This window comes from Marmota flaviventris, chromosome 14 (assembly GCF_047511675.1).
Source record: "Marmota flaviventris isolate mMarFla1 chromosome 14, mMarFla1.hap1, whole genome shotgun sequence".
NCBI classification, from domain to species: Eukaryota; Metazoa; Chordata; class Mammalia; order Rodentia; family Sciuridae; genus Marmota; species Marmota flaviventris.
The window spans coordinates 37,582,452-37,707,624 of record NC_092511.1 but is presented as its reverse complement, the minus strand read 5'-3'; the positions used below and the strand labels follow the sequence as shown (position 1 = coordinate 37,707,624).

General features: G+C 52.1%; 1 protein-coding gene across 2 annotated transcripts; it reads right to left on the bottom strand.

The window, feature by feature from the left end:
* Positions 1–8,425: 8,425 nt before the first annotated feature.
* Positions 8,426–122,548, bottom strand: Ttc7a (tetratricopeptide repeat domain 7A). Of its 2 annotated transcripts, XM_027934378.2 has the most exons (20): positions 122,064–122,548; positions 114,560–114,723; positions 108,623–108,791; positions 94,448–94,578; positions 91,476–91,591; positions 78,389–78,467; positions 77,436–77,593; positions 76,864–76,927; positions 66,457–66,594; positions 65,818–65,901; positions 61,236–61,340; positions 53,722–53,839; positions 52,404–52,461; positions 51,081–51,153; positions 47,164–47,324; positions 31,764–31,880; positions 28,796–28,893; positions 26,960–27,094; positions 21,789–21,991; positions 8,426–10,497 (listed from the first exon to the last, which is right to left on the bottom strand). In XM_027934378.2, exons 1-20 carry the CDS (start codon positions 122,248–122,250, stop codon positions 10,276–10,278), a joined length of 2,580 nt encoding a protein of 859 aa, XP_027790179.1. In that variant the 5' UTR covers positions 122,251–122,548; the 3' UTR covers positions 8,426–10,275. The 2 variants fall into 2 exon arrangements, with proteins under 2 accessions (XP_027790179.1, XP_071457652.1); XM_071601551.1 differs by lacking the exons at positions 91,476–91,591; positions 94,448–94,578; positions 108,623–108,791; positions 114,560–114,723; positions 122,064–122,548 and having other exon boundaries at positions 78,352–78,442.
* Between the last annotated feature and the right edge of the window lie 2,625 nt (positions 122,549–125,173).

Genomic DNA, 125,173 nt, shown 5'->3' with positions numbered 1-125,173 from the left:
TGTGTGGCCTTGGTCCTTCTACCTTAACAGCATTAATGTTGAAAGACCTCCAGGTCCCCTTGATGACTTCCCTGAATCATTGGCATTCAACCAAGGCCACAGGACTCCAAAAGGTGGCACTTTCTCTTTGTCAACTCCCTGAAAAGAACAATATTGATTCCACTTGATGAATACAGTCAGGCGTCAACTAACTCTGTTCAATGATGGGCTACGCATGTAACTGTGGTCCCTGCAGCATGGAACAGAAAAATTCCTATTGCCTAATAACATTGTAGTATAAGACGTCACTCACGTGTTCGTGGTGACACTGGTGTAAGCAAACCTAAGGCACATGCAACTATACACAGTGTGTAACACTTGATAACAAAAATAAACAACTGTGAAACTGGTTAATATATTTACTGTACATTTTTTTCTCTCTCTCTTACCATTACCTGGGATATTTATTAGACTTTTTTTTTTTTGTTCTGGGAACAAAACGGAGGACCTTCGACATGCTAAACCTACACTCTACCACTGAGCTATACCCCAGCCCATTTTTATTGTTATTTTAGAGTGTGTCACTTCTACTTAGAAAAAACAAGTCTGTGGCTAAACAGGTTCTGTGTTCACGCCATCGGTTCTGGCCAGGAGCTACAGATAGTACAGATGTGGCTGCAGGCGCCCAGTTGTGTGTGTATGTGGGGCATCACTGGGGTGGAGGGAAGTTTCCCATTGTCCTAGGAGAATGAGGACCCTTTTGGAGTAAGAAGAGCAGGGCGATGTGACCAGCCTGCAGGAAGGGATTTGGGAGGCCAGCAGGGATTTCACCCGGAGGAACCTCTGGGGAATATTCTGCAGGGCCATCTGGGCTACCCTGAGTTCTGTGCCCCCCTGGGGTGTTCACTAGGCTCTGCCTTGGCCTCCCTGAGGGTGGGCCGGGTTTCCTTTCTGGGGCTGCGGTGCCTGGCCTCAGACCTGTCTTGCTTTTACCCTGCTTTGCTCTTCAGGATGAGGTGACAGAGACTCTGCCCCAGGGGTTAGCACAGGGGCTCCTGAGAGCTGGTGGCAAAAACAGGTTTTACTTTTCCTCTCTGACATATTCCAATATTTTTATTAAACCGCATTTCATTCAGTTTGGGAAAGACTTTTCCAGAAAGACCAGAGGGACCGAATGACTCTTCCCCTCCTTGAGTCCAAACCTGGGACAATAATTCCAGGACAGAAGACGAGAGGCAGGACAGACCAGGGTTGACACTGAACTTCAGCTCTGAGGTTGGAACTCGTAACACCTAGCGGCTAGGGCTGCTGTGCGAATCAGATGACATGCCCGAGAGGACTTGGCAAAGCCATAGAGTGCCACAGGTGAAAGGGGACGATGGTGTTTGTGGCCTCCCCCCCCCGCCCCCCATCTTAGGTCCCTGAGGGACTCCCTCAGGACCTCACAGCCTTCTCTGCCTCCCTCCCGTTAGCTTCTGTGATGCTGGCTTCTCTAGGTCCCTACCCTGGTTCCCCTGGGCATCCCTCTGCTCCTCTACCCCCACCCCACTTTTCCAACTGCTCTCTCAATTTGGCTCCAACCAAAGGGAATTCTTCTTCTCTGCTACAGATATTTTGTGTTGTTTCCCTGTGAAGTTTCCTCCCCATTAAGTCAGAGCATATCAGAAGTCACTGGGGACAGCTTGTCCTCCTCCTCCTCCCTTCCTCTGCTTTCCATCCTTCCCCACTCCCGCCTCCTCACTCTCTCTGGGCCTAGAGGGTCACCTTCCAGTCCTGGAGAGAGGCAGGCACAGGCTTTGAGGCTGAGGACCTCGGGTTGCTTAGGTGACCTGCCCCGTGTCTAGCATCACCTCTAATGTGCTTGATGTCCCCTAAGGCGCAGAGCTGCCTGGTGTCCTGGCCTAGGACTACTTTGAAAACCCTATTATCTTGAAAGAAAAAAGAAAAAAAAAGTTCCAAACCTACAAGTTCAGAATCAGTGGTTCCTTTTTCTTACTTTTTTATTGTGATAAAATACACATACTATGAGTGTGCAGTTGTGACCATTTTAAAGTATACAGTCCAGTGGTGTTAGATGCAACGATCACAGCTCTTTTCCTCTTGCAAAACTGAAACTCTGCACCCATTAAACAACAGCTCCTCACCCCCTCCTCCATCTCTGGCAAGTATCATCCTGCTCCCCGTCTCCATGATTTGGACTCCTCTAAGTACCTGGTGTAAGTGGAAGCAGACGGTATTTGTCTTTTGGTGAGTGGTGTATTTCATTTAGCACTGTCCTCGAGATCTGCCGTGCTGCAGCATGCGTTTGAACTTCCTTCCTTTTTGAGGGTGAATAAATACCCCATTGTATGTTTCCGCTGCATTTGGCTTCATCCAAGGATCTCACGATGGAGATGTTGGGTGGCATCTGTGTTTTAGCTACTGTGAACAATACTGCTGTGGCTGTATGTGTCCAGATGTCTCTCCAGGACCCTGCTTTCAGTTCTTTTGGACATATAGCCTATAGAATTGCAGGATCATGGGGTGGCTCTGTTTTTCATTTTAAAAAAATTATTTGTTCTTTTTAGAAATACATGACAGTAGAGTCATTTTGACATATTGTACATACATGGAGTACAACTTCCCATTCTTGTGGTTGTACACGATGTAGAGTTACATTGGTGGTGTATTCATATATGAACCCAGGAAAGTTATGTCCAGTTCATTCTACTGTCTTTCCTATTCTCAACCCCTCTCCCTTCCCTTCATTCCCCTTTGTCTAATCCAATGAAATTCTATTCTTGCCTCCCCTCTTCTTATTGTATGTTAGCATCCGCATATCAGAGAGAACATTCGGCCCTTGGGTTTTTGGGATTGGTTTATTTCACTTAACATGATAGTCTCCAATTCCATCCATTTACTGGCAAATGTCATAATTTCATTCTTCTTTAAGGCTGAGTAATATCCCACTGTGTATACATACCACATTTTCTTTATCCATTCATCTGTTGAAGGGTAACTAGGTTGGTTCCATAGGATAGCTACTGTGAATTGAGCTGCTATAAACATTGATGTGGTCGCATCACTATAGTATGCTGATTTTAAGTCCTATGGGTATAAACCAAGGTTTGTGGGATGAAATGGTGGTTCCATTCCAAGTTTTCTGAGGAATCTCCAGACTGCTTTCCAGAATGGTCTGGTTTTGATTTTTTTGAGAAACCACCACACTGTTTTCCACAGGTGCTGAGCCATTTTACATTCCCACCAACGGCACCCAGGGGCCCCAGTCTCCCCACTGCTTGCCAACACCACTTCTGTTTTCTGGGCAGGAGCTGTCATAATGGGTGTAAGGTGGTGCCTTATAGTTTGGCTTTGTTTCCCGGATAGTTAGTGATGCTGAGAACCTTTTCATGCACTTTTTGGCCCAATGAAACAGACTGTGAGGGTGAAACAAACACTGTGAAGAGCGTCTGTTCAAGTCCTTTGCCTGTTTTTTAATCCAGTGGTATTTATTATTGTTGTTGATTTCCAGTTCTCAATATATTCTGGATATTAATTTCTCATCAGACATATGGTTTTTGTATTTTCTCTGATTCTGTGGGCTGCCTTTTTAAAATTTTTCTTTTCTTTTTAGTTGTCAATGGACTTTTGTTTATTTGTGTGTGGTGCTGAGAATGGAGCCCAGTGCCTCGCACCTGCTAGGCAAGCACCCACCACTGAGCCTCAACCCCAGCCCCTGGGCTGTCTTTTTGTACTGTGGACAGCATCTTCTGCTGCATACAATTTTAAAATATTCATGAAGTCCAGTTTCTTTATTTTTCTTTTGTTGCTGGTGCCTTTGTTATCACACCCAAGAAATCACTGCCAACTCAAATGTCCTAAAGCTTCGGGCCTATGTTTCTTCTAAGGGTTTTATTATTTTAGAGCTTACATTGAAGTCTTTGACCCACATTGAGTTGATTTTGTTTATACTAGGAATTGAACCCAGGGGTGCTTTACCACTGAGATATATCCCTAGTCCTTTAAAAAAAATTTTTTTTTTTTTTAAGACAGGGTCTTGCTAAGTTGCTGAGGCTGCCCTTGAACTTGCATCCTCCTGCCTCAGCCTTCTTAGTGGTTGGGATTAAATTAGGATTAAGTAGTTGGACCCACAGCAGGCTGCTGGAGTGGGAGAGGTCATCAGGACAGAATGGAGCTCTTGAGCGCCTGTCACCTTGCTGCCTTTGAAAGTGGGCAGTCGATTCTCTGGATTTGGAAGCTCTGCCTTGCTGAAATTCACCTGTTCTTCACTCTCTCTTTCTATTGTTTTTGTGGTACTGGGGATTGAACCTAGAGACACACGTATGCTAGGCTAGCCACTACCTGGCCCATGCTGGTACCAGGTTCCCTCTGCTACTCCCACCTTTTCTGAAATAGGGTCTTGCTAAATTGCTCAGGCTGACCTTAAACTTTCAATCCTCCAGCCTCAGCCTCTGGAATAGCTGGGATTATAGGCATGTGCCAGACTGGTCATTTCTTTTTTTATTTTTGGTACTAGGGATTGAGCACAGATGTGCTTTATCACTGAGCCACATCTCCAGCCCTTTTTACTTTTTGAGACAGGGACTCATTAAGTTGCTTAGATCCCTACTAAATTGCTAAGGCTAGTCTCAGACTTGCAATCCTCCTGTCTTCGCCTTCCAAGCTGCTGGGATGACAGGTGTGCTCAACCATGCCCAGCTACCTTGGCCATTTTTGCTTTTATCTTGCAGCTCCATCTAATTGGCTGTTCTCTCTGGCCCTCAGCTTGGGCTGCTTTTTGCCCTCTGTTCTCAGCCCCAGCTCTCTGTGTGTCTCACCATCACACTGGGAGGCAAGACCTCTGCAGCCTCTGGCAATGTCCACACTATGAAAAGCAGAGAGAAGGAAGAACTCTCCAGAATAAAGGAGACTAGAGAGATACGGCAACTAAATGGAATGTGGGACCCTGGTCGCAGGAAACTGGTGCTACAAACGTTAGTGACAAAGTTGGAGGGGTGGGTGGAAGATCAGCTGAGAGCGTTGTGTCAAGGTTACAGTCCCCGTCTGCTGACAGTGCTGTGGTTGGGAAAGAGAACAACTTTAGTTCTTGGTGAAAAGCTACTGAAGGCCAGGCGCGGCGGCACGCCCCTACAATCCCAGCTCTGGGGGGGGGGGGTGGCGGGCTGAGGCAGGAGGATCATAAGTTTGAGGCCAGCCTTGGCAACTTAGCCAAAATAAAAAGGACTCGGATGGCAGCTCAGTGGTAGAATGTGTGAGATCCTGAATTAGATCCCCAGCACTCCAGAGAAAAAAAGAAAGAAATCCATAATGACTTACTTAACTTCTTGCCAAATTCCAAAGTCATAGTTAAGAGAGGAAGAGAGAGAGATGGAGACTGAGCTAGAACAATAGCAAACAAGGACAGTCCCCTCAACCCCTGTAAGGACGCCCCTGCATAGGGTACCGCACTGTCCCTAGGCTATAAGCCAGAGCATGGAGGACACAGCTGGTTCTGGGGGTCATCCTGGGCCAGTCAGCAGGTGGGTGGAGGCCCTGGAGCACTGCAACCCAACACAGCTCCATGCTTCCTGCCTGGGCTTCTGGCTGCTGAGCATCTCCTGAAAACCACTGCTATCTGGGGACTCTCGGGGTCTTGAGTGGCCTCCGCTTAAGGAACCTCCACTGCAGCTGCAGAAAGGCTGGGTGCCGGGCAGCACGGAGTGCCATCCCCTCCCCTTCACCCCAGCTGGTGGCCGAGGGCGTCCAAGCAAGAGGCCTCTGGCTCCGTGTGACCTCCCCCGGGAAGCCCTCCAGCTGTGCAAGTTCACGGAGCCCAGTGGGTCCCTAGGTTGTGATGATGAGAAGCATCTCGACTGTCCCCAGAGTTGGGGAGCTGGCACTGTGCAGCGTCCTCAGAGGGTGGCAGTAGACGGGTCCTGTAGGCAAGGCCCTGTGTTCTCAGGTCCTGCCGTGTGCCAAGTAATGGTGAGTAAGTGGCCCTATTTCATGTTCTGAGGTCCCTGCCTTCTGGTCACAGCTGACCAGATGGGGCAGGATACCACCCCAAGGAAAGGGCAGTCTACAGGCTGCCCAAGGGCCCCTGCAAAAAACAGAGACCAAGTAGATCCTTTTGTTCAACAATCAGTTGTTCAGAGGGGAGTGGCCACAGCTCTGTAGGTGGTAGGTCAAATGGGGGTGATGCTGGAGGGTCAAGGTAGTGTCAACCAGAATCCCAGGACAGCAGCACCTTTGAGCGAGCAAGGAAAACCAGAAGGGAGAGGAAAACGGGACAGGCAGAAAAAGAGAAAAGAATTGTGCACACGTGTAGAGCATTTACCACAGGCCAGGCGCTGTTCTAGGCTCTCGGCACGTTTTTTTTTTTTTTCACATAACTGTCATCGTCCATAAAGCAGACACTATTCTACTATTATTTTAAAAACGAGGAAACAGGAACAGAGAGGTTAAGCACCTTGCTTAAGGCCACACCTCCAGTCAATGATAAAGCTGTGTCTTCCAGCTTGGGTGGTAACCGCACAGTCACCCTGCTAAATCCATCAGGTCAGGTCAATGGCTGTGTGGCTGCTTTGGCCCCAGGCCTGTGTGGTACAGTTCCTACCCTAGGGCTCCAAGGGGCTCTCTTATCTCTTGTGTTACCTTTAGAGGGTTTCTGATAAAAATTCGAAGGGATCTCTGGCAGGGGACAGTGGGTACTTCCCAGGCTAGCCCTTTCCGGCCAATAGGGTCCTTGGCTCCCTGACATGGGGTTGGTTCCACTAGCTGCTCACATGGGAGGTGCCCTGATTGGAGGCTGTCATCGTGAACCGGCAGCATGGCCTGGGAAAATGGGGAGGCTTGTTTAGCTGGAGACTTCTCAAAGCTAAGGAATATTTGCACAGTGACGACATCTGAGCCTCCGGTTGGGGGGCCAGCACAACAATGAGCACTGTGCTACCAGCAAGGAGTCCGGGTGGTGGTGGCTGAAATTCCCTTCATATTTGTGCCTGCAGATAAACCCTATTAATACCAGGGTGCACAAGGCTGGGGGACTAGGTCCTGGACAGTGGTGGGTGGGCTGGAGGTCCGCGGGGATGACCGGGCAGCCGCAGGTCTTGTCCCCAGGCTCAAGCCCTTGTTCTGGCATGGTTGGTTTAAACGTGGCTTCCTTGCTCTCTGACGAGGGTCCATGTGTGAACACAAGATCTGCCACTGGAATGGGTGTCGGGAAGTTCTTGGGCCCATCGGGTATCCTCCACCCGCCTTTCCACCATCTGACCAGCTCAAGGGCAGCCTGGCAACACCCTCAACGTGAACAGGGAGGCTGGGCCTCCACAGTCATCCCATCCTCTTCCCTGGAGAATGAGCTTTCTTTCTCTGTCTCTCAGGCTGGCAGATACCATAACACTACCTGTGGCTTGAGGTGGCCTTTAACTCCCCCCAGGAGCCACGAGCTCAGGGCCAGAGCCAGCAGTTTGATACCAGTCATCAATCACTAAAGTGTGTGACCTGAAAAAAGGATCATAGCAAAAGCAAAGCAGAGTGCTACTGGCTTCAAGTGAAGCCCTGCCCCTCTGTGCCAGCAATGGCCAGTACTAGATGACCACGGCGATGGAGGCCGCTCAGCCACAGGGAAACACAGGAAGCACGAGGCTTCATCTAGATGGACCCTGAGTTCCAGGGGGAGACTCAGGGTGGCTCTTTGCACATTTGGGTGGCTATAGTTGTGGGTACAGCAGGTGATCCTTTGGGGTTCGTGAAGAAGAAAAAAATAGAAATTTTGGCTGGGTAGATCACATACATAATCCCAGTGACTCGGGAGGCTGAGGCAGGAGGATCACAAGTTCAAGGCTGACCTGAGCAACTTAGTGAGACCCTGTCTCAAAATTAAAAGGGCAGGGGATGAAGCTCAGTGACAGAGCGTGTGTCTAACGTTTGTGAGGCCCAATCCCTGCTATCCCCTCTACCCCAAGAGTAGAACTTCTGTGTAAATTTATATCATTCTTTAAAATACGAGGTGCATGTCTTCTAATAGGCACAGTACACAGGTATGAGGAGTAACCGCTCTCTTCAGATGCACTGGTATGCGCTTCTCAGCAGAGGTGGCTAATCCGAATGTGGCTTGGGTCAACCCCCATCCTGATGCTCCTCCTCCACAGCTGAAGGTGCTTCATCTGCAATGCTGGGGCCAGTGTCTCCTGCTCAGATGCAACTGTGCCCTGGAGGCAGCACAGGGTTCACTGAAAGGACAGGTCAGAGGCCAGAGCCCGCCCGATGGACTCTTCTGCCTCTCTTACCTGCCTCAGCTCCGTCTCCCCAAGCCTCTCCTCTCGCCCACTCCCACCTGGCAACATTCTCCAGATGATACCCCGACCTTCTCAGGTGGCCGCCCTCCTCTCCATCTGCCTCCCTTCTCTCCAGGGCTCGGCTCATGGGGGAATGAACACACTGAATGAACACAAGGCAATCCAGCTTCCCCTTCAAGAGTCTCTTTATTCAATTTCCAAAGTCACTGTCAGCAACTTGGCCCAGCTCTCCGTGGCTTCTAGAGAGGGCACGCTGGTCAGAATGCATTTGATGCCATTTCCTACTACCAAAAGGTGACTACCAATATCCTTGCACACCCCAAGGCACATCAGTGGCATTTGCTTATTTTTTTCTAATAGAATTCCAGAAAAAAATAGATCTCTATCATATATATATATCTATCTATATTTATATACATACATACATACACATACAGAGAGATCCTTCAACCAAGAGGCAAAGGATCACGTGTCCTTTGAGGTGCCCCTTGGTCTGGTGCAGGTGACCAGGAGGCCCCCACTCTCTGCAGTGCTGAGCTGTCCCCCTTGGGGAAAGTTGCAGCTATGACACACCAGGGTGGCCCCCACCAACCTTCCCATGAATCTCAAAATGGGAGCTGTGCCCAGGGGACGATTACTACTGGAACCTGTGGCAGATCAGGGAGGAACTCTGCCTGCCCCGGCCCTGGGAATGACTTCCTGGGGAAGGGTTCTGAGGGTGGAAGCAGCAGACCACGGAGCCAACAGGGAGGAGACATCTGCCCAGCAACTCCCGACCCTGCAGACAGGGTGTGTCCTGGACATGGAGGCCTGCTTCATCATGGAAAGGAGGGGCAGGCTTGGTCTCCTCCATCTCCAACCATAGCACCTGGAGTCCCAGGGTGGGGTTTGGGTCACCCAAGAAAGCCCGAGGGCTATAGGTGATGAGGCATACTGGAGACAGTCCTAGAGGCTGTCCCCCTCTGTATTAGTAGCCCTGGAGGGACCTGCATCCCAGGGAAAGGCTTGCAGGAATGTGTTGACTCAGGGTATTAGAAACAGCTGGGTCCAGAGCCATATTTTTGTCCCTAAGGTCCGCTCTAGGGGCCACTTAGGCTAGGGCACGTTTCCAGAGAGATGGGTAGAAATGTAAGGGTTAGTTAGGGCGGCTGTTCAGGTCCATACACCAGAGGCCCAAAGGCACTTGGTGGCAGAGAGGAAGAGCACGAAGGGCCCATTTGATCCCCTTGGACAAAGAAGGACAATGCCAGGCATCCTCTGCTAACATCTGAGAGAGGAACCCAGAAGTGCTGTCATGCTCACCCAGCCCGCAGAGTCAAGCTGGGACTACCAGGGCAAGACCTGAGCCACCCAGAAACCTGCCCTGTCCTGAGACAGGGGGAGCAAGATTCAGTGAGTGGGGACCCCAGACCCCAAGGCAGAGGCATGGGTAGGGGTAAGGCACAGCTGTGAGGCTCCCCACTCTGAGTTGTCAGGTCACCACACTCTGCAAAGTCACTTAAAGTTCAAGCCAATCTGTCTCCCAAGGCACTGAGAAAGGAATCCAGGACAGCCTGGCCCAGCCAGAGGCAGCTCTGGGGGCTCCTCTCTGGTGGTGCAGAGGCTTGAGACTAAAGTTTGTCCAAAGTCAAAAAGTACAGCTGTCAGGAATTTCTAAGGATGGGGGCTTGACACCCTTCGGGCATCTTCAGATGATGCACAGGCACAGAGGGAGGGGCCTTGTGGAGATGCCACCCAGCTCCCTGCTCATAACATGTCTGAGTCCCAGGGAGCAAGGGATTTGCTTCCAATGCAAATCCTGTCCACCTGGCTCCAGCCCCAGCTGGCCCCGGAGGGGAGCGGGGAGGCGTGGGCCAGAACTGGGGCTGCAGCCTGCGGAAATGTTCACTAGCGATGTATTCCCTAAGCCCCACACTTGAATGCCAGCATCCCTCCTTGACCCCAGCTCCCTGCCTGTCCCTGCCTGCCCCCGCCTCCCTGGGCCTGTGCTGGCAGTCCCCCGCTGCTGCAGTGCCGCTCAGAGTTCCCTGGGGATGATGGAGAAGGGCAACACGGGGCTGCTGGCCTCCAACTCCAGGGCGGTGAGGAAGCAGTCGACGGCAGCCTCGTTCTGGCCCTGGGCCTGCAGCACCTCGCCCAGGCCCTGCCACGCCTCGTGGCAGGTGCTCTGCCTCTCCACAGCGTCCCGCAGTACCTTCTGGGCCAGGCTCTTGTGGCCCAGCCGACTCAGCATCAGACCCTGGAGACCAAGCAGAGGGGATAGTGAGTGAGGGCACCTGGGGGAGGGGCATCTTGGCAATCGGGACAAAAGGCAGGAGCAGCTCACTTGTCGGTCACCAGTCAGAGACGATTCTGTGCCCGGGTTGGGCACCGTCAGGTGACCTTGCCCTTGATGCCTGAAAACCTACCTGTTCCCACCCAAGTCCTCCCAGCTTCAACCTCAGGTCCTGGACCAGCCTGTGCAGCAGCTCTGTCCCTTTTAGTCCCCAGGGTCAGGCCATCTGGGGGTCCTGGGTGAGTCCTCCAGCCCTGTTTCCTCCTCTGCAAACGATAAATCACAGCAACCTCCCCTAGGGTTGCCCCGAAGGTGAAATGAGTCAGCCAATGTGACGCAGGCGAGGAGTTCCTGGCACAAGTGAGCCCCTGCTAAAGGGGACTCATTTTCTAGTCCTTGCTGCCTGCAGCATCAAGATGGAGGGGGGATGTCCATTGTCCATTACGGGAACTGCATCCGGAAAAACTCACGCTTGTAGGAGGGAGGAAGGGTCAGAGGGTGCCACTCCTTTGCTTGTGTCAAGCAGCTTGGAGCCCTGGGGTCCGCTGCTGACCCAACCTGGCAGGTGAGGGTCATGGGAGACAGTCAGAGGGCAGGGAAAGGACCAGGCGGGGGTGGTCCAGGGGAAAGGCTGGATGGGCTCAGGGAGGCAAGGCCCTGGGGTGTCTGCCAGGAGCAGGCAGGAAATGTCCCTGCAGTTTGGCTGAAACACTCTTGCCAGACAGTTAGAGGAAGTGACGGGAATTGTCCCACAAAAAAAGGGGCTGGGAAGTGAAATTGGCATGGTATACCCTCCACATCCTCTTCCACCCACACTTGGAAGGGAGCAGGGGGACAAGGTAGAAAGGAGGAGAGACCCAGGTCCCAGAAAGGCTGCTTCGCGCCGTCCGACTGTTGTGTGTTTCAGCCCTAGAAGATACCACGAGAAGGCGGTGGGTGTCAGGGGGTCTTTTTCTTGTTCTAAGATAGGAGGGAAAGCTCTAATATCAACTCCCTAGGTATTGCTGGTGTGTGTGTGTGTGTGTGTGTGTGTGTGTGCGTGCATGTGCGCGCTGCCGTCTGTGCCTGGAGCCCCCTCTCCACCCACTGATAACCATGTACATTTTTAGCTGGATCATTTTCCTTCTCCATGAATTCCCCAGAGTTAGGCCTTCTGTTGCTATGGAGACACTGGGAAAGATGCATATGCCTGATTTCATAAAGTCCTCCAAGAGCCTGGAACACGACCAATTAGGCAAGAGAGATAGACGGGTGCTCAGGAAGCCCAGGAAAAGCTCCCCTCCCCGGAAGCACTTGCTTGAGGCCCTGTGGCAGGGGGTGGGGGAGAGGAACTGTACTCACAGTGCCCCAGATCCACCCAGGGCACAGCCACACCCAAGGAACCACACGTGGCTGAGGCTGTGGAGCTTGGGGCAGGGCAGGTTGCCGTGGGCAGGGTGGAGTCTCGGGCAGGGCCCCAGCTCTGGCCAGATGCAAGTGCTGCTGACTCAGGGCTGCCTGGGACTAGGGCAGTGTCCATCTGGCCAGTAGGGCTCCAGGCCAAGCTGTCCTGCCCACAGGGCTGGGACGCCAGTCCCCAAGCAGCTCACAGTGGAACCGGGCCCTCAGGGAGGAGGGAAGGAAGGCAAGCCGCCAGCCGCCAGACACCAAAATTAAGCACCAAAAATGGAAGGTTTGAGGTCCGTGAGCCTGCCCAAGGGAGCAACAGAGGACAGAGTGGCTGGCAGGGCCTCCCAGGGAGGGTGGCCCAGGGTGCCTTCTGCACTCTAAGTTTTCCTTATGGAGCTTCCTTCCACAGAGATTTTGTTGGAAAGAAGGGCTCCAAGGCTGCAAAGGAGTCTGAAAACCCCTGATCTCCTGGAGTGTGGGGGTGTCTGGGAAGGGGCCAGAGGTGCCTGCAGGCCGAACAGCGTGTGTGTGAGTCCTGCTCTCAGTCTGGGCTCCTCCGCACGCCTGGGTAGAGAAAAAAGGTCAGCCAGAAGCTCTGGTTGGGTTGGAATCCCAGCTCTGCCACTGACAAGGACTGTGACCACTGGCAAGTAGCAGACCTCCTCTGAGGTTTCCTTATCTGTAAACCAGGGGACGGGAGAGTCCATCCTTGTCAGGATTCTGAAAAAGTACATCCAGGGCACTAGGATGAATCTGGAAAAGTACATCCAGGGCACTAGGTGGCAAATGCAGCATCCCTAAGATGAGCTGAGGGTCTTTCAGGGTAGGGACAGGTGGCATCACTGATTTTTCTAGAAGCTGGAGACGGTTCAGTAGTTCTATGCCAGAGGAGGACTATGGGCTGTGGTGGGGTTGGCTCACATTCCTGCACCCTGGGGCGCTGACCTTAGAGCCTGAAAGGAGACACCAAGGCCCGGGTCAGGCTGGGGCCCAGAAGCCCAGGGCCTGTAACAGAATCCCCTGCCACCTGCCCCTGACACCAGCCGCATTAGTGTTTGGTAGCAACTCGGAGTTGTTTGCTGCCTGACAACTGGGTGGGACCCAGCCTGGACCCAGCCCCAGGGAGATGGGAGGTCTCATCTGCTCTGCCCCCAGCCCATCGCTAGCCCAGGGTTCACTGACACCCTCCTGGAACGCCACCTGCCCGGAGAAGAGGTCTTCAGGGAGATGGTGCGAATACAGAACTGGAATCTTGGTTCCACCTAAATGTCCCCTCTGAACCCTCCCTGTTCCTCATCCACTCAGGAGACCAAATCTGCAGACGCTCCCAGCTGTTGAGCCTCCCCTGGGAGATGCCAGAGCCAGGCTGCCCACCCTCAGGGATTAGATGGCAATGTGCAAGCTGTTTATGGCCACTGAGCACTGTACCTCCAAAGGGACACATGGCCTGGCTATAGCCACCAACATGGTTTCAGGCAAAGACAAAACCATGAGGTAGGTCCCCAGACATTCCACGTCCCTCCATGCCTTCTTCCCTCCCTTCCTGGATTTTAGGGAAGAGGGGTCTGGCCCATCTCATCTGCAGGGGCCTGGACTCCCAGGAAGCTTTCCCTGAGGACACAGTCCCTTGCCCACACAACCACCTCAAGGGTGCCCTTATTTACCCAGGGGGCTCTTGTACGCCAACCCTGTCCTGCCTCCCAGGCTGTGAGGGTGAGGGCCTCTGTCTCCTGCCTTTCCTTCTGTACCCCACAGGGCAACAGATCAACAGGGCTGGGGTGCAAGAGTCCTGGACACAAAGCTAGGGACACCAGAGGTATTTCCGTGCTTCCTGACTTGGATTTGCTGGTAGGCATGCTGTCCCTGGCGGTTCAGCAAGCCCTGTCTCCCACAGCAACAAAGGCGGGCAGCCTGAGGGGCCCAGATCCTGTTGGGATTTGATCCCCAAGACTGCGTGGAGACTCTGAGTGGGAAACCTCCCTGTCAGGAGCCAGGCTCTCTGGAGGTGCAGGGTGGGATCAGCGACTATAAGCCGGGATGAGGGAGAAGGTGAGGTTCCCCAGAGAGGGGGGACAGCAGGAAGGTCTGGGGGTACATGTGCCTTTTCCCTCTTTTGTGGGGAGCAGCCCTAGAGCTAGGCCAGCTGCAGGCCAGGCTGAGCTCTCCTCCCCACCAGCCCTCAAGTATTTATAGAAGTTATTTTGGGAATTTTCTTTCTGAGCTCAAGGCACATTCCTGGGATTCTGTAACAGTCTTTCCAGCTGGGAAGCTGGGAATCAGCTGGAGACCTCTGCAGCCTGCTGGTCCCTTGAGCCCTGCCCCTCCCAACCTTTGGGGACTCTGGGGCTGGGAAGAGAAGCCCCTCTGCAGCAAGGCTGCCTCCCCCACACCCTGGAGCACTGCAGAGACCAGGCTCTCTCCGTTCTCTGAGGTGTGTCAACCTGTCCAACCAGCCTGGGGACCTCCTTCCCGGCCCCCATCACACATCCCTCCCAGCAGGCCACAGGCTGGTCCTACTTCCTAGTTGGGGGAAGGGGCACAAATCCATCTAGTCCTGACTAACATGAGTACCCCTAAGTTCACCAGGCTCCCAAAGAGGCCTCTGCTGAGAAGGCCCCAGACTCATGGGAGCCCAGGCTGGGAGTCTCCTGGGACAGGGGGCCATGCTGTCTATGCTGCTGTGCCCATGCCTGTCCCTTCCTTATCCTGGGTCCTAGAGAGGTGAGATGGCCAAGGATACCAGCTGGCCTCTCTGCTGGGGCGTCTAAGGGCCAGGAGCTGGGCTGAGAGGCTGAAGTACCAGCTTGACCAGAGGACGGTCACATCCTCGGGATCTGCAGAGCCTGCGAACCCACCAGGAAGGGGGCTCCTTTGCCAGCCCACTTCCAGGCAGGGCTGGGCTTTTATCCCTCGGGCTTGGGTCTGGTTTGGGTGGAGCTGGCTTTGGACCCTTGAGGTTAGCTGGGCCTCAGGATTCTGGGTTCTAGAAGGGAACCTCCCGTGCTGGGGAGTGACGAGGTGGCCCTGGTCCTGAAACTCCCCTCTCTGGACAGGAGGCTGAGTCTAGAGGGCAGTGATTAAAGTTTGGGGGTTGGGTGGCGTACTGAACAAGGGGCTGAATGGCCACACTCTACAGCACCTTCTGTATACCGTGAGCTGACCTCAGAAAGAGATCAAACAGCCAAGACACTCTACATACAGAGATCCCACTACTTTGGTGACAAAATGGATTCTGGAGCTAAATTAAGCCACAGTGCTGAACTATCATTCTGATCTGAACCTATGACAGGCTTACAAACAGCAACCCCTCCACTTCCTCAGCAGAGTAGATGGACGTCACAAGCTCACACAGCAGGCTGAGGTTTCCCAGGAGACCAGAGCCAGGGCCAGGTCCAGGGCCAGGGCTCTGGGTGCACACTGGGGGTAGTGCCAGCCCAGCGGTAAGGTGAGGTAGGGAGGGGCCTCTGGACTCAGCCAGACCAATACTGGATACTGGGGGACAAGTCTCAGCCCCCACCTCCAGCCTACAGAACCCTCCACCACCTCCTGCACCTCCAGGTGGCACTGGGAATGTGGCCTGAGGCAGGATTACCTTAGGTAGTGTTGGAAGAGAGCTGACCTCAGTACAAGGTCAAATGGCCATGACACTCCTTTTGAACTAGCTGCCAAACAGAAGCAATATCCCAGGTCTGCTGGAGCAGGTGCTCAGGAACACCTCTCTCTCTCTCTCTCTCTCTCTCTCACACACACACACACACACACACATACACGGCAAGGCTTCTGGGTCCTCCTACTCCCTCAGGCTGCCTGGACCCCTCTATAGCTCAGCAAATAAACAGGGTGGGAGCAGCCTAGAGGTGGAGCAGCCACTGGACCCTGAGACATGGGGGAGGGTCATGTCACAGCCTTTGGGCCCAGGAACCAGAGACCTTTTGCTCGGTATTGAGCCCCATCCAGCATCAGGGAGCCTCAGAATGCCAGGCACTGAGTTTCACTTCTCAGATGCTCAGGATGCCTTTCCTCCTTACAGGTAGGAAGCAGACGGTGAAGCAGCTTGGCGTGACCACAGGCCAGCAGAACGCGGCCCCTGAGCCTGCCACCACAACCTCCCTGGCTGCCCCGGATTAACCAACACAAGAGATGCAAGACAAGTCTCAGATCCCTCCTCCGTCCACTCAGACCCCTGCTCCACACCACCTGCCTAGCAGGCTGACCTCCCCTCCCCCACTCTAAGGTCAGCCTGGCCCTGTGCGGTGTACACTCCAGACCTGTCCACCAGGCAGCTGGGGTCCGCATCTTGCACGTCTGGCTGACTCGGGGAGGCCTGGGCGGCTTTGCCGCAGTGAGCCTCTGGGGCTTGGCTTCCACTTCCCTCTATAAACCAAGAGCCTCTGACTTGGCCTGGGAGCCACACTTCAAAGTGAAGAAGGCAAAATAACCCCTACTACTAGCCGATTAGCTCACAAAATTATTTAGCCTAATTCTAACAGTAGCCCTAGCTGCCTGGCATAGCAATCCCCAGTTTATAGACAGAACACTGAGCTTCTGAGAGCCTAGGGAACTTGCCCAAGGTTAAACAGGGAGTAAAGGCAACACGGGACTCAAGTGCAGGTCAGCACACACCACCCCCCCCAGTGCCAGCTCTGATACCTGGGTCTTAAAAATCACCATGGACAATGCACCCTAAGGCAGCCCTCAGGTCCCTGTCCCTGCCCAGCATCTCTTCCCTGTCCCTCACCACCTACTACTGAATGCACTGTTCACCCTGCAAGCACAAGGTAGGGTGGGCTGCAGATCCTCACCTCAGAGTATGGCCCAAGGAAACCACCTGGTCAAAGGTAGAACTTGGGTTCACGCCACTTGTCACCACGTTTTCTGCGTAAAAGGCAACAAAATTGCCCAACAGTGACTTTTCTTTTTATAGCTTTCAGCTCATCTAAGCCCTAAAACTTTTCTTTGAGGTCACAAGGGCCTAAATGATCCCACATGAAAGAAGAAAAAACAAGCCCAGTAAGAGATGTAATGCCCAAGAGCCCTATAACTTGAGGGCAAGCAGGGCTGACTGAGGTTTGTCACCCTTTGTCCCTCCCTCTAGGACTGGTGAGGGCTGGGTGGGGTGCAGGACAAGGCCCTGCTGCTAGGCTCCACCTTGTTGGCCTTAGGGACCAGGGCTGTCCTGGTAGATCCCCAGAGCACCTGACAGGCCCAGTCCAGGACCCTGTGGAAGAGCAGGGTACTGTGGCACAGGAGCTTCAGGGAATGCGCTGGGAGGTTCTAGGTCTGTAGCCATGCTATGGTCCCCTAGACCCACTTAAAGAACAAGGCAGCCATTTCAGGCTGGGAAGGAGAAGGAGATGATGAAGGGGAATGGTTCATCACCACACTGTCATCAAGAGGAGAAAGTAACTAAAGCTGACTCCCTGCCCTTCCAGGCATGTGGGAGGAGCCCTAAGCTTCAGAAATGGCCTTCTCAGGAATTATATCACAAGAGGCAAAGCTCTCGCAGCAGTCCCCTGCTGCAGCCAGGGATGCCAGAGAAGAGGCTCTGAGAGAGTCTGCAGCTCTGTCTTCAAGAAGAAAACACAAAACTGTCCCTCTGGAGCCTGCCACTGGAAGGAGGGCAGGTGCCACCCACAAACCCTCTCCTGCCCACTCCTGGCCTCATGGGGAGGGTTCCAGGCCATCTCCTGCAGTGCAGACCAGCCACCCCAACGCAGCCACGTGCTCTGGCCAAGCCGAGGGCAGCAGGGGTGGGCCTGTCTGCAGCCAGGACTCAGGCTTCCTTCTGTGGAGCTAAAGGGTAGCAGACAACGTCACCCCGAAACACACCACTGTGTTGAGGCAAAGGAAACTAAATAAAGCAGGTACAAGAAAAGCTCTCTGCCTGCCCCAATCTGCCCAAAAGTAGGAAATAAATTTACAAAGGTGTCCTTCCTCTCTCCCCCACCAAGGAGGACAAAGGTGGCCCACAGAGGACAACATCAGACTCTTAGACCTTAGCAGCCCAGGGACAGCAACAGAGGAATCAATCTATACAGGTGGCCTCACCATCTGGCCTTTGTCCATGAGGCTGCCACACAGAAACACTTGATTTCCTCTTGTTTATCTATCTTTTGTTACAGGGGTCCTGGTCAAGGACACAGAAAAGAAGAGGGACAAGTATTTTTTCTTTCCTTACACTAGGAAACCGAGTCAAGCCAGCGATCCCATGGGGTTCTCATCTCAGCCTGTGACACCCCTGTGACACCTGTGACACCCCTCCACCGTGTTCAGGTGACCTCATAGGAACACCCTACCTCTCAGCAACCTGTTCAGCCGTAGTCCTTGTCGAGTTCCCTGACTTGCCACTTGGAGGTGGCTGGTATTAAAGGGGTCCTGGCCTCTGAGGCCGAAAGCCTCAGACAGAGGTGTGTGGGCTGCCTGGGGTCCCTTTTTTGAACAAGCCCCGGAGCCTTCTCTGAAGAGCAGTTATCAGGAAGACACCACTGCTCACCTTGGGAAGGACCCTGCTTCCCCTTCTTAACTAGATTCTTCTGCTGGGGAGCTGAGACCCGGGTACCCCGGCTGAAGGGGACTTTCTGGTGCCTGGAGTGAGGGCCAGGCGTGACTGGCAGACACTGTCCGGACCTCCTCCTGTGATTGGCCTTCTCTGCAGAGACCATGCCTGCTTCTACTCCAGTCTCCAGAAGGTCCCCAGCCATTGAGCATCAATGGACAACCTTCTCTGGACACTACTGTGGGCACAGTGGACAGTCTTCCCTGGCAGGGAACTGCCAAGGAGATGACTCCTCCTCGCCTGGTCTGGTGGAAAAGCCTAAGCTGCACCCAGGGAGGAGCCAGGAGCCAGAACTTGGAAAACATCTCTCCCATTGTATCTGGGGCCAGGGCGGGCAGTAGGGCAGAGAACCCGCTCCTGGGCCAAAGTTTATATTCTCAGAAATGCCTGAAGCTTGGCTCCTGAAAGCAAAGCTTCCGCTCCCAGTGGGCTTTCCTCAGCATCCGGGTGTTTGCCACTCCACCCCATGGACTATAGGGTCAAACCTGGTATCCACGCAGCATGGCAGGAATCTCTCACCCTCTTCTTTCCAGATCCCAGGGAGCGGGACTCACCCATGACCTCAAAGGGCTAGTGAGAGGGGAGCTCTTCCAGCCCAGGGTTTTGAGTGGCCAGGCTCCCAGGGGAGAAGGGGTTCTCTTTCCCCTTAAACCTATCAGAGGTCAATGTCCTCAAAAAGCCTCAGTGGTATGGGAAAGCCAAGATGTCCTACCTGGGACACTGCCTTGGCAAAGATTCCATGAGGGGATACCCATTCTCCACTATGTGCCTCTCCCTGGATAATTCTCCAAGGATGGACCAACCTTCAGTTTCATGAAGGACTGACAACTGATGTGTCTCTCTTCTTCTCTACTGACTATTTTACGATGACTGCCTTACGTAAATGTCAGGCTGACTTAGATTGACCGTTTATCATGTTGGAAAAGACTGCAAGGCCCCATGCTCAGTGGGGAAAAAGTACTGTCTTACTGGGAAAAAGTGCTGTGATTGACTAGCCGTGTCTGTCACTGGGGAGGGAAGGGAGGATAGTGGCCTGTATGCTGTGTGTCTTCTTTGAGACTTGCACTGGAGACTTTCATGTGCACACCTCATTGGATTAGAACAACACGGCATGGTCTAGGAACAATGAAGATTATTATCTACTTACATCAGGAGGATGAAAATTAAGACTTTCCCCAAGTGGCCCAAGTGAATCAGAGCCAGAGTCAGGATTGGATCCCAGATGTCCTGAGTGCCAAGGACATCAGTCCCCCAATATGGGGAAGGCACTGAGACTGGGGAACACTCTGAGATCAACATGCCAAAGTGTTCCCATGTCTTTAGGCAAATATGCTTGGTAAATCTTCTCCAGGCTTGCAATTTGCTATTCTTTATGCATATGTGTGGGAAGCTGGCAGGAACAGAGTGTGTGTGGAAAGGGGATGGGCTGCCCACACAGAAGTCGACTGCCCCTCTGGTTGCTGGGAACTTTAAAAGGGGGCAGGTCTAGCTCTCTAACTTGCTCCAATTTCATCAAATCAGCGACGCACCCCAGGAAGAGAAAAAGGACCATTTTCGTCACATCTGCAGGGAGCCACTCTGGACAGCTATTCGGTTTCCATGGAAACCGACCCTTGGAAACTGCTTCAATTTCAGGAAAATAGCTACAAACAATAATAAGCATAAATGAAAAATGGTACACCGTTACTTCAAAATTGTACTTGTTATTGGATTTTGTCGGGTCTTAGGGGCTGTGACTGCAGGCTCAGATCCACAAACGCAGTGGAAGGCAGATGTCTCTGCCTGGCTGCAGGCCTAATGCTTGCCCACATCCTCCCTCCTGACTCTCTAATCAGATTTCTGGATGTGACCTCCGGTGAGGCATTTATCAGAGACGCTAATGTCTGAATTTTGAAAGGAAGGAGGATGCGCTTTGCAAAAAAAAAAGTAAATAAATAAATAAAAATAAACAGAACAAACATTTGCTGATGACTGGAGGGTGACAGGAATCCATTTGAAAGAGCACAATGAGGAGTGATTTGGTGGCACAGGGCTGAACACTCACACAGGCTAAGCTAGAAATCTTCGAGACATCAGGCAGCAGGAATACGAGCTGAGCTGAGCTGGGAATATCTGTTCTATTCCATTTTTAAGGACTCTAGGGGTCAGAAAGGACCTTGTAAAGATGGCTCGGTCTGGCCACTGCTCCCCCAAGCCCCAGTAAGGTTTCTGTTCTCTCAGCAACATCCTCATGAGATGATTCTGGAGTATGCGCCCAGACTACTCTAAGTGATAACTTGCAATCCAATTCCTTGCAGCTTGGACTCATGGGCCAGCCAGACCCATTCTGGCAATGAGAACCCTTCAGCCATCTGGAGCCTTTCTCCTGATCCTTCTGTGATCTTCACGTGGCAGATGTCAGGGATATCCTAATGGCCATTCTCGGAGTGCTCTCACAGGGGGACATCTAAGAGCCCCACGGGGAAAGACTGTTGCTAACCGTGGTTCCTCAAATAATCCTTCACAGACACCAGGGCATCTGCAGGCTCATTCACTTTCAGAACGCTATATTTGTCCTGAAAACTGCTCTCTGGAAGGAGCTAAGGAAGGCAGGGGAAAAATGGCCACCTCCAGGACCTACTGTATCATCTGTCAGAGCAGCTACTCAATAAATGTTTCCTGGATGAGAAGCCCCACTGGATGAATGAGTAAAATCACTGTTCACAGAAGGCGGTTCACTTGCCCATCGTCACCCAAGAGGGAGACCAAGAGCACCTGGGTTCTGCTTCCCAGTCTTCAAACCTTCCCACCGGGAGGCCCAGGTACCTGGGCACCTGAGTCCCAAGTCTGTGCCCTGGGAAGGGGGATGCTGAACCCTCTTACTACCTCAGGCCATTCTAAATGTGTGTTTCCATCAGGCCCAACATAACAGCCCACCCCAGGGAGCCCACTGCATCCCACCCAGGAGACACAGAGACGTGGAGAAGGAAGCCCAATGGCTAGGGAAGGTCTGGAGTCCCGCAGAGGGAAGAACATTCTGGGAACTGCCTAGAGTCTGAACTGGCCTCCAGGACAAGGACCAAATCAACAACAACAAAAGCTCTTTGGGGTTAGATCACCTGATGGCAAAAAGGAAGTCACCAAAAAATATCAACCAGCCCTTCTAGGTTTTTTTCATGAATGCAGACCCTGACGGGAGCAGAGCCCCTCCCCCAGATGCCAGGGACCAGCAGTAGTGAGGTGCTGGCACACAGTGGGGGGGTTAGGAGGGACAGTGGGGAGAAAGCCTGAGGCCTCTGGAGGGAGGTGGCAGGAGGGGGTGCTGGCTCACCAAGCTGTGCATGATGTCCACGCCATCGGGGTTCACCGTGAGCGCCTCTTGGTACAGCTGCTTGGCCTCCTCCAGGTCGCCCTTCGCCTCGGCCAGGCGACCCCGCATGTAGAGCACCGAGTGCGAGGTGGGAAAGAGGCCAGCTGCCTCCTGGATGCAAAAACCTGCTTCCTTGAGGTGTCTCTGCTCCATGAACAGCTCGGCTGTGAAACCAGAGGGGCCGTGAGAGGTGTGAGTGGTGGGAAGACACACAAGATGCAGGTGGCACCCACATCCCCAGAGCAGGGGAGCCGGACACTGCCCACCAAGTCACAGCACGGGGAGAACTTACTGTGGGATGCAGGGGTAACGCTAGGTGCTCCACAGATCATCTCAGTCAATGCTCACAAAACCCCGGGGACCAGTGCTTCGTCACCCCACTTTAGAGATGAGGAACCTGGGCACAGAGAGGTTAAGGCATTGCCCAAGGCCATGGGACGAAGCCAGGCTTTTGGTTGGGTTGTGTGATTGCACAGCTGGCAATGGGAACACAAATGGAGTCCCCTGAGTGCTTGCCTGGGTAGCTCTGCTTTCTGTTTCAGGGTCCCTTCACTTCACGGATGCATTGTGCAGCTGGACAGACAGGACGGAAGCAGCTCCTGGAGGCCGCACCTGGGGGCTGGCTGAAGTTAACTGCCCCACTGTGCTCAGGACTTGGTGGGCCCGGGCTCAGAGCCCAAGGGGGAGCCAAAGAGTCCCACTAAGGATGGGGGTGGAAGAAAGAGGGAGAAGTGGTGGTGACAACAGTGACAAAAGCCACCACCTGCACTTCTGGGAGCTGACTGTGGGCCAAGCCGCATCTCCACAAAACATTCTTTCTCCATAATTCTCACAGCCAGTCTTGGAGGGAGGTGGGTACCATCAGGATCTCCATCATGATCCTGCCCCACTCTATGTGAAAGGGCAGAGCTAGGGCCAGCCTCCCCAGCAGCCCCTGGGCCTCCCTCTAGAGAAGACTTTGGCAGCAGGCAGGACCAGATCTGCCCCAGAAGCAGATCAGTGGGAAAAGGGGCCACTGCTCCAATCCTGGGCCTGCCACAGAAATGCGCATTTCAGTCCCACGCAGCAGAGGCCCAGGCCCACGCCCACCGCGGGTACTTTTAGAAACGTTGCCTGTCGGCGGGCCCCACAGCCCACTCTGCCTTCCTTTCAAAGCAGCCCCCAGACTCCGCTGCCCCCTCCTAGGGCTGGTGCCCATGCGGAAGTCACAGAAGGATGGCAACACAGATGGGGAGCGCGGGAGGCCAGCAGAGTCTGGCTTGTGACTCTGCCAAGAGCTTTTCCTAGCAAGGGCTGGGAGCTGAGGTTACGCCGGTTTAGAACATGTCTGGGGTGGGGGACTCCCAGAAAGAGGTTGATAAACTGGGATCAGGCTCCCCACCTGCCTGACCCCATAAGCAGCAGGAAGGAGACCTAACTAAGGCCTTAACTGCAACACACGGCACTGGGGTCCTCAGCATGAACATTGTGTAAGGCTCATTGTGCAATCCAAGCAGCTGCACATGCGAAATGTTACAGAGGGCTCTGGAGTAAGGGGACTCTTTCTGGATTAGAGAAGAGAGAACTGGGAGAATGAGAGAAGTAAACACAAAGAAGCCAGGTTCTCATGATAGAGTAAAAGGGAGAGATGCAGGCTCCTGTCCCCAGAGACGTCTGAGATTCCCAAGGCATAGCATAGGAAGGTGAGGCTGGGAGACGGGGCTTTGTGCCCAGGGCCTTGCAGAGAGGGATGCCCAGTGGTTGGGGATTTGACTCTCGGTGTCAGCTTTCCTTCTCCACTCTGCTATTGAGCCACTGCCAGGGCCTCTGAACCGGTTGCCTTTATAACTGAGTTTCTAATATACAACTATTGAGCACTGACTGTATACCCAGTCTTCCCATGAGAAGGAGAAAAAACAGGGGTGGGGTGGGGAAGCTGAGCCACTTAAGAACTCGAGAGACCCAGGGCAGTGAAGTGATAAGTGCCAATTCTGGGTATCATAGACACTCAGGATGGATCAAGTCAGCACTGTGGTCAGGAAGGTCCTTCTGGAGGAAGTAATATTTAAGTTGGGGCCTGAAGCTCAGTTTAGCTGGGGGCCCAGGGGTCTGGCCTTCCATGCCCAGCCCGTTCCCCAGCAGTCCCACTCCAGGTTGGGCCCACTTGGCCCCAGCGTGACTCATTAAGCTGTTTACAACTTGAGGTCCTGTCTCCCAAGCCCTCAGGAGGCTGTCCCCGGTCCCTCCCTTGGGAACTCTTCTTAGTGCGTTCACATCAACAGATTTCACTTAGAGGGAGTGCTGGGGCCCTGGGGCTTTCTAGGCCTCAGGCCTGGTTGTGGGCCACACATCAGGGAACATGCCCTGAAAATGGGTCGGGCTGCTTCACTCCAATGGGCTTCATCACCACTTAGGCAGGAAAGCAGATGACACAGAACAGGGCCGGGGAGGCGAGGTCTCCCGAGGGCTTCAGGCCACACTGCAGACAGCCTCATGGGCCGGGCCTCCAGGACAGGGCTTCTGACCGGCAGGCGGGCCCACAGGTCTGGGGGCTGCAGTGCCCCCCTCTTCCTAGCCTCAGTGTCCCTAGGCAGATGCCCCTGGCTCCTGCTCACTGTTTTACCAAACATGGTGCTCCCAGCCAGCCGGCCAGCCAGCCAGCCAGAAGAGGCTACAGCAGGAGACCCATGGCACTGTGCCCACCACAGCCTGGCTCCTCCCACTCCCAGCCTGGCTTCCAGGCCTGCGGTGCCCACACCCATCCTGGCCTCCCCTGGCTGGGGCTGGATGAGCACTCACTGTTACGGCTTTTCCTTGTTGATGTGTCACCCCAGTGAGCAGGGCCTTGCTGCTCTCTGAGTGTCAAAGGGCGCCCTGGACCTCCTCAACGACTTGACTTTCTTCCTTCCTGTCCCTTCCGTCTCATCATCCTCCCTGTCTACCTCTTGACCTCCTCTCTTGCCCATCTGTCTCTGGTTGGTTTTTTTCCTCTTTGCTCCCTCTCTCCCCACCCCCTCTTCTTTGCTTTCTCTCCGCAGGCTACAAATGGAAAACATCTGTTCCCTGGAGCTTTGCAAGAGTCCCTTTTATTATTTTTTTCAGAGGCATCCTGGTCTAACCCTGCACCTAGAGCTGGCTCCCATCTTCCTGCTGAAGCCCAGGCTCTCTGCCGCAGGCCCATTTCCACACCCTCAGGTTGATGTGCTGAGAAGCGGGGTGCTGAGAGCCCTCACCTGGAGAGGTGAGCTGAGTGAGCTTCCTATAGAGAACCTGCCCCAAGACCTCAGAAAAGGGAGAGAGAAAAAAGAGAAAGAAAAGGAGGACACCATGTTGGCTTGGAGGTGGGAAAGAAAACAGATTAGACCCTAAAAGGAACCCACCTTGGCTAGCCTAGCCCCCGGCCATGGGGACAGTTTGGTGACCCCAAAGGAAATAAGCATCATTCCCCATGGAGCAGAGTCCCTTGCAGTTGGGCTAGACAAATCATGGAGTTTAGGCCAATGGATCATGAGGAACAGTGATGTGTACCAGTTCCAGGTGTGTCCTTACGGGGACAGGGTGTCTTCTTTCTCTCTTCCACATTTATCTTATGCCTTGGAATGTCAATTGTAGCAGAGAACCATCCTGGACCACATAGGTGAGAGCCACACCCTAGGGACAGCAAAGCTGCCATCCCAGTTGAAGCTGTCATCTCCGAATTGTTACGTGAGAAAGAAATAAGAAATAAGCATCTAGCTTTTGTGAGAGCGATACGGTGCACCATGTCTCAGAATAGGACAGGAGGATCTTTGCTCAGGAGGAGGCCTTGGTATTATTCCTCTGCATTCTTGAACATTCCTCTTCCTACTTAAGACCCAACAGCTGTGGAACACACCTCCCACATCCCTAGCATCCGAAGGACCCTGAGATGCTAACTGGGGCAATATTTGCATTATTAAAATGCTCCCATCTCTTAGCCTTTCTGTGAATCCTGGTCCAATTCTTTTTTCATAGTCAGAACCTATGATAGGGAGATCGGAGGCGTGCTGCATGCTAATGCGTCCATATGTGGAAAACACGCCACAGGAAACCCTAGATTCTCAGCTAACAAGCACGTTCTAAGGATGACTTGCCAAAGCTGCATGTCTTGGTAACTGATCATCTACTTTTGGTTGATTTCTTTTCCATGTCTCCTTGGGGGCTGCAGCCCCATCCCTGTAGTGGGTCAGAGCAGAGAGGAGGGTAGGCAGAACAAGGGTGAGGAGGCGTCCCTGCACCCACAGTGTCCCTCAGGCAGTTCTGGACTGAGGCCATGCTGGGCCCGGGGCAGGTTCAGGATTCCACTCGTCTCTCATCTTCCTCTATTCTTCTGCGCTGCCATTGTATTCTATTCAGTCACTTGTCCTCTCTGGCCTCGATTCCCTGTCTCTTCACTCTAATCCACCTCCTGCACCACGGTCAGGTCAAGTTGTCAAATACTTTCCATGGAGTCCCTCCTCAGCATTCCCAAGCACAAGGAGACTCAGTCTGTGGCACCACGTGGCTTCTGGCTCCGTCACAACTGTAACTGGCACAACAGAAGCCAAACACCATTTGCTGAGCACCTACTATGTGCTGCAGTAACTTCTTCACACATAAGCTCATTTGAGACCAGGGCTGGCTAGTTGTGAGCTGGCATCAGAACCCAGGTCTGTGTGACTGAAGCTGGGCCTCCCTGAAGGCTGCCTCCCCAGCACTCACTGGTCTGCAGACTCTTCAGTGGCAATGGTGCTGCCTGGTGACCCAGAGGGACTGCCAACTGGACAGCATTTCCACCTTACCAGCCCTCTGCCTATCCATTTATGTGGCCTCTCCTGACCTCAGAACCTCTCTCATTTGGATCTGCCATAGAGAACCTCTCCCAGGTAGGGAGGCGGGCACCCTTCCTATTGGGCAAAGAGGAAACCCATAGCCAGACAGATTAAGTGACTTGCTTGAGGCAAGCGAGGAGGAAACAGCTGGAACTAGACCAGGTTCCTGAACCTGCGAGCACTCTGTAGTCCATTTGAGCCTCGTCAAGAGCCTCTACCTCCCCGCTCCAGGACAGGGCAGGGCTCTGAACATCTGGGTGGCTTCAGCCAGGTATGGGAGTATCCCTGAGCCCCAGTTCCCAGGCTGGGACTGGGGATACTCACCAGCCTGGAGCCAGATCTGTTCCAGCGTGGTCCACAGCCGCATGGGACCCTGCTTCAGGACCGAGGTGGACATGGTCAGCTCTGACATGGCCTCCTCAAGCCTCGAGGCTGCAATGGATGATGCCCGCCGAGAGCCTGCAGAGAAGGAGGGCACAGGGCTGAGCAGCAGAGTCAGGGTGCCCCGTGCTGCAGGTCCCCGGGGCAGTCAGAGCTCAGCTCCAACGGGCAGACAGGGCGCCTGGGTCAGGGCAGGGTGGCACAGCCTGGCAGCCAGAAATCTGACAAGCTCTCAGATCCACTAGGGAGGGCCCACCACCTACTCTCAGCCACATATGGAAAGAGGAGATTTTTAAGGGACAATTAGGCGTAAATCCCATTGGGAATCTATCCCTGAGGAGAACAATCATAAATGTCAGCAAAGATGCTCATTCGACTCCTGCCTGTAATATTGAAAATAACAGAAACTACTCAAATGTTCAATAATAGGGATAATTAAAAACAAGTGAGGGTATAATCACCAAAGCCTGTAGTCATTACAATAACAATGTATACATGTGGATACGGATGCCAAAAGAGGTACATATTAATTACACAGTTAGGTGCAAAAAAAGCAAGGAACAGAAGAAAATAACCATATTTTTGAAAAATAAATATGGGCATACATGGAAAAAATTCTGAAGGGCCATTTATTTATTGAAGTCTGGGTGGTGAAATGAGAAATGACTTTTCTCTTTCTCCTTTGGCTATTTTTACAAGTGCACATTATCATTTCGTATGTGTAAAAGTCCCATTCGTGGCTGAGACCTGAGGGATAATTGGGGAGCAGCTTGAGTCAGACCTGTGCCCTCAGAGAACCTCTCCCGTGTCAGTTCTGGGTGGTGCGGGCCCTGCTCAGGATATATAAGCTGTTGACATTTATAATTCCCATGCAGGTGAAATGCGAGCACTTTCTCCCTCTCAGAGAGGCAATAAAGGCTCCAATAAACTCAGGAGACCTCAGGCACACCACAGATGATGTCAGTTTATGGGACAAGTGTACAAGGAGTCCTAATAACTCTGAGCATGGTTCTTACCTCTTTAATTGCATGGGAGTTGCCCCACCCCCTTAACCAGTCCCTCCACAAGCAGCCAAGCACCCCTGGGATGGGCCCTAAATTCAGGTGCAACGTTAGGCTGCTGAAATCAACCCCATCACTTGCACCTTGGCTCCAGTTCACAGAAGTGAAAAAAAAATGAGCAATTCCACTAAATACAATTCCACTCACACTTTCATTCCCATGACTAACTCTTCTTGTGTTTTTGAGGAAGGTGTTTTGCTTTAATCAGGTCCTCAGCTTAAACATGGTAGGTTTGTAGCTCCCAATTCATTTGAATATCACAAGCCTGGGTTTCAGGATGAGTTTTTCCAGGAAAAGAGTCAGCTTTGAGCGTAGAATTGAAGAGCTCTGCTCATTCCTTTCTGTTTGACTCATCTACCGGGGCATGAGGCAGCCGCTGGCGGCTGGCATTGGCCTTAGGGGAAGTCGTCTCTGCTCCAGGCTGTCTTTCCAACCGAGTCTTCTCTCTCTTTACCTACCCCAGAGGTAGGGCCTGACCCCTGCCCACTCAGCTGCCCACCACCCACCCAGGGCCAGCAGTCAGTCCTACCCTGAGTCAAGATCAGCCTGAAAGGTGTCTGAGGGCCACCCCTGAGCATCCAGACCATTGGGAAGCAGCAGCAAGGAGCAGTGATGGGTTTGGCCAGGCTGCGCAGATGCCCCCCTCCCTTGGTCCTCTCAGGCTGGGACAGTGAGCTTTGGTTCCACGTGAAGAGCTGCCCACAGGGCACATTCTTACCAGAATCTGCATCGTGGGCATCGGGCAGGGTCAGGTGCATGCCACTCTGCTTCTTTATCGTGTGGCCCTCACCTAAGCTGCCATCCTTTTCCAGGCCTCTGGAAAGCAAGGGAGGGCAGGACCTGGTGAGGCAGAGGCTGGTGTCCCCCAGGGCTAGCTGGGAGCATGGGGCGGCGGTGGGGGGGGGGGCTCACTTCAGACAGGCTCTGGGACTGAGAACTCATGTCCCAGAAACAGAGCCCAAGTCCCTGGAAAGATGGGGAAGGACCAAGACAACCGGAGACGTAGAGGGTTCAGCGTGGGTCCCACATCACACAGGCCAAGGACTGGAAACCCTCCCACACTGCCTACGCCCTCCTCTGAGGCAGGGGGGGCTAGAAATCCCTAGGTCACTTGAGGCTTTTTCTACCCTACCTCCTTCAGTGCAGGGAACCCGGACTGGCTTCCTAGGAAAGCCTGCCTGGTCTTCACAGGCACCAGGAGTGCCCCGGCCTGCCCTGGGGAAGGAGGGCCCAGTTGATCCTGTGAATCCTGCCATAGGATCCCCTACCTCCAGCTGCCAGGGTGGTCCCAGGAGAGCCAGTGGGGGCCCCTGGGGGGACATAAAGAAGCATGGTGACCCTTTCTTGCCCCCCACTCAATTCCCCAGGTTCCTGCAGCTCCCGTACAGTTTTCTCAGTTGGGGAAGCCAGGAAGGAGCCGCCAGCTCAGAAAGGTATATGAGCCTGGTGGGCCCTTCCCGGGGCATGTGCAGCCCAGCCAGCCCCTTCCCACTGCTGAGGAAGCCTACGACCCTGGAACCTGTGGGCTGGGGACACTTAGAGTAGAGCTGCGGCAGAAAGGGTTGGAGAAAAGCAGCCCAGCCTGGGCCAGAAGGTCAGAAGGTATCTTCCCTTCTAAGGGACGCCCAGACGATGGTCCTGCAAAATGCCAGGATCCAAGGTGTCTCTGCCATCCGAACCGAACTCAGGCTCATGCTGGCCCCAATCTGGGCCTGTGGATGCAATCATCTTATTGGGTATCAGAGGGCCCCACCCCTCATAGCACAGTGAGTGGTTCAGGTCAGGCGGTCTTCTCCCACCCTCTTCCCGTTCCCTGGGGGCATCCAAGTGCAGGCCAGAGACACTAGGTTAAAACCATGGGGCCACCCCTTCTTGGTTGTGTGACCCTCAGCGAAGTTACTTGACCTTTCTCATGAAATTTCTCTCTTGGAAACGAGCATGACGACATCCACTTCACGGGGCTTTTGTGAGGGGAAATCAGACAGTCCCGGCAGGCGCCTTGCATATTTCTGGCTTCCTGTCCAGGTACCTGATCTGCAGGAACAGTTTCCTGTCTCCTGTTTCTTCCATCCCAAGGGGCCTCTCCTAGGGCTGCAGATCGCTCCATATTTGGGAACTACTTGCCGTGTGTATCATGCTCCCTAACTCGAAGAACTCCACACCCAGATTGGGAGAGCCAAACAGGTACTGGATTCAGGCCCCTGGTCCAGGCAGATGGCCTAGGTAAGCCATGCCCTATCCTTGGTGGGGGTCTGGGGGGAGGTTCCCTAGAGGTTTCCTGTTGTGACAAGTTCCATTGTGGGTGGTGACTTGAGGTGACCTCAGGCAAACCCTACTACCCCTGGCCCCTGTGACAGCACTTAGCAATCCTGTATCCCTTTAAGGAAGTACAGGCCTTATATTGAAGGTTGGGCCTTAAATAAGACAAGGATGCCGACCAGAAGTGCCCCAATGAGACTGGCCACCTGAATGAGCAGGGAACCAGTCATCTAGATAAGGACTCAGATAAGGAAAGGGAGCTCCTCTGCAGAAAAGGAGCCATGCTGTGCACCCGCCCCAGCTGCCACAGCGCCAGAGGGAGGAAGCCCTGAATGCCAGGTCCCCGGCACAGGAGACTGGCCCTCATCCTTACATCACCCGGCTTCCAGGTGGCGTCCCAATCCTCTCCTTAAGTCCCTCACTCCACAGTCTCCTTCTGGCAGCTTCTATGCATTGGTCTTGCTCTGCTCTGGCATCTCCTAGGCTACAAGGCCTGTGGAGGGAAGACTGACCCTGCCCGAGGTTTTACACTCCACCTGGTCACCTCTGTAAATGTCACCAGGAGAGGTTCCTCTAGGGAGTTTGGAGGCCTTGTGGGGCCCAGAATTCCTGTGAAAATGCAAATACCCTCCAGAGTAGGGTCCCTTGAGTCCTTAGGGGAATGACACAGGGAACCATTCCAGAGAAGGGGGAGGGTGGGGTCCAGTGGAACAGGAAGAGGCAGTGCACCTGCCCTACAGGAAGTCCTTTGGGCTGCGCAGGCTGGACAGAGGGTTTGAGCAAAGACTTTCACAGATTCAACCAGGTCAAGAGAGCCTTACTGTGGCCCTGGAAAACCTCAGAGCCTAGGCTGGGGCCTACTGCAGGAGTCAGGGTGCATGGAGACTGTTGGTGACTGGGGAGGTGTGGGTGGCTCTCTGGCCTGAGCTTCCTCCTCCTCCTCTTCTTCCAACTACCAAAAAGACCCAGGAAAGAAGTGACAGACTCCATGGGCTGGGACTCAGGAGGCCCAGGTTCAAGTCCCATCCCTACCACTAGCCAGGTGAGTGGCCCATATTACTCAGAGTCTCTGAGTCAGTTTCCTTGCTGGGCTGAGGATAAAATCAAATAATGTGTAGGACAGAAGCAGCTGAGGTGTCGGATGAAGTGGCAAGCCCAGCACCTGGCTCAGGTGTTCAATACTCGTTTCTCTATTTTCTTACCACTCTCAGCTTTGATTTCAAAATCTGGGTCTTTATGCAGGTCACCGAGGACTACCAGGAGGTTAAAGCTGGACCACAGATGTACAAAGTCCCGTGAGTGCTAAGTTCCATACTTTCATCCAGGCACTGCAGACACTCAGCTGAGGACCGTTGTCCTGGCAACCACTGCCTATCAACTGGGCCCTCCACCCTCTGGCAACCCAAGGGATGACGATAGCCACTCACCCCAGCTGGGAGAAGCTGTATAGTGTCTGCCATAGCTGCAGCATTTGTCTGCAGGTCACCAGGGCTTCCTCTGGGCCTTTTAGTACCTGCTCCAGCTTTACCTTGGTGAACATCAGGCTGCAGGGAGAGAGAGAGACAGAGTGGCAGTCAGAGGGCCCACGCAAGGCTTTCCCACAAGAGTGGGACCCCATGGGTTTCTGCCCCATCAGGGCAGCCCCCATCTGCCCACCTCCCAGCCACAAGAGACAGAATGCATGGGAGGGTGGCAGCCTCCACTGTACCCCTGGGCCTCTTTCTTTCTGTGACTGTTTCTCCCCATGTGTGTGGTCAAAGCATGAGACACTCTTCTGCATCTGTCAGTGCCCGTTGTGCTCTTTCTGCCTGTCCCCTGATTACAAGCCATCTTGCCCACGCTCTAAAGTGTTGTTAGGTATGATTCCCAGCCTGGCAGTTTGCTCTGCCTCCCCAGATCCTCAGCTGAGCGGTTCCCGGCATGCCACTGACACATGTTTTAGACTTTTGTGCCCTATGGGGCCCCGGATAGGGCCTTAGATAAGGGAAAGCAGCTATGACTCAGTGAGGCTAAGCAGGAAACTGGTGGAACAAAGGTCACCTTAGGGCACAGTTCTGCCTTCTACCTTGCCAGCACACAACAGCTGCCCAATTAACATCTTCTAAGTGGAACTGGGAACTAAGTGGAACTGATTCCCGACCCTGGATATGCTGGGAAGGTCCTGGGACTCTGCATCACAAAATTCTTCCTTGGATTTCCTAAGATAGCTAGACCCCCTTACGTGGGATTAAAGTGACATGAAACCCCCCTTTCAACCACTATTTAGGGACAGTTGCTGCATCATGGCAGCAGCTTTCAGACTTTCTCCCTAAAAAGCTGAAGTCCTCTGAGGCAAGATGAGCAAAGGATATAGCCCTTAGAATGGCGAGAGGGCAGGAGGGGTGGACAGCTTCCCCTCTGCCCTGGGCACAGCAGGGAAAGCAAGAACACTGAACCCAGACCGGTCAGACTCCTTGCTCACCAAGAGCTGGAAGGAGCCCTGGAGGCCCTGCCTTGGCAGGTGTCGGCCTTTCCATTGTCGAGGAGTCTGAGGGTGCTGGAGGCGGTACCCAGACAGGGAGTCCAGCAATACTTCTACCACCGGCAGAGCCAGCAGTACTGATGCATACCCACTGTCTGGGCAGCCTGTGGAGAGTCTGGCTGAGCCACTGAGGCCCAGGCAAGGCTGTCACTCCTGGTTCTCAGAGGTCAGCAGGGAGGCCCCGTTATCCACAGCATGGCCGCTGAGTGAAGCACATGACTGTGAGGCTGGAATTTGATCACACCCATGCAGAAGCACAGCCCTACCCCGGTGGTGCATGGAGCGCCTGCGCCCCAGAGCTCCAGGCTGCAGAAGGGGCAGCCCTACCAGGGAAGGCTGGCCTCCCTCTGGGTGCTGGCCCTCCTACCCACCCCCTCAATTGGGGTCTTGGCCTCCTCTTCCTCTGCAATGAGGCCAGGGCTCCATGGCTCATTCTGAGCCTTTCTTCTCACCCCATCTTAGACTGTGAGTTGTTGATAGAGAAGGAGGGGGGTGAAATGTTTCCCCATTGTCCTTTTGGAAGAAGAGTTTGGGGTTCTGGCATGTATTATTTTTTTCCTCACTTCTCTGCAAAGATGCTTTTCCTGTCCCTGGACACAGGTCCCCGACATGGCCTCTCCTCTCCATTTTCATCCACCTCCCAAGTCTGACTTTGAAACTTTCCCCAATCTTTGGTACCCTTTTTGAACATTAACTCATGACCAGCCACTGGCCTCTGGGGTCCTGAGGGCAGAACCCGGGGTTTTCATATTGTAGCCTCCCTATGGGCACATCCCCAAAGAACAGCTCTTGGCATCCTGTGGGCAGCTGTTGGGGAGAACTGACCCTGCTGCCCCATTTTTCTTTCCCAGACTTTCAAGGGGCCCCGCTCTAGGTGCCTTTGTTTTGGGAAATATGAAGTAGAAGACACAAATTCTGTCTTCAAGGTAATAATTACAGTGCTAAAAATGTCAAACTGTCCAGAGAACCAGATGCTGTATTTTTGGCTCAGACTCAGTGCAGAAAAAGAAAAGAGAAGGGGTCTTGCTGGAGCTGGTGTTGGATGAAAAGGAGGGTGGGGTGGGATGTGGCTGGAGTCAGGGAGAGAGGTTTGGGGTGAGGAGGAAGAAGGGGAAGGCTGGAGCACACTTCTGTGTCCTACAGGCTGAGGAGGGAAAGCCCCTCCCTGGCTCAGGCCCAGGCCCAGACCACACCTCCCCTTGGGCAGCCACAGCAACTTCCCTGGGCAGGTGACTTCAACAGGACCTGGGCTAGGCTGGGACAGTTCCTGGGCAGACAGGCCATGCAGCATTCCCGCACTCTCCGCCACCCACACATCTCCCTTCCAGAGCCCTCTTCCCACGCCTGCTCCTGCACCCGAGGGAAGGATGGGTCCCTGGCAGACCTGTCTGCACCACGTGCCTGGCACAGAAGGGGTGGAAAGCTGAGCTGTCAGCGCGGCAGCTTCTATCAACACAGGCTGCACCCCCAATCGCCGCTGACATTCCATTAGCATGAGTGACCCCAAGTGGAATTTCTCAACCCAACCACATCCTCTCCGGGCCAGGCACGGGCTCCAACAGCCACCCTCTCGTCTGCTTTTCACTCCCGCATACTGAGGCTCCAGATTAGCTCCAAAGAGACTTCCTTGGTCTGGTAGCTGAGCTGCCAAAGGGACCTACTTCACCAAGCCCTGCCACTGTCTGTGCCACCAGCCTAAGTTTCTCTGAGGGTACATCGAGGCCTTCCAGCTTGGCTCCACCTTCCATTCCCTTTGGCCCCTCCTCCTACAATGACCTTGGACTCCTCATATGGGAGTCAGCAGCTCCCTGAGCCTCGGCACAGGCTCTGGGACTTGTGTGTGCTATGCTCCACGTCGTGGCCTCTGCTGGGAGTCACCCTTCCCCCTCAGACATCCGGCCAGCTCCTATCCAGATGGTACCCTCTGACTTTCTTTGTGTATCCCCTTGGGGGCTGTAGACCCCGCCTCCAGGACAGCCTTCACTATGGGTGTGGCTTGGATGTGTGCACACCTGCTGGCTTGCTTCCAATTCACTGCTGAGCTCTTGTCCCGTAGGGGACAGGGACCAGCAATCCATTCCACTCTGGCTCTAAGACAACCAAACCCAGCCTTGGGACACAAGTTCCCTTCCCCTCCCATCCATTGGGATGGGTGGCTGCCATCCACGTACATATTCTGGGCCCAGTTTTCCAGAGAGCACCCTGGAGTGCCATGATGTTTGGTAGGTGACACTTTTGGGTGTCACCCAATAAACAGTTAAGAGTCACCCACCAGGCAGTTAGAGCTATGGCCATAGTCTTATTAGAACACGGGGCTTCCCAGGTGACAGAGGCAGAGTGGGCAAGTCAGGCTCTCCACCCTCTTCAAGCAGCAGCTCCTCCTTATCTGTCTTAATACAGAAGGAGTCTAAGACAACCCTGAACAAGGGACTCTGAGATTTAAAAACCAAAACCAAAACCCTATTTTAATCCCAGTCCTCTTAGAAGGCCTCAAATGACCACCTTCCCTTTCTCTAAGAGCCTGGGGACTGCATTCAGTTAGCACTTAATTTTTCTCTCTCATTGTCTTCCAGGCATGCCCACCTGGAGGGTGCGTACCTGTGGGACAGGGATCTGTGGTGCTTTGCAGTGCCCAGCCCCTGTGCTGAGCACCCAGTGTCTGCCTAGAGCTGGAGTCTGATCACTTGACTCCTCACGTTTTAGTGTGGGCTGGACTCACACAGCTGACGCAGAGCACCACCAATTTCAATCCAAACAGTCCACAAGCCAAGTTTCACTACACACAAGACAGGGCCTATGATGAATAGCACGCTCCCGAGATGGTGTGCAGGGATCTGTCTCCTCCTACTTGGAAGAGAGATCTTTATCCCAAGAGACAGTCATAGAGTGAGGCTTAAAAGTATAACTAAGGAGGGTCTCTAAGATGGGAATTCTGTAATCTAGCGACCCTCCAATATACGGGCACTCAGACAAGAGCCATTCCAGGAGAAATTTTAGAAGCATAGTCTACAACAGAGAAGTCAAAAGCCTCCAAGCAGCCCACAGTAACAGCTCCAAAGTTACATTATTGTCCTCAAACCCTGCACTGCAATGTCACTCAGAGTGAAGAGACACTGGCTGAGGAGTCAGAAACCCATGCCAAAGTCCTGGCTCTGCGGCCACCCAGATGGGCAGGTCACACGTTCCACATCTGTAAAACAGGAGTGAAGGCAGCTGACTATAGGCCCCCATGAGGCTGAACCTTGGTCACCTATGAGCAGCAGCGGAGAAACCCCACAGCAGCCCTCAACTCTCCAACATGGGCCTGCCCGATGCTTGGGAAGGGATGCCCGCTTTGAACTGCAGGCCTCCCACATTGGCAGACCAGGGTTCCAGGCCGGGTGCCTCAGAAAGCTTAAGAAAGCCCCAGAGGACTGGGGTTTTGGCTCAGCGGTAGAGCGCTTGCCTAGCACGTGTGAGGCCCTGGGTTCGATCCTCAGCACCACATAAAAATAAATAAAATAAAATAAAGATATTGTGTCCAACTACAACTAAAAACATGAATATTAAAAAAAAAAAAAAAAAAGAAAGAAAGCCCCTGAGCTTCCCACCTGGTCAGTCGGGCAGGAGCTCCTCCCCATGGCTCCAGGACCAAGTCCCGGGCAAAGTGCTTTCGGCTGTGATGCTCTCTTGCAAGCACTTTCCTGTTTATGAAAGTGGAGGAAGACCATGTGGAAGGGACACTGAGGTCTTTTAAGGCTCAGGCCCTTGCCACGCCCTCGGCCTCTGAAGGCTGATGTGAAAGTGAGTGTTCTCTCTGGGGAGGGAAGGAGCCAGGGCCAGTGTAAACACACTGTCCCGTTGCTGGGTCCTGAGTCTCCTCATTCCCGCCACTCCACTCTGTGGCCCTGTCCAAATCTTGTGGCAAGTGCGCCCTGATCCCAGCAGGGAGGCTCAGTGCAGAGAGAAGCCTGCTCACTGTCAAAGAGCTCAGTTCTCCTGAGTGTCTGCCAGAGCCCTCAGCGGCCCACTCCAGATCTCCCAAGCGGGGGGGTTCAGACTCCCTCTGACACTAGCTGAACTGCCACCCTCAGCTACCACTGTGATCTGCTTGAGGACAGGGACCTGCCACATCACCCATACCCTTTAGCTCCTGGGTGGGGGTCACAGACAGGTGCTCAGCTGACCTGAGCAGAGCCAGCCCCTGCTGAACTGTGAAATGGCTCCGCCCCACAGACGAGTCAGTCTCCGCAGTCCTCCTCCCCAGGAGAAGTCAGTGTCTCTGCTCCCTGGTATAAATTGGTTATTATCACCGGTCACTAGCTTTGCCCATCTTTCCAACTGCTCTGGCCAGGGGCTGAGGATGTTGGCATTCGCCTCCTATCCTCCCTCTCTCCCTGGCCCTCCCTGGCCTGCACTCCTGGGGCAGGATCAAGCTGCTAATTATTTGTCAAAAGGATTAAGGCTTGGAGCCCTTCCCATTTGAGGCAAAGGCAAACAATTTCCTTCACTGCCATAAAGAGAAAAGATTTTTGGATGAGCACGGTTAGTCCAAAAGCTTTTAAAAATTATTTTACAAAGAGAGGATATTTTTGTGACATTTCTGGTTTAGCAAGCACTGACTTAGGGTCAGAGGTCAATCTCTCCATCTCCTGACCTGGGGTTCCAATCCTGTGCCCCTTCCTGTGTTCCCTTTCCAGCTGCTCATCATGGCTGTCCACTCTTGTGGGTGGGGGGATCCTGAAAGCAGCTCCCTAGGATTACTCAGCACCTGAAATAAACTCTCAAACTTGGTAACTGTGGCAGACCTGCGGCAGCCGGAGGACGTATGTTGAGATCCTATATACTTCCAGGCTCTGCCACTTGCTAAAAGTGCCTCAACCTCTCTGAACATAATTTTCATGTGCAAAGCAGGGAGGGCAACGAAATAGCCCAGGAGGTCGTTGGGAGAATGGGAGGAAGGAGAGCCCATGAGGCCATTGTCCGGGATATAGTTACCCCTTGAGAAAAAGTAGCTGTCATTCTCAGACCCGTCTTCCTAGCAGGTCCTGTGTTTGTCTGGGCAGGGACCAAGTCATTCTATCTTTATATCCCCACTGCCTTTCCTTCACACCACTCAACCAGTGCTGAAGCACGGAAGCAGGAAGCTGAGTCACGAGGACTTCTGCAGGCCTGGAAAGCTGTGGGTGTTCCCAGGACTACAGCAACTATGAGGAAGTGTGCTGCAGAGCAGCCTGGGGGATGCTCCCTTCTCCCTGGCCCCACTGGCCCCAGCTGTGCTCTCAGGGCCTTGGGTGCCTCTTCCTGCTGCCCCTGGCTCCTGGCCATCCTGGGAGCCCTCTGAGATGAGGCCAAGGGTGGTGGCAGGTGTGGTGAATGCACAAAAGGGGGTATTATCTCTTTAAAGGACAGTAATTAGTAATTCCAACTGATGGCTTAGCCGGGCTGTTTTAATGAAGAGTTCTATTTTTATAGAAAACACATAATTGAGTGAAAAAGCAGGCTATTCTCTGAGTCAGGTGGCCACGCCTCTGCAAATAACTCTTTGGCCAGGAGGCCAGAATCTGTGCACAGCAAGGGGCCCCCATCTGGTGATGCATGTGTCCCTTCTTCTAACCATGTTACCTGGGACAAGTCACTTGAACTTTTTTTTTTTCCCCCTCCTTTTTGTTACTGGGGCTTGAACCCAGGGGTGCTTAACCACTGAGCCACATCCCCAGTCCTTTTTTGTATTTTATTTAGAGACAGGGTCTCACTGAGTCGCTTAGGGCCTCGCTAAATTGATATGATCCTCCTGCCTCAGTCTCCTAAACCGCTGGGATTATAGGCATACGCCATTACGCCTGGCTCACTTAACTACTTTTTTGGGGTGGGGGTGGGGGTGGTTTGGGGCACCAGGGATTGAATTCAGGGGCACTGGACCACTGGGCCACATCCCTAGCCCTATTTGGTATATTATTTAGAGACAGAGTCTCACTGAGTGGCTTAGCACTTCGCTCACTTAAACTTATTAAAATTCTTGTTTGTAAAACGGGAAGGACAGAGTCTATTTGCCTGAAGATGGCTGTGTGAAAATAACACACACATAAAAGGCCCAGCCAAGAGGCTGGCACTTCATGAAGGGTCCGACTCCTGTCTGTCCTGTCACTCTCATTTACTCAGCTCCTATTACACACAGTTGCAAACTTAGCCCTTCTGCACCTGTTTCCTCATCTGTAAAATGGGAATAACAATAGTTCCTACCCCTCCATGGGTTGCTGAGAGGATCATGTGAATCCTTGTGGGAATTCACATGAACTCACAGTGAGTTTTTGTTTAGCAAGCACGGGGTGTCCTGCTGCAGTCGGGTGCTCAGGGTTCACGATGGTGGCTGTCCAGCCATCAGCTCCTTGGGTTCTAGTCCCTACTCTGCCACTCATCCGCCATTTGATTTTGAGATATCACCCAGCTCTTCCACTAGCTTCTCACCTTTATAACAGGAGTATTGTACAGACCAACCAAGAGACATCAAACCAAACCACAACAAACAGGGGGAGGCCTGCGAGATGCCAAAATCCTCATGTGTTCCCCTCTTTCCTTCCAAAAAAACCCCAACACAACTCTCCTAGTCTACCAGTCTGAGGGTCTCCAGAGGTGCGCGGGGTGCCCAGCCCTGGGTTCCCAGTGGTGGGGGTAGTCGACAGAGGAGAGGTCACAGTCCCTGCCTGAAAGGGGCTTTCAAACTCATCAGAAGCAATTAGGAAACAACAACAACAAAAAACCAAAACACATCGGTCACTCCATTGAGTGGCTCGGCTTTGGAGCTCGAAGGTTCTGAGAACAAAGTGGGGCCTGGGAGAGTCCCAGACAACCAGCGAGATCTAGATGCAGTGGGGTGAGGAGGGCACCTGGGCAGGGTCAGGGGGACTGGAAGGGCAAGGATAAAGGCTTGGAGTGGGGACATGCTGTCACCTGGCCAGGCACAGTGGCCCCACCCATGTGACAGGATGGTGGGGGGAAGGAGAGGAGCAAGCCCTCCCCAGCCTGCCCCTGGCCCCCTTCAGCTTCTGATCACCTGGATCTCAGGGGGTGGGCTAGGATGCCAGGGACACGTTGAGCCACACAGGTCTCCCGGATTCCTCCAAATTCCCTGGCTCTGGGAAAAACTCCAAGAGGGTGGGAGCCTAATTTAACTCACACAGCTCTTTCAAGGGTGTGATTTTTACAGGGACTCTCAACAGGACCAGGGGCCTCCCTGAAAGAGGGAAGGTCATTCCAGCTAAATTACCTTCCCAGAGACTGATCCCCAACACAGGAGGGACCCCTTTTAGCAGCTCTGAACCCTAAAGCAGAGATTCCTTTCCCCTGGGAATTGGAGGATTCCACAGATCCATGTCTCCTAATTTTTTCTTTCTTTCTTTTTTTGGTACTGGGGAGTGAACCAATGGCTCTCTACCACTGAGTTACATCCCAGATCTTTTTATTTTTTAGTTTGAGGCAGGGTCTTGTCAAGTTGCCTTGGCTGGCCTTGAACTTGTGATCCTTCTACTTCAGCTTCTCATATAGATGGGATGACAGACGTGGGCACTGGGCCCCGCTGACTCATGTCCCTCAGTCTTTGAAGGCTCCTGATGATTCTCCACTTCTTAGTTGATTCATTTAACATGATCTGACTGAGGCCCTTTAAAAAGCAAGGGTCTGAAAAAACATCTACTTTCTGAAGTAGCTCTTCCTTCCTTCAAAGGCCTCCTCTACCTGGTGAGCAAGCAGGTTGCCCTGAGGGTGGCCCCCAGCCTGGGCACACCATTCTCAGCTGTGTTCTGTGCTGACCGATGGCTGATCCCCTTGGCCTCTGGGCTCAGCTTCCCTCTGCTGTGGACCACCTCCAGTTACTTCCAGATGCTCCCTAGACATAAATTCACGACCTTGGCAGGATTGAATGTAAACCACACAGAGCCTTTTCATAACCATTCTGGGCAGAAGACCTTCTAGAAAGGCCCTCATGTAGAACAAAGGTAGGTTCCCAGCAGGTATGGCCTTGCTCTCCGTCTGTCACTTCTACTCATTGAGACCTTCATGTACTTGAAGACCTCCCCCTGCTGAGGAGATCAGCCCTGCTTTGTGGGCAGGGCCCTCTTCCAGGGGCAGACAGACTTTGTCTCTGCTACAGACAACCATGTGTCCTAGGCCCAGGCTATAACAGGGAGATCAACGAGCATCAGAAGCCAAGGGCTAAAACCCCCTTTTTGAAGACAAATGTAGAATTCCTTTGAGAAAAACCTGCAAATATCTGTCTTCCTTCCTCTCTTCCCGAGACAAACAAAACAACCCATGTCATCTATCTTCTAAGGTCAAATGTAAGCTGCCCACTACCTGGAGACCCAGGGCTGTACCTTACGATTCATAGGCGGGACACAAAGTGAGATCAGAGGTGCTCATGGGACAACTGATGAGGGGAAATGCTGAATGTCAACCTAGCTTAGCTGAGGAGGAACTGACCTTTGGGAAGGATCCCATGCTGCCAGTGATTACGCCTGGCTTAACACTTCCCTCAGCCCCCCTGGCCGGCAAGTTCATCCCGTGGCTGGTGTCCGCCTCAGGCCCGCTGGGGCAGCCAAACAGGTTTCATGAACCCAGCAAAAGTGATAAACTGTTTGTACTAATACCTTTGATTCCAACCCCCTCGCTGGAGTGTTGGTATTTTAAGCATCCTTTTGATGTACTACAAGTCCTTAATAAGGACAATCAAACACACTGGGTTTAAGGCAGAAAACAGAAGCCCCAGGACTCTGATCCTTTCTGCTCTGTGGAATGCGCCACAAGAAATTTGTCGCCAGCAATCTGAGAAAATAGGTGAGGCAGGTCAGGTGGATGAGAGAAGTGCCCTAGAGGCTCAGCTCAGCTTCAGCCTGAACTGGATCCAGGCGAGGTCCGCCTTGGCTAATGCCTAGTTATCAGCTCAAACATTTTCCAAAACAATCTAGGTTTCCTGGGGCAGATGGCTTGGGCGGTTCATTTGTTTACCCCAAGCGAGCTCAGGCTTGTGGAGAGGGCCATATTGTTCCCCTGATGGGAAGGGCCTTCTGGGGCTATGACATACCTTCCCCCAGGATTTTCCAACTCCCTTAGGACCGGGTCTGGGCCAGCAGGAACTCCTAGGAGGACCTACTCTGACCAACTGAGGCTTGGAGGGTGGGAGGATGCGGTCTTGCCCCTTGTGGAGCGGGAAGAAAAACCATTTGCTCCATTGCTGATCTAGGTATGGCTTGGGCCTTCGTAGCCGGCCTGGCAGGCTTCCAGGGCTGGGTGGGAACAGTGACTGACAGGCTGGTTATTGGAAAGCTCCCATCATTAGTCCGGGAACTTTGTTTGGTTGCTATGGTGACCTTCACTACAAGGGTCTGACTAAAGCGCAAAGAATCTGTTACCTAAAACCATTGCCTGACAGTGCCATGGCTTTAGGAAGGACGCTTATCAGTGACCTGTTCCCCTTGACCCCATATCCGTGCCCCTCCCTGGCCAGTCGCCCAGCTGCCTCCCCCACCCCAAATTAGAAGAAAGGCATCTCCAGGGATGGCAGGAGCTTCTCACATTCCAAACAGGGACACTGCTGCCCCCTGAAGGCCTGGGCCTCCTGGCTGGTGGTCAGGGACAGCCTGGCCAGCACATGTGTCCAGGGCTTAGTCGGAAGCCCACAGGATTTCAGGAAGCCGCCCCGGGTGTCTGGTTCCCATCGTGCCAGGTTCACACTGTCCCTGAGGGGCCATCAGTCTCTGCCTCGTCACGTTCCTGCCTTTTTAAACCTGAGCTCTACTAACTAAAGGTCATCCCGCAGCATGGAAATAAAGATCCTCTTTGCTTCGCTTTCTAATCCCTGAATTCTGAAGGATTTTCTAAAGTTCGACTCTACGAAAGCTAGGTTTTGCTCTGGGAGGTTGACGCTGGCTGTATGGGAGGGGTGACATTACAACGCTCTTCCCAGAGCTGGCCTCCTGGGAAGGACCCACAGGGCACCACCTCCTTACTCCAACTCCTGGTCCCTGCACCCACTGCTGCCCTCAGGTCCCAGATACCAGTGTGACTCTGTGGGCAGCCCCTCGACCCTCCACACTGCCACCTCAGGCACGGCTGTCCATCAGCTACATGACCTCCTTTAGTTTGAGTCTCAAAGCAGACCCCAGGAAGCCAGGACCGATGTTGACTGACTTTTCAAAAAGCAAGTTGCTGCAGGTGGCATGGGCAAGTGACAGAGCTAACTCAAGGGCAGGGACCTCATTATGGCTCTCACATGAGGATAATCTCTAGTGGACGGGGGTCCATCTACCCACTGGCTTCCTCCCCTGCACCAGGCTTCTCTCAAACAATGACGGGCAAAGCGCCCATGCCAACACTGGCCTGCCACTTCTCCCCTCCCTGGGGCAGGCTCTGGCACCTGCTGCTCTGATGGTTGCTGCAGGAAAGACAAGTTCTAGGAGGCGTCAACCCCCAGACAGCTGTGTCTGTGTCTGGTAGAAGAGAGACCACCATAGGCTTGTGAATGTCCCCTGAAAACAGAGTTTGTTGGCAACAGTGAGGTCAGGGCTGAGGAGGTTTGGTTCATGTTGTTTTGCCGAGTGATATTTTACTGGACCAGTTGTTTAATTAACTATCTTGGCAACAGCTGGAGCCACTGTGCTTGTTCCCAGTGCAGGGAGCAGCTGGAGGAGCAGGACTCGGTGTCAATCCAGGAGCAATGACATTTTGCAGAGATCCCTGACCCGTAATGGACTCAATGACATTTCCTGCTAATCCCTGGGTTTCTGTACTCTGGGGTTTCTGCTGTGAGGAACAGAATGACTTATTTGCAAAGTGACATGGTCATTACCTTATGGTCACTCAACAGAGGTGGAAGGAAGGCAGCTTCCCCAGCCACACATATACACGTGTACATATATTTAAAACACATATATATATGTATTTTTTTTTAATGGAAGAGGTTTATTCTCTCACAGTTCTGGAGGCCGGAAAGCCCTATATATTTTTTTCCAGTTAGAGTTTTTTCTCCAGTGCTGGGGATGGAACCCAGGGCCTCACACATGACAAAGCAAGCACTCACTCTACCACTGAGCTACACCTCAGCCTATTTTGTACCCTTTAAGGACTGGCTCAGATGAAAACAGAGCTCCTCCTGGTCTGGCAGAGGAGGGGCTCAGAGTGGCTCAAGATAAAAACGGCTTCTCCTCCCCTGCTGACCCCTGAGCAGATGGGCAGAGGCGGGGTGCAACTCGGGGGCGGCCCTGCAGCACGCTGCTCTGCACACTACAGGGAACGAAAGGGGATGCAGGGTCTCGGCCCCCTGAGTTCCTGATGCCCCTGAGTCAGTCACAGTGTGTCCTCTGTATGGGTGAGTTGTTCCCACGGCAGAGGCTGCCCCCTTAAGGCTCCCGCCTGCACAAGCGGGGACACTGCTGGGGGTGCGGGGAAGCCCAGGATTCAGGCTGCACACTGACAGCAGCCATCTGTCTGCACCAGAGCTCCTCCACCTTTCTGTGGCAAGGCCCCTCTAAGAATCTGATGAAATCCATCTCCCCACATGCACGCAAGCACAGCCCTCACTCATGTCCCCAGGAAGCAGCAAGCTCAAGGCCAGGACCCTGTGCCCATGAAGACACACTCAGAGTGAGGGGGCGTGTCCTGGTGGGGTGGGAGGAAGGTGGTGAAGAATGCAGCTGGGGAAGGGCAGCAGCGGGGCTCCCACCCTGCCCTGAGGAAGCCGAGCCTTCCCAGCCCAACCCAGAGCCCAGGAAAGTGGAGGAGGTGGTGCCTGCAGGAGGCACCTGCCCGAGGTGGGCCAGGGACGCTGAGGGCGGGCAGAGGGATGGTCCCCACACTGAGAGACCCCATGCACAGCTGCACCTCACACAGCTTGGACTTCAGACTTTCAACCCGGGGAGGTGGTCACGTGACGGGGAGGGGGTGCCTGCTGGAGCACTCAATTCAGAAGTTAGGAAGACACACTGAGCCACCTGCCCACCTGCAGCTGGAATGGAAAGGCCTCCTTTGCTGGAACTAGGGTGCAAGGCAGGCCTCCTGGGCCAGCTCTGAGTCTTCCTGAAGCCCTGTCAGAGAGCTGTCTGCTTCATATTCTCAGTTTCCGTGTGAGATTCACTTGGAAAAGGACTTGCTGATAAAATACTGTTTGCCTTGAGCCTTGCCTGGCATCTGTGGTGCACACGGCCCAGCCCCAGGGGTTGCTGAGGAGTCTCTTCCCCTTTCTCACCCTAAGATTCTGTTTTTTTTTTTTGTTTTGTTTGTTTTGTTTTTGTCTTTATACTGGGTATTGAACCCAGGGCCTTGAACAAGCTAGGCAAGCAAGCACTCTGCCCCTGAGCTATGCCCTCAGCTCTTTTAATTTTATTTTGAGAGTCTTGTTAAGTTGCCAAGGCTGGCCTTGAACTTGTGATCCTCCTGCCCCAGCCTCCTGAGCTGCTGGGATTACAGGTGTGTGCCACCACGCTGCCTCCACCCCCCACCCCCCAAGAGGATTCTAAATCTTCTTAGCCATTTCTGTCTCCACTGAGGCCTAACTGACAAGAGTGAATGCACACACAGACATACACATGCTAGTGCAGGTACACACAGGCACAGGCACACGGATCACATGCACACCAGCCACAGTGAGTCAGGGCCTGGTAGACGGGTGTGAGGATGGAGTTGGAAAGAGAAAGGTAGCAGCACTAGGATTGGAGAAACTTTGTCTTTGTGTATTTTCATTATAAATAAATTTTAAAAAACCCATAAATGTTATCAGCCTGTATTGCTGTATAATATTTGCCATTAACTGAGATAAGGTATCTAATCCCTTGTCCAAACGGATTTATCTGGGTTTTAGAATCCCCTAAGTGACCTGCCTTATAAAGTGACGTGATCAGAATTTTACCAGTTTCTCAAAAGCTGGGTCAAGGCTCAGACTCAGGGCCATCCCTTAAACACAAGGATGGGCCTTTGTTGAGATGGCCACATGCTCTACTCACACCTGTGAGCAGCTGGGACCCACCTGGGTCCTGCAGGCGGGGGTCCATCTGGATGAGGGTAGGCAGAGCAAGACTCCAGGATCCTGAGACTGCAGAGCAGGCTAAGTGGCAAGGCACTGACAGCCCTGGGCCTCATTCATGGTGGGCCCCTCTTTGCAAGGCCTACTGTGATGCTTGGCTCGGGTACCACTCTTTAGAGGCCTTGGTGAGGAGGACCCCATCCACAGCAGTCCTCAGCACCCTGGCAGAGGCCACAAGTGAAATCACCTGCAGTGTTCTCTGAAGGAGGCCAGGGATGCTGGAAAGGCCAAGCATGACCCCTGTGGTCAGCCCTGTTTCTGATAGGACAGAGGTGGAAGCCCAGGTCTCCCTGTGAGGAGAACCTCCCAGGCTGGGACACTGCGTTTTCCCTTATCACCCATAACCACTGAAGTACCCAAGGATTCCACTGATTTTCCCTAATTCTCCATAACATTGCCAATTCTCATTGATACTGCCAGCATGAGTCACAGTGACCAGGGTGACCAGGACCCCAGCTTCCTCCTGGCTGTCTACAGTGGGACAGCTTCAGGTTGGTTCTAAATGGCCTTCCTTCAGTCCCCAAGGTGGAACAGGGTGGGAGTCAGGGAGCTCAGGGGCCCCTCATTCTGGGATTATAGGATTCAGAGAAACAAAGACTATTATACCCTGTGTCACCTGTCCCTGAGGGGAAGAAGGCAGAAATCAAAAGATGTCTTCCCCCTGGTTTCCTCCCACAGAGCAGCCAGGCTCCTGCCTCAGCTGAGTGGCTTTTGTTCCCATGTTCTGGTTTGGTGGCAGCAGTTCCTGTGTTATAGGTGAGGGTAGGAAGAACTAGTCCTGCCCCACCCACCACTGCCTGGGCCAAGTGAATGGCTGGTGGAATGGCTGCTTGGAGGCAGGGGAATGGCTCCTTTGGCCTCTGCCAGCTCTGCCAGTGATAGAATCCCATCCTTGGCTGGTTGTATGAGGGTCATGATTAAGTCACATGCCCCGAGGATGCTCATGCAGAGTGGGGCGGGCGGAAGCACCTGAGCGGTACACCTGCAGTCCAACGCGCCACACCCTCTTCTGCATGTCCACGGTCCCTGCCCCCCAAAGTTGAGCAGCAGCACAGGCTCACTAGTCCCTGTGTGGCACCCCAGTACAGAGCCCCGGGGTCACTGACCGCCCTACACCCTGTCTCCACCTGGGAGCATGCATGCAATAGGAGCTTACTCCATGTGCGTGGCTGGCAATAAGGATGTGTGTGTGTGCACAGGTGCCTTTGCCAGTGGCCAGTCACCCCCCACCAGACAGGGTCCCCAGGGAACTCACTTGAAGTTCTCAGGGTACTCGGTGATGGCCATGTTGATGACATCCAGGGCATGCTGGTGGTGCTTCTGGGCGGAGAAGAGCAGTGCCAGCAGGTGGAGTGCGTTGGCATCGTCCCTGCACACCAGCAGCGCCTCCTGCAGCTGCTCCATGGCACTAGAGATCTGCCAAAGCAAATGGCCAGCTTAGGGACCTTCCCCAAGGCTCTGGGGGCCAGGTGTCAGCCAAGAAGTGAGCGAGCCCTGGGCCTTGGGGGATGGGGATTGTACAACAAGAAAACACGTCCCCCAGATAGCCCATCAAGGAGGGACCTGCTGTCCCTGTGGGGAGTAGAGGGCAGCAGGTTCATGGTGCAGCATGAAGGATTTTGGTAGACACTGGGAAGCACTTCCTAAATGGAAGTGTGGAAGTTCTAGGAAGAGGCAGCCTGATCAGGTGCAGAAGCCCTTTCCTAGAGCTCTGACAACGGGGTTCAACCGATGGAAACGGGGTTCTCAGCATAAAGCGATAGAAAGGGGGTGTTCCAGGCAGGAGAAAAGCTGACCTAAGGCAAGGATGCAGCTGAGGTTAGTGGGAGAAGAGAGGGAGACTGCTTTCTAATGCGGGCATTGGGGGGTGGCCTAGCCAGATTCTAGTCTTGTGTTTTGTTTTACGACTCAATAAATGATTATCAAGCCTGGTTCTATACAGAAGTAAGACTGGAGGCGGCCAGATCATGAAGGTGAAGAAAGTCACGTGGAGGGTCTGGGAAGCCCCTTGCAGATGCCCCCAGGAATGCTGTGAACTCGGCCCATGGTCTTCTGGAAGACAGTGGAGACACCCAGGGCCACATGATTCCCATGATTTGCTTCTCGGAGCTCTATGTGAAAGAGGCCAGGCCCTGGTGGCTCTGGGAGGCCTATTGGTGAGGAGAGGCAGGTACAGCGGGGAAGGGCAACTTCTACTGTCCTATCTGAGTGGGACCCTAACACCCTACCAGATCTAGCTGCTGAGGGACTCATGATTTGCAGCTGTGGTCATGCCCCATCTGCAAGTAGCAACAGGGTTGTGGGGTTAACTTCCTAGCACACCCAAAGGGAGACTGTGCAGGGCTAAGACCATATGCCTGCCTGCCACTGCCTTGCCAGGATGGATCCCTGCTTCTAGCTGGCCTTGGGGAGGATGTGGTTGGATCCGGGAACTCCCCTCTCCTGAAGAAATCATTCTCAGTACAACACTCCCCAGGTCGGTTCCAAGGTTCATCTGCAGGCTCATCTCCTGCATCCCATTCCACCTCTTAGTATCTGCACCCATCTGCTGCTCAGTCAGGGAGCAAAGCTCCTCCCAACCCCCACCCACATGCCAGGCCTGTACACCCTTGGCAGGGGCTGGGCAAAGTTTCCACAAACATCAAGGAGTAAAAAGAATTCTGGCAGTCACCAATGTAAACAGTCTTCTTCAAAAGATGCCCATCATCCTGGTGCCTGCGGCAGCTCTCGAACAATTTCATGTGACCTGCTCCCCTTACACCATCTCCTCCTTCTTAGCAAACACATGCGAGCCTACTGCTCCAGTCCTGGCTGGGGCAGTGCCATCTGAATCCACTGATCACGCTCTTTTGGGCTTGTTGGTGTGTTGCAGAAAGAGCAGTATTTGTGAATTTGGGGGGAAAAAATGGTTCTAGCCATATCCTGGAGCTCCAGTCTCTCTGAATTCAGTTTCCTTATCTGCAAGTTAGGCACATGCCTTACTTCAGAAAGGTTAAATGAACTAACTCTGCAAATGAAAATGCATGTTTATCTTCCATCCCTTGATCTTTTCAAATGTCCTCACCCTAAGAGGTCCAGCCCTGTGGAGCTATTTAGCAACAGAGCAGGGCCTCCAACAAGCTGCTAAAGCCCCTGCTGGGTGAGCCAAAGGCCCACACTCAGCTCTTCCCAGGTCAAGGCCAGCCAGATGGACCAGGGTTGTGGCAGGCGTCCAGCTAACTACTATGTCCTCCTCACCTCCCAAATGTCGGTACCTCCATCCTGGCCCAGTTCCCCAGGACACACAAACCTCCTCTACCCTCCCTCCAACTGCTGCTTCATCCAGTTGCAACTCTTAGCATGAGGCTCTGTTACCCCCTTGATCACTGTGGCTACCACTTTGGCTTGTCTGTGCCTCCCCAAGGCTGTTCCTGCCAAGGTAATTCTGCCACAACACACCCCATTACTCTGGGCTAGGCACCCATGTCCCTAAACATCACTGTTGGAGCAGGAAGACATGCTCTGGGCAGGATGGGACGGCTCTAAGCCTCAGAGAATCAGGCGGGTAAGGGCTCTGGCTTAGAGTCCATTCAGAGGCCCTCAAACCCCTGAGGCTGATGAGACCCGGAGTCCCCAGGGAAACTAGGCACCAGGCCGCAATGGCCTGGCTGGCCATCTCTCTTGAAGGATGGGCCCTATTCATCTGAGATGAGTGAATAATTAAAGAGATTAAAAAATGCATCACCAAAGGTTTATCATTAACTTGATTGGCAAGAAAAGCACCAGGTTCTTTTACAGAAGGCTAAAAATAAAGCAGTCTCAGGTATCTTTCCATCTGTGTTCCTGGGAAGAGAGTGATGCTCTTGGAGACAGACACAGAAGGACCCAGTGCCTGGTTCAAGGCCTGGAAGTCAGGAGCGTGGGCACAGCGTGGAGGTGGAGGAGGGACGGGGTGAGTCACGGGGGAGGGGATAAAAGAGGAAGCGAGAAAAGCAGCGGAGGACAGCAGGAACGACGGCAGGGCCGAGGGGAGAAAATGGTTGAGACAGAAGGACAGAGAGAGGGAGACAGAAGGACTCAGAGTGACAGTGACAGGTCACTGGACCCAAGAAAAGGGTCCAGGCATGGGGTGAGAAGGAAGAGATTCCAATAATGAGAACCACCATGCAGTGACAAGAGGAGCCAGGCCAACACATGTTCCAGGGGAGGGTGATGCAGGCAGACAGTACAGAACCCCACCACCCTGGAGTAGGAGAAAAAGCCCACTCAACTACCGATGTCCAGGCACGACAGCAAGACCAGCCTCCTGGCCAGGAATGAGGTGCCATGCCCATCCCTGGATGGACCACGGTTTTCTTAACTGGGGCAGGGAGAGCTTTGTACTGGAGAACCGAGTCCAGCGCTCCAGCAGTCTGGAGCTCAGCCTGCTTCCCGGAGGCACAGGAGACGGGAGCTGTTGGAAAACGGGCTTGTCTGCGGTGCCTGAGCAGTCAGTGGGTGTCACGGTCCACATGCAGTAGGCCAAGGCCACCAGAGAGGTCCTGCTTTGGAGGCCACATGTGTTCCCAGAGCACCAGTCTGTAGTGTGTGTGAGGCAAGGGAGATTCTCCAGGGCTTGGGATGGGGACGTGCCTAGATAGCCAGTGTCCTCTTGACAGCTCACAGCTCAGCTGCTAGCTTGGGGAAAGGTAGGTCCACCTGAAGAGCTGCAGGTGGTGGCGGTGCTCCCAGCATGGTGAAGGCAGTTGGCTAACAGGAGGCCCCTAAGGGTCCCAGAAGCCAAGGCCGAGGCTCAGGGAAAGGCTTTGGGTAACATAGAAAGCCCACCCGGAAACTGCTCCAGGTGCCACATTCCCCCAGACTCTCAGGGAAAGGTTGGTGGGAGGCAGGACACAAGCAAATGATGTTGTGATCACTCATCACCTCAGAAGACTGAAATGTTGTAAGGTAAGTGAGGGCAAGAGATGCTCCCTTCCTCTCTGCTCCCCATGGGCCAGGGCTGTACCCCATTAACTGACTTCATCCTCACTAGGACTCTCCAAGGAGGGGCACAAAGGTGCTCACAACAGATAAGAACACAGAGGCTTAAAGAGGCCAGTCACTTGCAGAGGGTCACACAGGTAGTAAGCAGAATGGCCAGGAAGGGATCAGCACCCCCCAGGGATCTGGGGCCTAGGAACTGTGACAACCCACCTGTCGGACGAGGGCCAGCTGCAGGGAGACATAAAGGATGACCTGGGGGTCACTAGGTGCCAGCTCCAGGGCTCTGTATGGGGAGAGGAAGTGACAAGTCAGTCATCAATGATTGAGCAATAGCATATGAGCCGGACCCCAGCTTGCCAACCCTAAGCCGGGCGCTGTGGGCCAACACAGTGGGGATGGGGGATTCGGCCAGGCCCTGTCTTGGAGGCACATCCAGTCGGAAGATGATGGCTTAGGCAGAAGTCCCCAAGGCAGGGACAGCTGCTCTGGAGGGCTGGCACTAGCTGAGGTAGGGACCATCTGCAATGTGGCCCTGAGGTGACAGACCTGAGTGAACAGAGGGAGGGGAGAGAGTGTGTATATCCATACCCAGCAGCCTGGCCTTCGCCTCTGAGCATCTGTCAGCTGGCCAGAGCCTCCCACCTCTCTTCAGAAGGACAGAGGCTCCCTGAGGGTGGAGGACCTAGAATGGCCTCTCTGGCAAGAATGAAGAGCTGGTGGGGAAGAGTCTCCCATTCCTGGAGCTCCAGAACCCCCTGGAGCTGCATCCCTGGGTAGGGGTACAATCTGCCCAGAGGGGGACAGATGTTCCAACAAAGCTGGCAAGTGGAGGCCCAGCAGGGCCCTAGCCAACAACACAGCCACCTCAGTGCTCAGGAGGGAGCAGGATACACAGAGGCTCAGAGGGAGAAGATGCAGGAGAGGGCAGAGGAAGGAGGGAGGAGGGAGACAGGTGGGTGGGACTGTGGTGCAGAGGAGGGGCTGGGCAAGGGTGGGCCTGAGGCAGCAGAGCTCCTGGGAGAGGGTCGTCTCTGTCCCCTGACCCCAGGCTGCTAGGAAATCTCTGCGAGGGCTGCGGGAAGGTGGGAGGTCCTCACAGACGTGAGGTGGCTGGGAGAGCCTGAAAGGAGACAATCACCATTCCTGACTCCCTGATAAAGGTAGGAGATGGCAACCAGATGCACTTCCTGCTTCATCTCGTGTAACTGTCACCCAGCAGTGTGCTATTATTCCATTTTAGAGCCCCAAGCCCCAGGGGCTGAGCCTAGTAGCTGCCATAGTCCCAGCTTCTAGCTGACCCCGGGGCTCTACCAGCACTGAAGGCCAGAGGCCTGGAGCTGAGGGCAGGGCTCGCTGCGTACCCAACCCCCCATGGCCTGACCCTGCTTGCTGTGTCACCTCCCAGAGTTTTAGTTTCTTCATCCATAAAGTGGAAATAGAAACCTCCATTTCATAAGGGTGAACACCTCAGAGGTAAACATGGAGGGGAAGAATACCCCAAAGGGCCCCTGGGGCCAGCGGACATCTCCTCACCTCTCCAGAGTCTGCAGTGCCTTCCGGTGCAATTCATCTTTCTTGGACTTCAGGGTGGCTGTAGGAGACAGATGGATTCTGAGACATCAGGGGCCTCGAAGGCCAGCAGCCCTGATGATGCTCTCTGCTGCCCTGGCCTCCTAGCACATTTCTTGGCACACAGGTTCCTTCTACTCCATTGGCTTCTCTGCCCCCTGGACCAACTTGACTCTCAAAAGCCTTGAGAAAGGTCACTGCCTGTGGTGGGCTTCCCTGCCCACCACGCTGCTGACGGAACCCCAAGCTGAGCACCTTTCTGGTGAACTGCATCCAACTTTACACACAGCAGGGCAGGTGTCCTGAGCCTTGGTGTGGTGTGAGCATGACTGTGTGCAGGCCCCACCCCAGGGTCTGCACTGAGAGCCAGCAGAGCTCCTCACCTTGAAAGCTTCAGGAACAGTCCCTACCAGGACAGGGTCGAAGGCTAGGAGGCTCTTTTATCAAAGCCTACTGTGACCAAGGGACTGAGGAATCCCTCTAGACCATGCGGGGGGCACAGAGGCCTGAAGACATTGCAGCCACATGCCTTGAGCAGTAGGAGCTGGCTCTGCACTAGGCTCTCGTAGGCAGCTTCTTCTCTTCTTTGGACAAGCCAGGCTGCGCAGGGCCTCTGAGGTCAAGTGTGCACAGCCCTGTTCCCACAGCCTGGCACTAGGGAGAGGTGGGTGAAGGTAGATCCCAGTCCAGGTTAGGCCTGGGGAGGGGTCTGTTACTCCCTTCCCTTCATGCTGCAAGAACAGGAGGGTAGCTGCCTGATCAATGGGGGAAAGTTGGCACTAGGGAGAGAGCACCAGGCCTGGGCAGGAAGGAGTGGAACCTATCAACTAAGCACGAGTACTTATGAAGCACCTGATGTATGCCTGGCACCATGCCATATGTGATGGGGGATTTAAAAGACCTCAGAAGATCACAGCAGTCTGTGAGAACCAGAATGAAGGCACCGTGGGGCGGAGGGCTGATACCGGGCACCACAGATAGAAAGTACCAGAAGCTCCACGGAGATCAGACTGGGCTTTGTTGGAGCTGGGGCAGGGCCTAAAAGGTGGGAAGAACTGGAGTGTGGGAAGAGCTGGGTATGAAGGCGGTCTGAACCAAAGAGTGGAAATGGAACTGAGAGGTGTGTATCTGTGCACGTGTGTGTGTGCGCGTGTGCGTGTGCCACGCAGAAGAATGTGAATAGTGTCTGTGGGGAGTGGTGCAGTGGGGGTACTGGTGGGATAAGACACCTTGGAGGCAGTTAGGAAGCCTGAGATGTCCTCTCACAGGGCCTGGCACTCACCGTCAGTGGCCTGCAGGCTGTAGGTGAGACCCAGGGCCAGGTAGCCCTTGGGGAGGAAATCCCCAGCTTCCTCACCGAGGCTGACCACCACCTTGGCAAAGTGCTCGGCCTCCTCCAGCTGTGGAGAGGAGAGGTAGAGTCAGGGGAGGGCTCTGGACATGACAGGCAACACACAGTCACAAGCCTGGGACGCTGCTGTGCAGACGAGAACAGCGATTCCTCACATATGGGCCCCATGACTAGAGATCGGGAGGCTTGTCCAGGCCACACAAGCATTGAGCAGAAGAACTGGCGGTTTCCTTTACTGGAGAGTGACTCTCTGGACCTGTTCCCCCTCCAAGGGGGCTTGTGCTCAAGGTCACAGGATGCCATCTCTCCATGGGAGAAGCTTCCCTTGCCCCAGAGATCTGGCTCCCCAAAGCTTGCTCTGCCAGGAGCAGGAACCCAAGGCAGGCCCGTCAGTGCTGCTTCCTTGCCTGTGTGGCCTCTGCGCCTGCCCTGCTCTGCAGACACAGGGGAGCCAGGGCTAGGCATGCTGGACATGCAGCCCCACAGGGCAGGCAGGCTGCCACTCCGGCTAAGTCCAGGGCCTGCTCCATCCCTGAGCAGTGGAAAAAGGCCTAGGGCTGTTTTTGTCCCTCACACAGCAGGGGGACTGTTCAAGTTGGAAAAGGACCAACTAGCAGGGGTCACACATGCACAGACCATCACATACCCATAGATGAAGAGAGAGTCCATGAGACAGGCCTCATGGACACCCTGGGGCACCCACCACAGAGGCTGAGGTGGCAGGGCACATCACAGCCAGGGGCTACCGCATGCCCACTCTTGCCCACACGCCTCCAAGAAACACTTCCTCGCTCCCACAGCGGCATGTCTGTGTTCCCATCTCTGAGAAAATGAGCTTCCAGAGAGGGCAGAGATGCTCCCTCCGTCCCTGAGATTCATGCCAGCCCACAGCAAGGGGCAGAACATATCACACCCAAGCCCTCTAGTGCCACCCACGTCAACATCCCCTGACCATAGGTGTCTCCCCCAGCCAGGGGCTCGCAAAGTCAGCCAACTGGGAGACCAGACTCACACTTAAGCTGCTTTTGGCACCACAGCCAGAGCTGCCCCTGCCCTGTCCCTGCTTAGGTCCAGCCCCAGCAGAAGAGAGGCAGCTCTGTGTCCTGTGGCTTAACCACTGGCCACATCTAGTGGAGTCTCTGTCCCTAGAGTTTGGAATTAGGATCCTGAGACAGAAACCATTAGCCACGGAGAGATGAGTTGGGCACAGTTTTGGTAAGCTCTGCGCAAAACTAAAAATCAAAACCAAAGTAAAACAAACACCCCTGAAGGAGCAGAGGGACCATTGTGCAGAAAGGAAGGAGATAAAATTCACAAGGCTGCCATGTACCATGTTCCTACATGGCCGATGCTATTGTGATTTCTACTGCCACCCCACAAAACAGGCTTTCTGCATGTGCAGTCACTGCAGTGCTTATAAAGGAAAATATTATTATTAATTCTATTAAAACAAACAATATACAATTCAACAGCACACCGAATCTGTAGGTGCTCTAACTAGCTAGCCAAAGAGTAGAATGCTGTCGCAGCAAGAACTAAAAATGAAATGATTTATAACACTTAAGTCCCTTCAACTAGCAAGAGTGGGGTCCTGAATCCCTGGACGCTGACTCTGCCAACCTTCGCTCTGTCCTGCTAGAATTACGCTCAACCCCAAGCCAGCTCACTCGCCAATTAACTTTCTGCAAAGAGGCAGGGCAGCCCGGTGACAAGGACAAAGCAGTGGGGCCATGCTGTTGGGACTTGAGTCGTGGTTTGGTCACTTGCTCTTGCTGTGCCTCAGTTCCCCGCTTCTGTATAATGAAGATAACAGCAGTGTCACTCAGGGGGCTGCTGGGAGGACCGAATGGGTCACATGGTAATGCTCAGGGCAGTATGTGACCAGATAGCAAATACAATTTTGTAGTAAGCATTCATTTGCCTATCTATCTATTTATCTATCTATCTATTTACTGATTGTGTGTATGTGTGATATTAAACCCAGCGCCTCATACATGCTAGGCTGCTCTACTATGGGCTACATTCCCAAACCAGTATTATTTACACACAAACACACACACACACAAAATATGAATACAACTATGCATTCATGTATATATGTATATATGTGTATATATATATATGTGTGTGTGTGTGTGTGTATATATATATATATATATATATATATATATATATTTTGTACATACACATGATCTCACTGACAAATTAGGAAGTGGCATCAAAGGCCCTCTAGAATCCAGAGAGGGGACATTACAGTCTCTTGGCCTGACCCTTAGTTCGGAGGAGTGATCACACAAGGATAAGCTGGTGACTCTGAAGCCCTGCTCAGTCTGCTCTACCAGGTTGTTCAAGTTCTCTGGCCCCACCCTGGTCCAGGACACACAATCCATAATCAGTAGACCCAGTCATTGTCACAAAATTCACTCCCTCCGTGGATTATGCACTGGAATATTTCCCATCCTATCCTGGGAGTCTATTTTAATTTTTTAAGTGTTCTAGCCCACAGCCCATGAACAGGTCTCCCCACCTGTGCGGTCTGCAAATGCTGTTCTAACCCGACAGTGTGAGCTGCCAGGTGCCTGAGCTTCTGCCACCTGCCCTGGTCTTCTCTGCTTGGTGCCTCAGGTGTACTTCCCAAACTCCAGACACTTCCTCCCCCAGCCTCCAAAGTTAACAACTGTCAGCTCTGTGGGGAACACTGCTTCTGCGACAGCTCAGGCGTGGCTCTGGGTCCTGCCTGCTGGTCATGATACTTCCCGGTGAGGAGTCTCCAGTGTTCCTGCCAACCTTCCTCCCCCATGATGCAATGCTCTTGTACCCAGGGCAGACACACAACCTTGTCAAAAAAAACCCTTGAGAAGGTCCTGTGGTTCTACGGAGACCGAACCCCCCACCCCCACCCTGCAATGTCACAGCACCATGGCTACCTGTTGGAACAGCTGGAGGTTCTGAGGCACAGGGAGCCTGCATGACCTAGGCACGGAAAGAGCCTAGGTCATGCAGGACCCCTGACCTCGGCTGCCTTCTGTAGCTTTTTATTTTTCTCCTGACACTTTAGAAAAAAGAATGAACTGAAGGGTATAATGCTTTGATACTCTGCTTTCATGAGTAAAGGAAAGGTTCCCTGCAATCTTGCAAGTTCTCCTCTCTCCAGCGCTCCTTGCTGACCGCCTTGCTCTTCCTGGGCTGACTTCTCTCTGCAGCAGGCCAAAGAGGTTTCACCCTGGGAGTCTCCCCTCTTCCTGGGGACTAGACAAAGCCCATTTCTGGGCCTGCGGGGCTCTGTTTAAAGAGACCTCCAGTTTCTTCTTAGTTCCTTCCCACAGGACCCGGAGCCTACTGGTCACTGCTCTGTGGAAAACCCACTTTTTCCTTCCTGGGAGGAGAAGACACTTTCTCATTTCTAAAAGGTGGTGGCAGGAGAGCTGGTGCTCGCTTCTCCCTGCCTCGTCAACACTTAATCCGTCTTCCTGGCTCTGCCCACCCCTAAATTTGAAAAATGAAGGCAAAAATGTAAAGGTGCATCCTTTCTGAGTGCCTGCTCTTGAAGGGGCTAGAACAGCCATGCTGAGCATTTACCAGGGACCAGCAGCGTGAGGCAGGGACAGGCTCCATCTCCGCTCATGTTCACAGCCTCCCCGTCACAGCGGATGTGACAGTTCTCAGATTACAGATGAGGAAACTGAGGCCCTGGGAAGTAAATGACTGCTTCAAAGCCACAAGCTAGTGAAGTGTGGGTAGGCGGGGACTCGAACCCCAGCGCTTTCTGCCACACCCACGGCCCCTCAGGGTGTCCCCTGTGGGAGATGCATCACATACCTTCCTGAGGTGAGCACACCCGCGTTTCCACTCCACAGCCTCCTCTGCTGTCTGTGTGACACATACCACTCACGCACACCCTGTCCTCTTTGCCTCCTACAAATGTTTCAACTTTTAAAATTACATGGATTTTAAATACTTGTGTTTGGAGGGATACTAAAAAATATCTACATCTCCCTTTCTCCTCCTTTTCTAAAAGTAGGGTCCCTGGCAAGATGCTGGCCATGCCCAGGCAGAGGCTACCATGCAGGCCTCTCTGGTTTTGTGCCAGGAAAGTCCTCACCCACCTCAGGAGCCTCAGGCTCAGGCGGGTGGGTGGGGTCCTCCCTGCCAACTCCTACCCCGTCACAAAGTCCCGGGTTAGCCAGCAACCAGCACAGGACCATGCAAGTCCCTCTGCTGGCCCCCACCTGGGGGCAGCCTTGCTCTCAGACCCAGACTTGGCCTGGGGCATCCCACACTGGCTCTGGACATGAGGACAGGATGCGGGGACAGCAGGTGCTCCGCCCTTTGGGCATGTGGCCACCCAGGCTGGTTCTGCCTAGCACAACTTGTTTTCCTAATGTCCCAGTTTCAGCCTCCTTTTCTGCAACCCAGGCCAAATGGTCCACCCCCAGATTTCTATCCCCTGCTCTTGGGGCTTGGCTGGACAATGGCTGGGCCTGCTGGGGGCTGACGTGAGCCAGAAGACTGTGAAGGCAGGAGACGGAGGGGCGTCAGTCGCGTCTCAGGATGCGTGCTGTCTCATGCAACTAGGCCCCTGCCGCCGTCAGACCATCCTCCATTGCGGCAGCCTCGGGAACAGAGAGCACAAGGCTGCCCATCTCCTGGCTTCCTCGGAGAACAGGCTGCCCTTGGCTACCCCACAGCCTGCTCCCTGCCCTGTGCCAACCAGGCAGCAAGAACTAGCCAAAGGGCAGGAGAAACCACTGAGCCAAGTGCAGAACACTTGGGCCCCTCCTGGCTAGCTGGGCCATGCTTAGTCTGATATAAATTAGAAGTAACGCCCACCATTTGTACAATTTTCTGCAGGGAGAGGGGTTCAGAGTGCAAAACATCGTGAGCAAAGAAGGTCCCCATCTAATTGGGAAGACAAGGGCCATCCAAGGCAGAATTCCTTGTGAAGAGACAGCTGTGCTCATGGGCAAGGAGGGTCCACCCACCAGCACCACCCACTGAACTGTGGGTGGCGTTTCAGAAGTGAGAGAGGCAGTCCTGCCCCAAGAAACACCAGATCGCAATGCAGTGCAATCCATGTCCAAGGCAGGTGCAAGCAAGGTTTTGGGGGATACAGGAGTTGGCTTCCAGACTAGGGAGGCTGCCAGTGGCCCACCCCTGGCCCACCAGGGTCTTGTGCTGGCTGGGCCTGATTTAAACCCAGCTTCCAACCCGCCCCAACGCTCAACATGCTCAGCCCAGGTTCAACAGCTCGCCCTCCTTTCTCCCTGATCCAATGACAAGTCTGCGTGTTTAAGCTTCCTTCTGGGCTTTTCTATTTATGTTGTCATTGATTACTTTGCTCCTAACTCATCTGATTTCAATTTGGACTGATTTGATCCTAATTTTATTACCATGTAATCTGAATGCACATAATTACTGTAATTATGCTGTAGAGGGAAACAGCTCCTCTGTGGTGGGAAGACCTAAATTTAGGGCTTCCTGGCAAGGGTGCCATTGGCTGGGTGGACCACAGCTCCCTTGGAGCTGGCAGCCTTCGGGAGCACAGATGCCTTCCCCCGCCCCACCCTCAGAGACATGAGTATTCTGGGCTTCATTGCAGGGACGTTTGAGGCCCCTCTCAGAAGCCCTGGAACAAACAGGGGTCTGAACTGGTGGTCAGGAGCCCACTCGCTCTGCACCCTTCAGCTCCTGCTAAATCTCTGCCACCCATATCCAAGTGCTTGCTCATCAGGGCACCCTAACTCTAGGGAACAAGATGTCAACAGCCTTCCCCAAAAGATCTGGGGAGCATGAGGGTTCCCTGATAATCACAGGGCCAGGGGAAGCAAATTGTGGTGGAAGGCCTTGCTGCTGGCCGGGATCCTCCTACCCTCCAAGTCCTATTCAAGGCCGCTTCCTCCATGAAGCCTCCCTAGCCCATCCAGCCCTCGCCAGACTTTATGTCATTTATGTCAACGCCCAAGGAAGAGACTGTTATTGTTTCCATTTTATGGATGAGAAAATGGAGAGGCACAGCAAGGTTACGTGCCTTACTCAAGAGCACCCAATGGGTGGGCAGCAAAAACTCTTGACCACCTCACCATTCTGTGCCTTCTAAAAGCCTAAAACCCATTACAGGGTGGTTCTGATGTCATCCTCCCCACAGTGCGGCCCAGCATCAGCATTTCAGACACAAGAATCTGAGCACCGGAAAGTAAAAGGGCAAGGGCTGCCTTGTCCCCTCACCCCTGCTGTCCACCCTCCTTGCAGCAGAGAGAAAGCAGAGCTCATGGGGATGGTGAGGTGGGGACCCGAGGGAGGGCCAAGGCCAGTTTCCTGTACTGGAACAGTGTTAGGATGTGGAATTCACAGGGAGCTTATCACCTCCTTTTGCAAGGCCAGTGATTTGTCTGCTGGATGCTCAAGGAGGGGAGAGTGGCAGGAGGAGGCTGTTGTCGGGGGTGCTAATTATTGGCACCTGCGGGAGGCCCATGGCGGCTGGCCCCGGCTGTCTTTGAACAAACTGGATCCATGACGGTGAGGGGGTGGGTTGGGGGGTGTCAGGACTACCAGAAGTCAGGGATGGCCGTGCCCAGGCAGAGCACCCATTTTGGCCGACCCTGGGCCCGGAGAACAGATGAAGGAACTGGGGACACTTATTCTGAAAGGGAGGAGAGGTGGGACTGGAGCCAGCATGTGGGAGGAATGAGACACTTGCTCTGTCACTCAGAGGGTAGAAACAGGACCACCCCTGACATCAGGAGGCTAAATGGGACTTACGAATGCCAAGAGCGTCTGGAAGTGAGCTCCCAGAGAGAGCAGACATCCTCGCAGAGGCACCCCACCCTGGGCCAGCGGCCCTGGCCCTAGAGACAAGCAGCCCTGGACTGGGGCTCCGGGCTCCTGGCCCTGTACTCTCCCACTGCTCCAAGCTGCTAATGCCCTGGTTTCCAGGAGACTGTGGTAAAGGCCACCAGCTGGGGAGAGGGCACCCCTTGAGCTGCAGCCTCCTAGCAGCTGAGCTGCTTCAGCAGAGGGCAGAGAGCAGGCAGCAGAGCCCAGGCTGGGCCCAAGGGCTGGAGCCGAGGAAGGAGAGCAGCTGCAGAGGGGCTGCCGTCCCCTCTGCCAAGGGCTAGGACTGACTCTGATCCTCAGCATCACATACGCCCTTTCATGCTGGATGTGAGGTCATCCAAGGCTTCTAAACTGACAAGTGGATCCAGGCAACTCCAGGGTCTCGCCCATCACCCCCACTGCTGGGCAGGTTGGGGGGCACCTCTTCTTTCCCTCCACTGGATCTTGACCACATTTCAAGGCTCAACCGCAAACAAAACCCCATCCTGAGGAGGGGACTGCTGTCGAAGCCTGAAGCTCATGGGTCCTCACGCATCTTCCTCCAGCTCCACACCCTCCCTTCCATGCCAAGGGACCTGGGCCCTGCCTGCCCGGGACCCAAGCTCACTTACCCAGTGAAGGGGCCCGATGCAGACCTTGGCAGCCATCAGGGGCACAGTGGGGTCCGAGGGCCGCAGCTTCATACACTCCCGTAGCAGGGACACGGCGTAGGCTGACTGCAGGAGCAAGAGCAGGGGACATCATCACTGGCCACATGGGTCTCCACAGATAGGGTGTCTCCCACCCCAGACAACCAGTACCTCCTTTCCTCCCAAGAGCCAGGCAGAGGGTCCAGAGGGGGGCCTGGTGGTGCTGCTGCCAGGCAAGTCCCTGGGCCTTAGTTTCCTCATCTGAAAAATGGAGGTGAGGACGACCTTGCCCTTGGGGGACAAGAGCTAACATGACAACAGATGGAAACACAGCAAAAGGAATTCAAATCTGAACCCCAGAAATTTCAGAGGTAGAAAAGGGCTTCCTAAATGGGCAGTTGGAAGAAGGGTGGGTGGCAGGATTAGGGAGACACAGAGGCTGGCAGGAAGAAGGGGAGAAGCCAAGCCAACAGGGCTGGAGACAACTTTCAGGCAGGAATCTGGGATTCCCCAGGGATCTAGGGATGCAGCCTGGACCTGCTGACGGTGGCCACATGTGGAGGGAGGGCCAGGAGGGGAGAGCAGGATGTTACCAATAGAAACAGCAGCTAATACTTCTCCAGATCTTACTCTGGGCCAGGCATTGTCAGGGCTCAGAAGTCACAGCCCACAGGCCAACTCTGGCCCCTCTGCCTATTTTTGTAAGTAAAGTTGAATTGGAACTCAGTCATGCCTGCGCATTATGTACTGTGTGTGTGGCTATTTGCATAATACAATGGCAAAATGAGATACTTGTGAGAGATTGGCCTGCGAAGTAAAAAATGGCCCTACCTGACCCTTTACAGAAAAAGTTTGCTGACACCCTTTTTTATGTGCTTTATACATATGAAGCCATTTAATTTTCACAATAGTCCTATGAGGCAAGAACTATGACCAATTGTCAAAAGTGAAATGCTGAGACGGTAAAGAGCTTGATTCAAGCCACACAGCCTGTGACTGAGCTGGGATTTACACACAGTCTGGCTCCAAATTCTCTTTATTTTTTTTTGGGGGGGGGTACTGGGGATTGTACTCAGGAGCACTCGATCATTAAGCCACATCCCCAGCCCTATTTTGTATTTTGTTTAGAGACAGGGTCTCACTGAGTTGCCCAGCACCTTGCCATTGCTGAGGCTGGCTTTGAACTTGCAATCCTCCTGCCTCAGCCTCCTGAGCCGCTGGGATTACAGGTGTGCACTACCGCACCTGGCAAGAAGATTGGCTCTAAATTCTCTTAACTACTACCTCATGCAGGTTCTATGGTGATGACCTCAGACGACTCAGATGGCCACTACAGACCAGAGAGGAAGCCTGCTTCCCTAATATACAATCTCTCTCTCCCCTTCAGAGCTGGAATTTTCTGAGTCCAACACTTCTCCAGGGAGCTCAGCAGTTACCCTCCTGGTGTGTACACCCCTGTACCTATGTGACCTCAGGTAGGTGGTGCCTGTGTGGGTGACAAGGACAATTCCCATATGCTGGGGCCAAGTACGACTGTGGCCAAGCTATCCACTGTTACTTAGCTTCTCTCCATTCCAAGCAACTCTGGGGATGCCACTGAAGAAAGTGTTCTGGGAGACTGACCTGCTCAGAGCACAGTGTGGCCGACTAGCAGATGCCTAGCTAGGTCCAAACTGGCCTTGCTCACCCCAGACCCCCCACCTCCCACCACTTAACAAAGGAAGAGCTTTTCTCCGCTCAGCTGTCACAGATTTCCCTGGGCTCTGGCTTAAGTGCTATGGCTTGGATATGGCAGGAGTGTTTTCCTAAAGGGCTTATGTGCTGGAGGGATTGGGTCCTTCAGGTGGCGGCACTGAGATGGTGGGACCTTTAAGAGGTGGGGCTGAGTAGGAGTGGCTAGCGCCTTGGGGCCACACCCTCAGAAGGATGGAGGTAGTTTTCTAGAATCCTAGTTAGTTCTCAGGAGAAGGTAGTTATAAAAAGAGCAAGGCTGGTCCCTCCCCTCTGTCAAGCTTCCTGTCTTGCCATGTGATTTTTCCCACATACACACATTCCTGCCATGATGATAATCTACTATGAGGTCCTTACCAGAGCTGAGCCTATGCTGGCTTCATGTCCTTGAGCTCCAAAATGAAGAGCTAAAAAAACCTCTTTTGTTTTCATTTTTACCAGCCTCAGGTATTTCACTACAGTAACAGAAAACAGATTCATACACTCAGACTTTTAGGGTCAATTGCAGTGCCTTTGTTGAGGGCCTACCTTGGGTCCAGTGCTAGGCTAGGGGTTGTGGAGTCACTGTGAGAAGGGATACAAATGGCTCTTGCCTCTAATGAGCTCACAAAAAGGCAGAGGGAGGGCAAGAAGAAAAATGCTACCCTCCACTATTGGTCTCTCAGAGACAAGAGTGTAGGAGGCCAAGCTCAAGAAGGTACTGACAAATGACTGGCTCCAGCAGACTGGGAACCAGTGTGGGCTGCAGCAAGGGAGGCGGTGGGAGGGGCTTGAAGGAGCTTCAGGCCCCACCTCCTCTGCAAGACCCTCTCCTAGGAATGCCACTCCAAGCCCCTTACCAAGGTCCCTTCTGCCTCCAGCCTCACCCGTGCGCCAGGCCAGCCTCAGGCTGCTGCTCAGCCTCCTCTGGGTGGCTGACCTTTGGGTCTTTGAAATGGAGGACTCTCTAACACTGACCCTCCACATTCCACCCCACCCCTTCTCACCCCACCCCCACGCAGACCAGAAAACGCTGCTATTTAAGGAGCCATTCGAGGCTGCAGCCGCTCTTGGCTCTTTTTCTTTCTTTCTTTTTTTTGTCATGCTGGTTACCTAGCAACGCAGCCAATGCAATTGCCGCATGGAGACCCAGAGAAGGAACGACCTAAATCATGCCACGCAACTCATCTGTTATTCCTGCGGGTTCAAATGCCAGGTATATTTATATCTGCCCAGTCTCACCTCCTGGAAGGTACAGAACCTGGATTCCCCCCTGGGGCCCTTGGCAAAGGCAAGTTCGGGTCACTCCTCTGAAAGCTGCCTGGGACAGTTGGGCTGACTGATTTGGTATCCAGGATTCCCAAGGGGGTAGAGAATGCCTTCCAGAACAATCTCCCGCTGCCCTGAGTGATGGGTGGGGACAGCTTCGTGTCTCTAGCCAGTGGAGTCTCCCTCATGAGGAGATAACTGGTCACCCCAAGTCCCCGCCTGTAAGCTCATTCCTTCCTGTGCCCACCTGCTGGTTCATGAAGGGGCCGGGCTGGGAAAACGGCTCTGGGTCCTGGGAGGGTGCCAGGCTGTGTCTGGACCTCCCTGTGCCCAGCTGCTTCTCCAGAGGAAGGTAGGAAGCCCCTTATCTCCAAGGCCATCATGAAACTTTCCCTGAGCCTGGGGGACCTCCAGAGCCCCTCAGACACAGGGCTCATCTTTCCAGTCCCCCTACCTTGACTCATGTGGCTGTGACTTGTCTGTGCTCTGAATACTTCCTGCTAAGCCACAGCCAAGAGATCACGTGACTTCAAGATGCTCTGGCCCCTGTGGGGAGGGCTAGGAGGATGACATCCAGCACTGACCTGGGCTGTGCCTCCAGCCTCACCCCGTGCGCCAGGCCGTGGCTCCTGGTCTCCTTCCCCCTCCCTGCCAGGTCCTGGCGGCCTCTCTCCTGAGGCCCAGAGATGCCTGGCACCCCTCCATTGGTGGAGGCGGTGCTGGCACGCTGGGAGGGCCCTCCTCGGAGACAGCCACGGGGCTAGAAATGGAACACGGCACAGATGGGCCGGGGGGCGAGGGATTCCCTCAGCCCCATGAAAGGGCTCTGGGTATTTAGAGCTCCTGGAACCATCTGCGACTCATGCCACCTTACTTCCTGCATTTGTAGCATCCTCAGCCCCAACACCCTCAGCACCCATCTCCGGAAAGGTTTTCCTTTCATGTCACTGCTTAAAATAGAAGCTTATATAAGTGTAATTCTGATCGGAAGAAAAATGAGGAGTGCTGGCACGGGGGCTGGGTGCACGGGGGGCCGAGTGTCCGCCCCAGTGCCCCTTGCTCCGGGCAGCCTCTCCCCGCCCACCAGCTCTCCTGGCCACATGGACCACACACTTCTCCCTCGGGGCTCCCTATGGGGCCCTGCTCCACTCACCCTCCCATCTTTTCTCCTAGGCAAGTTCCCAACTCGCAGGCAGGCCCTTTCCTGATGCCTCGCCCAGTGGGCTGGAACGGTTCCCCTCACCTGGAGCCACACCCCACGCCCATCCCACACAGTCATGCCCAAGTCACCAGCACAAGTGCCGCGATGCCCCCACACACCACACTCAGAAAAGCAGCCGACTCACACCTGCATGCAGAGGAGGCACACTGTGACTTGCAGGTGGATGTGGGAGTCACTCAGGGCCCTTATCTGTCCTCCCCACCCACACTCCTGGAGATTCAGACAGTTGCTGGAGAACAGTTCCCAACCACCCACCTCCTCCCTGTGCACCTGGCTCCAGAGAAGCTCCCCAGCTCTCCACCTCTGGCAGGGACCAGAGGAACACAGAGCTCCTGTGCAGTGCCCAGCATCCCTGGGCCTTACCTTCCCACAAGCCACCATGGAGAGGGCCACTTGGTACCAAAGGTGAAATTCTCCAAACGCAAACTTCATGGCTCGTTCCAGGCACTGGGGAGGGGGAGATGGTCAGCATTTCTCCATCACTGTCCTCTCCCCTTTCCACCCACTTCCAGGGTAACCACTACTCAAGGTCACTGCCTTTGGGAGGCTGCAGGAGGCCTGTACTTGGTTCCTGTAGGAAAGCCAGGGGAAACTGGCATGCTATGTGACCCTACAAAGTATCTCAACCTCTCTGGTCCTTGGTTCCCATTTCCATAACCTGTGAATGATTTCACAGGGCCATGATGAAGAGCAAATAAAATAAAATTTGCAAAAAATGCCTTCAAAATGTATACATTCAATAAAAATAACAGCTGTTTTTATTATGTATGACAGTATTCATATCTTTTTACATGCAGGAACTCATTTATTCTCCCCAACAACCCCCATTTCACAGATGAGGAAGCTGGGGTTGATAGGACTTGCCAAGGTCACAGGGCTAAAAAAGGCACAGCAGCCTGGCAGGAGAGTGACAAGTGGGGGTGGGGTGGATATAAACAGTGGCATCATCAGATTTCCTGATGTACTGTCTGACTCCGGGAGTGCAGTGGGCTGCATGGCTACCTCAGAGAGCATGTCGTACTGCCCCCTCCTGCCCAGCGTGATGCTCAGGAGGTCATAGATGGCCGCAGCATTCCGTAGGCTCACCAACCGGTCCTCTGCCTGCTCAGGGGCCCGGCTCAGCACCACGTCCCGAGTTGCCTGTGGATGGAATGTGGTTTGGGAATGAGTAAGGACAGAAGATAAGCAGGTGCTTGTCCCCACAGGGTCCCCACCTTGCAGGCCCAAGCACCATCACCTTTTGTCACCACCCCAGGCCAAGCAAATAGCCATACTCCCAGAAGCGACCTTGTCCCCACTCCCATGAAGGGGTCCAAAGATAGAGAAATGCCACCTTAGTCCCAGGTGGGACTGGGATGCAATCTGCAGTTCTGCAAAAATTCAAACCTATAGCCAGGCGCGATGGCACATGCCTGTAATCCCGCAGCTCAGGAGGCTGAGGCAGGTGGATCGCAAGTTCAAAGCCAGCCTCAGTAAATTAGCAAGAAAAAGCACTGTGGCGAGACCCTGTCTCTGAATAACAAGTAAAATGGGTTGGGGATATATCAGTGGTTAAGCGCCCCTGGGTATAATCCCCAGTATAAAAAAAAAAAAAAAGTGCCACAACCATACAGCTGTCATCTCAATGCACCCATTGTTACACTTAGCCACTGTCCTTTGTACGAGTTTACTTCTTCTCAATTCAGGATCCAGTCCTGGACCATGCCCAGGTGCCATGCCCATTAGCCTCCTTTCATCTGGAAGAGTCCCTCAGCCTCTCTTTCACGGCACTGGCGTTGATGAGTATGGAGCCTAGAATTTGCAATTCTCCCCAATCATAGCATGAGCTTCAGATAACATGGGGACCACCCAGTTTGGGTGTGGGGGCTCTGCTGCTCCCCCTCCTGGGAGGAGAGTTAGGGGCTGTGGCCCCTCAATATCATCTTCTCCCCTCTCCAACCCCACCTCTTCCTATCTCTCCTGTGTCTAGTCCAGAAGACCCCTGGCTCCTCTTGTCCCACCCCAGAGTGAGCTTCCCCACACCAAGGGCTCTGCTGCTGGCCTCCAGCCTGCAGATTTCAGTGGCTCCTGGCATTGCCAGATGGCTGCCCAGGAGGGGAGGAGGGAAAGTGTGTTTTGAATCCGTGGTTCAGTGAATTCAGAAGGCATTCCTTGTCACCAGGCCTGAAACCCCATCAAGGAGGGGGGATTCTTCTTCTGTGGTCTCGGGCATGTGGTCCCACATCCTGCCCACCTCCATACCCAGGCGCAGACGAGAGGGTGGAAAGGGAGCAGCTAAACAGTCACAGTCACTGGGGGCTCTGAGCAGCAACAGGGCACGGACTTAGGCTGAGGACATTCTGGGGTCTGAAATGACGTCCACCCCACGTGTCCCCCACCACAGACACATGCATGCAAAGCTGAGCTCTGGCCAGAAGCTCCTGCAGGCTGCTCCCAGCCTTCTTCGCTGGCCCTCTCCTCTATGCCAAAGGGATCTCTGTCCTGTCCAGCATCTCCCTCCCATTGTCTGCCCCCCACCCCCACCTCAAGAACAAGGATTCACCTTCCTGACAGAACAGGAAGGAGCTCCAGGCCCCGAAACCTCCTCCGGGGGCCTCCCTCATCAGATCCACAGGGCCCTCCCACCCCCAGGTGGTCCTGCCTCTCACTCCTTCAGATCCAGAGCTGAGGCTCCCAGGAGCAAGTGGCTGGGGAGACAGAAACCCCATGGCCTGCTGGTTCCGGCCATGACTGGCATGCTGGGCTGAAGTGTGCTCTCCTGGAGGCCCCTGGAAGCCAACATAAGTCCCAGCCCCAAGGAGGCAGCTCATTCACCGGGGCATTTCCAGCAGGGGGACAGACAAGTGCCTAGGGGTGCTGACGGCTGCCCGTCAAGCCAAATTCAGTGAGAGTTGTCCATTTCCCCAGGGACATGGGGCCCAGCAGAAAATGCCTAGGAGAGTATGGAATGCCAGGAATTCCCCAGACAGGCTGGTCACTGGAGCCAGCCCGGTTAATAAGAACTGATCAGGAGATAGGGTGGGGAAGGAAAGGGCCAAGAAACCCCCTCCCTCCCTGTGACACCACAACGCAGCCACCAACAAGGATTCTGGGAGAGGTTTTCCAGGAGCTAAAAAGAAACACAGCCCTCCTCTCACCCCCAGCAATGGACCTCCCGCTCCTCCTCCAGCAGTTCCTCTCACAGCTGGGGCGGAGCCCAGGGAGGGGGCCTCTACAGGGGCGGGGGCGGGGGGGAAGGCAATGAGAAGATGGGGAACAGACGGTGCCCTAGGGAGACCCAGGGAGGGGGCTACCGCGTGCACATACTGAGTGCAACCTGACCAGAATTTTGGTGGGACGGAGAAGTCAGGATGGAAGGGGAGAGGCTGGGTGGCTTTTTGCTTTTCTTTCTCTTTTTTTAGTACAGGGGATTGAACCCAGGGGCCTCAACCACCGCTCAATCACCGAGCCACATCCCCAGTCCTCTTTTGTACTTTTATTTAGAGACAGGGTCTCAGTAAGTTACTGAGAGCCTCACTAAGCTGCTGAAGCTGCCTTGGAACTTGTGTTCCTCCTGCCTCACCCTCCTGAGCTGCTGGGATTACAGGGTTGTGCCACTGTGCCTGGCTTTGCTTTTCTTGTTTTGTTTTTTCGTTTTATCCCCAGCACTAGGGGTTGAACCTGGGGCCTAGTACATGCCAGGTAAGTACTCTACCACTGAGCTACATCCCCAGCCCCACCCCCTATTTTTCATTTTCTTTTGAGACAGGGTTTTACTAAGTTGCTGAAGCTGGTCTTGAACTTGTGACCCTCCTGCCTCAGTGTCTTGAGGAGCTGGGATTACAGGCACCATGACTGTGTCTGATTAGGGGTGGCTTTTTTTGGTGGGTGGGGGGTGTGAAGCCTGGCTGGGAACATCCAGAGCCTATGCATCCGCCTCTGCAGATCTGCCATGTCCAGGGGACTGTGAGCAGCCAGCTACCACTCTGCCCTTCCGTGACTGCTCACCCAGCAGCTCCTCTTCAGCCACAGGAAGCTCCTTGAAGCTCCCTGTCGTCACTAAGGCCCTAATTTAGTCACGCTGCAGTTCCCTGTCAACCGGAACGCCTTCTGGTTCCTCACAACGCCATCAAGGTGGCCCCTGCCTGCAGTCAATGCATCTCGCCGCGGAAGCCAGGGCTCCCACCCTCACCAGCACAGGGGTGAGCCCTGTGCATCCCTGACTGGTTCATCAGTCCTTGTGACATGGCTGTGTCATCTCGAGTCTGAGCCCTTAGCACAGCCTCCGACACAGAACCTCACTAATATACCTTCGTAGAGTGAGCAACTCCCCAGGGAGGAAGATTCAAACCCCACCCACCCTAGACCTTGGCCTAGAGGAGAACAGGCTGCTGAGGGCGCGCTGCTGGAGGGAGGGGTGGATTTGCAGAACTGGGCATTAATTAGGTCAGACTAATAGGAACAGAAAAGAGGAGGAGTACAGCAGAGCAAATCCTCCTCCTGGTTTCTGGGGCCAGTAGGGAAGGCAGGCTCTTGGGAGTCCTCAGATCTTACGCAAACCAGCACCTGTGCCAAGAGGGAAGCGTGCTTCCCCAGGGGACAGCCAGAAGCAGAGGTTTGCCAGGAGGTTACTATGGCTTTGGGGCAGGGCTGCCTTGAAACACTGTGGTTGCCAGGCAGCGCCTGTGTATGTAACCATGGTAACAGGGTGGGGTGGGGGAAACTGGCAGAAAGGAGGAAGTTGTGGGGGCTGATGGGTGAAGCCACCAAGGAGTAGGAATTCATGTGCAGCTCAGCAGCCCGGAGCAAGACTCAGCTGTCAGGGCCTCAGAGTCCCCAGTTGTCCCACTTCCTCCTCCCACGGCTCACTGCCCTTAAGCCACACAGACCTCAGGCTTCAGCAACAGCCTGCACAGAATGCGTGCCCGCCTCCTCCTGCGGTTCTTCCCTTCCACCATTTATTCACAAGGCCTCAGATTCCGGCTTGCACTGGGAGATCCTCCAGATCAAACGCAGTCACGCATGAGTGCGCCTGGCACCCTTAAAGTAATACATGGCCACTCAACTGCCTTCCCACCACCTTCCTCCATATGGCTCTCGGGGTTTCTCCCTGCCTCCTCCCCTACCTGGCACTGACTGCCTCGACCTCGGGGCCCAGACCCAGGCTCCCTGTCTCTGGGAATGCTCTACTTTAATCTGTGCAGTTAACCCCAGGCAGGGCTTCCACGGATGTCCCTGCCCCTAGCCTTTGTCCCTTTGACAGGACTCCCAGGGAAGAACTCTCTCCTACAGCTTCTGGTGGCCCCAGGAGGGAAAGCCAATGCTTCTCCCCACAAACCCCTTGATCCAATAGCTTACACTGCCACCTGGATGCACATCTGCTCTTTGGACAAGTATCCATGGGACAAATATGGGAATCTCCATTTCCCCAGGCCAGCCCACCTGAAACCTAAGGCATATGCCACTCAAGTTCAGACAGCGGTCCCTAGGCTTGTGTTAGGTGTTACTCTATTAGAAGCTGAATTCTCATGCCCATCATCGTATCTGGCCTCACAGTAATTCCATGAAAGGGTTAGCAATAAAGCCACAGGTCCCCTATTCCCAGGTGAGGACGCTGAGTTCCAATCTCTGATGGCCAATCCAAGACCTGCTACTTACCTGAGCCCTAGCTGCCCCTTGCTCTTCCTTCTGTTCCTTCTGACCTGGCAAGGTGTAAGCTCAGTTCCTACCCTCTGCTGGCTGCAGGGCTCAGACGACACTGACCTTCACCTCTGCCCAGCTCTGTTTCTCCTCTCTAATCCTAGACTGAGACAGGGCTCCAGTCTAAGAGAAGGACAGGGGAAAACCTTCTAAATGTCATCCTATCATTCTCAAAACAACCAATGCACACAAATAGGTAGTGGTGACCCAGATTAGAACTCAGACATTCCCTGCCACCAGGTGTCTCTGGGGCAGTGTCCAATAGCTTCACTCATGTCACCAGGCTGGCTCTGCTTAAGAAAGCACAAAAGCAAGGCTGAGAAGGTAGCTCCGTGTAGCACGCTTGCCTGGCCTGTGCAAGGCCCCAGATTCTTCACCAGTATTCGGGGAGCGTGGGGAGAAAGAATGAAAGCAAAACACAGGCGGGCAAGGCGCCAGTCAGGCCTCAGGCGCTGCTTCTCTGAGAAGATGCTCCTGGGGCAGTGTGTGGAAGGCCCTGCCCAACCCTGTTCTCAGAGACAGCTCTCCACAGGCAAGGAGTGAGCCTCAGGACCTCCTGCTGACATGCCCAACAATCACCCTAGATAGAAGCCTCCCAGCAGCATCCGTGCCCAGTGCCTCCCCTCCTTGGAGGTTGCTGTCATGTTCCGCTCCTGCTGTTGTCCCCCACCAGCAGACATAATAACCACCAGCTTTCACAGGGCCAAGAAATAACATGCTCTGTGACGTGTTCCATCTACCCAGCGACCTGGGCCAGGCCCATGCCAGCCCCCATGTGCCTGCCGCAGCGGGTTCCCATGGCAGAAATCATAGCTCTTCCTGGCAGCCAATGAGAGACTCTCCCACTGCTATGGAATCAAGGCTCTCCCACTGCTACTGAATCAGCCCCTTCATCATCGCAGCCTTCAGCAGAGCAAGGCCTGTGTTACAGCAGACCAGACGCCAACACTTGGAACAATCTGTCTCATCTTCTGAGTCCCAAATGGAACCAAGCCCAGGAAGTCCTTAAACACATACACACACACACACACACACACACACACACACACACAGGCTAGGGGGATAGCTCAGTGGTAGTGCACTTGGCTAGATGTGCAAGGTCCTGGGTTTGATCCCAAACTCCGCGTGCACACACACACACACACACACACACAAGAAAATCCCCCAAATAAAGAAAATCCCACAAATTGGATGGAATCCTCAGTATTTCAACCATATCAGAACATACATGTTCTAAAAAAATAACTAAATTGGAATCAAGTACTTTTTAGGACAAATACACATATCAAACAATGTGTATGTATGTATGGACCAGGCACCTTTGTTTTCATTTTCTAACTTGATCCGACCAAACTCCTGATAGAGAGGCTGGTTAGCTCCCCTTTATCAATGAGAAAACTGAAATTCAGGGAGGTAAGGAACTTTCCCAGGCTGCATAGGATATGAATGACAAATTCAAGATCAAACAGACAGATAGACACCCAGCAATGGGTATGGCATAAAGCCTGGCAGAGTCCCAGTCCCCAGGGCTGTATCTATCTACCCACCCTCACTCCATGCCAGGCCTCTGTGCCCTTTCTGTTTCGGAGAGAGCAAACAAGCAGTGACTTCTTCCCAAGCTGAATGAAAACAAGGGACCAAGGATTCAGTTTGCTTCAGCACATATTTTTAAGCTCTGAATCAGTATTTTGGAAAAGACAAAGGTTGCCCTATCTCCTGGTTCTCCAACTGTCCAAGAAAATCAGACTGGTTTGGGGCTGGGGTTGTAGCTCAGCAGTAGAGCACTCACCTCGCAGGTGTGAGAGACCCTGGGTTCGATCCTCAGCAGCACATAAAAATAAATAAACAAAATAAAGATATTGTGTCCATGTATAACTAAAAAAATTATTAAAAGAAAATCAGACTGGTTTGATATATAGTTCTTGCAAAAACTGGGCATGGTGGTGCATGTCTATAATCCTAGTTACTCAGGAGGCTGAGGCAGAAGGATTGAAAGTTAGGGCCAGCCTGAGCAACTTAGCAAGACCCTGTCCAAATAAAATAAAAATAAAAAGGGTTAGGGATGTAATTCAGTGGAACAGCACTTGCCTACCATGAGTGAGGCTCTGTGTTCAATTCCCAGTATTACAAAAATAAACAAAAAACCACCATCATTTGCATTTGGGGTTTAGCTGATGGGGTAATTCTAGTCTGCACTAGATGGGAAGATCCTGGGTACAGGACCAAGAATGGATCATCACTGTTATCTATAGTGCTGAGCATGGTTCAGGTTGTTATATCTGCTTAAAGATGGATAAATGGCGAATGGGTGGGTGGGTGGATGGATAGATGAATGGTGGGTGGGTATATGTGTGTATATATGTGTGTACATATGTATATATGTATGTATAGATGAGTGGGTAGAACGGTAGATGAATGAATAGTGGATAAATGAATTTTAAAATGTTCTTCTGGCCCCCAAATCACAAAACTAAGTCCAAAACACAAACCTTGCATTGCATCAGTTATAACTCATATCCCTGCACTTCTGTGAAAGCATTTGCAGTTTCTTTCTTTCTTTTTTTTTTTTTTTTTTTTTTTTGGTACTAGTTATTGAACCCAGGAGCACTCAACCATTAAACCACATCCCCAGCCCCTTTAAAAAATATATTTTATTTAGGAATAGGGTCTGGCTAAGTTGCTTAGGGCCTTGCTAAGTTGCTGAGGCTGGCTTTGAGCTTGTGCTCCCCTGCCTCAGTTTCCCAAACTGCTGGGATTACTGCCACTACATTTGTAGTTTCTATTTATTTTGTCTCTCAAGAGCTTCCTCATTCATTCTGATCACATATTTATGCGTAACAAAAACCATGTCCAAGGCACCAGACCTACGTCCATATCCCACACAGTTACTCCTCTGAGTCCCAAACCACAAACTAGGGTGCTTGCCCAAGAATCCTGCAAACACCCTCCCCTGGAGCAGCTGCTCTGGTCATCCTGGAAGTGGGGAAGTGATGACAATTATGGGCTGGCTCTGCGGGAACAGCTTTCACTGCAGTGAAAGGAATTCTGCATCATTGGCAGAACCCAAATAGCAGCCAAGGATGCCAACTGCTTTTCTAGAGGTTTCTCCCCAAGCCTGTCATCTGCAACCAAACCTAGCCAGCATCAAAGAGAGATGAGGAAAATCCCACAGGCCACATGAGGCCAGACTGAAGGTGCAAGGAGCACAGGTGCGGGGTGGTCAGCGCAGGAGCCTGGGGAGGGGGCTGTTGGAGTGGAACCCACACCTAGCTCTCTGGCTGATCAAGAATGAGACTGGAAGGAAGGATGATGTTAAACAAAGGCAGGAAGGAAGGCAAGTCTGGTCTCTGAGAAACAGCTCTGGGCCACAGACGCCAGATTTAGAACAGAAGAAAGGCTTTTGTAGGGGAGATACTAAAGCTAAGTCCATTGACAATGCTCTGCCCCCAAATTCCACATGCCTGACAGGCTGGGTGTGGGCCAGAGGAAACAACCAGACAACCCTGTGGCAGTGCCTCCTCCCATCACCCTGCAAACTGCTTCAGCCATTTCCCAGGACAGCACCAGCTGCGACCCCTGAGTCTCCTGGCCAGCTCGGCCAGACATGTTCCCTATTGCAATACTGGAAAAGAGCTGCTTGGAGGGAAGCAGCTATTCAGAAGCATTCACCTGGCTTCAAGCGTGGGCTGTATTTTACCAATAAGGCCGCTCTACACTTGGGAAAATTGAAGCAGCTTTAGGTAAGGGGGCAAAATAACCTTAAGGGATCTGGTCCTGGGAGCCCTGATCAAGTCAAATCTATAGAAAGTGGGTCATTGCGACAGAGCCTTGCCTTGGAGAAATGATAGCCATGGTTACACTGACAATGGCATGTCCCTGTTTATAAAGTCCTCACTAAAGACTCGATGCATTCAATCTTCAAAATTAAATTTTTTGAAAGATGAAAAAAGCCAAGGATCAGAGCAGGTAGCAAGAGACAGAATCAAGATCGAAATCCAGGAGCTCACTCAGGACCTGCACTTTTAGAAGGCATTTAGGGAGATGGATGTGGTTTGGATCATGACCACAAACTTATTAATATGTGACCTTGACCAAGAAATATACCTGCCCAGGCACTTACTTTTCTCATCTGTAAAATGGGAACATATTGGTATTAAACTGAATGTTTCCTGTGAAGGGCACACTGCTCTCCTGTGAACATCAGACCTGGCACTTGGCAACTCCATTCCTTCATATCTGGCTAACCAGCTAGGTTCAATCCCCTAAGCAGCACCTACCCACCTCACAAGCACACCTCCAGCATACCCTACAGGATGCCTGGCCAGCTGACACTCCACATCAAATACCCAAAAAATGCCCCTGCATGGGGACTTCTATACCCAAAGTGGACCAGCCTGGTAGAGGAAGGAGTGTCTTTGCCCCATGGTCCATCAACCCTCCTGCCACCTACCTGCCAGGAGAGCTGTGGAACCAGACACAACTCATCATCCAAGTTTCCTAAACAAGCCCTGGCATCGCCCCTCCCAGATGTCCAAAGGAACATTAATTTCTGGTAGTTCAGGGACCCAGATCAAGGGGTCTTGGTTTCTTAACCTCCACCTCTCTTTTTTTGGTACCAGGGATTGAACCCAGGGATGCCCACTGAGCCACATCCCCAGCCCTTTTTATTTTTTATTTTGAGACAGGATCTCACTAAGTTGCTTAGGGCGTGGCTAAGTTGCTGAGGCTGGCTTTGAACTCGTGAGCCTCCTATCTCAGCCTCCAAAGCTGCTGGGATTACAGGTGTGTGCCACTGAGCCCGACTTAACTTCCATTTCTACACACTGCTTTCAGATGCATTGTCTTAGAAGACCTATTCCTCAATCTGGTGGTCCTGCCTCACCAGCTCTGATAGACCCAGTTGGAGGACTTGACTCCAGCCAGCCATGGGGACATACATCTCTATATTTGGCTTTTGGGATCCCTGTTTCACTCTTTCCAATTCTCCTTAGACCTGTCCAGTCCATCCTTCATCTCACCACTTCCTAATCATCCAACTATGATGCACTCTCCTTTGTGAAGCCCTGCAAGCACTGACTTATTTTTCCAGAGCATGCATACACAGATACCCTGGATGCTGGAATTATTAACTTCTGTCCTCTCCCCGTCATAAGCTCCCACAGGGGCACTGACTTTTCTCTCTTTTGGTTGTTGCAACAACTCTGGTATCTAGGCACAAGGCAAGAAATCAAGAATTGTTGCATGAACACACGAGTTAAGGCCACACTTACCTCTGAGTTACTGTCATCTATCTTATAGGGAAGAGGCTGAGAAAGAGACAGAGAGATTTGCCCCTGGCCCTCAGTTAACAAGGACAGAGCTGGAACCTGAACCCAGGCTTCCTGCCTCCAAGGCACATGCTCCTCCTGCTCCCGCCTGCAGTGCTCCTGTGTCTGTCACAGCACTCAGCGCCCTGCTGAGTGTAATAATCACCTTTTGCAACCTCAGAGGAGGGGAAGTGCACTTAGTCCCTACCCCTTTGGCGACAGGCCTCCCAATGCAGCCTGTGCAGCCAAACCTAAGCCTAAGAAAGAAGCTAGACTCACATTCCTTACGGGGGAGCAGAGCCAAGACGCTCCCTCATAGGTGCATCCCTGGGAGGCAGAGCTTGGCCAGGTCATGGGTGGCTGTGCCTAAGCTCCACGAGGCCCACCCCAGGATCAGAGGCCCCAAGAGGTGCCCGGGGCTTACCATGGACTCACTGATGAGCAGCAACAGGAGGGCCTCCTCGATGTTATCCTTGGGGCAGTAGAGGCTGAAAGATAAACAGCAGTCCTGGCTCCAGCCCAGCCCTCACCAATGGTCTGGCCCACCATGCAACCTTCTGCCCTGAGTGAGCACCAGCCTGGTAAGGTGACCCTCTCCTGCATAATTCACAGGAACCAGATACCATGTGCAGCTCTTTAACATGCCCCAGTTATGGATCTGAAAGACCACAGGAGACCTGGCCCTTCCAGCCCCCGGCACCACCTGAAGCAGCTGGGCAAGGAAGAAGCTCTTCCTATTGGCCCCAGACCCTCCTATATTGGCACAAATAAGAAAGGCAATGTGTCAAAAGCAAGAGTATCAGGAAGGCAGATCATGTATTTGGCTTCTGGGCCTTCTAGATTCTCCCTGCATCCACCCATGTCTCTAAAGAGCCTGCCTGGCCCTGTGCAGGGGAGAGGCTGGGAGGGAGCAGGGCAGAGTGAGGAGCTGCCAGCGCAAACAGACCCTGTGCACAGAGGGAGAGTGGTGTGGTCCAGCAGGGGAGTGGAACTCACTTGTCCCCTTCATAGAGGTGAGGTTTCCGCAGGGTCTGTGTGACGAAGGAATTCTCCTCCTTGCTCATGAACTCAGGCAGAGGGTGGGACAGGGGGCTCCAGTAGCACTCCTCACTCAGGGAGTGCAGCAAGACCCCCGCCAGGTGCTTGGCCGCCATCTGGCAGAAAGGAAGGAACTCAGACCTGGGCACATGGGCTCTCCCCTGGCTCACCTCGATGGCCCTCCGCCCACCATCCAGCCAATCTGCCTGACTTGCAGTGCACTGCCCCTCCACTCCTCAGGGGCCCCCTGGCTTGGGTCAGTCCCTCCAGCACTGAGGCTGTCTCCACCCCTTCCTTTGGCTTTGGGTAGCTCTCCTGCATCTTTTCTCTCCTCTCCTAGACTAGGTGTTCGTTTTCTCCTTCTCCTGACCCCAGGGAGCCCAGCGCAGCTCTGCGCACCCTGGAAGCCCTTACAAGAGGTGGAGAAGGACAGGAGGCCACAGGTTCAGGCAGCCTCTCTACTAGAAGCCAGGCTGAGATTCTGACAGGTGATCAAAAATTTTAGTGGAGCAGCTGTGGTTATGACTTTAGAGGAATTAAGGCCAAAGAAGGCAGGCCTGAGTCAGGGCAAGAAAGCAGAGTCAAGGACATTTGTTAGGAAACAAATTCCTAAGAATTACTAATATGGCCTTGCTAGGACAGTTTTGCGGGGGTGGCATGGCACTGGATTTTAACTCTCATTCAGTGCTCGGGCTATCACCTGGCTCTGGTGAGAAGGATAGGAAGGTGCTTCTCGGGCTCAGTGGGAAGAGGATGAGATTAATTAATAATGTCTGCCATGAGCAGGGGCATGTAGCACCTGCACATGACACACTGCCATCCCTGGTTCAGAGGCTGCCTGCTAGCACTTCTGTTGTCTTCCACTGAAACTGACCCCTGAAAAAAACAGCCAGAGCCAGCAGCCACGTTACCACTTTGAAGTTCTGCGTTGCTTTGGTCTCCACAGTCCGCAGAACCTCCCGGAGTTCCCTCATGCCCTTCACGATGTTCCTGGAGAGAGGGAGACAGAAGCAGGGGCATTACCAGCCTTGGTCTCTCGGATATTCTCATCAAGCCTATAGATCCAGGGAGGAGCCTGCCTGCTTGAGTTCCCTTTGAGTACCTCCAGTTACTGGCATGAAAGGTCAGAGTTGGAACTCTAGGAGGCCTTGGACATCAACAAGCAAAGAGGAAAGAGGTTCCTTCTCTCCCAAAGCCCCCAGCAACTCAGGGTTCTAGTTCACCACCAAAAGGATACCAAGACTGAGTACTGCAAACAAGATGTCACCTTGGCCCAAGCACCTTTGGATTGTCAGACTCGAGTCGCTTCAATTCTGCACCTCTACCTGCTGTATCTTGTCCACGCTAGAATCTGTCTTCACTTCTGCATCTCCATCACCAGGCCCAGGCTGGCCCACCTCACCTTGGGCCTGATAGCCACGCCAGCCAGGGCACTCCCTCTGGTCAGCCCTCTGTGCCCTGACATGGTTTTTAGAGTTATAACAGTGTGACCCACAGTGAGAAGGACACCTCACATAGCAGTCCTGTGTTCCCAAGGCTTTCCTTGCTTGACACTGAAGTTCCTCGGCACCATACCTATCTCCGCTATGCGCAGTCGACTGTGATATCTTCTATTTTACCCCCACCCCCACTCTGCTTTTTAAACTGTTGGCTGCAGTCCACACCTGTCCACCTTGCAAACCACCAATGTGTTGTGTCCTGCAGTTTGAAAACACCTTCCAGCACCCCTTGGAGTATCTGGATGGTACACAGAGGCCATCTGCCTCCTCCTCTGGCCAGCCTCCCCTACAGTCCCCAGTCTAGGCCTTCAACACAGCCTCCTGGGACTGTCAGGGCACCCCTCCCATCTTCTCGCCTCAGCTCCCACCACTCAGGCAAGCTCTTTCTGAACATGGCAGTTCTCAACGTCAAGTATTGGCAAGTGTCCTCCACTGCCTTCCACAGCCTTTCCTCCCCATGAGCCTTCAGAAATAATTCCAGAATCACTTCCTCCTACCAAGGCCTCCCAGGTCGCTCCCCAAGCCTGCCTCGCCTGGCTGTTAATTCCTCTTCTGGAGTAACTACAGAACCCTGAGGTCATTGCAGGTCCGACCCTGGCACACTGTGGCTCCTGAGGGTGGCGTTTGGGTCCCGTGAGGTCCTGAAGTCCAGCTCTGTCAGAACTCCTGCTCGCAGCCTGTGCTCAGGTGGGAGAAGCATGACCCTGCTCATCTGCTCAGAGGGTTCCCTGATCACACCACAAAGGGAAAGCAGGGGCAGCCAGTCCAGCAAACACAGGGAAGATCACAGAGCCAAAGCTGGTCACAGTTGGGGTGAGCCCCTCAACTCTCTCAGGTTCCTGAGGGGCTTGGGGTCTAGGAACTATAGAAGTGTAAGTTTGAAGATCCAAGCCCTTTGCCTTCAGGGAAGCTCTGGCTTCAGACAAGAAAAAAATATGCAAATGACTAACATGATAAGTGTCTCTATTCTCAGCCTTATTTTTAGGACTGAGAATGGATACGATGATCCCTGGGGCAGGGGCAGGGTCATGATCTTACCCAAACTGCCCTGTACTCTGAAGAACCAGGAGAGGTGAGCAGGAAAGGGGACATTAACCTTAGAAACAGCTCACGACCACATGCTGCTATAGACAGCTGTGTGGCCCAGGGAGCGGGTCGGCGTCTGGAGGCTTCAGTCTCCTTGTCTAGAAAACAAGGACTTCTGCTGATTGCATGCCTCCACAGTCATAATTTTCCCATTATCTGTTCATCACTCGTATCATTTATGTAATAGTTTATACTTTCTTTCTTTTTACTTCAGTATATATATTTCACCTTAACCAAAAATACCTGAAATCATGACTTTGTTGTACTGGTTTTTATTTATTTATTTTAAATTTCACCAATAGATATTACAATACAGAAATTACTGGGGATCGAACCCAGGGCCTCATGCATTCTAAGCAAGGGCTCTACCACTAACTTACATCCCCGACCCTACAGAGTTGTTTTTTAAAAGTTAGTGTCTATCAGTTAAAATCATCAGAGGTACCTGTCCCACACTCTGAGAAAATTTACATAAGAGGTTCTCAAAGTATGGTCCCTGGACTAACAACACTAGTAATGTCCCAGGAACTTGTTGGAAAAGCAACTTGGGGTCTATCAAGTCTCCAGGGGGTTCTGATGGGACACTCAAGCTTGAGAACCACTGGCTTAGATGATTCCCAGCGTCCTCTAGTTCTCCTTGTCTAAGAAGCCAGTTTTCAGAAGGGACAATCTGATGGGAAACCCGAGCTTTGCAGCCAGATGCTACATCTACACTCTTAAGAGACATGAAGTGGCTTCTCTGAGTCCTAGATCCTGTCTGTAGGAGGATTCCCCATCTCCTCATAGAAAAATGTCAGGAAGATGATGAATGCAAAGCCCCAGTGCCCCCAAGCATGTGGGAGGGGCTCACTAAATATCATTTTCCTTTCTCCTAATTTGTATTTTAAATATTATATTATGGATGTTTTAACTTTTATTATTTTTCCTGGAAGCTCAGGAGCTAATGACTGCCATGGGGGTGGGGAAGTGCCTGGTTCCTGAGGGAATCCCCCAGCTGTGTGTCCATCTGTCTCCTACTAGTCCTGGCCCCATAGGGGACATAAGAGGATTCCCTGGTAGATGAACCAAGAGCAGGGACAGGCCTGGGGGCCCCCACAAGCCTGAAGAGGACAAGTTGGCAGTAGAGGTCCTTCAACCCCATGGAGGCCATCAGTCCCAGAAGCCAGAGATGGACAGTAGGCCACAGGCAGGCCTAGTCAGCTGTAGGGACAGGGTGGCACTAGCCACCACAAGGGGAAAGAATAAAGACATAGATTGCAGAAGCTCCCAGCCAAGAGGGAAAACGGCTGGTCATGGGAACCCAGTCCACAGGATAGCAATGCCGGGCAACTGGGTCAAACAGCCACGGGCTGAGGCGGACTGTCCCCGAGGCTGCCCAGGGCCCTGTGGTCCAGAAGACGCCGGCAGTTCCCTGGCCCTCGGGTGATTTTCCACTCTGTGGGCTACTTGCCAGCCTCCTCCTTGGCAGCCTGGCCCAGGCTGCTACCGGAGGCTGGAGCCAAGGGTGACTACAGCCTCTTCTTCCCACTCCACTGCAAGGACCAGCCTCTCTCTGCCACTATCAGGAGATCCCAGCCTTAGTCCTTACACCAGCCTCACCCCGGTACCAGCAGACTGGCACCACTTGGGGGCTGAGGGAGGGGACGCTGACTCCCCCTCAAAATGCACAAGATCCTATTTCCCAAAAGTTGTGTCTCATTATTTTTAAACTTACAAGGGACTCTGGCATCTAAATAAGCTCCCAGGAATTCTACAGCAAAGCAAACCATCACCCTGGGGCATGTTTTGAGCAAATCCCAGTTTTTGTTGAATAGCCTTAAAGAGAAAACACACACACACACACACACACACACACACACAGGTTCCAGTGGCCAGGGCCGCATGGGGGAGTTTTGAGATCCCAGCCCACACTGCCCTGTTCTGCAACACTGGGAATGCGCCCTGCCTCAGCTTACCCTTCTGAGAAACAAGAAACCAGAAGGGGCTTCTCAAGCACCCCAGATGGCCCCCAGCCTGAGCAATCCCAGCCCAGGCCTAAAGCTGCCTGTGCCAGGTGGAGCCGGGGCTTTTCCGAGCATTTCTGGCTGCCTCGTGAGAGGGCAGCTTGAAAGATCTCTTTGTTCTTGTCTCTCCCGCTGACCTTTCTGAGCCAAGCTGCCCACTTTTAACAATATCCAAACAGGGCCTCAAACAAATCCTGGCCCAGAAACAGGCTGCGTGGGGAGAAGCCAGGAAGCCGTTTATTCCAACTAAAGTAAAGCCCGACTGCTCAGAGCAGAGAGAGAGAGAGAGAGAGAGATAGGTGTATGCGGTGATGGATCAAGGACAACAGTTCAGGGAGACTTTCAGGTGGGACTGCAAGGGGGTGGCCCACTCCTCCAGTCCTGTGGCCAGCAGCAGGTGGTGGTGTGCATTTTCCAAATCCCTTCCCCTTGGTTCAGTCTTTGTGGTTTCTGATGAAGTGAGAGAGGCCAGCAGGCCCCATTATCCCAGCACAAGTGCAAAAGGTTTTGGTATAAAGAAGGCCTCCAAGAAATTGTGGCTGAATAAATAAATCCCCTCTCCCAGTGGGGAAAGTGAAGCCTGGACGGTGCCTCCTTCACAGGTCACCACCTTTGGCAATGGCAGTGACGGGCTTACAGCAGCCACCAAGGGCTCAGATTTTCCTTCTTTTCAACCTGGAAACCCCTGAAACGTGTTTCCACCTGGAACACTTCCACTCTCCTTTCCTGGCTATTGAACTCCAGAACTCCTGGGACTTAACTTAATTTACAAAGTCTTTAAAAAGTGCCCACTGCATACCCAGTAGCTGTTCATCAGCCCCGTTGGCAAGAGGCAGTCAGTAAATACTTGTGGAATAAATTAAGAGACTGAACGAGTGGATGAATATCTCGTGTGTGGCCTTGCATGCCAGCAGCCCACAGCCTTGTTAAGTTGGCCATGCTCCTGATTTACCTGGAGCTCAGCAAAGGGTTTTGCACACAGTGAGTGCCTGATGAAGTTTTGCTGAAGGGAATTGCTTTGATTTGAAACAGAGGAGAAATGACATGGAATTAATCACTGAAAGGAATCTAAACAGATGCTGGTGTACATGACCCCAACCAGAAGCCCCTACCAGAAGTTAGCATTTCAGGACTGGATCATGTGTAAGAGGTTTTTGGTCAAAGACCCAGAAGAGTGAGCATAGCCAGTTGGCAGTTCCCAAAAGCTGGAGGATTGAACTTCAAGACAAAGTTAGGTGAAGTTCAATGGTTAGCAAGTTGTACATTTCTGCCAGAGATCTAAATCACTTTTTTCAAAAACTAAAATTCTTCAGCTCTAGCCCTAGAATAAGGCTGTGCTCAGGATGAGCCCAGGACGGAGGATGACCAGGACTGAGGAGGCCCAGGCAATGGGCTCTTCCTTCCCAGTGAGGTGGGGGATGGGCAACAGTTAGGGTCAGGCGGGTGCAAACCATAAGTAAAGAGTGTGCATTAAGAGAGGCTGGGATGAGCCCTGGAGGTCTCCCTAGGACCCTAAGCACGGTACAGAACACAGGGACTCAGCACAGGTTTCACTGTTGGGTGATTCTTGTCCTTAACTCCCCTGAGAACAATCCATCTCGTGCCCTCCCCTGGCCCTGCATGCACTGCTGGCTGCTGAGAATAAGACAAAATTAATGCTTATTGAACACATTCTCACGGGGGTCCACCAAACAGCAGGCTGGGTTTCCAAAGACACTTCCACACTTTCCCACTCATTGCCAAGTGCAGAAGGTACAAGCTCATGCACGCGTGCGCACGTGTGCACACACAGACACACACACACACACACATACAAAACAGGGAAAAGAAGAATGTACAACTGCTAGTCCCAGGAAGCTGCCTTACAAAACACATTCACTCCCTTCTCTGTTGTTTGGTTTGGGTACAGTGAGCACATGTTGCTTTACTAATTTAAAAAAAAAAAAAAGTTTGTTTTTTTTTTTTTTTTTTTTTTAAAAGAACAAGCATAAAACATATTGCCTACCTGGTTCAAGGCACACGGCCCACGCGCACCACAACCCTGCAGAGAATGGGTGTAGGCAGGAGGGAGGGGAAAAAATGAAGAGAAAGGGCCCTTTGCCTAGGATGGGTGAAGGAGCAGAGTCAGCTCACGGCCCTGTTCTTGGCAGATGCCCAGGCATTCAGTCCTAGTGAGGTCAGAGTCACTGACAGGACAAACTACTTCCCTGTCATTTCACTATGGCACATCCCTCCTTCCCCTCCCAGCCCCCTGCTGCCCCTCCCCTGGAGCTGATTTATGCAGGTGAACCAAGATGGGTCCAGCTGCCATTACCCCTGTGTCCCCCTGCCTGGAGACACAACAGAAGGGTGCTCCCTCCTGTCAGTTCTTCCCACAGAACTGCCTGGAGTGAGGTTCCAACCGGAGTCCATGGCTGCCCTCTAGTGGCAGCAAGGGAAAGTGAACCCTCCAGGTGTCCCAACCCCCACCCTTTGCATGAGGGCCTCTCAATTCCTGACTGTCCCTTCAGGTCAGCGCTTTGGGATTTAACTCAGTTAGGAACCCTGTCATCACCCACAGAGTAGTGGGTAGGAGTCATCTGCGGAAATTAACTGCTGGATCGATAGGGCAAGGCCCCTGGAAGAAGTTAATAGCCCTCAGTCACACTGACTGAGCTACGGGGCAGCAGCGCCTGACTTAGCCAGCGTGAGGGGAGCTCAGACCACAAGGGAAGCTGTGTGGCTGAGGCACATGCCACTCACTCTGCATGAGGGACAAGACCATGCTCTTGAAATTCTGTCAAATCCTCCACAGGAGGGCCATGGCTGGATGCTGGGGCAGACACTGCTGGTGGCCTGCAGGCCCCACCCTGGGCCCACCAGACACCTGGGGAATGAGCTGAGGCTCCACCATCTCCCTTCCCTTAGCAGCACCTTAGCCCCATCTCCACCTTGTCTGGCTCCTCAGGTGAATCCAAGTCACCTCTGGGGCCCACCCAGTCCCAGGTACACCTCCGGCTCCCTGCCTTCTTTTCTTCCCCTATCTGAACTTCTTTGCTGTAGGTCCCCCTGGGACCTATCCTGTTCAAAGCTCCACCACAAGTAAGGGTCGGGGCTGGGCACAAGGCGGGCACTTGGGGCTGCTAGGGAGCGAACTGCTCGGCTGTCCTCTGGCCTTTCTCCCTTCAGTCCTCATCTCCCACGGGGCTGTAAGCTCCCCACTGCAGGAGGCTTTCTTTCACCTTCTCAAATACCCCAAGAGCTCAGATGGGCAGGGGTGCAATTGAACCAGCAGGAAGTGACACCATAGCCTTTAAAAGTCTTGCCACGGCTGCCCTGGAGAGGTCAGGTATCTGGGACCCAGCCTACCCCTCAATGTCTGCTTCTAGAAGCTGAGACAGTGCAGTCCCTCTGATGCCAGGACATTTGTCAGTGTCTGGAGACATTTTTGGTTATCATGCTTGGAGATCAGGGTACTCTGGCATCTGACGGATGAGGGACAGAGATGTTGATAGAACCTCCAGTGGCTAGGACAGCCCCACATGAAGAGTTATCAGGCTCGAAATACCAACAGTGCTGAGGCTGAGAAGCTCCGGTCTAAGGAGACTTCATATTATTTTTTAACTTCCTAGTAACAACAAATGTGTACGAAAAATACCAGAACTGGTGATTCCACTGGGAATATATAACTTTCACCACAGGACAATAACATGCCATTACAAAAGCTCACTGATGTAGCCCTACTGGGAGCAGGTAGTAGGCTGGGCCAGGTCTACGTGGTGAGCAAGGCCTTGGGTCACAGGGCTGGACAAACCCAAATCCAGTGCCTGGCTCCCTGGCTCCCTGGCTCCCTGGCTCTGCGATTTTGAGTAAATTACTCCATTTCTCCTTTCCTCGGTCAAATAGGGACTGTATCAGATCCTGCCTCATAGAATTACCTAGAAAAGCACTGCAGAAAGTACTCCACAAACATTAGCTGCTATTATGAGGAAAGGGTTCAGAGAAACTATTTACAGCATCACCAGGCAGCACAGGGCATTGCAACCCCTGTTTTATATATCTGTCACATTCTGGGCCCACCTGTGGACCACAGGCAACAGACAGAAGGGCTGAATAACTGCCACGTGTCCTGGGGAATGCCACTCACATTCAGAGACTTTAAATGTTTGGGCTGTTTACTTGGAAAGAAATGATGATTAATTTCCATTCCTCTGTATGTGCTGCGGTTGTGGTGGGTGGGGTGGAGCCGGTTTCTTGGCTTTCAAGACTGAAATGTGTGCTTGAGGAAGAAAAAGGATGAAGGGGCGGGGCAGAGTCATAGGAACAGAAAAGCAACTGAAATTACTTAGGCTTTTATAGGGGCATTGGTTAATGCCCCTGCCCACAGCTGGCACCTCAAGTGTGTGTGTGTGTGTGTGTGTGTGTGTGTGAGACTCCCAGCTCTCCCACACAGCCTGAGTGTACAGAATGAATCAAGAGGAAACAGGCGGTGTCTAGGAGGGAGGGCAGGCAGAGGAGGCATCCTTTGAAAATGGTGACTCAGGGTCGCAGAGACAAAGAGAGAATGGAGCCTGTGTCCCAAAGATCCATTCATAGGCCCCAGCCACCACCAGGGCCCTGTCTCTCCCCACACACCCCTCAGGCTGGCCAAACTTCCCTTCCACACCCAAAACATTGGAAAGGATTTCAAGGCTGTCCAGACCTACAGCTGGAGCCAGGGTGGGTGAGCTTGGGCCAGAGATGACTCTTCAAACCTCTCTGTCCCCTGGTGAGTGAAGCAGGACCACATGACCTTCTTCACAGAGCACTGTGCACTGGGCACTGGTTCAGCCTGGTGCCCAGCAGGTACCTGATAACCCACCATGCCACTCCTTCCTTCCCTCCTGGCTGACCTTGATGTTCACCTTAACCTCACTACACCTGCAGAACATGGAACAGGTGGAAGGGGGGACACCTTCAGCAGAGGGGGTGGTTAACAGAAGTACCTTCCCAGGCTGACTTCCATCCCTTTACTCTCACTGGACCCACCCCGCACCTCCAGGACCCCCACCATGCAGGACTGGTACAGGATAGGGCTAGTGTTGTAGAGGAGGAATTTGCTCAGGGTCACAGAGTAGCCTCCAACTCCAAGGCCCTGCCCTGTCTTCCTCTAGCTGTGAAGGGGCACCTATCCAATTTTTCATACCAGAAGCTAGGAGCATCTACCAAGCACCTACCAAGCACAAGCACATTTGAGGAAGCTGGCCTAAGCTGGGTGCACCTCAAGGGTAGAGCAAGATCTTCTAAGAGGACTTCTGCTGTGGGCAGTGCTGCCCAGTGTTTAGCACCACCTCCAAAAGCCAACCAGGCCCTGCATGCATAATCCTGGCTCCACCCAGGCCAGTTCACATTTGTTCTCTATGCCTCAGTTTTCCACCTACCTCACAGGGAGGACTAACACAAGCAAACACTTCACAAGTGTCTTGTATTTAGTAATACTTCATTTAGCATGAATTATTATATGAAATAGTCATTAGATGGATGGACAGAGCATTGAAATTAGAACAGTCCCCTCCCCACGAACACTCCTCCACAAGGTTCCCATATACATGGTCACCCCCTAGTGCTTTCTGGGGAGGGAGGACTTCTAAGCTCTATAGTGCAGGGGTCAGCAAACTGTTTTCCATAAAGGGAAAATAAAGAGACCAAATACTATAGGTTTTGCCACAAGATCCCAACTGCAACCACTCAACTCTACCATAAGACAATCTGTGAGTAAATGGGCGTGACTGTGTTCTAATAAAGGTTTATTTACAAAAACAAGGGCAGCCAAGCCTACTGCTCAAGTTCAGCTTGTAGAGGTCACAGTGGGTTTCCAAGGGCACTGACAGCCTCACAGGGTCCAGCCTGGTTCTTCCTCCAAACCTCTGCAGAGCGGGAGCTGAGGGCCACATCTGTGTTCCCCAGATTCATCCCTGGGAGCTCACAACTGGCAGACAGAGGGGTTCCCGCCTGGGCACAACACGATGAGGGCAATGACAATTCCAGCTAGAGCTGCCTGGGCAGTAAAAATAGGAATCCTGTTTTTGCTGGGCCACTGTGTCTGAAACGGGGGCTCAGTAACTAAACAAGGATCACCTGCTTTGTTGGATGTGGGCAGAGGCAGCTGGGCTCCTTGGGCCCCAAGTCCTTCCACAGTTGTAGGTGGTCTGAGGAGCCCACGACTGTGGCCAGTCCTATCCATCTTGGCTACCCAGGCCCCTGAATCCATTGGTCCTAAACAAGGATACCAACATTCCCCGGCATCATACTTGAGAAATAAAAATAAAAAAAAAAGCAAAAGGTATAAAGTTCGTGTCTGGGCCTGTAGTCTGCCCAGTCATGGACTGCATGAGAATAATAGAAACAAATGACAGTACCACTGGTTCTGATGTTCTCAGCAGTTATGACATATCAGGTGCTCTGGTGGGTGTTCACATGTGATTCAATCCAAGTAGGCCTTGCCCCACTTCACAGTTGAGGGTACTGGGTTCAGAGTTCAAGGGACTTGCCCACAGTGACTTGGGCTCCAGTAGCAGAACTGGGATTCACCCTCAGAGGTGACTCCAGAGCTGCACTTCTCCCTCTCTTCATTGGCCAGGTAGGAGGGGAGTGCAAAGGCAGCCTGCTTCAGGGTTGGGCCCTCTCACATTATTATTATTATTATTATTATACCAGGGATTGGACCCAGGGTGCTTAACCACTGAGCCACATCCCCAGCCCTTTTTATTTTTTGAGACAGAGTCTCCCTAAGTTGCTGAGGGCCTCCCTAAGTTGCTGAGACTAGCTTTGAACTCACGATCCTCCTGCCTCAGCCTCCTGAGCCCCTGGCATTACAGGGGTGTGCCACCATGCCTGGCCTCTGGAAGATCCAGAGCTGGTGCCATGCCCCACACCTTCCAGCCCTCCTCTAATAAGGGCTGTTAGAGAAACAGAGATGAATAGTGCACAGGCCCACCAGGGCCTGCGGCCACCTGCCTGCCCACAGCACTGCAGCCTCCTCTGCCTCCCAGAGTGGCCTCACCACAGTTTGCTCCAAATTCCAGGCAAGGCACTCCACTTCCTTCTCTTCCAGGGAGCTGAAGGCTTAAACTCTGTGTCCCCCAACAGCTCAAAAGGGATGCAGCTCTGATGGGTAGGCTGCTGGGTGGGACAGGGTGCCCACTGGATGGAAATGCTCACCCCTGGTTCTAGTCGGACTGCTGTGCTCAGAGCAACTGCCCATCTAGAAACACCCCCAAAGGAGGTCAAAGTCTAGCAAACACCAAGCCCCTGTTCCTCCTGGAGATCTGCTACCTTCCCTCACTCACAGGTTACTGTCTAAAGAGTCAGACATCAACCCCCTGCTTCCCAAGCTTCTTTGGACAGGGGCCCTCCCCTCCTGCAGATCCCAGCCCACCTAGATGCCTGGGCCTCACCCACCTCCTCTGCCCCTCCCTGATTCCTGTGGCTCACCATACCAGAGCCCAGCTCAAACTTGACCTTCTATTGTGTGTCTGGGCCCAGCCAGCCCTCTGATGGCTTTCAGGAGTGAGCTCAGGTCCTCCTGCTTCCATCGGGCAACTTCAGGGGAAATGGAGTAGGCAGGGTCACCAGAGGCTCACAGCACGAGAGGAGAGGGGCGTTGTTGTTTTTTGGAAAAAATAAAAACTAGACAAGAAATATGAAAGATAAACATCAAAGTGGTAATAATGATTATCCAGAAGAGAGAGCCGGAGAGGGGCTGAAGGCTGAGCTGGTCACTGCTGGCCAATGGTTCAATCAACCAAGTCTACCTAATGGAGCCTCCATAAAAACTGCACAGCGCGAGGTCTGGAGAGCTTCCGGCTTCTAGCTGAACTCGGGGAGGGTGGCTAGGAAGCTCCGCGCCCCTTCCTGCATGCCTTCCACCTGGCTGTTCCTGAGCTGTGACCGTCTATAAGAACCCAGTGACCTCAGAAGGGAACTGTTTTCCTCGTTCTGTAAACTGGTCTAGCAAATTAGGGAGTCTGAGAAGGAGTTGTGGAAACCTCTAATTTGTAGCCAAGTCAAACAGAAGTCATGGGTTGTAACCTGCTCCTGGCAACTGGCATCGGAAGTAGGGGAGGCAGTCTGGTGGGACAGCCTGTGGGACCTGAGCTAATGCTGGTTGGTGAAGGAACTAAACTGAATTGTAGGGACCCCTCCTAGCTGGTGCTGGAGAACAGGTTGTGGGTGAGAGGGAACCCACAGGCCACAGAGGGGTCTGTTGAGAATACAGAGTAGGAGAAAATAGTAAGTTTCTTTTTTTCCAATTACACAGATAACCATGTATAAGAATCGTCTATTCAAAAGCAGGTTAAATAAGAATGGATCAAGTGAAATTTAACAAAATGACCACCAGGTTTCTAAGACCTCCAAGCAGTCAGTGAAAAGGACATTGCAGATGTCCTGGGTCATCCTACCTCCTGGTCACCCTGCCTCCCTGCGAATGAGGGCTGAATGAAGAGAGCTCAGGCCTATGACAAGTTTATCCTCCCAGGGAGACAGGCACGTTCAGCATGTCTCCCCTCTTGCCAGTGACACCCTCCAGCCCCGGCTCACAGTGTCTGTGGAGGATGCAAATCCCTGCAGCAGGGACAGACAGGAGCCCCTGGCCTGCCGGGAGAGAGAACTTGCAGCAGGCAGGGTGGCCTCGGAGATATGCCTGCCTACAAAGCACCCTCCTGATTCTGGAGCTTCTCCCTCCCTCGCCACTGCCACCCCACACACACCACACACCACCACTCCCAGCCTGGCACCCGACTCCAGCCACCCCCTCGCTATTCACTGAGGGGTTCCTGCTTCACCCAGCAGCAAACTACCAAGGCAGGTATCCCAGGCACCATGGAACTGGGGCCGGGAAGAACGAGGGGCCCTTACTACACCACACAGGCAGCGAGCTTCCTGCTCCTTCACTCACAGTGGCACCCCAAAATGATGCCAGGCTTGTATTTTCACCATGATTCCCCTTGCTGTTCTCTGGAAGCTAGAATGAGCAAGAATCAGCCTTCCCAATTGGTTTCTGGGGAACCTGAGATCAGAGAAGTAAAATGGCTTTGCCTATACCTCGGTGACAAGGGATGATAGCAGGCCAGTGCCAAGCTACTCCCTCCCTCTGTGCCCTCCACACCACCTTCTAGGCCTGGCTCCCCTCCCCCTTCTGAAGACAGTCACTCCTGCCCTCCTTCTCAGTGGCGTCCCCCGAGGCGTGCAGCCTTCTGAGGCTCGGCCCTTCTGCACAGCCTTGTCTGACAAGATGTGACATGTGCCAGCCCGGCTCCATCCTCTCTGGAGAGTGTGCATACACACACACACACACACACACACACAGGCCAGACCAGAGCTGAGGCAGCATCAAAAGCACTGGCCAAGGAGAAAGGTCCAGGTTCTGCTCGGCCGCAGCGACGACCTACCCCTTCTTCAGGTTTTTCACATAGGCGCTCTGGAGGGCAGCTTCCAGAAAGTAGGTGAGCTCATAGTCAACCGGGTGAGAGCCTTTCAGATGCCGTGACGTGCTGTTGTTTGTGGTCTAAGAAGAGAACAGAGAGGGAGAGCCGCTGTTTTAAAGTTCAGAGGCAGAAGGGTCTGGGGAATGACAGCCCAGCTGGAGGAAGTGGCCCTACCCCAGTCCCAGCTGCCTACAGGGCACATTATGCAATGCTCAGATAAAACTCAACCCAGCTCACTTAGATTTAAAGTGCGTCTAAGGGCTGGGAATGCAGCTCATTGGTCGAGCACTTGCTGAGCACGTGCAAGGCCCTGGGTTTAATCCCCGACACCACAAAAATACAAAACCAACATGTCTCAAGTTTCCTCCCCTCATCCATATGCTGGAAGCCACAAGCCCCATGTTTAACATGATTTGTTCAACAGTCACAGAGCTTTAAATTCATTAACTCGTTTCATCTTCAGAGCCATGCTCAAGGGTTGGAACTGTGGGTCTTGGTCCCATTTCAAAGGTGAGAACCTTGAGGCATGATGTGATGCTCCTCCTGCCCAGTCACTTGGCCTGTGGGTGGCAGAGCCAGGCAGTCAGGCTCAGACCCCACACTTTTCCTCTCACTACTCGCAGATACCCCTATCTGTTCCTGGCTGCAGAGACGTTCCCCCTTCCACAGAGAGCAAGCACCACTGCCTGAGCAGAGGTAGAGAGGTCGCTTCAAGTGGGACCGTGCTCTTCAGGGGTTGTCTCCTGAACCCCAAGTAAAAAAAGAGAGGAAAAGGAAACTAGGGGAACAGCCACCACAAGCCTCACTTAAGCCTTATGATAGTCCTTCATGGATGGCTCTGTGTGCTTCACTAGATGAGGAAACCCAGGCTGAGAAAGTGCCCGTGGTCACACAGCTGTGTGAGCCTGGACTTCAAACTCAAATCTGGCCAGCTACAGAGTTCAGGCCACTTATTTCTTATTGGTTAATTCATCTCACATAGGAGTGCCCGCCACCTGCCTGGCACTGCACCATCCCTGCTATACACCATGACATGCCAGTGCATCCCAGGGCTGAGACCCTGGTTCAGGATTAATGACATTATTAACTGAGTGTCACTCAAGACTCAGCTCTGACAGGGTGACCCAGTCCTGCCGAGACAGGCCTTCAGTATGCCACCTTTCTTGATCTATAACTTAAAAAAAGAAAACAAGCCCTTCTTTAACTTAGCTCTCAGAAATCAAAGTAGATTTAAGAGCGTTCCTTAATATCTCAGAAGTCAGGACTGGGTCTCGGGAAGACAGGAGGCATTTCTGAGAAGCACAGTTCTATGGCCCTCTGTGAAATTGAGATACCAATTATTGGGGCCTGCTTGTCCATCCCCTGTCACCAGGTGGTGTCTTCAGCCCTAGACAGCTGCATAGCTCACCAACTTTAAAAAGACCAAAGCCTGGGCTTCCAGCTGAGGGCAATACATCTTTTTCATGAAAGTGTCCTTGGAAACACATGCAAATGTAAAGAGCCCCTAAAACACTGCTGTCTAGTGGTGACCCGATGACCTTAAGGAGGTCACGTGGAGGCTCAGTCTTCAAGTGGCCTCTGCTGATGCAGGGGCCTGTATGTGCAGCCACCTCTCTTTTCCTCCTGAAGTCCAATCAGGCAGGGAACCAGGCCAGTGGCTCTCAACAGAGGGTGAGCTGACCCTCGGAGGACATTTAGCAGTCTTCAGAGACATTCCAGTTGTCACAATTGGGGGTGTGTGCTGCTGACACCTGGTGGTAGAGGCCAGGGATGCTGCCAGACCCTACAACACACAGGGTAGCCCCCATAGCAAGGGATGGGCCCAGCAGTGCTATGGGGAAGTCTGGCCTGAGGTGGACTCCTCCAAGGACCATCACCAAAACCCTTGGGCTCTCCTGCCATTCATCACAGCAGAGGAGGCTCAGGTGTCTCTCGGCTCAGGACCACCTCCTCCTCCGGGGTACCAATCCTAACCTACCCTGCAGAGCATCTGCCATCTACCATCTAGGTCTCCGGGAGGCAGAGGGCCCAGCATACCCCACCCCTCTCCCAGGTGTCAGAGCCACGTGCCCCAACGTTTCCTGCCAATGCCACTCACTCACTGCATGAACTTTCAGAAGCTGTTTAACTCCTCTCCAAGCTTTATTTTCCTCATCTGAAAAATGGGAATAACAGCAGTACCTACTTCATCCAGTCAGTATGAGGGTCAAATTAAGGAATGCGTGTTATGACCTCAGGAGTGGTGGACACCAAAGCAGGTGTAAGTTAGCAGGGTCTCTCTTCCCTGCCTGCCCCCACTCCTCCACCGACCAAAACCAGAGCCCCTCAGCAGGGGAAGGGTTGGGTGCTCCATCAGCTGGAATGCACCACCTGCAGACAGTCAAGACAGGCCCACCACGGGGGAGCTGGGGACCCAGGGCCTGTAGACTGCAGCACCCTGCTGGTCAGCTCTTTGCCCACCTCTGAAAGCCTTGGGTCAGTTCCATGGATGGGCAAGGTGATTCTCAACACCCAAGAGCAGGGAAGGACATCTAACTGCAAGAACTAACCTGACACTGCTCCTTCCAAGGGGACAGTAGCAAGCAATTGATTTATCTCTAAACCTCATCCACTAAACAGGGATTAATAGAAGACCTCTTCATAGGGGGTGAACCAGATAAAGTAGATTTGCTCCTAAAAATTGAGTTTGCCATAGAGTTCTCTTACAGATGACAGAGACCCATTTATTTATTCAACCTACTTTATGGCGGTCAAGAGTCTCATTCTAATAGAAGTTTGATGCTACATTTTCCAACCGAGGTGGCTGACAGTCCTGAGGGGCAGGGAGGTACTTTGTTCTCATTCGCACAGGGTGACCTATGGGCTTAGCGTGGGCCTGCAGATAGAGGGGCTCCACAGAGAGCAGCTACTGCCTGGTGCTGTGACCCCCAGCTCACCTTCTCCAGTTCCTGCAGGAACACCTGAGCCACCCGGGAGGCCCTCTCGAAACAGGCGACCACTTCCTCCTCCCGCTCGGTCAGGCGGTAGTGGGAGGCGATGGAGTTGGGCAGGCGTTCCAGGGAGAGGCCTGCGGGAGGAAGAGAGCACCTGAGACCTGCCCCTTCCACGGGCCCAGGCTGGGCTCGCCCGAGGGGACATATGCTCTGGAGCAGCCAGTGGGAGGTGGAGGTCTGCGGAGGGGAGAGAAGCTAAAGCCATGGTGGTATTAGCAGCAGCAAGGAGCAAGCAATGGGCCAAGAAGGCTCCCAGGCCCAGCATGGGGACTCACACTGTCACCCTCAGTCCAACTCCTGTCCATCCTTGCAGGTCGACTCCCCAGGAAGCCACTCCTGTCCCTCCTTCCAGTGAATAGAAGAAAACCACCACCCTGCAGACGCTCCGATCTTTCTACACTGTACAGTGGTCACCATGGCCAGCTCTGTCCTCCCCCACTGTGTGGGCAAACTGAAGTCTTCCTAGACCACCACGATCCCCACCCACGAGCAGGTGCTCAGGTCATGCAGCCCTCTGCATGTGCCCTTCCCATGTCTCTACCTTGCACAGGTTCCCTGTGTCCAGCTCCTATCTGCTTGTAGTGGACGCCTGCTCTTTTTGTACCTCACAGACATCCACATCCCATCTTTCACTGATGACACTTGCTTTCCCTCCGACCACCCCTCCTGTGGTCTAAGCCAAAGATGAGGGACACAATGACTAGCTAAGAGTAAGCACATGGCCCAGTCGGGACCAATAAGAATCCATCGTGGAACTGCTACTCTTTTCCACTGGGGTTGAGCTGGTACCTGAGGTCAGCTTGGAAATGTTAGAGAAAGCCTGCTGAACTTTCCGGTATATGAGGCAATACTGCTCCCCACCCCCAACTTTTTTTGTTTTCTTTTTGTTAATTTGAATTGTTTCTGTTGCTTGAAGTTAATGGAGGCCTGACTAGAAAATGCTTCCAGGACTATCACTTCCCAATGGGCAGAACCCATGTCTTTCTCATCTCTGTGCCCCACACACTCACTACCTTACACGTAATAGACATTCGAGATAACTTAATAAAGGAATGCTAAAAATGCAATCCTCCATTATTTCCTGCCCTACCAGTCCCAAGAGCCAACTGTCAATCCAAGTCATTAACATTTTCAATTTCCCCTCCCCTTTTCTTCTACTGCCTCATTTTAGGCAGTATCTCTAGAGGGGATAACCATACTGGCCTCCTAACTGACCTCCCTGACTCCAGTCTCACTCCAGTCTAACCCATCCTGCACACTGCTCCCCAGGGGGCTCTTTGTAGAAGTCTCCATACTGCTATCGGTGAGGTCCCAACTCCTGATGCTCCATACCAGGCCTTCTAAGACTTGTCACCTTTCCATCCTAATTTCTCACCCTGCCAGCCACATCCACATCCAACTTCCTGCTCCCAACTGCTGGGTTGAGAGATGGCTTCCTGACTTGCTCCAGTTGCTCCTTCTGCCTAAAATGCACTATCCACCAAGTTCACCCAAAAGTACTGCTCACCTTCTGACCCACTGAATGATACCTCCTCTATGAAGCCCTTCCTGATTCACCCTGGTACAACCAACGATTCCCTCCTGTGATCCCTGGTCTGTACATATTCCTGTCTCACTAGTTCTTACACTTATTATTCACATGTCTCCTCAACCAGACTGCAGGCTCCTTCAAAGCATCGGTCTTATGGTGTTTACCCTTCTCCCACCAGGCACATAGTGGGCACTGGACAATATTCACTGGTTGGATTAAAAAAAAAAAAAACAAAAACCAAGCTTGATCATGTCTGACAAAGTACAAAGTGCTCTGCAAACACAGGGAAGGAATTATCACTGCTTTTCTTGGCTCCATTTCAACTCATACAGATTTAGTGACCTTGCCCTTGGCCAGGCTGGGGTGTGACTAAGTCCAAAGATCAGGGCACCTTGGCCTGGGCAAAGGGAGGTACAAAATGTGAAGGCCATTGCTCAACCCAAGGACTCAGCTACCTGGGTCACTGAGTGTCCACGTGCCCGCTGCCAAGCGACTCACAACCAGGAGGGAAAAGCTCCTCACTCCAGAGGACTCAACAGGGAGGAGGAACAGAGAAGGCAAGGAGGAGGTCAGTCCCCTCTTGCTCTCTTCTAGGGCTGTCCCAGTGCCTCCCCTCCAGACATGAGGCCTACACAACCTGTAGGGAGGCCTGGCCTGGACCAATTGCAGGTGGCAGGACACAACTGATTCCAAGAGGTGTAAAGTGCATGTGCTTAACACAGTAGTCCGGTGGTCCTCAGAAAGAGGTGCTGTGGCTGGGTTCCTTCCTGCCCCACCTCTGGGCCCAGCCCGGGGATAGATAATGCAGGCTACCGGCAGGTTCCAGCTGCTGCTGTGAAGTGGTGAGCTCAGGAACACCAGCCTGTGGGCCTCGCCTTCCTTGTACTTCAACTGTTCCTTCCACTCTGCTGGGGATTACTAAGATGCATCTCCAAGAATTCTAAGCCCGCTCTTCCGGAAAGCTCAGAGCAAAACCACCTCCTCTCTGAAGCCCTCCCTGGTCAAGTTTCCCTGCCTCCGATGCAGCAGAACACATTAGCTGCATCTCCTACATGCCCATTTTTCTTCTTCCCAGTGCTGCCGATTGAACCCAGGGCCTGGTGCCCACCAGGCAAGTGCTCTACCACTGGATGTTCAGGAAGGGCAGGATAAAAACCCAGATGAATGGGCAGATTTGGGCACGCTTGAGTGTAGAACCCAGTGGAGTTCCTCTCTCTCCTTAAAAAGCAGTTCTTAGAGAAATCACACAGTGGGGTGTATTTACACAATAGAATTATACTCAGAATTATTTATTTATTTATTTTTGGTACCAGGAATTTTATCTCAGGGGCCCTCGACCATTGAGCCATATCCCCAGCCCTATTTTGTATTTTATTTAGAGACAGGGTCTCACTGAGTTGCTCAGTACCTCACCATTGCTGAGGCTGGCTTTGAACTTGTGATCCTCCTGTCTCAGCCTCCGGAGTTGCTGGGATTACAGGTGTGTGCCACTGTGCCGGGCTATATACTCAGAGGTTTTTTTTTTAAAAAGCAGCATATAAGTGTGTCTTATACACACATAAAATGGATGGATTCCTGAGAAATTGTACAAAAGAAGCAAGATGTAAAAAGTACATACTGTGTAATTTCATTTACATGACCTTCAAAAAAAGGCAAATTAACATATATTATTGGAAAATAATCAGTGATTGGGGTGGGGGGTGGAGGTGGCGAAAGAGGCCTCAGGGAACTTTCTAGGGTGACAGAAATGTCCTACATCCTTATTAGACTGTGGACTCTGGGTTTCTACGCTAGTCCAACTCATCAAATTATATACTTAAGATTTGCACACATCTCACTGTATGAAAACTCATCTGAAAACAATGGAAATGATGCCTTTATTTATTTATTTATTTCTATGATACTGGGACATTGAACCCAGGAGCACTCTACCTCTGAGCTACATCCCCAGTCCTTTTTTCTTCTTGAGACAAAGTTTGGCACAGTTGCCAAGGCTGGTCTTGAACTCACAATCCTTCTGCCTCAGCTCTAGAGTAGCTGGGAGATTACAGGCACGCATCACTGTGCCTGGCAGACAACGCCTTTTTTAAAGGAAGCATTTGTGATCCAGAGAAACAAAAGATCAATGTCAAGAGGATATATCCATTGAATGGTCCTCTGCAAAATAAATTCCAACATACCTAAGACCAAAATGGTTCCCAGAGATGGCAAGGGCTTTTCCTCAGTAGGATCACCAATCACCAATCACCCAGTTCTGCCCATAGAGAGAGGCATTTTTACCTGAGACTTGTTCTCTGACTGCTACGAAGGCTCATTCTCTTGCCCACAAATGTCTGATTGAACACATACCCAGGGTTTCTACGCCTCTACCCCATGAGCACTCCTGCACTGGAGGCCGTATTGCAACACCACCAGGTCCACAGTGGAGACTCCCTCCTGAGCCTGGCTCGCAAGGATCCCAGCAATTGTGGCACAGTCCTGTGGGGTGGGCAATAAGCCCGGGCTGCCAGGAAGTTCCCACATTGCCTACTGATTCCCACCTGTGAAAGAGGCCTTTTTGTGTGGTCACCCAGATTAACAAGCCTACGAGACACGAGAGGCCTTTTCAAGAGGAGGCCCCTCTTTTTCTTGAACTCTGCACTTTCGGTTTGGAGGCAATCTGATCCTGGCACCGTCGGGGCCCAGCACCAGGCTGGTCCCAGCTTCTTCAGACAGAGATGACTCATCCCATCCCGGCAGCTGCCTTCCAAGAAGGCCTGCCCTGGGAGCCTCGGAGCCTGGAGCCACACATCTTCCTGTGCTGTAGGAACTACACTTTCCACATGGGGGGACACACTCTCCCGCCCTGCCCCAGCCAGCTCCCAAGAGAGGATTAAACCCAGTGCTGGGCCCCCCAAGTGAAGGGAAGAAGGAAAGAAATACAATTCGTTCTTCAGCCCTCAAGGAGGGAGCCTTAAGGCCAGGGAGGGAGGAACCCTCACAGATCATGTTCAAAAGTGGGTGATATGGTGGCTCCTCAGAACAGGAAAAAGAAGAGTTACATGACCCAGCAACCCCATCTCCATTACAGATTCAAAAGGATGGAGAGGAGGGTCTTGGAGAGATAGTTGAGTATCCATATTTAGAGTGGCATCATCCAAACAGCCAAAAGTGGAACAGCCCAGAGGCTCCCAGACAGGTGAATGGACAAATCAAATGGTATATACATCCAATGCAGTATTCTTCACCTTTAAAAAGGAAGGAAATTCTAATACACGCTACAGTACAGATAAACTTTGAGAATATTATGCTTAGTGAAATAAGCCAGACACTGGAAAGGCAAACACTGTATGATTCTACTTATATGAAGCCAGATTCACAGAATCAGAAAATAAAAGGGTGGTTGCCAAAATAAAAGAGGATGGGGGAGGAGGGAATAAGGAGTTGTTATTTCATGGGGACACACTTTCCATTTTGCAAGACAAGAAGGGTTCTGGACATTGGTTGCATAACAATGTGAACATTAAACAGTTCTAGAGGTTGGTCGCATAATAATGTTCTTCGTGAACTGTACACTTAACATTTACACACAAACACACAAATTCCTGGTCTGGCATATGCTAAGTATGGCTCCCTACCTCTAAGCTACACCCTCAGCCCTGATATCTGTATTTTAACACAATTTCTTAAATAAATTTTTTTAAAAAGCAGACAATTTGGCTTCTGTATTCAAGTTTCCAAAAAAGTGTTACTCTTTGATCCAGTAATTCTATTTCTTGGATGAATGCAAAAATTTAGCTTCAAGGAGAGCCACTGCAGCATCCTTTATGATGGTAAAAAAAGAGATTAAACTGGGCCCACACCTGTAATCCCAGCTACCGCTCCTCTGGAGGCTGAGATAGGAGGATCACAAATTAAAAGCCAGCCTCAGCAATAGTGAAGCAACCAGTGAAACCCTGTCTCTAAATAAAATACAAAATAGGGCTGGGGATGTGACTTAGTGGTTGAGTGCCCCTGAGCTCAATTCCTGGTATAAAAAAAAAAAAAAAGAGAGAGAGAGAGAGAGAGAGAGATAGTATATAGATCCAAAGACAGGCCAAGTTTGCAAAACCATGATGAATCCTTACAATGAAATGCTATGAAGTTGCTTACACTGATACAGACATGAAAAATGAGTCATAAAATATTAACTTTAAAAAGCATAGTAACAGGCTAAGGTCGTGGCTCAGTAGTAACATGCTTGCCTAGCATGCGTGAGACACAGGGTTCGATTCTCAGTACCACATACAAATAAGTAAATGTTCATTAACAATTTTTAAAAAATTAAATAAATAAATAAAAAGCAAATGGTAAAACATGAACTTATGAACTATTGTGATTATATTATTATTTGCAATACTGGGGATTAAACCAGGGCCTTACACAGTTAAGCCAGTGCTCTACCATTGAATTACATCCCCAGACCTTTTTATTTTTTTCTTTTAATTTTATTTTGATAAAGGATCTCATTAAATTGTCCAGGTTGGCCTCAAACTTGTGATCCTCCTGCCTCAGCCTCATGAGTAGCTGAGATTACAGGTGTGCACCACTATGCCTGGCTATGAACTTATTTTTATTTTAAAAAGCCCATATAAACCTATAGGAAAAAAAAAAAAAAGACTGGAAAGAAACACTTCAGAATGTTTATAGAGAACTAAGTCTCAGTGTGCCCAAACAAAAAATGAGATCACTAACAATGCCTAGCTTGTACTGCAGCCATGAAAATTAGATCAAATGAAATATCACAAAGATAATACATGATTTTAGAAAACAATTCTGGTGATGCTCATGATGTACCACAATACTTAGGTAGGGGCTGAACCTTCCCCAGGGCTCTGGATGAGAGCTCTGTCTCAGGGAGAACAGATTCATTCCAAGACCCAATAGCTAAGAGTGCCAGAGGGAAGACGGGATTCAGGTCTTCTGGCTTTGACACAAAGCCCAGACTCCCAGGTGTCTTCCTTTATTCTTAGAGACCCACAGGGGTCCCCAAATCTCAGGCTCTTTACTTTCATATGAGCATCCAAGGCTGAGTCAGAGGTATCTACCCCACCAGGTGATGGGTGGTCTTGGTGCTGGCTTCTCTGATGTGTTCCTCAAAACCCTGTGCACCCTTCACTTCCCCTGCACTTTCGTGTAGCCTCCAACAACGGAGGTGAGGGCTGCCAGCACAAGAGGCAGGGAGACCACACACCCTCTGCCTGTCCAGCCCCATGACCTCCCTCCTGCGGCTCTGTTTACCACCTTGCCTCCAGTGCCCGGCTGGTAGAAGATGCATCTTGTCCTGTTTGGTAACCCTCAGCCCAGGAAGACACCCAGTGAAGGCTGGTGAGCACACACGAACACACCCAGCCTCCTCCTGAGCTGCCCCAACTTTGACCCACTCCTTTCTCCAGCTGCAGGCCAGTGCCTCTGGGGCCAGGGCAGCAATACCAAGGCTTCACCCTTTCACTACAAGGCAGACAGTCTGTACCCCTTGAGAAGGAGGCCAAAATCAACAGCTCATTCCTGTCATACCAGGGCTTAAAAAACAAAACAAAATAAAACGGAATCCAAATACACCACCCTCCTGCCCTGGGAGCAGCCTGGTGTTCTTATTTTTTAAAATCTCAATAAGCCATAAAATCCCAGGTGAGAACAGAATACCTTAGGGTTGCACTGACCAAGAGAGAACAGAGTAACAATAAAACAACAAAAAAGCCTTGAAGAGTGAGGAGAAAAGAATTTGCACATGACAATCCCCACTGCGGCTGAGCACTTGGCTTTTATCACCATCACAGTGCACAGCAGTTCCACCACCCAGCATTCCTTGCGGTACTTTTTGTGACCTGGGGTCGTGTTTCTTCACAGCTATTCAGCAAGTCTGCCCAGAGCATGGGCTGTGGCCTCCCTGGCACTGAGTGTGAGAGGGCTGGCTAAGGCTGAATCGGGGCATGGCTGCTTCCCAAGGAACCCACAGCCCATTTGTGGAGCCACAGTAAGCCCCAAACTAGGCATCGATGACTAAGGCCTGAAAGGCTCACAGTGGAACTTGTGGAGAGAAGTGGAGGTCATTCTCCGGATTGTCAGCATACTAAGCAAGTGTCAGAGAAGCAAAAGGGACACAGGCCTGAGGGGAGGGGAAGGAAGCCGTTTGTTATGGAACAGCCCTCTGAGGTGGACAGTAGCACCATGGCTTTCTGGGACTGAACCAGTTTAGGTTCGCCATGTTGAAAAAGCAGGCCTTGCAGCATCCTGGATGCCTGTCAAAGCTGGGATATCCCCTGGTGCTCTCACCAAAACAAAGAGGATAATTTGTTGCTTAGCCTTGTCTAGGGCCCAGATCCTAAGACATGTTGACAACCAGGTGAGCCCTATTTGAGCAAGAAACGGGCTGTGCAACACTTCATGGGGAAGCAAATGGGGGCCAAACTTTTAGGACGCCAGTCAAAGGACACCTGAGAGCCAGGTGAGGTGGCACATGCCTGTGATCCCAGAGGCTCAGGAGGCCGAGGCAGGAGGACTGCAGTTCAAAGCCAGCTTCAGCAACTTAGCAAAACCCCTAAGCAACTTAGGGAGACCCTGTCTCAAAATAAAAAATTAAAAAGCCTGCTGATATGGATTAGAAGCCCTTTCGCCCAGGTGCAACAATCCAAGGTGGTTGAAGGTCAAGTCAGATCTTTGGAACTGGAAATCCCCTGACCCTGCTAGAGGCAGTGCCAGAGAGACAGAGAGACAGGACCCTAACAGGAGATAGGCTGGGCCTGGGGAAGGCCTGACCACCTCCCCAGGACCTGATGAGGACCTCCTGCTGTGGCTCTCACTGTGTGGCAGGAACAAAATGCAGCTCTCAGGGAAAGGGCATGTGCCCCCAGCCCCACCAGCCCAGCCAGTGGCCTACCCATTAAATGGGGGGCTGGAGACAGAGAGGAGGCAAAAGGCTCAGGTCTGGTTCTAGAGCCAAGGACTTTGAGTAATAGTCTTCAGCTCCCAAAGGCCTACAGCTAGGAGCTCTTGGGAGCTACAAACAGGGCCTTGAACTGTTCAACTCTTAAAGTCATCTCCAGTGGTCTACTTCCACTAAGAGGTGGGCTGCCCAGGAGCAGCAGCCCACAGGGAACTCTTCACAAATGCCCCTGTCAGGTGGACAAAACGCTGAGAGCCTGCAATGGAGCGAACTGGGAGCAGCCAGCAGCCAACCAGCACAGCCACATCCTGCCCAGCAGGCCACGGTAATATGCTAAAAAGCAACACACTCAGGTGTTTCATTTTCCAGCTTTTTCCAAACAACAGACCTCACTGATGCTAAGACCTGTCCATCGATGCAAGGACTGGATTGGAAAGAGTGGCACCAGAAAGTTTTTTTTTTTTTTTAAAGAGAGAGAGAGAGAGAGAGAGAGAGAGAGAGAGAGAGAGAGAGAGAGAGAGAGAATTTTTTAATATTTATTTTTTAGTTTGTTTTCGGCAGACACAACATCTTTGTTTGTATGTGGTGCTGAGGATCGAACCCAGGCCGCACGCATGCCAGGCGAGCGCACTACCACTTGAGCCACATCCCCAGCCCCAACACCAGAAAGTTTGTGTGTCACACAAGTTCTGCCCACAGTTGCTACATGCTTAGCTCCTCCAACCAAAGAGCTGCTTCTCTCGGAGCAACTCCACAAAGCGACAGGTTTTGGTCACCTGCCTACTGTTCCTTCAACGGAAGGGACCCTAACTGTTCATCTTGGCATCCCAGAAGGTGTTTGCTGAATTGACTATTTGCGAACTGTACTCTCTCCATGGGAACTGGGCCAGGGACCTCGTGGGAAAGAACACAAGAAGCCAGACCTCTGGAAGAAGAAGCCCACTGACCCCTGACTGAGAAGAACAGGGATGCGCATACCGTACCCGGGTCCAAGTGAGCTTGGAGGAGGGAGAGATGCTATGGAAGGGGTAAGGGGAGCTGCTGGTGCACAGGGGTCTGAACTGGAAGTTGGGACATCATGATTCAGTGCAGAGCAAAATAAAAAAGGATGGGATCATCAAGGACAATGGCTCAAGACAAAAAGAAGGGCCAAGACCCCACAGATCATGTTGGGAACCAGGAGCAGATCTCGTCTGGGGGACATGTGGGGCTCCAGGAGGGGAGAAGGGAGAGAGGAGATTGGTTGAGGGTGCAGAAATGACTAGCTGTCCTCAAGGAATTCAGTGGAATTCAGGGCTGACAGTTATGGGCACTTGCAACTGAGAACCCAGGGCTCAGTCAAGGGCTTCACAAGAATTAGGTGCGCTGCCAACAGGCTCTCCTGAAAGGGCCCTGAACCCCAACTATTTCAGAGTAAATGAAAGATGTTCCCTGTCCCCAAACACACCAGGACCGCAGTAGGGCTGCTCCATCCAAAATATGTTCCTGTAACCCATTCCTGGAATTAGCCCAGAGATACTTTCTTTCCCAGGGCCTTCTCCTGGTCTGACATATTTGGTGAGGGGACAATGGAGTGGCAGAAGTAACAATGGGACCACAGCAGGGTCTGAGGAATGGGGCAGGAGGCAGGAAGCTTCCACACTGGCCCAAGATGGCGGGAGTTACATTGGAACAGAAAAGGAGATTTTTCTGAATAACTTACCCACCAGCACACACCCCTCAGGAAAGCAGACCCTGGGGAAGTGGTACAGGGTTTCATCTCTTCAGTTCCTGCTCCCCCCCGGGGGCTGAAGAAGGTGCAGAGAAGAGAAGGTCCTCATTGGCACAAGCCTATTTAGGAGGAAACTGCAATCTTCTCCTATCATCCGCTGGTGGGCTCCTGTGTTACACGCAGCACACAGCTCTGGCCACCAATACTACTTACAGGCTGTATGAGCTTGGGCAAGCCTCAGTGTCTCCGTCCATAAAGGGCACAACAACCACCTCTCGTCTCACAGTGGGGATGAAGGTTAGTCCACAAGCATTCATTAAACCTGTCTCGGGTGGTGTTTCCCAACCATATGTGCATGCACATCACCCAGGATGGTGTGAAGGTATGTGAAAGTACGGGTTCTCATTTGGCATGTCTGAGTGGGGCTGACAGTCTACATTTCTAACATGCTCCTTGGTGGAGCACATGTACTAATCCTGTCCCTGGCAACCCACCCCCAGGCACATCCCGAGGCTCCTTCCAGTGGGAGGAAATGCCACCAAAGATCAGGTAGACCCAAGGGACTTGGGAAATTGGTACTTGGGGAGTGAAGGATTGAACATGGCATGGTGACAGGCAGTAGAGGGGCCTCCGTTCTGTCCCAGACCTGCAGGTGACTTATGAACCAGGCTACAGGATGGACCCATCATTAAGTGACAGTCTACTTAGCAGCTAGGAAGTACTAGAGGCAGGACCTAGAAAAGAGCCAGGTTTCCTCCAAAGCCAAAGCCTCTGACAGGGCCCAGTCAACCTCCAGGGACCACAGAGAGACCCTAACCTAGTCTTCTACTCCTGGCAGGAACTGGTCATTCTAAGCACAGGTGTGACTAAAATCTTGGGGACAGGGAATGGGGGTGGGTGCTAAACACAGACCACTCAGATGTGGAAATGACAGGTCTTCCCACAAAGGCATTTTATTTTTTCTATCTTACTGGGGGAAACGTGGTTTTCTGTTGTTTCTGAACAAATGTGATATGGACACTAACTCCTTTCACCGGGTGGACTCAACCTACCCACTGTGTGCTCTCCAGCCCACAGACTTACACATGTACATCTCAAGACTGCTGCAGTGCTCAAGCTCCCTGGTTGGCATCCGAAGCCTCCCAAAGAGTCAGAGAGCTTCTTGGATCTAACACAAGGATGCGCATCACTCCCCACTGCCCAAAAAGACTGAGTCCTTATCAGTGATGCTTAGAGGGTCACACTGCCAAGTCTGTCTGCTCTAAAGGGGATAGAGGGTGAGGGTGTCTTTTGAAGGTGGGGCAGGTATGCAGAGCCTGATCCTGATTTCCTGGAACAAGAACAACAACTCCAAGTTGGAGACGCCCATATTTGGGCCCCACAGAGCCTCCCCACCTGGCCCACTCATGCTCTCCCAGGGCACATGGGCCCTGTCTTCTCCCTCCATCCAGGTGTGTCCCAAACCCAAGCTCTTCACCCCTCTGGGTGGCATCAAATGGAACCATGAACAGAACCTAACACAAAATGGTCTCAAAACTGTGTTATATTGGCCAGACTAGGAGCGCTGGGAGGCCAGGGAGGCTCCTGTGGAGGCCATCCACAGCCATCACTAAGAGGCTGCCTGGACCTGAGGATTCCAGTCCAAAAGCAAGCCAATCCATGTCCCAGGTAAGTCGCACTTCACCAGCCTTGGTTTCTTCCTCTGTACCCTGAGGGGGCCGACATCACTTCTTAATCCCTTCGGCCTAGAATTCTGAGCAGCAGCACCACAGGATGTCTATGAGCTCTGGCTGCTTAGATTTAAATACGGGCTCTGCCACTTCCAGTGTTCCCATGAGATGTCACCAGAGCCACCTATCCCTACTGTGGCATGGAATACAGGTGACACCGACTCAATGGGTCACTATGGGGATTCAGTGGGGGCACACCTGGCCTGGAGTGAGGGCCTAATGGATATTATTCCTGAGCTTAGGAACCTCCTGCTGTCACTGCCCTCTTGCTCTCAAACAAAGCCAGTCCGATGACCAGTTCTCCTCATCCCCTTTTGCGTGCAGCCTTTCACTCTCTTCATGGAGACACCCACCAGACCCTCCCAAACCCAGGAAAGTCAACGTCATGCACACCCTGGTGGCCTGGTGCATGGTCTCAGGCACACGCAGGGTCAGGTGAGCCTTAGCATGCCAAGCAGCAGGTGCAGTCACTGCAACAGGACAGGGAGGACAGGCAGAGAGGAGGCAGGCAAGGGGGCCACGTGCAGTCACTGAGGGATGGAAGTCAGCACAGCCCGCCATCCAGCAGCCCCTGCCAGCAGCGCCGGCTCCTTACCTCCCCGGCAGGACCTCTGACCACCAGGACTGTGTTCCCCCAAGAAGCTGGAGGCATGCTAGAAAGAGTAGAGAGCAGGAGACAGGGAGCCATATGTACTGAGCCAGGTTGACAGGAGGAAGGACCAAGGGACACCCAAGGGAGGGTTTCACTTCAGGGTGTCCATGGAAGAAGTGGTTTCCAAGAGACCAAAGGACCCAAATGCCAACAGAAGATCATCCCCAAGACTGGCCTGTGCCAGAGGCACAGCGAGGGGGATGGGTGAGCAAAGGGAGAAGACCCCCATAGGCTGGGCCCTCCCGGAAGGGCCCCTTCCCTCCCACAAGCTGGTGCTGGGTCTGCCCACAGGACTGACTTGACAGGTTTCCTGGGACAGTGTGGACTCAGGGGGGAAGGGACAGAGGCACCCAGGGTGGACAAACAACCTTCAGGAAAGCCCCTCCAGGAGGATGTGTCCTCCACAGATGTCACTGTCACGCCTACTGGGACCCAACGGAGACAAGTGAATGGGTGTGTTGGGGCAGAGACAGGGTGCACATATCCAAAGCCAGCATCAGAGAATGCAGGTTCCAGTCCTGGCTCCACCATAAATCTGGGTACCTTTGGGCAAAGTACATATCCTCTCTGGGCCTCAGCTTTCCTCTGAAGATAGAAGACATGTTTCTACCTACGATAGAAAGAGGGTAACACATGCTCTACCAATGCCAGGTCCCAAATCCCCACAGGACCACTGGTGGGGTTTTTTAGACTTTTCTCTGGGGATTGGTTTGTGCTGAAATAGGGGGATGATCAAACCTCTAAGATTCCTGACAATAATCTAGACAGTGAGGCTCCTAAGACCTCACAGTCACCAAGGCCCACCTTCACGCCCAACCCAGGACTTAAGGATCTGGGGAAGAAGGAGGCTAGAAGTTGAAGGCAGGCAAGTTTTAGCACATTCAAGCCAGTTCAACGGCATGACTTCCCTGACTGGGCTGTCCACAATCCCTCTCATGAAATTCCTGTATTATCGACCTGGTGTCCCTAAGTTCCCTTCAGGCTGCCCTTTGCCCTGGGAAAATTATGAGCACCTCCAGAGCAGGAACTGTTTATCACGGGATCCCAGCAACCCCTCCCTGGGTGGCTCCTAACAGATGTCCAACACCTGAAGAACGAGACTCCTCTACACTCTTGAGCACTCATGTATAGCCAGTGTCAGTCACTAAAGCCAGCCTGATACATGATGGCACACTTTTTAAGCCTTTCTGAACCTGGTTGCACAACTCAGTTGACTCCTCCTGGTCACAGGAACCCTGGGAGGCAGGTATCATCAACCTGTCTTACAGACAGATAAACTGAGGCCAAGAAAGGTCAAGAGGCAGTTTGCCCAAGGGCACACAGCAGGGTAACTGGTTGTCAATGGACGCAGGACGAGAACCTGAGTCCCCTGATGTCCCACTTGGACAGCAGGCTGCCATCAGCAGTGCCCAGCCTGGACAGCAGTGTCTGGGCATTACCCAGGGGTCAGTACCTGGAAAGTGCCCCACAGGCCTACCCTTGAGACTGTAGCCACTGCCCTAGAGCTGCCACCTGCTCCAGACACCTGGGGGTCAGAGTGGAATGGGCTGGGCATGGTGGTGGGGAGCCCAAGCCAGTGCTCAGAGCTACCTTTGATGACAAATGCCTCCGACAGCAGTCGCATCTGATACAGGGGCTTGTTCTCCACGGACATATCATCGATCCCAGCCCGAGCATACATGCTGATGGCATCTCGGTAGGAGCCCTCCACATAATGCAGCTTGCCCAGGATCAGCATGGCCTCACTCATGTACTGTGGCTGTAAGGACAAGGACATGTTAGCAGGCTCTGCCCCCAAACTTCCACCCCTCCCCACCCCAGGTACCCTAGGATGAAGATTCTCCATTGAGGTATAGCCTCATGCTCTGCTCAGAACTTCCCACTCCTCCAGGGAGCCTTCCCTGATGACCAGACCTGTGAGCCACTGTGCACAATGGGCTCTAAAGGAAATGATTATGATTCCCTATTGCTTCACGTGTGTGTCTAGACTCCAGGCAACTGTAGACAGGGCTCTGTCCTCTCTCTTCTGAAGCACCCAAAGGTTCCAGCCCAGATCTGGCACTAAGGGATCCAGGCACTTATCCTGAATACAAGTGGGGCAGGGGGAACGCACAGAGACTGAGCCAAGTTTTGTGGGGCCTGAAGCTTATAATTTTGGGGGTCCTCTTTATATACATATACAAATGCATATGCAAGTGTATAATTGGGTGAAGAGGCCTCAGAAAGAGCCACGAGGACCCTGAAGCTGACACCTACATCCACAGCAGCAGGACCTTCTAGGGGAGGAACAGCCATATCAGCAGTGTGGGACAGAAGACAGGAGAGGGCCTGCCAGGTTGCTGTCCTCATGTTATCAGAAGTGGAACAAAGTGCAGAGCCCAGGAGGCCCAAAGTGCCTGAATTCAAACCTGCTTTCTTTCTCAAACTTTCTCAAGGAAGTCTGGTCTGCCTCAACTACAACTTCCCTTGTGCAGACTGTGTTCACAGCCAGAGCGCCCAGTGCTGCTGGCTGAGGGAGGCTGAGCCAGCCTGGAGCTGGACCACTTCTGGCTCTGGGTTCTGGCTTTGGCCATGGGCCCAGTCCCACTCCGAGGTCCCCCACCTTGTGAGGCCATCTGCTGCAGCCCCTCCCTCTATCCCTCTGCTCAGCCAACCCATAATCCCTTTGGGTTAGGCTCTGGCCAGTATCCCTGCCACAAGGGCACCAATCTGTCCACAAAGCTCCCTGGAGATACAGCTCTGGCCCCAACCCCTGGCCTCTGTCACTGGTAGGAAGGTACTTCCCTTGTTTCCCTATGAGGAGTTAAGAGCTGGGGTACCTGTGGCCCCAGGGGGAGCCTTGAGCACTTCCCATCATCTACTGCCTCCAAGAAGCCAACTAAGAGAAGCAAAACGGAGTCAGAGCCAGCCCCAGGGAGGCCGAAGTCTCCTTCCTTTATTGGTTTCTGGTTTTTGTAAACATATTCCTCTGTGGCTTTTGCTCACTCAGGACTCCTTCCTCTCAGCCTGCCCAGATCCTCTTCCATCTTTGGGCCTTGCTCAGGCCCACCCCCTCTGGGAAGCTTACATAAGCACCAGGGGATACCCTTCTGCTGAACCCCTACTACACTTCTTCAGGTTAGGCTCAATCAGCCCCTGCTCACCTGGTCTGCCCTGACTCCTGGCTAACTCTCAAAGGCTGAATTTTTCAAGGGCATTTGACATAGAATTTATTTCCCAAAGAGGCCACCCACTTCCTGGGCCAGGGCCACAGATGACACATCCCCAGAAGGGTGCAGCCTACAGCACTTCTGAGCCAGGCGATGACTCTGCCATTCTGTGTACTGGTCTCGAGCCACGGGCTCATTTCCTCCTTGCTCAGTCCTAACTGTCCTCACTGTTGAGGGAGAGGCAAGGGCACCCACTCCCCACACCCCCATGGCAGCCATGCTAAGAGCATTAATAGGGCAAAGTCCAGAAGACTTTGAACTGTTCCTGAGAAAGGAGCTAGATAAATACAGAGTATGAGTAATTATTATGATTACCCACTTCTGTTGAAGATGAGGAAGGGACAGCAAGGCTCACAAGGACACATTTCAGGGCATGATGACGGGGTGTGCCTAGTGGTGGCTCCTAGTGGACCAATGACAGTTTACAATAGAGCTTCCACCAAGCTGGGGGAAAATTAGGAGCGATGCAGTGACTGTTTCATAAAGCTGATCGTGTGCTACTTAAAAAGCTACTCTTAGCCGGGCACAGTGATGCATGCCTGTAATCCCAGCGGCTCGGGAGGCTGAGGCAGGAGGATCAAGAGTTCAAAGCCAGCCTCAGCAACAGCAAGGCGCTAAGCAAATAAAATACAAAATAGGGCTGGGACACTGGCTTTAGTGGTCAAGCGCCTCTGAGTTCAATCTCCTTACTGCTCCCCCCATTCCCCCACAAAAAAGCTACTAAATCATAAACCTGGTCCAGTGGAAGGAGGCTAGGCAGCCATCAGCAAGTGCTCAGCTTGCGGGGGGCGGGGGGGTCCCTTGCTGTGTGATGGATCATCAGTCACCTATTCTATTTATGCCTCATCGTCCCTGTCCATATGAAGGGAAGAATGACTTCATGGAGACAGCAACACAGGGGGAAAGAACAGATGAGGAAATAGTTCCTAACATGGGACCTATTAAAGCAGGAGGGCTATCACCATCCTTAAATTAATCCAAGTTCCTCAGTAATTATTTTATTTCTATTCCAATACTTTGGGAGGCAGCACCAAGGAGGCACAGAGAGCACTGGAGCTTGGGATGCAGAGACAGAACAGATGGGCCTCGGTTCCAGTCCTGTACCTACTAGGCTAGTGTGGTCCTTGGTGTAGGGATCACCTTTCCTGGGGCTCAGAACTGGGGCAAAAGTAAATACCATTGCAGAAGGTGATCGGGAAGCCTCAATGGGATGCCACAATGCCTGGAGCTCAGTGGGTAATAGAAATCTAGCAAGTGGCATGTTTTCACCTACTTGGATACAAATGAGCTGAACAGGATCTTTTTGGGGGGCACACGGAGCGAGGGGAGTGGGGTAACTGAGGATTGAACTCAGGGGCACTCATCCACTAAGCCACATCCCCAGCCCTGTTTTGTATTTTATTTAGAGACAGGGTCTCATTGAATTGCTTAGCTCCTTGCTGTTGCTGAGGCTGGCTTTGAATTTGCAATCCTCCTGCCTCAGTCTCCTGAGCTGTTGAGATTACAGGTGCGCACCACGGTGCCCGCTGGACAGGATCTTAAAGATGATCCAGAGTGGAGGTGCCTCAGGACCACCCCCCCTTCTCATTCATCACAGCTATTTGGGGTGCAAGGAAATCCACATGGAGAGATCACCCCAGCTATACCTTATCTTTGGGAAAAGACAGAGATTCCCCAAACTGCTTTTTAAAAAATTAATTTAAAAAATTTTTTTAGTTGTAGATGGACATGATACCTTTATTTTACTTATTTTTTTTATGTGATGCTGAGGATCAAACCCAGTGCCTCACATTTGCTAGGTAAGTACCCTACCACTTAGCTACAACTCCAGCCCAATTTTTTGAAAAAAAAAATTTATACACAAATGGAACCCAACTTTTCATTTCTCTGGCTGAACATGATGTAGACTCACACCATTCGAGCAATCATACTCATACATAGGGATAATAATGTCCATCTCATTCCACCATCTTCCTCCTCTCTCCCCACAGGCTGCTTGTAATATTTTAGTTTACTTAATCAATATCAAGTTTTTGGCTTTGGCCTGAAAAACAGAAAATTCCTCCATATTACTGGTGCCTATGTATGTCTTTGTTTAATAAAACACAGTTAGATTTGCATTTAATAAATGGGATGTTGTGTATGTAAATGCATGACCTAGAGGGGCATGTCCAACTAGGCTGCTTGACTGGATAATTTTGTTCTTTGCTTGTGTTTTTATTTTTCCTGTAATGCACATATTAACTTTTTAAAAAAATAAAAAGCTATTTTTAAAACAGTACCAACAACAAAAATAGAATTTAGATGAAACCATTTGTACAAAAATTCATGTGGATAATATTTAGTCAATATAAAATGGGGTTCAGGCACAGAGAAAGCTCCAACTGAAAGCTCTTGGCAAGAAAAAGCAACTTGTCAAACACATATTCTACAGCCCTATGGAAAGCTCTAGTTTGTGAGTTTGTATATAAATAAAGAAAGAATGCAACAGTGAGGAGTGTCCAGTCCATAGATGGCAGTAGGCAGAGAGGGGGATAGCACTGAAGGACCTTAATTTATCATTCAAATTACTTGTTTATTGATTACATTTTAATGAAGTCTACTAGAACGAAACAAAAAAAAAATAATAATAAAAGAGGTTTTAGTGGAAGAAGCTGAGGAACAAAAAAAAAAAAAAAAAAAAGAGAGAGAGAGAGGTTTTAGTGGAAGAAGCTTGAAACTCACCACTTGGGTCCAACCTTTTGATAGGCAGATGGGGAAATGGAAGACCCACTGGATCAAGGGATAAGTTCAGGGTCAAGAAATTATATTAACCTAGTGCAAACCTCCTACTGCCTAGAAGCAGAAACTGGGGACTTCCAACAGTCTCCCATCTCCCTCCACCCCCAGCCCTCTACTGCTTACAAAATAAGCCCCACACGTCTTAGTTGATGCTCTAGTAACCTCTCCATCCTGGATATACCTTTACAATCTAATTACCCACCATGCCTCTTCATTTTTGCTAAACTCACAACTTTGATGAGATTCTTTATAATAGGAACTCTTCAATTACAAATTGTTTCCTTAGGCTAAAATGCTCAGCCCTATCTCTATTTATCCATACCCCAGACTCCTATTCCAGATCAGCTTCTAGGAAGGTCCAATTCTAGTACCACCATCATCTGAAATCTGCTCTCTACCTCATACCAGGGAGGAGTCCTCCTTACACTTGTCTCTTCATGTATAGCACTCCTGTAGCATATATCATGGTCCACCTAGGACAAAAGCTATTTATTTACCCATAAGACTTATTTTCCCCGTAGACCTGAAACTTTCTTGAAGGTCCATGCTAGATTCTTCTGGATTGCCCTCAGCATGCATAACACATTGTACATAGCACACAGCAATAAATGCTTAAGAAAGTAAATATATTACTTTGGAATATCTCTTGAAAAATCACTTCTTCTTTAAGTCTAATGACATATGCATAACCCTATTATAACTTAGAATACATATTAATCTAGAAACAGTCTCAAACTTCGATGTATATGTGAATCATTGAGAACTCTTAACAACACAGATTCTAATTCACATTTTGCATTTCCAGCCATTTCCCCAATGATACCCACATTGCTGGTGGGTGGATCACACTTTGAAAAGCAAAGGTCTATAAAAAGTTATGACCCCTCGGCCACCTTTCTTCAGTGCCTTGCATATATTAGGCACTCATAAATGCACATAGACTTAATCTGGCTTGCTCTACTCTGAAGCCTTCTCTTGCTAGTCAGCTCTGCCTATTTGCTGTTTCTAAGTAGATCACAGGCTGAGATATTTTTTCCCCAAGAAGCCTTTAAGAAACCCAAACAGCCAGGCACATATTAGATCAACCAAGTACTGTCCAATTGAAATATAACTTAAGTCACAAGTGTGAGCTGTATGTGTAATTCAAAAATTTCTAGTAAAATTTTCATTCACATGTTAAAAGGTAGTAACAAGTAAAATTAATTTTAATGTTTTCTTTAACCTAATATGTCTAAGATTCTCATTTGAACATGTAAGCAATTAATTAATATAAAAAGTAAGTGACCTCTTTTATATTCCTTGTTTAGTACTATGTAATGGACATCCAGTACGTGTTCTACACTTAACACACATCTCAGTCTGGACAAGTCACATCGCAAGTGCTCAAGATCACATGTGGCTTGTGACCCTTGTACTGAAACCTCAAGAGAGACTTGCTATTCAGGTGACCCAATGACTCAGGGAGTCTGGACAGCAGATGGGAGACAAGAAAGAACAGGCCAGGCAAGGAGGCCCAAGCTTGTGGTTGACAACTCACCGGCAGCTTCCCGTAGTTAAGGATGCTGCTCAGGTAATCTTTGGCTTCATTCATTCTGCTATCAGTCTTTTCTAACAAAGGGATGGAGTCTTTTATTTTGGTGTGATTATCCTTCAAACATTGCTCCAGGAGGGCCTCTGCCAGCAGCAATTTCCCAAAGTCATCTGAAAAACAAGGCAGGGATCAGAGTGGGTAGTGAGGGCCACACCCCTTAAACAAAGCAGATGTGGATATGGTACATACTCCTGGACACCCCCCCTCCACCCACCCAAGGACACCACCCAGCACAGGAACAGCTCAGGTCTGAGAGAATAAAGACACATTTGCCATAAACTTAAACAGACTTTGGGCTGGGGATGTGGCTCAAGCAGTAGCGTGCTCGCCTTGCATGTGCACAGCCCTGGGTTCGATCCTCAGCACCACGTACAAATAAAGATGTTGTGTCCGCCGAAAATTAAAAAAAAAAAAAAAAACTTAAACAGACTTTAAGACGGCGGCGGCGGCGGTGGTGGGGTGCATTCTACCATGATCACAACACAAATCTCCCTTTTGGGTTTATTTCCTGCCAGGTTTAAGCGGTTGAGAAGGCAGCAGAGTTCCCAAGACTTGCAGACAAATTTTCAGAATTTCAGAATTTAAAATGAAGGCTAAAATCACGCCCTGATGTGGTACTAAAATTCTTAAATCAAGTAGGAATCATCTCAAAGGACTGAAGAAGAAAATTATGTGAGGTGGCTTAATAACTCATTTTCACATGCTTCTAATTTCTGTGTAATCATAATTGGTTTTCTCCATTTTTAAGGTATTTTAATATGGCCTAGGGATAACCTAGCAGTCAAGGCAGAGTTCAAGTGGGAAGCACATTTACTTGTGTAGCAAGGCAAATCCTTATGCTTAATACTTGCATTTTCAGGAGTTGTCACTCATAGGGTAGCTCATTTGCATACCTGACCACTGGGCAGGTGGCTCACACTGCTTGGTTGAATTTGCTGTCTCTCCCTACCACACTGGAAACTCCAGTCTTGTGACCACCATATTCCCACTACCTGCAGCAGAGATGACTTGGGCATGAAAGCCAGGTATATATACATTCACCCTGCAGAGCGTTTGAGTTTCACTGCAACCTAAAGTAGCTAGCTATGCTCAGTGTCCCTCTCCAGAGAAAGGACTAGACCTGCCACTCAACGTCAGTGTATAATAAATACCTGTCAATCACATTCTCTCAACTTCCCAGAGAAGAAGCCATCAGGCTCTGGGAGTTAAGTGCCAACCCAACAAATGTCTTTAGGAATGCATGCTCTCAGTCCCATCTTTTTGGAGTCCTCTTTCTGTTGCCATGATGCTGTCTTTGGACCTACCCAGGGGACCCACTCCCTCCTCACTCTCAGGATCACTCCTGTTGTTTGCTCAGTCTCAAAGCCACAAGTCCACAATTACAGGCTCTAGAGAGGAGTCTCCCTTCCTAAGGGATAACTCCTTGTAGAGAGTAGTCTCAGACCCAAAATCCCGGGAGACTTTTGCTCTGGGTACACCTGCTCCTTTGCTACCTACCTCATGATTTTTTTTAAAATTACTATTTTGAGGAAATGGCCAAAAAAGTATTTGGATCAAACAGTCATCCACGTGAGGGGGCCCAGGTTGGTGGAAAACTCTATAAAGAACCATTTTGGTAATATATCAAAATCATTTTTGTATAACCCCATTGCACCAGCAATTCCACTCTTAGAGACGCCCTTGCACACGTATAAAATGAACTATGCATAAGATAATTCCTGCAGCATTACTTATACTAGCAGAAAAGTAGAGACAGCTTTTATATCCAAACAGGAGGCTAAAGTATGATTATGTCCACAAGGGACACCATACAGCCAAAGACACGAGGATGCTCTGCATGCTGTTATGGAATGAACTGCAAGATAAATTGGTAAGAAAACAGAGTGAACAGGAGTGCCTGTCGTATGCTACTGTGTGTTTACGCATACAAATTGGTGACAGGACACACACACACACACTGAAAACCTTGCTGGCTGACGACAGGGTGCAAAGACGCGGCGAAGTTTTTCTGTTCTTCGCTTGCTGGTACTTTGGGAATGTTGTAGCATATGAATATATTACGTAGTCAAAAGTAAATTTTCAGTCAACCCAGGACTAAAAGCCAATCTTCATTTCCAAATCTCAGCCAGGAGGAGGGAGGGCTACCCATAAGTGTGTGGCAAGTGCCAGTCTCCAGGGGCATCCTGAGCTGAGCGCCTCTGGGCAAGTGGCTCGCCCCATCCAATAGGCTTCGCTTTGGCAAAACTGGAGAGAAATGCGCTCCTCCCCAGGCTCCACCCCTGGGCGTGTCCACGCCCCTCAGCCCTGAGGAGCCTCTGCACAGGCTCAGCAACCAGGCCACCCTGCCCGCCACTCACCTGCCAGACCCAGCACTCCCAGAGCCCCTTAGCTCAGTGCTTTCAAGCCAAGAGAAATCTGCTCCCCTCCCAGCACACCCCTTAAGGCCCTGGGCTGGTGCAGGCTTATTGCTTGTAATACAACCCGGGTGGCATCAGACAGGTGCAAAACATAGAGTGCATGTGTGGAAATCTGACAGAGTCATTTTGAGTTTGTTGAATCTAATGCTAAAAAAAATTGAGGGGGGTACTTTATGTATTTTTCTTCTTGTATTTTTATTTATACTGTATTTTATGAAAAGTATCAGAGCACAGCAGATTGGAGATTTAAACAATATTAATCGCTCACCACAAACCATTTGAGAAGCACTGCTCTAAACCATAAGAGTGTCTTCTACTGCAAAAGAGGAACTAATATTTGATGAAGGCTTACTAAGTGCCAGGCACTTTATTATAGTTTTATTTAACCTGTACAACCCTAAGAGGTAGATATTATTTCCACTTTGTAGATGATGATAAAGATAACAATATCCTTAGGGTCACTATCGATAATAATATAACACAAGCAAAAAATCATCTGTCCTGCATCCCAACCAGAGCAGAGCTTCTGGTAATTTAAAAATAAATAACAGTCTCCAAGCTGCAAAGAGTTGGTTAAAAACTAATAGTAAATTCTAGGGCAGGGATAAGAATTGTTCTCACTTTCATGCACCTGTGAGTGTCGGAATATTTGTTTATGAACACTTCAGGTCCTTCTTGGGGAGTCTGTGCCCTCTCTGCATTCTCCCCACTCAGTCTTGTTTTTTGTTTAGCAGACTCTCAGTGGGTATCAGAAATTCACTTTTGTCCCCTTGCTCATTTCTCCTTCTCCCTGCCCCACCCCTCGCTCCCTTTCCCCTCTTCTTTCCATTGCATTTGCCCCTCAGTGGAACAAAAAAGATATTTTGGAATTCAACATTCTAAATTTCAGTTGTTAAAATAAGAATCCAGATGGATAAAGGAATCCTTGTCTCCCCAAAGCTAAGGGAGTTGCTTTGGAACATCCTTTCAGTCTGAGACCTACTCCCTGCTGGGTGTGGGTCAAGGGCTCCAGCAGAAGCCTAGAGGGGGTCTGATCTCATGGCCACCCATTTCCTCACTCTCTTTTTGAAGCTTCTGGCAGCTACTTTCCTTAAGTCCTCTCAGCTCCCAGCCCCTTGCAGCCTCTCTCAGGGTGCCAGGTCACAGGACCAACTTGAAGACCACCTGTCTCCTGCTCAGACCTCATTTAAAACACACTGTCTTCCCCCACAAAGCCTGCCAATCTGTAGTTAGGAAATGTGGGTCCATCCAGGAAGGAGGGTTCAGATCAGGCCCTTCCCCTTCGGTTAAACAGAGCATGGTGGTTTCGGCAGCTGCTCCCCACACAGGGCTGGGGCCTTCCAACCACAACCAGGGGAGGAAAAGGCAGAAACTCAAGAGAGGCCACCTGCCCCCAACACCTCTCCCAACTTCAACTACAAAAATGTTCAGAACAATCTCCAGTTTAAGAAGGAGGGGGAGGAGGAGGAGAAAGAGATCATCCAGCTAAAAAAACGAAACAAAAATATGGGGTGACTACAGATGAGGTAACAAGAGGAGCAGACATGACAAACCAAGCTGTGAAAGGTTAATGACAGAATCCAGGTGGGGGGGGGGGGGTGCAAGTGTTCCCTGCAAAATTTTGACCTTTGCTGTATGTTTCAAATTTTCTTGTAAAATCCTGGGAGAAAGGGACAATCCAACAGCCACACACAATGTGTGGCCTTCCTTGGACCCTAACAGACTGGGAAATGTCATTGCTAGAGTTTTTGGAGAGGTAGCAATGGCATGGTGGATTTTTTAAAAAGAGTTCTTATTTAATAAATACACACTGAAATATTGACGTGTGGGAGAGAAATGGGCTGAGGTTTTGCTCAAACAAGATTGTGTCTGAGTTCGTGATCACTAAAGCTGGTTGATGATGCGTGGGATTCAATCTTCTTTAAAATGTTTTGGCAATTGTTTATAATAATAAAGTTAAAAAAAAAAACACTTAGATGGGCTCTTTGTTTTTATGTGAACAAATCCCAGAACCACCAGCCACATTTTGGGGGTTCCCCTGCCCCAACCGAACCAAATCTAAATGGGATGTGAGTTTGAAGAAACTGCAAAAGAGTAGTAACTCCCCTCTCCCAGGATGGTGGTGAGGAGCTGCTCCTCAGATAGGAAAAGGATGGGGGGGCGCCTGTTCTGTTTCATTGTCTCCTCATATTTTTTATACCAATCGACAGGGCCCCCCAGGCTCCATTCTCTCCTCCTCCCTGGAGTGGAATCTATGTTCTGGAAGCTGCTTTTAGTTTCTGTAGAAACCTCTAACAGGACCTGGGCTCCGTGGGAGTCAGCTCTCCCCCTCTGGGCCTTCTGCCCCTCCCACACTGTTGAAGCTTCAGGCCACTGACAGAGTCCAACAGGTCAGGAAGGACTTTAAGAATCTCCCTTCTGGACAGTGCCAACACCCCAAAAAAGAATAGGCTCACATTATCTTGAGTAGCCAAGAAACCCTAAGAGAGAGAACCAAATACCTGTCAACCTAAAAATGCTCTGTGCGTGGGCTTTGGGAGTCATTTGTTTTCATTCCTCACATTCACGTGTGTGTGGACCTGCATGTGTGCGCATGTGTACGTGCGTGCACATGTGCTGGGGATTGTGCATCTGGGTTTAACAGTGCGAGAAAAGTCACTCAGAACCAAACCCAGAAGTTGGGAGGAGAAACTGCCCCTCCGTTTCCCTCCTTAAACTGGTCCGTTCTCACAGTGACACCAGCCCAGGTTCCACTCTCTGCCTCTGCCACCTGTAGGTCTGCTGGCAGAAACTCAGGTGTGGGCACAGTCTTTACCACATAGACACTCTGTGACTTTTGGGCCTTGTTCCTACATCTAAGACAGAGACAAATCTTAGCCCTCCTCATAGGGCTGTTTCCAAGAATTTTGTTTTGTTTTGTGTTGTTTTGGTAGCAAAGATTGAACTCTGAGGTGATTAACCATTGAGCCACATCCCGGCCCTTTTTATTTATTTTGAGACAGACTCCCACTAAATTGCTTAAGCTGGCTTTGCACTTGCAAACCTCCTGCCTCAGCCTCCGGAGCACTAGGATTACAGGTATGCGCCACCATGCCCAGCGGTTTACAAGAATTTTAAAAATAGAGACAGCTCTCACCATATTATCTACTGCTTATGTTGTACCAGTGTTTCCCAATGATGATCCATAGAATATGGTCAACTGAAGATTGAGAAATATGTTTATCCTCTAGCCTTGTCTTTCACATCACATGCAGGTGGACACATTAAGGTTCTGCAGTTGTTGCTGAGTTTTTGTTTGTTTTTTTCTCTGTTTAACATCATTGATTTTTTTTAATATTTATTTTTTAGGTGTAGATGGACACAACACAATGTCTTTATTTTTATGTGGTGCTGAGGATCGAACCCAGGTCCCGCCCGTGTTAGGCGAATGCTCTATGGCTGAGCCACAATCCCAGCCCCATCATTGAATTATTTTCTTCCAATTTCTCAGCTTGTTGGCTCCCTAAACCCTTTTCTTGTGGGATACCAATTAACAAACTATGCAACCTCATTGAGACCTCTAAGGAACAGCTTAGAAATACTGGCCCATGTGAATGCAAGGAGGCCTCAGGTCCTGTCTTGGGCCCTACACATTTCTCTGGGGTGCCACCCTCACTCAGATTCACACACCTCACCCAGGAGTCAAGGCCCCATAGAGGGGATAGAGGCCCCTGCAACTTATCCACTCTGCCCTGGAGCGGGGAGCTTACCAGCTTCTCCCAAAGCACATCTGCAGCTCTGCCCACCACCCCTCAGTTTCATGAGTAAGTAGGTTTAAACCAACTTCAAAGCCTCAAACAGATTGTCACTAAGCTCCTCAGGACCCTCCCATCCTTCCTCCTTGGGCAAACACACCCTTCCCTTCCCAAACACATGGGCCAGTAAAAGTTCTGCTGCTTCCTTAAAACCATCTACCCTCCTCTGAGCTCTACAATCCAACACACAATCACCCTCCAATCACTTCCTTGATTCCCATCCACTTTGGAAGTTCTTTGAGGGTAGGAATTCTGCATTATGTATTTTTGAGAGGTGATAATGCAAATGATTAGGTTGTACTTTGAACCTGGGTTCAAATCTTGTTCCCTTCACTTACTGGCTGGATGATCGAGTTATTTAACTTCTCTGGGCCTCAGTTTCTTCATCTGTAAAGTGGGGCAAACAGGAGTAACGTCTCCTGGGGTTGCCTTGAAAAGTAATGATTTGACTGAAAAGTCTTTAGGTCAGCGGCTGGCACACAGCATCACATCAATGTTAACCATTATTTTTATCATCCTGTCTCCCCCACAGAAACTTCTCCAGGCTGGGCAATCTTTAAAAACTCTTTATATCTATATTTACTCTCTGTCTCCTTCAACAAAAGCTCCCAGGTGGCTGCGCACACGAAGGGGACTCAGGGAGAGCTCTCGGCCTGAGAGGGAACAGGATCTAGGGTTAGATACCGGGCGGGGTGTTCCCGCCACCCCATCAGGGTGCTTTCCCGCCCCAGCACGAGAGCCCAGCCCAGTCAAACCAGCCCTACTGCTAAAGCCACCAACTGCCCGGGCTGGATAGGGTCCGAGTTCACCGCAGATGAGGAAACTGAGGTTCGCCAGCCTCTTCCTCACTTCACAAAACTACTGGTGCTCAATAAGCCTCCACTCCTGTCTGCTGTGGAGCGAGCTGTGTTTAAAGGGGAGGGCAAAGAGGGGCAGACACAGCCTTCACCTGATAAGAGTTTGGGGAGACTAGAGTCCTGTCCACGCACTGACAGGATGTGTGCAGCTACCACCATTCATTGTAGACAGAACTACTCGCCGATCCTAAAGGGCAGAGAGCAAAAGCCGTTTATCTCCTTCTCTCCAAACACCTAATATGCATGTGATTTTTCTCCTGGGGTACCAGAACCTTCCTAACTGCCTGGCTGCTTGCCGGGACAGTCAAGGCGCTCTTCCTGGAGGAGGCGGTGCTTTTCGCGCGCTTGCTGCTGGTTCTAACCAGTCCTTTCCCTCACTCACCCGTGTCCAGGGAGCCGATCCTGGAGCTCGGGCTGGATCGTCGGTTGGTTCCGCTGCCGCCAGGCATGCCCAGCGTCTGCAGCTGCCGGACCAGCTCAGGCATGCGGTCCCAGTGGCCCTCAGCGCGGCAGCGGTCCAGTTCGCTCTCCACCTTCAGGTGGGTGCCGTGCGCGCCCTTCGCAGCCATCTTCGCGCGGGCGCTGTCATGGAAGGTGCGGCTGAAAAGTGGAGACCCGGCCGAGGGCGGCGTCCCGGCTGGGGCGCACACGACGGCGGGGTCGACGGAGGCGCTGAAGGCAGCCGGGGCCCTGGTGGCAGCGGGGGACCTGGTGGCTGCGGGAGAGCGGCGATAGCAGCAGCACCGAGTGCACCGCCCGGCGCCTCCGGGCTGGGGCTCCGGCTGCGCAGTCCGGACGCGTCCTGGAGAAGCCTCCGCCTCCGCTGCAGCAACTCCCGGCGTCGCTCTCGCCTCCGATGCTGCAGCTGCTGCCACAACCCCCGCCCCGGGCCCGGGCGCCGCCAGCTGCGGACCCGCCCCTGGCCAAGGCTCCACCCCCGAGGGGGCGTGGTGCGGCCCCGGAGAGCCGGGCGCGCGGACGGCCAGCGCGGCCACAGCAGCCAGGCGCGCGACGGGCGCTCCCGGCCTCCCCGGCGCCCGCCCCCCGCCGCCGCGGAGTCGGAGCTCACTTTAATGCTGCGCGGAGCCCGGGCGCCGGGGGGCGCCTCGCTCCCCGCCCCCTCCCCCTCCCGTCGGGGCTCTTGGTCTGGGAGAGTGCCGGCTTTATGTGGTGGCCCCGTCACCGCTGCTGCCCCCGGCACGTCACAAATCCTGGGAGAGGCCGGTTGGCCGGCCCCAACCCAGAGAGCGAGCCTCCCCGGGAGCGGGCCTGGCGCGCGCCCGCCGGGCCCTATGGAACGCGCGGGCCTGGCGCGCAGCTCGGGTGGTGCTCACGAGCAAGTGGGCCGGTTCCGACCCCCGAGAGTTTTTTTCTTTTTTAACTGCGGAGTTCCTCTTTTCCGATTGAACTACACTACACTAGCAGACTGCCTTGAATCTCTGTTGCCCTGGATTTCTCCAACCTGATATTTACTTAATTCTTCATGGTGGTGTCGAAAGACTGTGGTCAAAGCTGCGTGGAACACTTGGCAGGGCTTAGCCCGGCGACCAGGAGAGCCCGGAAATTCAAAGGATTACTAAAGAACACTGACTGGTTACCTTGCGCCCAAGGCTCACAGTCTAGCACAGGGATGGAGGACATCAATCAAGTAACCACAGCAGGACCCAAAGAACCCAAATACCTGTACTTAAATCACACGTTGTATGACCCATTCTGAAGTGTCCACAAGACAAGTCACGGCAAGCTTTTGAGCTCAGCCTCCAAGGACTTAGAAAGTGACCGTTTCCTACCCCACTTGGAAATCTTCACCACACCTCCCTTGGGAGTACATTCCAACACCAGAAAACTTTCGCTGTTTCCGGACAACTGTAACAGTGGGAAGGTGGTTCTGTCAAGAGGAGCCCAAACTCCTGGTATCTAGCACCACAGGGCCCTTTGCTTCTAGAGAGTTGTCAGTTGGTGACAGTCTTCCTGTCCCTACCTATAGCCCCAGCTCCCCTATAGATACCCTATAGGAACCCCTGTTCTCAGGGTTCCAAGTTCAGCTCCATTCCTTGCTTGGGGAGCAGAATTTCCTAATCCTAGGCCCTGCTCTCAACCCCTAGGAGCCAGGAGATAGATGGAAGAAAATTGGGACAGCTCTGGCAGTTGGAATTTAGAGACAATTTACTCAATCAGCTCATAAACCCCTCTTGGCCTACTCCTGTCAAGCTGGTTTTTTGTTACCCTTTGGCTGCCCCTGATGGTCACCAGAACTGAATTTCACTTGGAGAGAGGTTGGATTAGAGTAGCCTGAGAACACACTGTGATTTGCCCCTGGCCTGGCATTCCTGGGAGTCAGTCCTGGAGCAGGAATGAATCACCGGTTTGATAAAAGAGAGTTAACTTTAAACCTCTTCTCTTTTCTCCCCACTCCTTTGCCAGACCCTTCCCATATTACAGAACACCAGGGAACTGACTGCAAAGGAAATCACTGCCTGTTTCTTTGACTGCATCACCCAGCCTTCCTGCTTTAGATTTATAACAAGCTGTTCCTCAACATACTTGATCCCTTCTCAGCTTTTTTTCCAGGAGGGACAAGACCCTGGTTCTATAGTGACCAACATTTTTCAGGGGAGTGAGAGATTTTAGGAAAAGAACAAACAGCAGCTGTGATTGCATCCATACATTTGCTAATATAAAAAGGCAAATAGAACTGGCACAGTAGCACTAGCCTGTAATCCCAGCTACTGGAGAGGCTGAGGCAGGAGGATGATAAATTCCAGGACAGCTTGGGCAATTCAGCAAGACCCTGTCTCCAAATAAGATGTAAAAAGAGCTGAGGATTGGGGCTGGGGTTGTGGCTCAGTGGTAGTGCGCTCACCTGGCATGCGTGAGGCACTGGGTTCGATCCTCAGCACCACATAAATGAAAAGTAAAGATATTGTGTCCACCTAAAACTGAAAAATAAATATTAAAAAAAAAAAGGCTGAGGATGTAGCCCAGTAGTAGACCTCCCTGGGTTCAATCTTAGTTGCGGGGGGTGGGTACAAATAAAAACTATGGTTGTTATTGTTTAATAATCTGAAGTCCTCTCAGATGAGTGCTTAGGACGAATTCTGATGAAGATTGCTACTACCAGATCACTGAAGGTGCTACCAAAGCTGTGTGGTGAGAAACCAAACTCAATTTATTGCTTACAACAGAGATGAAGGATCTTGGCCATGATAGGTTTGGTTTTTTTTGTAATGTCTCCAAGAACATAATGAAATTCACAGAAGACAAATGCAGCTGCTGAGAAATGTGTATTTTTAGCAAGCAACAACCACTGTACAGCATGACACACCATCTGGTTTAAAGCAGACCCTAAAAATCAAGTCAGCAGAAGACAAGTTGGAGAGGTTTTTATCATAGGACCATGAGAAAGGATATGGTAAGCTATTGATCTTGATGATTCTCATGTTAAGGGCTTGGTGAGCTCTCAAATATACTTACAGGTTGAAAAGTTTATAA

What these genes read in the sequence shown, in the direction of transcription:
- Ttc7a (XM_027934378.2), bottom strand. Translation starts at nt 122,250, where the DNA reads ATGGCTGCGAAGGGCGCGCACGGCACCCACCTGAAGGTGGAGAGCGAA. An exon ending in CCATGGTGGCTTGTGGGAAG is followed by an intron (nt 61,341 to 65,817) that starts GTAAGGCCCAGG and finishes TTGCTCCTGCAG; the next exon opens with TCAGCCTACGCCGTGTCCCT. An exon ending in CAGCCTGCAGGCCACTGACG is followed by an intron (nt 52,462 to 53,721) that starts GTGAGTGCCAGG and finishes TGTCTCCTACAG; the next exon opens with CCACCCTGAAGTCCAAGAAA.